The 144,179-nt window shown below is 44.2% G+C and overlaps 2 protein-coding genes across 7 annotated transcripts; one reads left to right on the top strand and one right to left on the bottom strand.

Annotated features, from left to right (window-relative positions):
* Nucleotides 1–9,527: 9,527 nt before the first annotated feature.
* CCN4 (cellular communication network factor 4) lies at nt 9,528–42,928 on the top strand. 2 transcript variants are annotated; one of them, XM_053395271.1, is made up of 5 exons: nt 9,528–9,831; nt 31,772–32,066; nt 38,796–39,053; nt 40,845–41,038; nt 42,604–42,928. In XM_053395271.1, exons 1-5 carry the CDS (start codon nt 9,784–9,786, stop codon nt 42,901–42,903), a joined length of 1,095 nt encoding a protein of 364 aa, XP_053251246.1. In that variant the 5' UTR covers nt 9,528–9,783; the 3' UTR covers nt 42,904–42,928. The 2 variants fall into 2 exon arrangements, with proteins under 2 accessions (XP_053251246.1, XP_053251247.1); XM_053395272.1 differs by lacking the exon at nt 9,528–9,831 and adding an exon at nt 10,265–10,620.
* A 9,163-nt stretch (nt 42,929–52,091) lies between these two features.
* NDRG1 (N-myc downstream regulated 1) lies at nt 52,092–134,668 on the bottom strand. Of its 5 annotated transcripts, none has more exons than XM_053395266.1 (16): nt 134,581–134,668; nt 79,897–79,975; nt 77,745–77,780; nt 68,623–68,728; nt 67,791–67,911; nt 66,006–66,068; nt 64,093–64,153; nt 63,450–63,536; nt 62,769–62,825; nt 62,084–62,187; nt 61,356–61,412; nt 60,030–60,081; nt 58,784–58,831; nt 55,788–55,823; nt 55,182–55,233; nt 52,092–53,791 (listed from the first exon to the last, which is right to left on the bottom strand). In XM_053395266.1, the coding sequence occupies exons 1-16, from the start codon at nt 134,601–134,603 to the stop codon at nt 53,526–53,528; spliced, it is 1,248 nt and encodes a 415-aa protein (XP_053251241.1). In that variant the 5' UTR covers nt 134,604–134,668; the 3' UTR covers nt 52,092–53,525. The 5 variants fall into 5 exon arrangements, with proteins under 5 accessions (XP_053251241.1, XP_053251245.1, XP_053251242.1 ...); XM_053395270.1 differs by lacking the exon at nt 134,581–134,668 and adding an exon at nt 98,187–98,339; XM_053395267.1 differs by lacking the exon at nt 134,581–134,668 and adding an exon at nt 98,194–98,339.
* Between the last annotated feature and the right edge of the window lie 9,511 nt (nt 134,669–144,179).

Below are 144,179 nucleotides of genomic sequence, written 5' to 3'. Positions count from 1 at the left end.
CTTTGACATCTAGTGGGAGGGCGTTCCACAGGGTGGGTGCCACTACTGAGAAGGCCCTCTGCCCGGTTCCCTGTAACTTGGCTTCTCGCATTGAGGGAACCGGCAGAAGGCCCTCGGCACTGGACCTCAGTGTCTGGGTAGAACAATGGGGGTGGAGATGCTCCTTCAGGTATACTGAACCGAAATTGTTCCACTTACGCAATGACTATGTTCAAGTCAACCCAAAGTTCTTTTGCTGCTCTTGCTCAGGACTGGAGAAGGGGAAGCATGACCAGGCCTTCTTCCCATGGTGACCTTCAGATATTTCAGAGTATAACTCAGCAGCACCCCAGACTAATGATCTAGCTGGAGCTGGTGAGGGTTGCTGGTCTAGTCAGATGGAGATTGGGTTCTCCATCAGCCTCCATATGTCTTATGCCCATCAAGATAGCTGAGTGTTATCAAGAAGTAACCCAATGCCAGGAATGAAAGTCTCGCACAGTCTTAGGGTGGCTTGGTATCACTTCTGTGGATCTGCAGTTCCTCCTCTCTCTGCGAATAACGCTGCTGTGTCGATTACTTTCTTCTTTAATGAAGGAGCCGAGAGAGGCTGGGAGTGCAGCCAGCATCTTCTTTGGAGTCCAACTTCAAGGACCAAGGAGAGGCTACGATGCCAGGGAAACACATTAGAGGCTTAAAAGGGGGAAGAGAAGGAGAGGACTGAGAAGAAACAGGGCCAGCCAAGCTGACCTGGATCCAGGACAATCAAAAATGTTCAGCTTGGCTTTCATGGTCAAGATTGCACACACACACACACACACACAGAGAGAGAGAGAGAGAGAGAGAGAGAGAGAGAGAGAGAGCGCGCTCTCCTTAGAGTGAGTTTTGATGAGCATTTTCATGGGTCTTCATCAGAGAGCTACTTCCGCAAAAGGCTACCTTTCTCCATCCAGCACTGGAGAGGAGGATGAATGAAAAAGAAAATGTCTTGCAAGGAGGAGAGAAGCCTAGGAGAAACTATGCTACTGACATATACACATGCAATAATGGAGCCCTTTGTGCCAGCAGAGCAAAAGACTTGGTGCTACTTTGAGTATAAGAGCTGGCACCCTCCAGATGTTTCGTACTATAGCTCCCATCAGTTTGTGAATTTTTTAAAAAAAGAAGTCCTCACAAAAATTCAGTGAGCATTTACTGTGCATTTCTCTCTCTCTCTCTCCACACACACACAAACACACACACGCATTTCTGTGTGCAGTTGTCTCTAAACTGATGCATTTCTGTATGTTATTTCACTTTTTTATGTACACTTACACCCAATACACACCTGTTTTATGCACATTCTTTGGTCACAGACCTGCCTCATAAAATTCAGAAGTGTGGGGATTTTGAAGGGTAGCTGTGCTTTAGTTCACTTATCGTATCAGGAAGTGCAAAAGAGATCAGTATGAACTAAAATGCAAACCAAACTAAATCTCTCCTCCTCCCCCCCATCCTTAATTTCTAGGTAAAGGTAAAGAAATGCAAGCTCAGTGGACAGGCTTCAAATGCTCCAGCAAACCAAGGTGGCCAAACAAACCATGGCTTTGTGTTATGTGCAAGCCAGGCCATGAACATTCAGAAATTTGCAAAATATTCATTGTGGCTCCTCTTCAAAACGACCGCAAAGGCATTTAACCAAACATGTGACACTTATTTTTGAGTAAAGGGCTATAGCTCAGTAGGAGAGCCATGGATATGGATGCTTATATGTTTGTTTGTTTATATTATTATTATTATTATTATTATTATTATTATTATTATTATTACAGTCATATCTCATGTTATGTTTGCTTCATGTTACGTTCTTTCAGGTTACGTCCTGCGGTGACCCGGAAGTACTGAAGAAGAAGAAGAAGAGTTTGGATTTGATATCCCGCCTTTCACTCCCTTTAAGGAGTCTCAAAGCGGCTAACATTCTCCTTTCCCTTCCTCCCCCACAACAAACACTCTGTGAGGTGAGTGGGGCTGAGAGACTTCAAAGAAGTGTGACTGGCCCAAGGTCACCCAGCAGCTGCATGTGGAGGAGCGGAGACACGAACCCGGTTACCCAGATTACGTGACTACTGCTCTTAACCACTACACCACACTGGCTCTCCTGGAAAGGGTTACTTCCGGGTTTCACCACTCGTGCATGCGCACAAGCGCCAAATTGCACCACGCACCTGTGCAGATATGGTGCTTCAGATTGCGCTCTTTTTATGTTGCGAATGGGCCTCCAGAATGGATCCCGTTCGCAACCAGAGGTACCACTGTATTATTAATTATTATTATTATTAGTTATTTATTAATTTTCAATACAGCCCTTCATCCAAGGATCACAAGGCATCTCACAATATAAAAAACACAAAAATGCATAACATAGAAACAAACGAAAACAATAACCCCTACCTTACACATTTATATTTATTCGATTTCTATATGTGTGGAATGTGTGGACATTGGGATTGTGTCTGGATCCTGCCATTGATTTCTCCATGTTTCTCCCAAAGTGTGATCACAGCCTACACAGGCTTTAGATCAATGAGTAGGTGTCAGGGCAGGCAAATAGATGCAACCCTGATCCCCCATACATTCACATTCATAGATACAGTGGTACCTCTGGTTACGTACTTAATACGTTCCGAAGGTCCGTTCTTAACCTGAAACACCACTTTAGCTAATGGGGCCTCCCGCTGCTGCAGCGCCGCCGCCACACAATTTCTGTTCTCATCCTGAAGCAAAGTTCTTAACCCGAGGTAATATTTCTGGGTTAGCGGAGTCTGTAACCTGAAGTGTATGTAACCCGAGGTACCACTGTACGTCACTTGCAACAGTCAATGAGAATCTGTTATCAGACAGCCCTAGAATTATAAAGTCAGGGCATTAAGCAGCCATGGTCTTACTCTGCAAACAGAGTGTACTAAGAAAACAGTCTTTTAAGGACAAACCAGCACTGGAGACTATACCTGCGTTGCCAAGTTATATTCTGCTTGGAGAGTTGTTTGTGTTGGTAGGGTGCATTTTAGCCTGTTAAAAATTATTTCCCTACATAGTCAGAGCATGAAAAGAGCCTCCTTTGTTACCGTGTTATTTGCTTCGCATACCAGGGACAAATTTACTGAAGAGAATAATTATTTGGAAGGGAAATGTTTGTTAGGCTGCTTCTGACGCGAGGATCCGCAGAACAGGGAGTGTTTTCACATACGGAGTACGTTCAGAGAAAACAGCTGTGCTTGGGGGCAAGCACTGTTCATACTTTGCAGCTTAAATTTGGCTTTCTCGCTGGGTGACCATGGTTCAGGGTAATGGACCTTGGATCCCCAGACATTGTTGAACTTTGTTGTTTAGTCGTTTAGTTGTGTCCAACTCTTCGTGACCCCATGGACCAGAGCATACCAGGCACTTCTGTTTTCCACTGCCTCCCGCAGTTTAGTCAAACTCATGCTGGTAGCTTCGAGAACACTGTCCAACCATCTCGTCAGTGTGGTGTAGTGCTTCAGAGCGGTAGTCTCGTAATCTGGGGAAGCGGGTTCGTGTCTCCGCTCCTCCACATGCAGCTGCTGGGTGACCTTGGGCTAGTCACCCTTCTTTGAAGTCTCTCAGCCCCACTCACCTCACAGAGTGTTTGTTGTGGGGGAGGAAGGGAAAGGAGAATGTTAGCCGCTTTGAGACTCCTTAAAGGGAGTGAAAGGCGGGATATCAAATCCAAACTCTTCTTCTTCTCTTCTTCGTCCTCTGTCGTCCCCTTCTCCTTGTGCCCTCCATCTTTCCCAAGGGTCTTTTCCAGGGAGTCTTCTCTTCTCATGAGGTGGCCAAAGTATTGGAGCCTCAGCTTCAGGATCTGTCCTTCCAGTGAGCACTCAGGGCTGATTTCCTTAAGAATGGAGAGGTTTGATCTTCTTGCAGTCCATGGGACTCTCAAGAGTCTCCTCCAGCACCATAATTCAAAAGCATTTATTCTTCGGCGATCAGCCTTCTTTATGGTCCAGCTCTCACTTCCATACATCACTACTGGGAAAACCATAGCTTTAACAATATGGACCTTTAATCTCCAACTAACTTAGCCAAGAGACAGCGATGATGGGAGCTGTGGTTTTAGATGATCCGGTAGGGTGCAACCTTGAAAAACAATGCCAGTAATTTACTAGGACTGGCCAATTTGCCAGGAATCTGCTGGGGCTCAGATATTTGGGAGCTGTCCAAACCCACAGATCGGTGAAGGAGTCTCTTTTCCTGGATGAACATATGCCCCTTTATCTGGTGCGCTCAGGACCACACTAAACCACAGAACTGCAATTTGGCTGGAATATTTTGGTCCTTTAACCCAATGCCATGCTTGATACAGGAAGTTCAGAACTATGGTGTCCCCAGCAGAATAGGTGTCCAGTCCCTGCCTGAAGACCTTCAGTGAAAGACAGCTCACCAGCCCTTCCTCAGAGAGGACCTGAGATTGGCTTCCCTAGCCCTTCATGTACAAAAATAAATAAATACATGAAGTACCCTCAGGATCAAGTCATTTGCACATCAAGTCCAGCATCTGTATTTACAGGACCACCTCTCCTGGTATACCCCGCAGAGGACCTTAAGGTCCATGAATAATCATAGTTTAGAGGTCCCGGGCCCTGAGGAAGTCAGATTATCCTCCACCAGGGCCAGGGCCTTTTCAGTGATGGTTCCAACCTGGTGGAATGTTCTGTCCCATGAGACCAGGGCCCTGCAGGATTTAACTTCCTTCCGCAGGGCCTGTAAGACAGAGCTATTCTGCTTGGCTTTCAATTTGAAGTTAGCCTGATCTTTTATTCCCCTTCCTTCCTTCCCTCCCCCTCCCCTTTTTATGAAGATTACCCACTCTGGGATCCCACAGCTAATTCTCCCCTGGTCTCCTCACTGGCCCAAGTGGGACTGATTTAGCCAGTTAGCCCTGGTGATCATCTAAAGTTTATTGGATGGATTTCCCCCCTAAATTGATTTTTTAATTCTGAATTTATTGTTATTCACATTTTATACTGTATTTTATGATGTTTTTTGTTGCATCAAAGTGTTTTAAATTTGTTATTAGCCACCCTGAGGCCGGTTTTCTGAACAGGGAAGGGCGGGGTATAAATAAAAATTTATTTATTTATTATTTATCCTTCCCTCACAGTGGCCAACCAGATATCTCTGAGATTCCCACAAGCAAGACCTGAGAACAACAGCACTTGCCTCTTCTGCAGCTTTCAGCAACAGTTATTCAGAAGCATATCGCCTCCAACAGTGGATCGGTAGCCATGGGTTGCCATACGTCCGGATTTCCCTGGACATTTAAGCAATTTCTGACCGGACACTGTTTCCAATGGCCGAATCCTGGCTATGTCCTGGAAATACCAGACATGTGCTAACCCTAAATTTGTCCAGTCTTCTTTTAAAACCATCCACGTCCTGGGGGAGCGAGTGCCACATGGCGCTGCATGAAAACTTGCTTCCTTTTCTCTGTCTTGAACTTCCCAACATTCACGGATGTCCACGGTGTTTCGATTTCTGGCAATGGAGTTGAGAGACGACCTAACCTGGGGAGAAAACAGCAAAGACCTTATGAAGAGAGCACAGCAGAGGTTATATTTTCTGAGAATCCTCCGGAAAAACAATTTCTCAAAGGACCTGTAGTTGGCATTTTACCATTGCACTGTGGAGAGTGTATTAACTTATGGCCTGTGTGTGTGGTTTGGGAGCTGCACGGTCAGGGGGAAAACAATGCTGTCCAGGGTTGTAAAGACTGCAGAGAGAATAATTGGGTGCACTCTTCCCACCTTAGATCAAATCTGTGCTGCCAGGTGCCATAAGAAAGCGGCAGAGATAGCGCAGGATAGTGCGCACCCCGGAAATGATCTCTTTCAGCTTCTGCCTTCTGGAAGAAGGTACTGGGTTATAAAGACTGAGAAACAGTTTCTATTCAAATGCAATTTTGGTTCTAAACGCAGTATAAGGAGTCTCTATAGGAGTATATTGTATTTTAAAATGGAGTTTCAGAGTTTTTAGGGGGTTTTGAATGTTTTATGTAGTTTTTCAGTTTCATTGTTCTGCATGGGACAATGACAATAAAGATATCATATATCGTATATATCGAATTCTAGTGTTATAGGAGAGGGAGCAAAACTTTTCTCTATCCACTTTCTCCCCCCATGCATGATGCTATAAATTCCCGTCATGTCATCTCTCGCTTGCTTTTTCTCCAAAAAAATAAACCAACCAACACCCCCTGAAGAAATGTGGAGAACTAAATTTAAGACTGGAAAAATGAGAAAGCAAGAGAACCAAAATCAACAGACTCTGCCATCTCCACTTTGGAGGTACTTTGCCGGGATATTAATAATTTCAAAATGAGCTGGATGACAGGGAAAATGTAGCACCTCCTGCCACTACAAGTTCTCACATCTATTGGTCCGGCAAATTACGTGGAAGTCCACATGCCTGTGATGTACAGATTAATCATCTTCTTATTTGGTGATCACTCATAGCAGTGTAAGAATGTCTTCCATAAACACAGTTTTAACAATGAGTCCGTAAGTGACTGTGGAGGCCAATTCTGGATCCACATGTCCTTCCACAGTGGGGACATTGGTTTCTGGGCGGGGGTTGATCACAGTGTGGATTTGCCAAGCATGCTTTCCTCTTAGCACGTTTCTCCCTTGTGTCCTGAGTTCGAGTGTCTTCAAAGCCCATGACACCTTTGGTAAAGGCTGTTCTCCAACTGGAGCGCTCGCAGGCAAATGTTTCCCAATTGTTGGTGTTTATACTACATTTTTAAAGATTTGCCTTGAGACAGTCTTTAACCCTCTTTTGTTGACCACCAGCATTACACTTTCCATTTTTAAGTTCGGAATAGAGTAGTAGCTTTGGAAGATAATCAGGCATCCGCACAACATGACCAGTCCAATGAAGTTGATGTTGAAGAATCATTGCTTCAACACTGGTGATCTTTGCTTCTTCCAGTACACTGGTATTCATTTGCCTGTCTTCCCAAGTGATGTGTAAAAATTTTCGGAGGCACCGTTGATGGAATCTTTCGAGGAGTTGGAGATGGCATTTATAAGTGGTCCATGTTTCACAAGCATACAGTAAGGTTGGAAGTACAATAGCTTTGTAAACAAGCATTTTGATTTCCCTGTGAATGTCCTGGTCCTCAAACACTCTGCACTTCAATCAGAAGAAAGCCGTACTTGCAGAGCTCAGGCGATGCTGAATTTCGGCATCAATGTCAGCCCTTGTGGAAAGATAACTGCCCAGGTAGGAGAAGTGATTGACATTTTCCAACGTTACACCATTGAGTTGGATTTGTGGTGCTGCAGAGGGGTTATTTTGTGCTTGTTGGTGCAGCACTTTGGTTTTTTGGATGTTGAGTGATAGGCCAAGCTTTTTGTAAGCTTCTGCGGTGATATTTAAGATTAATATTGGCATCTTGGTACATGAACTCTTTCAGATAAAAACACTTCTCTACACTTAGTTTAAGTAAACAGTTTCCTCATACTGCAAGTTGAGGGGGAAACTGTGATTAATGACTCCTGTGGTTACTGGCCGAGCAAATGTATGTTCTTGGAGTTTGCCGAAACCAAGGAGGATGCTTTACTTAATGTGTGTGAAGTCATATTTGAACAGAACCTTGACTAAGATCCCGTTTCCCGAGGAGAGGACAGGGTGACTCCACCGTGGTTTGGCACTCCCCGCCTGGCTCAGGCCATGCTGGTTTCAAGTTTTCTGGCATTGTCAAAGTTTTCCATTTGTCGCAGAGCACTGAGCTTTCATTTCAGACAGATAAATAAAGCGCATGACAGCTTAAGTCCCATCTTGCACCACAACCTCAAGCCTTCTCTCAGGACTAAGGCCTCATTTTCACTGAGCAGGTAAAGCTGTGCCATTTGGAATGTGGTGGTCCGCTGGAATGCAGAGTTGAGCAGGGTTATCAACATCACCTATACAAAGGTCCGTATAGTTAAAGCTATGGTTTTCCCAGTAGTGACGCATGGAAGTAAGAGCTGGACCATAAAGAAGGCTGATTGCCGAAGAATGGATGCTTCTGAATTATGGTGCTGGAGGAGACGCTTGAGAGTCCCATGGACTGCAAGAAGATCAAACCTCTCCATTCTGAAGGAAATCAGCCCTGAGTGCTCACTGGAAGGACAGATCCTGAAGCTGAGGCTCCAATACTTTGGCCACCTCATGAGAAGAGAAGACTCCCTGGAAAAGACCCTGATGTTGGGAAAGATGGAGGGCACAAGGAGAAGGGGACGACAGAGGACAAGATGGCTGGACAGTGTTCTCGAAGCTACCAGCATGAGTTTGACCAAACTGCGGGAGGCAGTGGAAGATAGGAGTGCCTGGAGTGCTCTGGTCCAGGGGGTGATGAAGAGTCGGACCGGACTAAACGACTAAACAACAACTGCCTTCCATAGAGCTGCAATTCCCAGGGTTCCCTAGGACACTGCTTCCCAATTGGTGGTCCACGTAACCCACCAGGGGGTCTGTGGCACCATTCACACAACAAAAACTACCACAGAGATATCAGAATATTCAAAAGTAGGGGGTTCATGGCTTGGCTTTTGAAAAACAGGGGCTCCGCAGCTCCTGGCTAATTGGGAAGCACAGACCTAGCACGAAGGATTTAGAGCTAAATTATTCTGGAATTTCTAGTTCTGTGATAGAAACCAGGGTCCCCTAACAACTCTCAGCACCCATAACAAACTTCAGTCCCCAGGATACTTTGGGGGAAGCCGTAATTGTTTAAAGTGGCATAAAAGTACTAGCTAAGAAGTGGAAAACGCAAGAACTACCAACTGTAGAAGAATGGCAGATGAAGATGATGGATTTTTCAGAGCTAGCCGACCTGACCGGAAGAGTCTGCGACCAGAATGAGGAGGAGTATCAGGAAGAATGGACGAAATTTAATGACTATTTAGTTAAATACGTTAAGTTAAACTAATTGGAAATAGCTTGCAAGTACTAGATCGGCTTAGGATTTTAAGTTAAGTGATGAATTGATATGTTTAATCCTGAATTGAAAAGATAGAATGATGATTAGTGATTAAGTTAAGTTTATAAAAACCGTTAAAAGGATATGCATTGAAATTCAACCAAGAGGAAGCGAGGAAGTCACTTAACAATGCTAATAAGTATAATTTTAATAAGGTTAGGATTTATGTTTGTTTGTTTATTTGTTTGTCTGTTTATAATTTTGTGAAAACCAATAAAAAAATTTTGAAATAAAATAAAGTGGTATAAAAGTGCTGTAATTATACAGTGCAGATAGAGCTACACAGCTCTCTTCTCCCCCCCAAAAAAATTTATTTATTCCCACACAGCCAAAGCTGCCTTGGCTGCCAGGGACTGCCATAAATAACCATAATTACGGGTGAACTCTGAGCATTTGAGCATGGTGTGGAAATTACAGCTTCTCGCGCCGATGTGCAGCGAGTTTTCCTTTAAGGATCTTCGGGCTGAAGGCAATACAGTGCGAAGGAGGAGGTGTGGGACGAATCACTCAAAGGAAGGGGAAGGGAAAAGAAAAAAAATAAAAGGCAGGAAAAGTTACTCCCGAAGAAAAATGCAGGGCTCGTCCTTTACCCTGACGTCAGATCTGTCTTCAATAAAACCTCCCTTGGAGCCCAAAGGGAAAAGTCAGACCCACTGTCAACCTCGGCTGCGCTCTGCATTTCCTCAAAGAGGTGCCTAATTTGTTCCAAAAGGAGTTTTACTTTTTTACTTTTTAAAAGATCTGGGTTCAATCAATGTCTTTCATCCTGGCTTCCAGTGATGAGGTGGTTTTTGCCCTGGATTCTAGCAACCAACGGCATTCTGCAGGTGGGTCTTCTCCTTTTTCCTCTTGTTTCCCAAATGTTTGTTTTTTGCAACCTGGATGAAAGGAATGCAAAAGGCTGTTTTCTACAGGATGGGTGGCGGATAATGCAAGAACAGAAACCCTGCGTATCTTACTAGCAATAGAGTTTGGGGAAAGAAGCAGATGAAAAGAGAGGGAGCTGTCTGGTCTGGTGAGGAAGCAAAGCCCTCTTCAAAATGCATTGTGCCCCAGAGGGAATATGTTGAGGTTTTCTTGACAGCTCAAATGATGATTGAGTGATGTGGGAAGGAAGAACCCAGACGCTGCTTCAGGGACAGATCTAATTTCTGTGCAGATCTCACCCTGTGCCACTGGCGTGGTCTTGAGATGCCAGGGTGACTTTTGAGAGTGCCCTGATGTCCTAAAAAATAAAAAATTGAGAAAAAGAACAGGAGATGCAAGAAGTGATATTCAGGGGGAAAGCTCAGCAGAGCCTAAAGGAGGAGACGGAGAATATTGTTTGGCGGCTGAGCGAGGGGGTGAGTGAGCCCCCAGACACACCACACGTGGCAGCAGCTGTGGGGATGATGCAGCGCCGGGAAATGCAAGCAAAGAGGGGTCAGCAAAACTGCAAATGCTTTGCATCGGGAAGGAGAGCTGGAGAAAAGCAGTGCAAAAGAGATCTGGCCAAAGAGCTTGCAGGAGAGAGTGAAGCGGTTCAAAGAAGCAGGAGGTGTTTTTGTTCATCGTGAAGATTTATACCGGACAGCAAGCTTTTTCAGATGCCCATCCCAGGGCAGTGTCAAAACCAGGTAGGGATATAGGAGAAACTGCTGCATGACATGCAGTCTGGACACTGGCCATGCAACATGTTACTTAAAATAATGTTGAGTAATGTGCAGTTTTCTTTTATGCTTGGAATATGCATGCTTTTGCAGTGGGAGGTGATATATCAGTTTCCTGGGATGCTCAGGCAGGAGAGCTGGCAAGGCGGAGTGGCAGCCTTGCAGGTCCTCTGGGGCTCTGCAAAGCACATTCAGTCATCGTCCATCATTGGCGAGCAAGAGAGGGCTAGGGATGTGTACTACTACTAGGCAGATTTTACTTAAGGAACAAGAACAGCAGCCACCAGTAAGTTCTTTATACCGCCATTCCTAAACTGACCCATTGTGGAGCAGCAAGCAGCAGGAAGAGTCTATCTTAGGAGCGAGAAAAACGAAAACTCTTTACAAGGGCCAATCCAAGAATAGCTCCTGGAGTCCTTTGATTTTTTAAAAAAAAGAAATTGGAGTTTTCAAAATCATAGGGATGATGATGAATGATGGCACAGTCCCAGGAACAAGGGAACTAAGGTCATTTCTGCATCCTATCCATGGCCCTAATTGCATTACAGTCATATCTTGGATCTCAAACACCTTGGCTCCTGAACAAATCGGCTCCTGAACGATCGAAACCTGGAACTGAGTGTTCTGGTTTTTGAACGTTCTTTTGGAAGCCGAACATTCAACAGGGCTTCTGTGGCTTCCGATTGGCTGCAGGAGCTTCCAATCAGAAGCCATGCTTTGGTTTCCAAACGTTTTGGAAGTCGAACGGACTTCCAGAACAGATGCTGTTCGACTTCCAAGGTACTTGCAAACAGGCTGTCATTGCTACCTTGTTTAATGACAGGCATGCATAGCTGTCAACTTTCCCCCTTTTTTAAAGGGAAATTCCCTTATTCTGAATAGGATTCCTTGAAAGAAAAGGGAAAAGTTGACAGCTATGCTGGCATGTTAGAGTGCCATTTGCACTGAGACTGCAGTGCACGGACAGAGGAAGTTTAACCCTTCACCCCAGCCACGATCTTGATGAAAATCCCCAGTGCAAGCTTTCTCCCTAAGCATCAGGGAATTCCCGATTCCCACCTGCAGCCGGCAGAGACCAAAAAGGCTCTCAGTTGTGCTTTGAGGGACGTAGGCAACACTCACCCAATGAAAGCAGCCTCTGCAAAGTTGCCTTTGCAGCCCCTCTATCAATGGCTCAGCCTCTCTCCTTCTCCCTCCTGGGCACTGATCAAAAAGAGCATCAACCTGGGACGATGCCTTATATTCGGTCCATCCAGCTCAGTCCTCCAGTTTTACCAGGAAGCTGTTTTTCCCTGGTCCTACCACTAGGGGTCAGACCCAGGACCGTCTGCATTCAAAGCAGATGTTCTAACACTGAGCTATGGCCCTTCCCCTACAGCTGCCCCTCCACTTGTTCTCTATGGTTGAGCTGGCTCTGTGGGCAGAGTCATCGTGAGCCACTCTGCTTTTCTCCCTCGTTGCTTCTACCCTTTATTTCTAGAAATATCCCTTTAAATGGCAAAAACAGTTGTGTCCGTGAATAAAATTCATTTCATTAAATGTATACACTGCTTGAGTGTTAAGAAAACAACCCAAAACACCCTCAAAGCTGTTTGCAAAAAGATAAAGGTAAAGTTAAAGGGACCCCTGACCATTAGGTTCAGTCACGACTGACTCTGGGGTTGTGGCGCTCATCTCTCTTTACTGGCTGAGGGAGCCGGCGTACAGCTTCCGGATCATGTGGCCAGCATGACTAAGCCGCTTCTGGCGAACCAGAGCAGCGCACGGAAATGCCGTTTATCTTCCCGCCGGAGTGGTACCTATTTATCTACTTGCACTTTGACGTGCTTTTGAACTGCTAGGTTGGCAGGAGCAGGGGCCGAGCAACGGGAGCTCACCCCGTCGCGGGGATTTGAACCGCCGACCTTCCGATCGGCAAGCTCTAGGCTCAGTGGTTGCCTAAACAAGCATGTTTTTAGCAGGTGCCCAAAAAACCACAGTGAAGATGCCTGCTTGCAATCAAGAGGCAGGAAGTTCCAAAGTTCAGGTGCTTCAGCAGCAAAGGATTGAGTTATTACACATGCAGAGCAGGTATTATGTGGTAGCTGTAGTAGACCCGATTCCTCCAGCTGAAGAGGTCAAGTGGGCACGTGTGGGGTAAGGCCACCTCATAGGTAAACCATATCTATATTCAGGGATTGCTGTTTCTAGCCCCTGTCTTCTGTGCCATTCGAGAGATGCTTCTAGCCTGGCCATCAATTCAGCCCCACTGAGTTTATTCTCAAAACGTAAGAGTTCATTCTGAAACGCACACAAAATTTCCGAATGGAAGGCTGTCCGGTTTTAGAATAAACTGAATTCCCATTAAGGGAAATACTCTAGAGATGTCTTCAAGTGCTTAGCAGTCCACTTTGACAACCAGAGGTTGTCGTGTAGTTAAGCTTATTTGTAGTGCTTATTATGGTGTATCCTTGCGTAGCTCAGTTGGTTAGAGTGTGGTGCTGATAACACCAAGGTCGCAGGTTCGATCCCCATATGGGACAGCTGCAAATTCCTGCATTGCAGGGGGTTGGACTAGATGATCCTCAGGGTCCCTTCTAACTCTACATTTCTATGACTCTATTATTCTAAATGGGGCATAGAATGTTTGCAAGGGAGCCTGTGTTTCATCCAGGGCTGCGACCAGACCTCCCTCCATTGTGGCTGGAGCTGTGATCCCCTGAGATTGTCCTGCTGCACTAATAATAATAATAATAATAATAATAATAATAATAATAATAATTTATTATTTATACCCTGCCCATCTGGCTGGGTTTCCCCAGCCATTCTGTGTGGCTTCCAACAGAGCACCAAAATACAATAACCTATTAAACATTAAAAGCTTCCCTAAACAGGGCTGCCTTCAGATGTCTTCTAAAAGTCTGGTAGTTTTTCTCTTTGACATCTGGTGGGAGGGTGTTCCACAGGGCGGGTGCCACTACCGAGAAGGCCTTCTGCCTGGTTCCCTGTAACTTGGCTTCTCACAGTGAGGGAACCGCCAGAAAGCCCTCGGTGCTGGACCTCAGCTTCCAGGCAAAACGATGGGGGTGGAGATGCTCCTTCAGATATACTGGGCCGAGGCCGAGCATTGGGTGAAGACCCTCCTTGGAGGTTTTTCAGCAGAGCTTGCATGGCCCCCTGCCATGTAGGATCTAGCTGAGATTCCTGCATTCCTCAAAGGTCTCTTCCAACTCTACACTTCTATGGTTTCTAAGAAGGCTTCTCCCAGAGTTGTTAAGTCCACCTGGTGCTCGTCGATCAATTACTTTTGAATCAAGATGAGTACCTATAGAGGTAAAGGTAAAGGATGGTTAAGTCCAGTCAAAGGTGACTATGGGGTTGTGGCACTCATCTCGCTTTCAGGCCAAGGGAGCTGGTGTTTGTCCACAGACAGCTTTCCGGGTCATGTGGCCAGCAGGACTAAACCACTTCTGGCGCAACGGAGCACCATGACAGAAGCCAGAGCGCACGGAAATGCCGTTTACCTTCCCGCTGCAGTGGTACCTATTTATCTACTTGCACTGGTGTGCTTTTGAACTGCTAGGTTGGCAGGAGCTGGGACAGAGCAACAGGAGCTCACTCTGTCCCGGGGATTCGAACCGCTGACCTTCCGATCAGCAAGGCCAAGAGGCTCAGTGGTTTAGACCACAGCGCCACCCACGTCCCATGCAATTATGTATCAAACTGCATCACTTGCTATTGAATTCTCAGTGTTTGCTTTCATGCCATTGTGATTTTTGACAGGATTCTCTATTGATGGAATTGTGGCTTGCCTGTTTTTAATGCCTTGGCAAGCTGCTCTGGGCTCAGTGCTTTGAGGTTGGAGAAGTGGCATGCATCCTGCCGGTGCTTTCTTAGAACGAAGTTTCTTGCAAGGCAACCAAGGAAGTTGCCTTGTGCAATCAGACTAATGGTCCTTCTTGCTCTGCACATAGCTGTCAACCGTCCCTTATTTGGCGGGAAAGTCCCTTATCCCAGCGCCGTGTCCCGCTGCTGTCCCTTATTGATGATGTCCCTTAAATTTCCCGGGTTTCAAAGGAAGCAGCTCCTCTCCCTCCCTCCCTGCCGGCCAGGGAGGAGGGAGGCTCCAACTGTGTTGCTTGGCTGCGTTGCTCACCCAATAAAGAGTCTAAGAATGACTGGGGGGTGGAGCTTGCATGCCTTGTGCCGATCAAATCGGCCACGTTACCTGGGGACTCACCTTTGCTCAGCGCTTCCCAGCGGAGAGGTGACGGTGGTTTTCCTTGCTGTATCCCCTTTGCCGGGTTGCTGCACTGTAGGAACCACTGCTTGAGGCTTCGTTTGGCTGCTGGTTGACTAAAATCCCTTATTTTGGCTGCTGGTCCCTTATTTTCAAATCTGTAAGTTGACAGCTATGGCTCTGCATCATCCACCCCAAGGATGAAGAACCTCAGACCAGTGGGCCAAATGTGGCCCTTTGGGTGTGTTTGGCCCCTGGGACTCTCACTCTCTGCCACCACACCCAGTCCTTAGCCCTGCATAGGCTCTGTTCTGCACTCTCTGCCAGCTCCTTTGCCTGACTGGGCTGTGTCTTTGAATTGCGATCACGTCTCTTTCTGGATGGAGAGTAGAAACCTCTGGTTTTCGCATGGCTGGAATGCAGCCTGGTGTACGAAAGGGAGAGTTACATCCATTGCTCTGCCCTCTTTCACCCTTGGCCCCCGTACCACAGGCATGTGGCCCTTGGAAAGTTGCCCAGGATGGAATGTGGATCTCGGGCTGGGAATGTTCCCCTGACTGGGTGTGGCTCTCCAGGGTTATGATACGATAATCTTTATTGTCATTGTCCCATACAGAGCAACGAAATTGAAAATCTACATCAGACATTCAGAAACCAACAAGCCTGCTATCCCAGCTATCCCAGCCTGGTTAGCCCCCTAAAAACTCTGATAATTAAATACAATATACTCCCATAGAGACTTCTTACACTGCATTTAAAACAAAAATCGCATTTGGGTAGAAACTGTTTCTCAGGCAGCTAGTCCTAGTCTTTATAACCCTGTACCTTCTTCCAGAAGGCAGAAGCTGAAAGAGATCATTTCCCGGGTGCGCACTATCCTGCGCTATCTCTGCAGCTTTCTTATAAGACCTGGAAGCATAGATTTAATCCAAAGTGGGAAGAGTGCACCCAATTATTCTCTCCGCAGTCTGTACAACCCTGGTTTTGCATAGAAGCAAGTGTTCTTCCACTGTGGTGGCTCTTCTGTGGCTCATCATATGTCTGTGTGTGTGAGAGAGAGAGAGAGGGGGGGGGGCATTGTTCTGTGTTCAAGATGTCTGCAGATTCACAGATTACCTTCTTTATAGATTGAGAATCCCAAAGCTGGGACAAGTCCTGACGCGAATCTATTTTTACGGACTCAACTTCACCCTTCCTCATTTTCCATTTCACTTCATTGATTAGACTTATTCGTCGCCTATCTCCCAAACGACTTACATCAAAAAAAGAAAAGGGGGAAGGGATATTCAATATATATTACCATAGAGGAGGAAAGCAGGGGGAATATATTAGTAGTTCGTATAATATAACAACCATAAAACTCAAATAACAAACAAAGTGAAATATACTCAGAGTCGCAAAGTGATTTCATGCTCTTTATTCAGCTCATAGTGGTGAGGAGGAATGAATGAAAGTCCCCTCAAAGTATCTGCTTTATATACATTATTTACACAATGGGCTGCACATGATTGGCTAATTCCGGAATTCTACTGTAAGCCAATCAGGTTGTGGATTCACTTCTATCTGGAGCATGATTGGGTAGTTCCTGCCAAACAATCATACTGCTGCATTGTTCTAGGACCAATCAGACTGCTGCATTCTGAATCCTATTGTTCTAGGACCAATCAGACTGCTGCCTTTTGGATCCTATTGTTCTAGGACCAATCAGACTGCTGCAGTTTGGATCCTATTCAACTCAGTACATAGCACAAAGCAATACTGAGAACCACTAATTCACAAATAAACAAACATAAACAAAACCTCATCCTCCCCTTAGTCCAAAAATCATTCACCTCAAGCCAACAATCTCCCCCCTTTCAACTCCCCACCCAGAAGTCTGATGTCAAGGCCAGCTGTTGCAACTCAGCGGGTGGGGGGGTCCATTGTCCCCCAGGGGTGGTCCAGCATCTTTCCTCTTTCTTCAGGGGGAACAGTAGCAAAGCAAGACCCACAGCCGTGGGCTTGGCTCACTTCCTTGAGTTTTGCACGTGCCATTGATTTCTCTGCCGGGGATATCACAGGCTGATGCAGAGGCTACAGACCCTCCAAGTGTCCCTATTTTCCAGGGACAGTCCTGGATTTACAGAAGCTGCTCAGGTTTCTGATTTGATCCCGGAATGTCCCACTTTTCCTTAGGACACCCCAATTTCCGATGTAGAAATTTTGGAGGGTATGGAATAGAATGTCCTTACTTTCATTGGGGAAATGTTGGAGGCTCTGGAGACTAGTTCAAGTACAAACCTCCCCATCTGTAAAATGGGTACTTCCCCTCACCTCAGAATATACTTAATTCCTTAACCGTAGGCTAGACGTGTGTGGCATGACTTGAGTATGTGACTCACGTAAAGCATCCAAATCAGCTTTCGGCGTAAAAACACATTCGTGAGCTGAAATCTCAGAAGTAGCCAATAGATGTCAAGGGACTACAACTCCCATGAGTCTAGCCAGTATGGCCAATGGTTAGGGATGATGGCCAGTGATCTGGAAGACCCCACACTGGCTGTTTCTGAGATACATGCTTATCATGAAATAAATGCAGAGGAATTAAACAGGGGTTATTTCTGAGCAGACATGCATTTGACTGCACCCAAACTATTAAATGGAAACCAAGCAGCGAAAAGAACGATATGCCCTGCTAATGTAATAAGGGGGGTGGACTTAGGAATTCAGCTGGGCTCCATTGTACACACATGCAGCTATTGGGTACACAATGTTTATTCTCTTTTATAGATTATTTGCCCAATGAGGCAGAGGAGCATGCTGACTCTTGCAACGAAACATCCCCCGGCATAGTTTCTGTCTCGCTTCCGGGACGTCTGCGATCTAGCAGACTAAACAATTTCAGCAGAAAATGCTCTAGACATGCTGCCGGTGAGTGGGAGGGGAGGACGGAGTAAATATGTGGCATTATTTTTATTTTTACCCAAGTGTAAGGCAGCACCTCCCACTCCTCGGACTTCAAACACACTTGCTAATCTCCTTTCATTTTGTGCCAAATCTCCCTCGTACGTAACCTCGGCTCTGCTGAAACATCCCACATTCAAACAGCGGGAAAGGTCACTTGCTGTTAATCGGAGCTGGATCCAGCCCTTTCTTCAAAGAGCAAGAATGGAGAGCTGTTTCATTATCCACACAACCATTCGGAAAGGGTTGATAGTGTCTTGAGCAGCGTGTGGAATTTGAGTGTGGAATCTGAACTCGGATCCGCTGGTCTATACTAGAGTTGGGCGATATATTGATAAATTATATCAGGAGCAGCTGAGGTGCATTCCAGACATCGTGATTTATCATCATATTGCAGTAATTAGCTGCTGACATCTTCTTTGGCTATCACTCGTAGCCGAGTCGGATTGTCTTCCATAAACATGGTTTTAAAAGTGAGTCCATAAGTAACTGTGGAGGCCAATCCTGGATCCACACGTTCTTCCACAGTGGGGACATTGGTTTCCAGGTGGGAGCTGATCACAGTGAGGGTTTGCCAAGCATGCCTTCCTTTTAGTACGTTCTCCCTTTCATCCTGAGTTCGAGAGTCTTCAAAGCCCATGACACCTTTGTTGTTGTTGTTTAGTCGTTTAGTCGTGTCCGACTCTTCGTGACCCCATGGACCAGAGCACGCCAGGCACCTCTGTCCTCCACTACCTCCCGCAGTTTAGTCAAACTCATGCTGGTAACCTCGAAAACACTGTCCAACCATCTCGTCCTCTGCCGTCCCCTTCTCCTTGTGCCCTCCATCTTTCCCAGCATCAGTGTCTTCTCCAGGGAGTCTTCTCTTCTCATGAGGTGGCCAAAGTACTGGAGCCTCAGCTTCATGATCTGTCCTTCCAGTGAGCACTCAGGGCTGATTTCATTAAGAATGGATGCATTTGATCTTCTTGCAGTCCATGGGACTCTCAAGAGTCTTCTCCAGCACCATAATTCAAAAGCATCAATTCTTCGGCGATCAGCCTTCTTTATGGTCCAGCTCTCACTTCCATACATCACTACTGGGAAAACCATGGCTTTAACTATACGGACCTTTGTTGGCAAGGTGACGTCTCTACTTCTCAAGATGCTGTCTAGGCCTGTCATTGCCCTTCTCCCAAGAAGCAGGCGTCTTTTAATTTCGTGGCTGCTGTCACCATCTGCAGTGATCATGGAGCCCAAGAAAGTAAAATCTCTCACTGCCTCCATTTCTTCCCCTTCTATTTGCCAGGAGGTGATGGGACCAGTGGCCATGATCTTCGTTTTTTTGATGTTGAGCTTCAGACCATATTTTGCACTCTCCTCTTTCACCCTCATTAAAAGGTTCTTTAATTCCTCCTCACTTTCTGCCATCAAGGTTGTGTCATCTGCATATCTGAGGTTGTTGATATTTCTTCCGGCAATCTTAATTCCAGCTTGGGATTCATCCAGCCCAGCCTTTCGCATGATGTATTCTGCGTATAAATTAAATAAGCAGGGAGACAAAATACAGCCTTGTAGTACGCCTTTCCCAATTTTGAACCAATCAGTTGTTCCATATCCAGTTCTAACTGTAGCTTCTTGTCCCACATAGAGATTTCTCAGGAGAATGACACCTTTAGTAAAGGCTGTTCTCCAACTGGAGCGCTCGCAGGCCAGTGTTTCCCAGTTGTTGGTGTTTATACTACATTTTTTTTTAAGATTTGCCTTAAAGGTAAAGGTACCCCTGCCCGTACGGGCCAGTCTTGACAGACACTAGGGTTGTGCGCCCATCTCACTCAAGAGGCCGGGGGCCAGCGCTGTCCGGAGACACTTCCGGGTCACGTGGCCAGCGTGACAAAGCTGCATCTGGCGAGCCAGCGCAGCACACGGAACGCCGTTTACCTTCCCGCTGGTAAGCGGTCCCTATTTATCTACTTGCACCCGGGGGTGCTTTCGAACTGCTAGGTTGGCAGGCGCTGTGACTGAGCAGCGGGAGCGCACCCCGCCGCGGGGATTCGAACCACCGACCTTTCGATCGGCAAGCCCTAGGCGCTGAGGCTTTTACCCACAGCGCCACCCACGTCCCTAAGATTTGCCTTGAGAGAGTCTTTAAACCTCTTTTGTTGACCACCAGCATTACGCTTTCCATTTTTAAGTTCGGAATAGAGTAAAAAGGTAAAGAGACCCCTGACCATTAGGTCCAGTCGTGGCCGACTCTGGGGTTGCGGCGCTCATCTCGCTTTACTGGCCAAGGGAGCCGGCGTACAGCTTCCGGGTCATGTGGCCAGCATGACTAAGCTGCTTCTGGTGAACCAGAGCAGCGCACGGAAACGCCGTTTACCTTCCCGCCAGAGCGGTACCTATTTATCCACGTGCACTTTGATGTGATTTCGAACTGCTAGGTTGGCAGGAGCAGGGACCAAGCAACGGGAGCTCACCCCGTTGCGGGGATTCGCTTTGGAAGACAAGAATCAGGCATCCGCTGCTGATATATTACGATGCTGAAAACCAAATATTGCCCAGCCCTAGTCTACACCCAAGATTCTGTCTAGTGTAAAGGTAAAAAAAGTAAAGGGCCTCTGGATGGTGAAGTCCAGTCAAAGGTGACTATGGGATTTGGCGCTCATCTTGCTTTTCAGGCCAAGGAAGCAGGCATTTGTCCACAGACAGCTTTCTGGCTCATGTGGCCAGCATGACTAAACCACTTCTGGCGCAACGGAACACTGTGATGATTATCCATCTCTTGTCCTACCATTAGGTAAAACAGTGGTCGGGACTTTGGAGCTCTCAAATTTCAGTGGTGCCCTGTGCGATGCTAAAACATGGTGCACCCCCCCCCAGCTCTCGCTCTCCATTCTACAGCATTGCTGTGGCGCCCCCTGCTGCTCTGGAGGAACTCCCACTTCACTCAATAGAGACCAGTCCAACTCTACAACTCTGTGATTCTGTAATTTCTGTATCTATAGTCTTAATCGTTGTCCTCTTGCCTCAAGATCACCAGTGCAATTGGGACTGATCTGGACTGAGAACCAAGTAGATATGGGCTTTTTAATTGCATGAGCAATTTGGTTTTTTTTAAAAAAACCGCAACTTTTAATATGCTTGTAGCTAGGAGGGGAGTTTGAATTCCCCCCCCCTTAAATTGTGAGCCACTTTGAGTCTTGATTCTGGGGGAAAGGCAGGATATATTATGTGGGGAGAAGAGGGTTAGGGAGATATAACACTTTGTCTCCCACTACGGATCAAGGCCCCTATCTGCTTCAATTTCCTATGCAGATTGAAACTCTCCTATTATTGCTATCCATATCCTGATCCATATCTGAGCTTGCAACCTGTGTGCCAAAATAACTCCTGCACTTTAGGGCACAAATATCGAGCTAGCATCTTGCCGATTTTGAACCAGAATACATTAGCAGCACCATATCCTGCCATGCTCTCAAGTGAAACTCAAGGAAGAAGTGGACTGTGAATTTTTATTTTTAAAGGAGAACCAAAGCAACTAGATACCCCAGAAAAAAGTTTTCACCTGCCATCCTGCCCTCCTTCATTCTCAGTCTGGTCTTTCAAGCAAAGCGTGGCGGCCTCAATTCTGCCTCAATGCTGCCCCCTTATGTTTAAATGTTTCTTTTTTCTTTCATTTTATCAGGGGTCAGCAAACTTTTTCATCAGGGGGCCAGTCCACTGTCCCTCAGACCTTGTGGGGGGCAAGACTGTATTTTTTTTGGGGGGGTGAACGAATTCCTATGCCCCACAAATAACCCAGAGATGCATTTTACATAAAAGGACACATTCTACTCATGTAAAAACACACTGATTCCCGGAACCATCCAGGGCTGGCCTTAGAAGGCGATTGGACTTGATCCAGCCCCCAGGCCTTAGTTTGCCTACCCATGCTTTTTATGATAAAGTTTTGTTAACACTTCTCGCATCACAATAAAAGGCAAACTTTGTTGTTGTTTAGTTGTTTAGTCGTGTCCGATTCTTGGTGACCCCATGGACCAGAGCATGCCAGGCACGCCTGTCTTCCACTGCCTCCCACAGGTTGGTCAAACTCATGTTGGTAGCTTCAAGAACACTGTCCAACCATCTCGTCTTCTGTCGTCCCCTTCTCCTTGTGCCCTCCATCTTTCCCAACATCAGGGTCTTTTCCAGGGAGTCTTCTCTTCTCATGAGGTGGCCAAAGTACTGGAGCCTCAGCTTCAGGATCTGTCCTTCCAGTGAGCACTCAGGGCTGATTTCCTTCAGAATGGATAGGTTTGATCTTCTTGCAGTCCATGGGACTCTCAAGAGTCTCCTTCAGCACCATAATTCATAGGAAGCATCAATTCTTTGTCGATCAGCCTTCTTTATGGTCCAGCTCTCACTTCCATACCTCACTACTAGGAAAACCATAGCTTTAACTATACGGACCTTTGTCGGCAAGGTGATGTCTCTGCTTTTTAAGATGCTGTCTAGGTTTGTCATTGCTTTTCTCCCAAGAAGCAGGCGTCTTTCAATTTCGTGACTGCTGTCACCATCTGCAGTGATCACAGAGCCCAAGAAAGTAAAATCTCTCACTGCCTCCATTTCTTCCCTTTCTGTTTGCCAGGAGGTGATGGGCCCTTTGGCCATGACCTTAGTTTTTTTGATGTTGAGCTTCAGGCCATATTTTGCGCTCTCCTCTTTCACCCTCAGTAAAAGGCAAACTAGGTAAAGGTAAAGGGACCCCTGACCATTAGGTCCAGTTGTGACCGACTCTGGGGTTGCGGCGCTCATCTCGCTTTATTGGCCGAGGGAGCCGGCGTACAGCTTCCGGGTCATGTGGCCAGCATGACTAAGCGAACCAGAGCAGCACACGGAAATGCCATTTACCTTCCCGCCAGAGAGGTACCTATTTATCTACTTGCACTTTGACGTGCTTTCAAACTGCTAGGTTGGCAGGAGCAGGGACCAAGCAACAGGAGCTCATCCCGTTGCGGGGATTCGAACCGCCGACCTTCTGATCAGCAAGTCCTAGGCTCTGTGGTTTAACCCACAGCGCCACCCGCATCCCTTAAAAGGCAAACTAATTACACACAAAAAAGAAAAAGTAAAAATGAAGGGGAAAAAAGAATAGAGAAAAGGTAGAAGAGATGGATAAGCACAGAATCCTCTCTCACAGATACATCTTAAGTTTTGTCCCATGCAGAAAAGGGTGTTCCCTCCTAGTCTGAACCTGGGAGTGCCCCTCTCTTCTCCCAGCTTCTCACTTCCTGGGTGGGAGCGAAGAGAAACTGCATGTTCCCCACAACCAAAGCAGTGGTTCCATTTGCAAAAGGAACTGAGATGCAATGAAAACCAAGTTACTCCACAGCTGTCTGGGTATGCCAGAATTCTGCCCACTGTTTCTCTTTCAAACACGGAGTCCAGAACTAATAAGCAGAATCCAAAAGCCACAATTCTGAGCCCTTTTCCAGAGTCCGCCAAGTGCAGCCTTAGCCAAGGCAGCCTTGTTGACTAAATTTCCAGCCGGGGCTATTTCTGCACAGATTTCAGTGCTCTTTACAAGGTGAAGAAAAGGAGAATTACAAAAATTTTAAAAAAAATGTACTGTTTGCTTTCAGATTGCACTTTCTTGTTGATACAGCTGCATGTGTTCCACTTAGATAAACAGCTCAACTAGAAACAGGGCATTAAAAGTGGAGAACGTTTCTTAAACCTTCTGCCCTAATGCTGGGTGAGATGCAGTCAAAATTCATTGCGTCCCCCTTCCCATTGATTTTGAGTTGGTAGATATTTAAGCCTTGTACAAAGGGTAGATGACCTTTCTCAGCCGGAGGGCTACATTTCCTTCTGGGCAACTTTGAGAGGGCCATATTATTATTATTATTATTATTATTATTATTATTATTATTATTATCACTAGCCTCATCATTATTTGTATACTGCCTTTCATCCATAGATCTCAGGACGGTTCACAACATTAAATCACAATACAGAAACTGCAAAATACTTAGTAAAAATAGTTGGTAACGCGCTAACAGGAATGGCATCGCAAAAATCAACGCTGAAACCCTGGCAACGTCCTTCGTTCCTTGCAGCCCCTGACTTTTTGCAGACAACCATGTAATCAAGTCGTTGAGCTTTGAGGGAACACTTAAGTTTAGGAAACACTCACCCCAGTCACATATCTTCAGGGAAATTCAACAGAAGAAAGATCTAAGCAGGTAGGGGAAATGGCTGTATATGGTCATGTTTATTGCATGCAACAGAATATCTGTCAAAAAAGGAGGAGGAGGAGATGGAGCAATGGACGTAAAGCTTGCTTTTTGACATTAGGGTAATTCCTGCACATGCTCACACAGCCCTCTCTGTTCTCCATCCAGGGAAGCAAGAGGCATCATGGGAATTCAAGTGATCTCACAGCCAGGGGAGGAGGCAGGAAGGTTCAAAGTAGGACCAGTGAAGGGTCTGCCTTGGGCAGGGGGTGTAACCTGGGGAGGCTTTCAAGGGCCTATTACCAATTACTAATAATTATTCATTTTTATTTATTTATTTATTTATTTATAATTGATTAATAATTGATTAATAATAATTAATAATAATAATTATTATTATTAATAATTATTCACCCATACCCTCCGACATTTAGCCTGTAAAAGAGGAGACTGAGAGGAGATATGCTAGCCATCTTCAAATATCTCAAGGGCTGTCACCTGGAAGAGGGAATAAGCTTGCCTTCTGTTATGTATTCAGTGGTCTGTGTTTGCCTGAGCTTGAGTCCGGACTAAGTATTCTGAGCTCCTGATTCGATACAAGATGTCCAATCACAGAACATTTCAGGATTTGGGCCACTGCCATTGGCCCTTGAACTCTGAGTCGCGATTCGCAGCTTGGAAGTTTAGACAGCCAATCACGTTGGGAGTGGCCCAGGCTTTCAGGAATGTATATAAGCGGTTGCTTTGCCCTTGTTTCCCAGTTATGTAGTTCAATAAAGGCTCTTGCTGTTACTGCTGTGTCTTGCCTCGTGGGGACTTACCTACACTTCACCTTCTCCTGCCCTAGAGGGTAGGACTCAAACCTACGGCTTCATGTTACAAGGAAGGAGATTCCGACTAAACATCAGGAAAAACTTTCTGACAGTAAGAGCTGTTTGACAGTGGAATGGCCTCCCTCGGGAGATTGTGGACTCTACTTCCTTGGAGGTTTTTATGCAGAGATTGGAGGGCCAATCTGTTGAGTCCCAAAACTGGGATGCATGTCTTCCCATGCGAATCATCCACACAAGATCACAAGCCCAAAAGATACACTTTTTTCCAGGGTTGTGCTCTCATGGTGCCCCCAAAATGCACAATTTGGGGTGGCACACAATACCATGTCCCCCAAAGTGGTTTTTTGGGGGGAGAGATCACTGTAACCAAAATGGCCGCTGTGCTCTCATTGGGGGGGAAATGGATGTCCCGTTTTTTTCAGGACGTTTGTGGGGTATGAGGGCTGCATGTTGTCAGTGTGGGAAAGTAAACCAGGTATTCCCCAGTTCCTACAGAAATCAAATACCATTGGTGAAGAAACCCCAAATGGAAGGAGAATCAACAACAAATTCTTCCCATCTCCCCCTGCCCGTAACGCTGAATTCCTTCTGCCTGACCAAACAGAGAAAGAAGAAAATAAGTTTGGTGACTCTTCTGGGAAAACGTACAAGAATGCTGAGCATTAAGCGATCTGCCAACCCAAGCAACTTTTCGACCAAGAAGAATGTATGTGGTCCTTCATTCCTCATTTTAATTAGATATATGTGGGAATCTGGAACTCAAAAAAGACTTTCCCACATGCTTCCCACAGACATCTTTACCACACAATGCAACTAGAAATCCATCTTGCATCTCAGTTAAAAATAGCAACATGGGCTAATCCAGACATAAGTCTCTATAGGCCAGTCTATATATTGCATCAACAAATGTAGCTTTTTAAAAAAATAAAAAAGCTCTCTCTCTCGTTTCACTTGTCCTCCTTACAGTCTCTCTGGGTGGTCCCAAAAGTTGTTCCTGAGGATCCTACAATCCTCCAGATTATGCATCTGGACCAACTAGGCTGGCTGTTGGGATGTGAATAGATGCTAGGAAATGATATATTTATTAGGTACTATCCTTTCTTCCCCACATTTGTGAGTTCAGCAGGATACATCCCTTTGCAGCTTAAAACAGAAGCTTAGATAGGATAGTTTTAGCCGTTTAGTTTAAGTAATCCAGGGATGGATCTACACACGGGGGACGACGACTCTATACATAAGTCAGACATTGGATCGTCATAACAATAATAACAAAAACCCCTATGGAAAAAGGTGTATAAAATTTCCTGCTCTCTGGCGCCATCTGGTGTTGCATGTTTATAGTGCCATCAAATCGTTGTTTCTTCACAAACGTAGCTGAGTCCCAGGATTCTTTGAGGCAGAACGGATCCTTCCGGTATTTCCCCCTCTTCTCCCCCTTAAAACAATCATCGCAAAGATAGTCTTGTAAAAGGGGGAAATAACATTTACTCACTTAGAATGCTTGCTGAAGAGTAACAGATACAGCAGCTTCATTCAGGTAGGCTTTAAATGGTAAAGCAATTCTAAATACACGTTTGTTTAAGTCTAGCTTAAGATAGAGTCTGAGCTTGGAGCTTGTCCCCACATTGCTGGCAGAGCAGAAAGAGATCGAAAGAGGAAGAGAACATGCCCAGGAAGACAGGAGAATATAAATCTATGCCCACCCTTGTCAGGGTACAGTGGGAGTGTCTCTCACAGAGTTCTCTCGAGCAATTTACAGGAAAACTCTGTGAAATTTGGCTCTTATCGCATGCCTATCTAGCAAAACATGAATTGTTGGTTTGACTGGGCTTTAAATATCCTACGCTGGTGCCAGCATCTGCCACTTTCAGGCACCAAGCAGCTGGCACAGCTCCTTAGTGCTGATGTTGACATCCGGTTGGTTGGGCCCTCCTGCCTGAACATCTCTCCAGCTTTATGCTTAACCAGCAATGGTGGCTGGATCTGGGAAGCCACTAGGTGACAAGTATCCTTTGGAACTCCTTGCCACTACATATTAGGAAGTCTCTATTTGCCTTTTCAGGATGGGGGTAGCACTGTGGTCTAAACCACAGAGCCTAGGGCTTGCCGATCAGAAGGTTGGCGGTTCAAATCCCCACGTTGGGGTGAGCTCCCATTGTTCGGTCCCTGCTCCTGCCCACCTAGCAGTTCGAAAGCACGACAAGTACAAGTAGATAAATAGGTACCGCTCTGGCAGGAAGGTAAACGGTGTTTCCGTGTGCTGCTCTGGTTCACCAGAAGCAGCTTAGTCATGCTGGCCACATGACACTGTAGGCTGGCTCCCTCAGCCAGTAAAGCGAGATGAGCACCACAACCCCAGAGTCGTCCACAACTGGACCTAACTGTCAGCGGTCCCTTTACCTTTATCTATTGCCTTTTCGGTGCCTGTTGAAGACCTTTCTCTCCCTGCAAGCCTTCTTTTATCCAGTGCAATTTTTTTCTAGAAAAAGAGGTGCCGGAACTCACCACGAACGCCTCCCTTGTTTTCTTATAATGGCAATGGCAACCAAATGAGAGGTGCCAAAACTGAGTTCTGCTGAGTTCTGGCTGCAAAAAAGCACTGCTTTTATCCCAGTTGATCTCTGGACTGGATCTAGACTTGTTTCTCAGGCATTTGAAATTGTACAGAGTTGTACAAATCAACAAGTCAACAAATCAACAAATGGATCCAAACTACAAGAAAGAAGATTCCACCTAAACATTAGGAAGAACTTCCTGACAGTAAGAGCTGTTCGACAGTGGAATTTGCTGCCAAGGAGTGTGGTGGAGTCTCCTTCTTTGGAGGTCTTTAAGCAGAGGCTTGACAACCATATGTCAGGAGTGCTCTGATGGTGTTTCCTGCTTGGCAGGGGGTTGGACTCGATGGCCCTTGTGGTCTCTTCCAACTCTATGATTCTATGATACTATGATTCTATGATTCTAAGTGTCCGCTCCATGTTACAAACACATGTGCATTCATCCAGACAGCTTGTTCCTGTGTTCAGTGTAATGTGTGAGTAAGCCTATAGCAAAGGTGATGGGAGCTGGGAGTACAGGAGACCTGTTGGTTCCCCATCCCTGATACATTGAACGGTGTCTTATTCCTCCAGAAGTATAACATTTTGTAATTCTGATTTTAGCTTGGCAGGTTCATGCTTTTTTTTATTTTGGGTTGCATCTGCTGCTGTTGGGTGGTGGTCATACTTTTCTATTATAATTTTGGTTGCTAAAACGAGGGTTGCAGACATCACCGGTAGTGAAACTTGCAATTGCAGGCTCAGAAAATATTTGCACCACTAGGTGGAGCCGCAATAAAAGGCAACAGAGCCTGCAGCAAGTATCTCTTTGTTATACTACTATTTACTACTGGGTAACCATTGCCAATTATTTTCAACTGTCCCATTCCAGTGCTTTGCACAATGGTGAACAACAAAATAAGTTTTCCCTTTGCTTTGTCCCTTTGCAACAAAAATGGGTCGTTTGCTAAATGTAGCTTGCTTTCTAGTGGCACAAAAAGGGAGTCAGTTTTAAGAGATGGCAACTGTGCTTTCCTTCTAATCCACAAAAACACAGTGTTCACATCAGAGGAAGTAATAGTACTGCTCTATTCATGCTTTGGTGAAACCACACCTGGAATACTGTGTCCAGCTCTGGGTGCCACAATTTAAGAAGGATATTGACAAGCTGGAACGTGCGCAGAAGAAGGCAAGCAAGATTATAAAGGGTCTGGAAACCAAGCCTGATGAGGAACGGTTGAGGGAATTGGGGAGGTCGCCATCTTGTCTGTTATCTCAAGCACTACCAGCTCTACCATTAGGCAGGTTGGGGCAGCCACCACCATTGGCAGATACTGAGAGATAGGGGGCTTCCCCTACTATTCCCCTAAACTCACCTGCCCTGCAACCCCTATCACAGTCTAATATTCTCAGATTTTGTAAAGGCTGTATCCTTGCCAGCCCAGTTGGGTTTTCTATGAGGAATCAGAGGCTGCCATCTTGTCCTTTGCATCAGACAGCAAAATATATTGGGCTGCCTCTGACCTCGGGCAGCAAAATACATTGAGCAAGATCGGATGCTGGTTATTATTATTAATTAAGATCTACACATAGCTTTCTCATAGCTAGCTATCAACATCCCCAGTGTTACTTGTCTGCGTATGGGGTGGTTGAGGAATGATTCTGTTGCAGGCTTCTTCTTAATTAAGGTCCCTCTATATACTTAAAGGTAAAGGGAGCCCTGACCATTAGGTCCAGTCGTGGCCGACTCTGGGGTTGCGGCGCTCATCTCGCTTTATTGGCCGATGGAGCCGGCGTACAGCTTCCGTGTCATGTGGCCAGCATGACTAAGCCGCTTCTGGCGAACCAGAGTAGCGCACGGAAACACCGTTTACCTTCCCGCTGGAGCGGTACCTATTTATCTACTTGCACTTTGACGTGCTTTCAAACTGCTAGGTTGGCAGGAGCAGGGACCGACCAACGGGAGCTCACCCAGTCGCGGAGATTCGAACCACCGACCTTCTGATCGGAAAGTCCTAGGCTCTGTGGTTTAACACTGAGTAAATTATAAATTATTTGTGAATTATAAATAATTTGTAAATTATTACCATGCAGGGTTGTAAGTGGATATAACCTGTTTCATTCTTACCTCACATGAGCTCCTTGGAGGAAGGATAGAATACTTTGCTTTTGTTTAAGTAAGAAAAAGCGGGGAACTATTATTTGAAAGAATTATTTGGTGATCAATGGGCATCAAAATGAATGGCATGTTTTACATGACCTTGGATTCACTTATGGTCTTCAGATGAAAAGCTTCAAGAGAACCTGAAAACTATTAACTAAATGCTATTAACAAAGGGAACCAACAGATTCCATTGCTGTGGTTGTGGGAACTCCTGCCTTTTAAGCAATGGGAATGAAATGCCCTTTCTAGTCCCTATGAAAGTGACATAATTAACTTTGCAATTGAAGCTTTAATTTTGGCATTAAAGGACAGACCTTTTAAGGGTGAAAAAGCAAACGCAGAACACCCACGGTAACTTTAGATCCCAGGAAAGTGAACAAAACCCATGGCTAGCATGCAAGACAGACCAATGAATAGGGGGAAGGGACTGAAAATTGCCTGCGAGAACGCCAAGCTATATTCAATTCCTACAGTGACGTCCATTCCTGAGAACTCACTCCTGGGGTAATTGTTCAGCAGAAAGGCACTGCGTTCCCTGACAGGTGCAAGAAGCTATTCCTCTTGGGAGCCGTTCAAACTCACAGGTCAGGTGTAATCTTCTCACAGGAATAAGCAGAGGAAATAGGTCAGGCCTTGGACTGATCCCTCCGGAACCGCCCAATGACCTGGGGAACATGTGCTCAGTGCAATCTACCCAACGGCAAACAATTGTGGCATTGCATCCCTTCCCCATCTCGAAGTGATTAAATTTCCAGACCATCATGGATGACAAACAAAAGCATGAATTGCAATGCATTGCATCCTGATGTTGCTACCGAATTGATGAATACTACTGAATTTCAGGCTGGAACATAGGAAGCATCCTTAAACTGGGTCAGGCTATTGATCTGTCCTGCTCAGCATTATAATATTGGATAGAAGCAGTGCTTTCCTGTTAAGCGTAATTGTTTAGTTGACCTTGAAATGGAAAAAACTCTCTGCGTGTTTGAATGTGTATTGTTGAAAGTTTAACTGGAAAATTTCATTGGGGTATATATATCCTAAAGCTAAGAAGGGCTCTCTAAGCACCTAGATGGGTTGTTAATAAACTGTTGGTGTTCTCTGTTAGCTCTCATGCGGTGTTTAACCTTAGGTCTTGTGAGGGAGGTGTTCAGTTGCAAATTGCCATCTTGGGGAATTGGTCCTTGAGTCTTTCTCTGGGAGTCACAGAGAACAGAGGATGTGCTTATGAGGTCTCTCTCCTGAAGAGAAAACAGGCTAATGGAGTCTGTGTGGAGAGAGACAGACCTCTGATTCTAGGTCTGTTGGGAGTAATCTAATATTTCTAAGAAGTTGAGCCTATGCCTGGACAAACATATGATTGTATGCAACTATTTGGATGCACCATTATTTGATTTTGTATCTGTTTTGAATAAAGTTATGGGAGTGAAACTTTTGAATTATGGGTTTGGATAATTTTTAGAGTCAGTTTTTAGGCATATAAAGAGTCAGTATTTAAGGCAATAAGAGCTAGTTTTTAGCCGTTTCAGCTGCTTCAAGCTGTGCAATATTAATACAGTTGTACCTTGGAAGTCGAATGGAATCTGTTCCAGAGGTTTGTCCAACTTCCAAAGCATTCGGAAACCAAAGTGCAGCTTCCGATTGGCTGCAGGAAGCTCCTGCAGCCAATCCGAAGCCTTGGAAGCCCCGCCGGACGTTCGGGTTCCAAAGAACATTCACAAACCGGAACACACACTTCCGGGTTTGCGGCGTTTGGGAGCCAAAATGTCTGAGTACCAAGGCATTCGGGATCCAAGGTATGACTGTATCTGCAATATTCCTCTTCCCTGCCCTTGTTGAAATACCTTGGTAATAGTGCCGTGGGTGCCAGCACAAAATGGCTGTCATGGGCAGTGGGAAAAAGACATGGCAGAGAAGAATCATAGCTCAGTGGCAGATCATCTGCATTGCAAGCAGAAGGTCCCGAGTTCAACTCCTGGCATCACCAGGTGTGGCTGAAAAAGACTCCTGCCCTAAACCCTGGAGAGCTGATGCCAGTCCGTGTAGACAATACTGGGCAAGGTAGGCCAATGGTCTGTCTCTGTACAAGTCCTAGGTTTCTATGTTCTCCATACCAGTCAGTACCAGCATAGGTTAGATCTGTGAAGCAAGAGAGATTAGTGAGCCCGTCACTGGATTCCTGAAGGCTTCATGAGTTTCCCTGCTAAGCCTTTTCTTCTTTTCTTACCCAGGTCTTTGCCCAGAACATCACCACGACCACGACTACCATGCCACCCCCTGCCACCTCCTCCGCGACCGAGGCTTACGTGCGGACGCAGTACTGTAAGTGGCCGTGCGAATGTCCGAAGACGCCGCCCGTTTGCCCGGCGGGCGTCAGCCTGATGACCGACGGCTGTGAGTGCTGCAAGACGTGTGCCAAGCAGTTGGGAGAGAACTGCACTGAGGCGGACACTTGCGACGTCCACAGGGGGCTGTACTGTGACTACAGCAGAGACAGACCGAGGTACGAAATAGGAGTGTGTTCACGTAAGTGATGTACCTCTTTCTTTTTGCCCGAGATACGGGTCATGACGCTTCCCATCAGTCTGAACGTGTCCCAGGCTGTTTCTTCTCTTAAAGTAGACTGAGAAAGGCAGGATATTCAGTGGTACCGGTCTTGAAAGACCTACATTGGCTCCCAGTACATTTCCGATCACAATTCAAAGTGTTCGTGTTGACCTTTAAAGCCCTAAACGGCCTCAGTCCAGTATATCTGAAGGAGCATCTCCACCCGCCTCATTTAGCCTGGACACTGAGGTCCAGCTCCAAGGGCCTTCTGGTGGTTCCCTCACTGTGAGAAGCCAAGTTACAGTGAACCAGGCAGAGGGCCTTCTCGATGGTGGCACCCACCCTGTGGAACACCCTCCCACCAGATGTCAAAGAGAACAACTATCAGACTTTTAGATGACATCTGAAGGCAGCCCTGTTTAGGGAAGCTTTTAATGTTTGATGCATTACTGTATTTTAATATTGTGTTGGAAGCCTCCCAGAGTGGCTGGGGAAACCCAGCGGGGTATAAATAATAAATTATTATTATTATTATTATTATTATTATTATTATTATTATTATTATTATTATACCACCTCGGTTTTTGAACGTCTCCGTTGATGAACATTTCGGTTTTCGAACGCCGTAAATCCGGAAGTAAACGCTTTGGTTTTCAATCACGCCTCGGAAGTCGAACATGCCACACGACTTCTGCTGAGTGCAAGATCCTGAGGCCTAGCTATCGGCTATTGAGTTTTTGGTTTGCAAATGTTTCAGAACTTGGTCTTCCGGAACGGATTGCATTTGAAAACCAAGGTGCCACTGTAAAGGCATTAAATAAAATAATAATAACCACAACAATGACGTTGTGAAGCATTGTGAGGGTTCAGTTAGCTTGGCCACCACTTTGTGATCCTTTGCTTCTGGATTTGACTTGTTCCACTCTAGCAACATCTGGCAACGTTGCTTCTTTTTCTTTTTCTTTATGCCAGAGGTTTTCAACCTTTCTGAGTACCCGACTCCCTCAACCAACTACATTCTTTCTGCGGCACCCCTGTGGGGCTCAGGAGCCCAGTGATGTCATCTCTTGTCTGCAGAGCCAGCAGCCCCTCACCCCATTTAAACTCCCTCCCTTGTGAAATGTTCCCTCAGCCCCCTATCCTTGGGAGTCTTCTAAAGGTAAAGGTAAAGGGACCCCTGACCATTAGGTCCAGTCGTGGCCGACTCTGGGGTTGCGGCACTCATCTCGCTTTATTGGCCGAGGGAACCGACGTACAGCTTCCGGGTCATGTGGCCAGCATTTTGGTTCTGAAAATGTGGAATCTTCTGTTTATTTTGCCTGGAAAACCACAGACTCTGTTTCTTTGCCTCTTGTTACTCCCCTCTGCAAGTGTAGCCCCAGAGAAAAATGCTTGTAGTTTGTGCCTCCTGCTCCTATCGTTTCTTTAAATAGTGTCTTAAGAGTTGGAAAGAGCCTTGCAAATCCATCTTGTCAACCCCCATTGCTTAACGGCAGGAAAACCAAAAGATTCGCTGTGGCAGCGTGGTTAGGATTGAATTAGGACCTGAGAGGTAAAGGTAAAGGGACCCCTGACCATTAGGTCCAGTCATGACCGACTCCGGGGTAGCGGCGCTCATCTTGCTTTACTGGCCGTTTACCTTCCTGCCAGAGCGGTACCTATTTATCTACTTGCACTTGGACGTGCTTTCAAACTGCTAGGTGGGCAGGAGCAGCGACCGAGCAACGGGAGCTCACCCTGTCGTGGAGATTCGAACCGCCGACCTTCTGATCGGCAAGTCCTAGGCTGGAGTCTTCTAGGCAGCTGCAACTGCTGACCCTTGTCTCTCAGCTGCCCACCCCACCCCAAACAGAGGTGCCTCCTCACACTGCCCCACAGGGGCCTGGGAAGCACCCCCTGGCCAGCCCCAGAGGCCCCATTCACCTGGCGAGCTTGTAGCCAGGGCTGCTGCAACAAACAGCTGTGCAAGCCTTTGGGAGGCAGAGATGCAAGAAGGCATCAGAAGAAGGGAGGGAAGGAAAGAGGGACAGAAGCCAGTGTTGCCCGCAGCACCCCTGACCATCATTCAAGGCAGCCCAGGGTGCCACAAGACACTGGTTGAAAACCACTGATTTATGCATTTTCCAATTTTCATTGTACACCATACATATTTCATCTGACATTGTTTCTGCGCAGATTTTCCAACCTGAACTTCAGTGGCATTCTAACAAAGCCTTAATTTGCTGCATCTCCTTTAATTTCTTCACCCTTATTTAATTCCCGTCCTTTCTTACTGTTGTTCAAAGAATTACCCCTACTTGCAGGTTTACTGTAATGTCATTTCTTTTTAGATATTCTGTAAGGTATTCCCACTCTCCCCCCTGCCCTTGTCTCCCCCTCGTCTCAGTTCCTTATTTTGGCTGTTGTGTTTGCTAATTCTGTGAGCTCTATCAATTTGTACAACCATTGTTCTTCTGTTGGTATATTTTCATCTTTTCACGCTTCTTCTTTTTCTTCTTAGCATCATTTCTTTGCTTCTTTGGGTGGTCCAGCTCACGGTTAAATTCAGACCAAAATATTTATTGCACGCTGTTCCGGAAAATTCAAGTTCCCAACCAATTTGTAAGGTTTGAGGTCACACAGTAAACACTGCAAGTGTCGAAATAGGATCGCCGAGGTATTGAAAACCTGGTTTGGCTTTGAAGCCGTGCAAAACATTGGCAAACCCAGGAGTGGGGGAAAACATGCAGATCTGCTTACAACTCGATCTCAAGTTAGGGAATTTCCCCCTCTATTTAAAACAAAATCCTACAAGAACACCCCCTCCCTCACACACCCACACTCCCAAATGGGCAGGATCATTGTTGTAAAAGTGGGAAAACAGAGACTCAATGGCTCAGTCCCATTTTTCTCTGCAGCTGAAACAGGATATTCTATTAAAACTGCAGGAGCTGTGTGTGTTCCAGTGGGAGAGAAATAAAGCAAAACAAACTACTAGTTCTATACTATAAGCATTTGTACAAAGACCTGTGAACTCGAGACAAAAGGGGTGGGTTTTGAAAGGCTGCGGTGGCACAAGCCGTAACCTGCACTGTGGATTTCGCATTACTTTAAAAAGGGCTGTATTTCACCTTTGGAACATCTCATTTGCTTATGAAATGTCCCTGCTTCAATCGATCTCTGGCCTCTCGAGGTAGGATTGAAAATGTCCCCTTTCTGAAATCCTGGAGAGAACCACTGTCCTTCAGTGTAGACCATACTGAGCTAGAAGGATCAATTCTTCGGCTCGGTATAAGGGCTCACCCACAGTTACCTTTTGCCCCACACTTTATAGGCATAGTCCTTGTTAAGTTGTGGGTGCACATATCAGACGACACAGCAATTATTCAAACAGCTCTTGTTTATTCACAGGCCAGAACAGAACTGAACTAAAGGGTTCAGCCAGCCTGCTTATATAGAGCTCCACTACCACGCAACTGTAACAATTTTCTGTAACTATTCAATCACTGAACGTCACTTTCGATCCCTTATTTGCATATGTGGACCTGAACTATCTACAGTATCCCCCTGCTGGCCCAGGGTGAGAACTTCAGTACATAACAGTCCTCACTTTTAAAGCTCTGCGTCTGAGCATTTTTGGGAGGTTCCCCATCCCCCGTCCCTTACCCCAGGAAAACCCACTCTTTAATGCCAAATCGGAACAAAGGGAAATTTGGGTTTCCAATAGACTGCCATTCGCTCTGAATGAGTTGCTAAAAAGTGTGGGATAACCAACATGCTTAAGTCTAATTAATTCGTGAAGGGGTTAATGCCATAGAGTAAGCTGTCCTGCCAGGCTTAGCTAGATCACTTCCCCTCACCTTGGGAGAAAGGAAGCCAATATATTGTTCCTTCGGTCCTCCATGTGAACTCCTGCATGTAAAGAGGTCTGGGCTGGTTGCTCCAAGCTCAGACCACATGGCTTTTACAAGCCATTATTGTGTTCCTGTACCAATAATTTAGGAATTTTCACCACTGTAACTAAGCCAAGTTGTACTGCGTGGTACTGCATGTAAGAGCACCTGAATCTCACCAGGCAAGTACTTACAGGGGCCTAAGTTAAAGGGTGTTTTTATTTAAAAAAAAACACCTAAGTTAAACTTTTTTTATTAAAAAAAATATGCACAGCACATGAATGTGGATTTCTCCCTTCCTCATAATATTGGAAGCTGGGGTCCAATTATGAAACTGAAAGGTGGGAGATGTACCATTGTAGCATCATTCAGTCCGGACACTGAGGTCCAGCTCTGAGGGCCTTCTGGTGGTTCCTCCACTGCAGGAAGTGAGATTACAGGGAACCAGGCGAGGGCCTTCTCGGTAGTGGCACCCACCCTGTGGAACGCCCTCCCACCAGATGTCAAGGAAATGAACAACTATCTGACTTTTAGAAGACATCTGAAGGCAACCCTGTTTAGGGAAGTTTTTAATGTTTGATGTTCTGTTGTGTTTTTAACTTTGTTGGGAACCGCCCAGAGTGGCGGGGTATAAATAAATAAATTATTATTATTATTATTATTATTATTATTATTATTATTATTATTATTATTATTGCCAATGGAGCTGGCTTTAACATTCCTAGAGGATAATGGCGTTGGCTCCTAGTCACAATGATTAGATGCTCCTTACATGATCAGGGGTAGAATGCCTCTGGATACCAGTTTCAAACTGGGAAACAACAGAGAGAAAGAACTACTGCCCTCGTGCTCTGCCTGTTTGGCTTCTCATAGGCATCTGGTTGGCTGTTGAGGAAGGAAGGAAGGTGATGGACCACATAGAGTTTTGGTTTAATCTGGCAGTTCTTATGTAAAGAAATTCCTTTTCTTCAGGGAAGAAAGAATTCTGTGTAAATCAGATGGGTACTTACATGTCAGGAGCTCAGCCTACACTCGAGTAGGACCCTGGTAGAGACACATGCCCGATTGGCATGTCCTCTCCCTCCTGGTCTTTCGTTCAGGAGCTTCAAAAGCTTTCTTCAGCCTGAACATCACAGCAACCGATGCCAACAGACAACGGCACACTTAGGGATCTGCAGAGTTTACGCACCTTGCGTGACAGACCTCAGCAACTCAGCATTCTGGCTAATCTACTTTATTTACATATAAACACGCGCGGAGCACTGCAACATGGCTCCCTCTCTCTCTAGCATCAGACAGCAAAGAGAAAAAGAACAAAGGACAATAGTCCCACTTCATGGAACACAGTAACACAAACATCCTGTCTCCATCACTTCCCACTCTGTGGAGTCAAAACACATACCGTCATGTGATAGACAATAATCCCATGACTGCAACCATGGAGCAGGAATTCTAACATTACAATCCATATATCTCACTGCCTTCTGAAAACGTCATTGTTTCACCAAGTTTTAATTAGAGAATTAAACTGGCTATTATTATTATTATTATTATTATTATTATTATTATTATTATTATTACAGTCAAACCTCAGTTCCTGAACGCCTCCGTTATCATACTTTTTGGCTCCCGAACATCAAAAACCCGGAAGTACAGTGGGGGGGGGGAGTATTTGATCCCCTAAATTTGCCTATTTGCCCTCTAACGAAGAAATGACCAGTTGTTATTCTGTTGTTATTCCTGTTGTTATTCTGTCTCTCACAGCTACAACAAACCTACCATTAAAATTATAGACTGGTCATTTCTTCATCAGAGGGCAAACGGGCAAATTTAGCAGGGGATCAAATACTTTCCCCCCTTACTGTAAGCGTTCCGGTTTTTGAACATTTTTCAGAAGCCGAACATCTGACCCAACTTCCGTTTGAGTGCAGGAAGTTCCTTCAGCCAATCGGAAGCCGTGCCTCAGTTGTCGAACGTTTCGGAAGCCGAACAGATTAGGTTCGACAACCAAGGTTTGACTGTATTGTTTCTATTATTATTATGAGGCCCTATACCCATAGGTCTAAGGGAGCTTCACAACATAAAATTTGACTAATTTATGTTATTTCTGCATTTTTACGATTTTACATTGCAGTGTTTTAATTTATTGTATCCCGCCTTGATAATTTAAGGAGTGGGCAGTTTACAAAAGTAAAGGTAAAGGTAAAGGGACCCCTGACCATTAGGTCCAGTCGCAGACGACTCTCGGGTTGCGGCGCTCATCTAGCTTTATTGGCCGAGGGAGCCAGCGTACAGCTTCCGGGTCATGGGGCCAGCATGACTAAGCGAACCAGAGCAACGCACGGAAACACCGTTTACCTTCCCACTGGAGCAGTACCTATTTATCTACTTGCACTTAATGTGCTTTCGAACTGCTAGGTTGGCAGGAGCAGGGACCGAGCAATGGGAGCTCACCCTGTCGCGGGGATCTGAACTGCCGACCTTCTGATCGGCAAGCCCTAGGCTCTGTGGTTTAAACCACAGCATCACCCACGTCCCTTATAAGCAAATAGATAACCTGCCCTTGCCTGGTGCTGTGTCCGAAGAAGGAAGGAAGGAAGGAAGGAAGGAAGGAAGGAAGGAAGGAAGGAAGGAAGGAAGGAAGGAAGGAAGGAAAGAAAGAAAGAAAGAAAGAAAGAAAGAAAGAAAGAAAGAAAGAAAGAAAGAAGGAAGGAAGGAAGGAGGGAAAATCTGTGTATTCAAAACCTGATTGCTGCTGTGATATCAGATGTCATGTGAGCCTGGGCCTTTGAAACTCTCTCTCTCTCTTTATGCATTTCCCCTCTTCCTTTTGTAGAAATTGTCGGCCTCGACTGCATCCTCGATGGGGTCAGGTACAAGAACGGACAGTCCTTCCAGCCCAATTGCAAGTACAATTGCACCTGTATCGGAGGAGCGGTGGGCTGCGTCCCCACCTGCAGAGACTCCAAGCCGCCCCTCGTCTGGTGCCCCAACCCCAAACAGATTAAGCTGAAGGGGCAATGCTGCGAACAGTGGGTCTGCGATGAGTCAAAGAAAATCAGAAAGACTTCCCCACGGCACATATCCTCTGCAGGTATTGGTGTTTTGTGTGTGTGTGTGTGTGGAGCACGTGAGGAGGGGCAACTTTCTAAGACTTCGGAGGAAGAAAGCTCCCCACAGCTTTTAGGGGCAAACTCCCTGCAGCATGGAGTCCCAGGTATAACTTGTTCCACCCTTTCTCTACAACGAAAAGAAAACAAATTGAAACCAACAGCCACTTGAGGGCTGGGCTTGGAGGGAATTGAGAAGAGGTGCTGAATTTTTTACCTGCTGGCCCTTTTCCAGCTCAACATTTACCCTTCCAATGTGGTTTTCCTCCAGCAGGGGAAAAGGTAGAAAAGCTGTATTATGCAAGGGCAGACCTCTGCTTCATCTAGCTCACATTTAAGGCCACATTCTCACTATACAGTCATACCTCGGGTTACAGACACTTCAGGTTGCATTTTTTCAGGTTACGGACTGCCAAGACCCAGAATTAGTGGAATAAATTACTTCCAGGTTTCGGCGGTCGTGCATGCGTAGAAACACTAAATCACGCTTTGCGCATGGGCAGAAGCGCCGAATCGCAACCCGTGCATGCGCAGACGCGGGTTGCGAAAGCTGCGGGTTGTGAGCGTGCATCCCGCACAGATCACGTTCACAACCCAAGCATCCACTGTGCATTTAAACAAGCATCATACCACTTTAAGCAGACATGGCTCCCCCCCCCCCAAGAATCCTGAGAACCGTAGTTTTTTAAGGGTGCTGTGAGTTGTTAGGAGACCCAAATCCCCTCACAGAGCTACAATTGCCAGAGTGGTTTAACAAAAAGAAAAAAGAAAAACCCAAAACCACCAGAATGCCTATATATATATATAGTACCGGTATGCACACTTTTTATATCTTTGTATGTTACTTTGGAATTTGTGTAGCTATTTATATTACAAAGCATCTATGTTAATATGATTTGGAACTATGCACAGTTGATGAAGCCCCTTCGGGCGAAACAGGGGAATATCTAGGAATCCTTGTCACGTCTGCCTGTGCCAGCATCCATTAGTGCCAGGTTCTTTTGTCTGCCAACCCAATCATCTTCATTAGACACTTAGAAGATTATTTCATGCCACTCTTCTAAGCAATACGACAGACAGAAAAATACAAGAGAAGATGAAGAAATTAGAAAAGAATGCACTACAGCACTGACAATATAAGACCTGTATTTTGTACATACTGGACTTGGTGGTCAACTGGAAAGCTACGTTTTAATATATTATGTCACGATGTTGATTTTGACATTATAAGAAGCTGTATCTAATTTTTGAGAAGTAAAGGTAAAGGGACCCCTGACCATTAGGTCCAGTCGTGTCCGACTCTGGGGTTGCAGCGATCATCTTGCTTTACTGGCCAAGGTACTGCTTCTGAGTCATGTGGCCAGCATGACTAAGCCGCTTCTGGCGATCCAGAGCAGTGCATGGAAACGCCGTTTACCTTCCTGCCAGAGTGGCACCTATTTATCTACTTGCACTTTAACGTGCTTTTGAACTGCTAGGTTGGCAGGAGCAGGGACTGAGCAACGGGAGCTCACCCCGTCGCGGGGATTCGAACTGCCCACCTTCTGATCAGCAAGTCCTAGGCTCTGTGGTTTAACCCAGAGTGCCACCCGCATCCCCTTTTGAGAAGTAGTTTCTAGTAAATAGCTTTGCAATTGTTACTATACGGCCTATTATATTTGTGTGTTCTTTTCAATTAGAGCGGTTTAACAGCCAATTCCTCTTCACAGGGAATTCCTGAGGCTGGCGCATAAGCTCACCTAATGCCATGTGTTCCTTTCCTCTCTTTTTTACAGTTTACGAAGGGGAAATTGAGTTGTGGCAGAAAAACTGCATCCTCCACACCTCTTCCTGGAGTCCCTGCTCGAAGACCTGCGGGATGGGCACGTCCCAAAGAATCACGAACGAGAACGACCAGTGCCGTCTGACAAAAGAGAGCCGGCTCTGTAACATGCGCCCATGCGAAGAGGACATCGCCAAGCACATTAAGGTATGGGATAATACAGGCAGAAATCATCCTTGTTGCTCTTGCTTCACCACATTAAGCACATTAAGATTGCTCCTGTTTCCCCATCCACCCACAAGAAGCTCCCACAATTTCTCTGCAACAGCCACTAGCTTTTTATGGCATCTCCAGATGATGCCATTTCTACAGTAAGTCCTTGGCTTCTAGTGTTTTTCCGCAGTCCCTTCCCAGGTGTGGTCACTTCCTTATTTACTTAAAGGTAAAGAGACCCCTGACTGTTAGGTCCAGTCATGGCTGACTCTGGGGTTGTGGCGCTCATCTCGCTTTATTGGCCAAGGGAGCCAGCATACAGCTTCCGGGTCATGTGGCCAGCATGACTAAGCCGCTGCTGGTGAAGCAGAGCAGCACACAGAAACACCGTTTACCTTCCCGCCGGAGTGGTACCTATTTATCTACTTGCACTTTGATGTGCTTTCAAACTGCTAGGTTAGCAGGAGCAGGGACCGAGCAACGGGAGCTCACCCCGTCACGGGGATTCGAACCGCCAACCTTCTGATCAGCAAGTCCTAGGCTCTGTGGTTTAACCCACAGTGCCACCCGCGTCCCTTATTTACTTAGGCTATCCAATTGCAGCTCTGTCCTGTCCAAAGAGATGGACAACATGATGGGGTATGAGGCTTCAGGGAATCAGCCCCCCCCTTTGGCAGTAGATAAGCAGAACAAAGAGAAAGGAGTCTCTTACCAGTTAGAAACTTTGATGATCACAGAGAGAGAACAAAGAATCCATTGCTAGGAATGACGGTGCTCCTAATTAAGGGTTTCACCCACTTCCTCCCTAGTCACCCACGTCACTACTGCATCTTGTAACCTGATCTCACAACCACTGTGCTTTCTGTGCCGCTACCTTATCTGCTCTTCTTGACCTTGTGCTGAGCAGGTGAATGCTTTCCAGCGACAGTGAGTCTGCTAACTCTCTCTCTCCCAGTGCTTCTCCTCCTAGCTGTTCCCCATCCAGTACTTCCCAGCTTCTGCCTTCTGAACTATGTCCCTCTGCAAACCACTATTCTAAATCTATACTGTGGGAAGATTCAGGATCCGGAGCAGGAGTAGGAGCAGGAGGAGGGGGAGGCTTCTACCAGTCCTCCTCAGTGCAGCCCTCCTCAGCACGGTCCCTGACATGGGGGCACAGAGGATTCTGGGACTTGTGGTTTTAATCAAGGGGTTTTGCAACTGGGAAGGAAGACTGCATAACCCAGGGATAGTCTAGCTGTAAACCTCTAGATGTTGTTGGACTTTAGCTCCCATAAGTCCCAGCCAGCATGGCCAATGGTCAGCGATGAAGAGAGCTGAGAGTTTCTAGCACTTTCCAAACTCCTCGTAGTTCTTGGAGAAGTTTTATTCTGTTTTCAAAGTTATGTTCTGTTTTTAATGTTCTGTTGAAAGCCGCCCAGAGTGGCTGGGGAAACCCAGCCAGATGGGCGGGGTAGAACTAATAAATTATTATGAGTATTATTATTACTGGAAGCGTAAATAAAAATGTTTAATCCGTCAAGTTGATTGCTATCATCTCTCTCTCATGTTGTTTCTAGCCTGGAAAGAAATGCTTAGCTGTGTACAGGAGGCAGGAGCTGATGAACTATACTCTGTCTGGATGCGTGAGCAAGGCAGCTTACCGGCCGAAATACTGTGGCGTCTGTGTGGACAATCGCTGCTGTACTCCGTACAAGTCGAAGACCATCGACGTGAGCTTCGAGTGCCCGGATGGGACCGGGTTCTCCAAGAAAGTCATGTGGATCAACGCCTGCTTTTGCAACCTGAGCTGCAAGAGCCCCAATGACATTTTCGCTGACTTAGCTCATTATCACGATTACTCCGAAGTTGCTAATTAAGTTGGCTGGGTATGATGGCATGCGCGGGGAGGGAGGGAGGCTCGCGAGAGGGGACTCCTACATTTTATTGCTCTGATTTTACAGAGGGTCTAAAATAAAAGAGAATCTTCCGTCTGCTGTATGTGAAGCAAAACCATTTGTTGATTTAAATCCTTTTTTTTCTTTTACTCATCCTGGGCTAAGTCTGCGTTGATTCATCCTGTCATTTTAAATGCTTTTTTAACAACAGGATTTTCTGCAGAATGCCCTAGTACTCAAATATTTTCTGTTATGCTGGCTGCAGTGTAGACCTTTTGAATTATTATTTCCTTTGAGGTTTAGAAGCAGAGGTTGGATGGCCATCTGTCATGGATGCTTTAGCTGAGATTCCTGCATTGCAGCGGGTTGGACTAGATGACCCCAGGGTCCCTTCCATCTCTAAGATTCCATTACTCTTTTTAAAGTGCAGGGCTTCATCTACATAAAACATTTCTTGCCTGTTTACAGTCGTACCTTGGTTTACAACCATAATCCATTCCGGGGGTCCATTTGTAAACCAAAACAGGTTGTAACCCAAGGCACGCTTTCGCCAATGGGGCGTCCAAAATGTTTTTGTTCGTAATCCAAAAAAAATGGGTTGTAATCCAAAAAAAGGTTGCAAACCAGGACACGCACTTCCAGGTTTGATGTGTTCGTAATCCAAAACGTATGCAAACCAAAACGTATGCAAACCAAGGTACCACTGTATTTTCTTTAAACAGGATTTCTATAGCGCTTAATCCTCAAAATCTTTAAATGCTTCACATTAAATAGACATTAAAATGTACCAATTAAATCAGATGTTAAAAACAAGTTGGCTTATAAATATAAATAAGATCAGCCATTTTGCGCGTGCGCGCGCACACACACACACACATACACACACACACACTTTAAAAAAAATACATTTTAAACTGCATGCCAAATTTGCATGTGTGTGTAGGCTCGCCTAAACAACGTTTTTAGCAGGTGCTGAAACCAGTACAGCAAAGACACCCATCTAGTATCAATGGGCAGGGAGTTCCAGAGTGTACTTGCAACCACAGTGAAGGATCTATTCCTTGCACCTAGCACAAGTTGGGTAGCACTTCCCCAGTGACTTGGGCCTACTCTCTCTGTGGGCATGCTGCTCTTGTGAAACACCCGCTCAGCTCAGTAGAAGCGAGTCCAAATCACCATTGGATTGGGAAGGCTTTCTACATCTGTTCAACGGGGCTGTTGCAACATCCTTGGACCTACACTTTAGCTCTGGTTCCCATGCACAGTGGGGTGTTGGAGTGGGTGGGGCTGTGCGCCGGTTTTTCCTATCCTGTTAAGGAAGAATGATTTGCCACGTGTGGCTGCTTTAAGTCACTTGCGCTCCAAATGTCATGCAATTGCACTACTGGGAAGCACAGTCATGCCTTGGAAGTCGAATGGAATCCGTTCTGGTAGTCCTATTGACTTCCAAAGCATTTGACTTCCAAATCATGGCTTCTGATTGGCTGCAGGAAGGTCCTGCAGCCAATTGGAAGCCCCATCGGACGTTTGGCTTCCAAAAGAACGTTCAGAAACCAGAACAGTCACTTCCGGGTTTCGATTTTCGAGAGCCAAAACTTCTGAGCTCCAGGGCGTTTGGGAGCCGAGGTACAACTGTAGTTGTTGTGGAGTATGCATACCCCTCGAGTGGCCATCCTAGATCACAGAAGCCAATCCTGGCTTCAGTTGGGATCCTGGAATGCCCTGTTTTTTGTTCCGGCACTCACTCTGGTGCAAGTCTGCTGATGAGCACTGGATTGGAAGATGCTCTGGTGCAATCCTGCCGACGAGGACCAGAGCACTGGACTGGCAGACGTGCTGCTCCTGACATCCCGATTTGGGGGGTGAAAATGTTGGAGAGGATGGGTGTGGGAGTTTTCAAGCAGCAGGTTCCATTCCTAAAGTAAAGGTAAAGGGACCCCTGACCATAAGGTCCAGTCGTGGCCAACTCTGGGGTTGCTGCGCTCATCTCTCTTTATTGGCCGAGGGAGCCAGCGTACAGCTTCCGGGTCATGTGGCCAGCATGACTAAACAAACCAGAGCAGCGCACGGAAACGCTGTTTACCTTCCTGCCGGAGAGGTACCTATTTATCTACTTGCACTTAGATGTGCTTTCGAACTGCTAGGTTGGCAGGAGCAGGGACCGAGCAACAGGAGCTCACCCTGTTGCAGGGATTCAAACCGCCGACCTTCTGATCGGCAAGTCCTAGGCTCTGTGGTTTAATTACAGCACCACCTGCGTCCCATTCCTAAAGTAGGCAAACACGTAACAAATGGCCTCTGAGCGTGTATAGAGTAACTAGTGAGGGAATTGGGGACCCTTGCAAATAGATCCTTCATAGTGCAGCCTATGCACAGTCATTTATTTGGGAGAAATGGTCCTACTCTTGTGTACTAGGCCATACCCCATCCTCTTCCTCTCCATCATGCCTTTGCTGAGAATCCCAGGTACAGCAATTAGCAACCAAACCAACCCCTGTGTTGCAAAGAGATAGTCAGCCATATTTAGGCAACACGATGACCACGTATATACACAATAGACAATCTTAATAGAATTCCTTCAAACCATAAGAAGTACAAAATGATATCTTTAGTCTCAAAGTCTCTGAAAATCTTTAAATGAAGCGAGGTACCTGCCAACCTAGCAGTTTGAAAGCACATCAAAGTGCAAGTAGATCAATAGGTACAGCTCCGGCGGGAAGGTAAACGGCATTTCCGTGCGCTGCTCTGGTTCGCCAGAAGCGGCTTAGTCATGCTGGCCACATGACCCAGAAGCTGTACGCCGGCTCCCTCAGCCAATAAAGCGAGATGAGTGCCACAACCCCAGAGTCAGCCACGACTGGACCTAATCATCAGGGGTCCTTTTACCTTTACCAGACTTTGTACAATGAAAGACAAGCTGTGAAGCTTTGTGTATTCAGCAAATATGATGTCCAACACTGAACAGTGATTCCGGATATTGACTACTGTTTCGTAGAATTCTTCATCACCGTGGTGGGAGGATATAGAATTGCTTCAGAAACCCATCTTATTTCAAATGAATGTATGTCAACGAAAATATCAAATGCTGTGGAACAGTGCTCATGTAATAATGTAGTCACTGCTTCTCACACGCATGTGTTTGGCCACTGTGAGAGCAGGGCACTGGACTAAATGGGCCATTGGCTTGATCCAGCAGAATCAGGTTATGTTCTTACCCAAGAGCCTTTAAACTGGAGACACTGGTGCATAAACAATGTGCAAAACTTCTGTGGTCTTGGCCTTCTCTTAGTGAACAGATTCAGCCCAAGGTGCTGCGGTCAGGTGTAAGGAAACCAAACGATACGATCAAGAGATGATGCGGGAATATTCCAGTGGCTGGAGAATTGCGTTTAAGGGATGGAACAGCCTGTGATCTGACGAGAGTCTGGCAGCAGAAGAGGCACCACAATTATCTCATGCTACACAGACTTCTCAACAAAGCGTTGCCCAGGCAGGGCGCAGTCCCTATTCATTGAGTTCTGAAAGTCCCTATTGTGAGACGGCGCATGACGGTCACATTGTGCAGTGGGCAGCTACGAGCGGCCCAGAAGAACAAAGCGCCTCTTCAGAAATCTGCGCTGCAAACAATGCTCCCAAGGTGAGATGGTACAGAAAAAGGGAAAAAGTTGAGGAGGCCAGGATTGGATTAAGTAGGAAATGCCTCCCTCATAAGGAGGTTGGAGACAGACAACAGTTTGCGATAGGGCTCGAAGTGGTTGTTGAGAAGGGTCACTTATTCCCATGTTGCACAGAGCTCTTTCGTGCTTTCCTTGTGTCCCAAGCTAAATGGGTTTTTGGAAATGAATGGGACAGGCAGCTACAGAAATTGGATTTCAGGTCGCCCTTAAAGGCAAGTCTTCCTAAGTCACACTTCCAGAAACAACAAGTGCTAGACTACTGCAAATTTTAAGGTGCGGTTCTCCAGCCAAGCGGTGTGTACAGAGATGTCTATATCAGGATAAAGTGCACGTAATGATGCATATTATAGTGAAAATAACACAAAAGGCATTCTATTTAGGGAACACTAATCGGAAGCTGTGGAAGTTGCGTGGAACGTTCGGGTTCCAAAGAACGTTCGTAGAATGTAAAGTTACAATATATTAAGATAAATTATTAAGATAAAAGCAAAAATGGTAAGGATTTGCTGAAACAACTATTGAACTAGAATACAAAAAAGGGAGGTGTGAGGAGGTCAGGGAAATAAGTAAATGAAAGAAAAGACATGGAAAGACTGATTTGTTTTTAATTGTTTCTATTTTTCTGTATTTTGTATTTTTTGTTTCTTTCTTTTTTCTTTTTTCATTATTTCATTTTTGTAACTCTTGTAACTTTTTTGAAACTTTAATAAATATTATTTTAAAAAACAAAAAAAAAAACAAAGAACGTTCGCAAACCGGAACACCCCCTTCTGGGTTTGCGGCATTAGGGAACAAAAACATTCGACTCACAAGGCATTTGGAATCCAAGGTATGGCTGTATAAACTCTGGATCTCCCCCACTTACCCTGCCCTGACTGATCCAGCAATGCGGGGTTGTTAAAAGCAACTGAGGCAGTACCTCCTGTGGCTCCCCACAGCTTTCTGCCCCAAACACAGCAGGCCGATTCATTTATCATCGAATCCAAAGGTGCCCTTCAGCACGGCAAATGTAGCTTCCGTAAGACCGTCACAAGAGGCTGACCCCAATCGTAACCTCCTGCTGGGCACTTCTAGGCACGAGCCACACAGACTGTCCTCCTTTGCCTGGGCAGGAATAGGATTTGGTCTGTGTCAAATGTAGGTCTGCCAACAAGGTTTCGGTGTTCATGTCACGCTGCCTTGCCAAGGGCTTTTCACAGCAGCAGGTGTGTGCCCAGTTATCTCAAGGAGGATTTGATTGTATCCTGCCCCATCTTAAAGCTAAGCTGCTTACAGAACGAGCAGGGCCCATGTCCCCCGTAGACGGGACAATTATCTGTATCTGGGACAAGGCTCAGAAATAGCATAATGTACGCTTGGCGAAAGCGTCACGTTGTGGCGGCTTGTTTTAAGCAGAGACGGCACATGTGAACGTGCTTCTCCTCTTCTGTACCTGAGCTTCCCCCACAGCAGTAGAGTTCTGTCACAAAGAGGTGGGCTTCGTCAAACAGGTAGATTTTTAGGAACAAAACTGATGGAGAAAGGAAAACTCTCCTGCCCTGTCCAGAATAAATTCAAAATTAAGGTTCTTGAAAGCTCCAGGCCTTTATAAATTAATGTATCCATGCATAAGCCGAATGTGGGTTGATCTGTCAGCATGCAACACCGGCCACACCCCAGGAAATGGCTTTGACTGGATGGCTAAAGCAGCTGAGGACACCTGGTTGATTGCACAAAACAAATGAAATACCGTGAAAATCCCTGAAACGAGAAGTAATTGACTATAAATATTATCTTGTGGAAATCAACTAGTCATTAACATCAGCAGTAACATCTAGACCATGGGAGCGTTTCAGCCCTGTTCTTGAGTTTGTTCAAATCTAAAACAGCTTTATCTTGTATTCCTTTCTTTGAATTTGTGCCACTTAGGTTTTTAAGCCTTTTTGTAAAAGCAGCACTAGAATTTTCACAGTTGAGTCCTTAACCCATTATCATTGTGTTTTGCTTTCTTCAAGTTGAGCTTTGTTTAAAACTTGTTATTTAGGTTTTCAAACCTTTTTTGTAAATTCAGTATTAGAAACTGTACTTTTGAGTCCTCAATCCTTTATTACTGTGCTTTGCTTTACCTAAGTCGAGCTAGGATTATAACATATCAGAATTTTGGGGGTTCTACCCTTGTTTGAATTTTGGTCATTTAAAGTTTATGATTTTTCTATTTCCTTGAAATAAGGTTTGTAGCCGACATCCCGTTAGGTCTTTGTTCTATTTTAGGTTTTTCTAATTTTTTCCTTAAGCTTTTTGATTTTTATTATTTAGATGATTTCCACAAGATAATATTTATAGTCAATTACTTCTTGTTTCAGGGATTTTCACAGTATTTCATTTGTTTTGTGCAATTTCTCAGTTCCGTGACTGTCTTTTTTCTATTGAGGACACCTGATTGGTCTCAAACCCTCTGTGAGTTAGGGACTTCCTCTGCATGCAGACAGGCTCCAGCAGATTGTGTGGACGAGACCAATAGTGGGTCCTATGGTCAAGAAGACAGTTTCTGCACGTACAGTAGAGGGAAGTGAGACAGATGGGACTCGCCAACCTAGGAAGGTAGCCCATCTAGAAGAAAATATCCTTCTCCTTGACCCTAACCCTCTGCTGCCTTGCAGAATATCTTCAGGGGAAGAAAAGGCCAAGGAGTAAACCCTACACAAATCCAGAGTCGATTCCTAAGATGGTTCCATGGCATCTTGTAGGTCTCATTCTGGCAACTGCTGCAGCTGAGCTGGTGCCAAACGCATTGCTCTGCTTTCCTTTGGACCAAGTCAGGGAGGTTGAGAGGGGGGTCTTGTCGTCAGGGCAGCTCAGGACCTCCGTATACCTGAAGGAACGTCTCCACCTCTATTGCTCAGCCCACTGAAGTCCACCTCTAAGGGTCTTCTGCTGGTTCCCTCACTGCGAGAAGTGAAGTTAAAGGCTAAGGGCCTTCTTGGTAGCGGCACCCTCCCTGTGGAACACCCTCCCTTAGATGTCAAGGAGATAAAAGGACTACACAACTTTTAGAAGACATCTGAAGGCAGCCCTGTATTGGGAGGTTTTTGATGTTTGATGTTTTATGATGTTTTTATATATGCTGCAAGCCACCCAGAGTGGGGAAAGCCAGCCAGATGGGCTAGGTATAAATAAAATTATGAAGATGCCCAGGCTTGCATGCGCACTCCATTGTTTCTTGAGACAGTCAGGTACCAGCAACAATGCTAGATAAGACGATTTGCATGTGGATTGCCCCATATTTATTCTCTGGCTCCCCCAGACTGGCCTGATAAGGACTTTTCTCAGTGTAGACTAGGGTTGGGGGACCTGAACCCCTTCAGCTACTGCTGGACTCCCATTCCTATATTCACGGACCATTGGTCACGCTGGCTGGGACTGTTGCTAGTTGGGAATCCAACAGCTAGAAGGCCATAGGTTCTCAACTTTGGGTTCCCAGATGTTCTTGAACTACAACTCTCATCATCCCTGACCACTCACCATGCTGGCTAGGAATGATGGCTACTGCAGTGCAATGTCTGAGAAAGGATGCTGTAGACAAATCTGAGCTAGATCCACCCGTGACCTGACTCTATACAGGACAGCTTCCTATGACCCACCCTATTGCAAATCACTTTCAAGATGTCATCTAGGAAATTTTTCATAAATGAAATCAGTCGCGATTCTCAAGGTTGCCTTCTTCCCAGTTGAAGTTAATGGTTGAACATGCTACCTTCAACACAGCCAGACCCACCCAAATGATGCACATCCCCGATTTTCCTGTGTCACTGAAAAAGGTGCACATCCCAGTGTTCCATGTAAGGCCTGGCGAGTTTGGAGGTTGCCTTAGGCCTGGTCATCCTAACCTGCAGGAGGTGAAGAGTAAATATAAATGTGGTTGTGGGGAAAGTCTTCCAGAGCAGAATACAGGCTGTGCTTGGAAAAGGTCCCATGAGCAGGTAGGTGGGAACAACTCGTACCCGACACCTTGGAGAACCAGCGTCTGTCGATGCAGACTGAATATCATTCAGCATCTTGTCTCCAACCCGTCAACTGGATACTTCTGGATCCAGAACCCAAACTTATTTCCAACAACTGACCGTCAGTGTCTGACTCTGAATATGGGCATTCTATTTAGCATCGTGGCCAACAGCCAGAGGTATAGTTTTATCAATCTGCCCAACTAGTGGCCATCATCACTTCTCAGGGTATGCAGTAAATTCCAAAAATGTGCTGTCAACTAGTACTTCCACTTTTCTGTTTTGAAACTACCACCAATTTCCTTCATTGAGTGAACCAGCATTATAGTAACATGGGCTGGGGACAGAGAAATCTATTTGCTCAGCCTGTACAATTCATGTTATATTACCTGCTTTCATAAGCATTTTTTAAAAAAGCTAACTAGTCCAAATGTGTTAGGCTTTGCATTTCACAAGTCATTTTATTGGTCTTTTCTATACCCTTTCCGGTGTTCTATCCTCTTTGAGATGGGTCAACCAGAACTGCAGCCATTCTTTATGAAGGAAATTAGGGTCATGCTTTTTCTCTTCTTTTACACTGCTGCCAACTAAGTTGACATTTACAGCAAGCTGTCGATCAGACAGCCATTTTACCTTTCCTGGCCAGAAACAGCAAATCTCACACCATCAGCATTAAAATATGAAATTATCAACATCAACATGCTTTACACCTGCTTATATTAACCAGGCAACACAATTTTGTTTCCCAGTTTGGATGGTTCTGACTATTCTGGATCTTGAATAATTTGCTGTTATCTGCAAACTTATCTATGGCATGGCTCACCCAATCCAGGTCATTTTAATAGTAAAAGTACTATCAAGCTCCAGTACAGAACTAATTTCTCCCCAATGTGAAAATGGTTCATTTATCCTCATCTTCTGCTTCCTGATGTTTAACCCATTGATGATCCATAAGAGAATGCACTCAAGGCAGTTTAAGTGATTCATATAAGTAAAAAGGTAAAGGTACCCCTGCCCGTACGGGCCAGTCGTGTCCAACTCTAGGGTTGTGCGCCCATCTCACTTAAGAGGCCGGGAGCCAGCGCTGTCCAGAGACACTTCCGGGTCACGTGGCCAGCGTGACAAAGCTGCATCTGGCGAGCCAGCGCAGCACACGGAAACGCCGTTTACCTTCCCGCCAGTAAGCGGTCCCTATTTATCTACTTGCACCCGGGGGTGCTTTCGAACTGCTAGGTTGGCAGGCGCTGGGACCGAACGACGGGAGCGCACCCTGCCGCGGGGATTCAAACTGCCGACCTTTCGATTGGCAAGTCCTAGGCACTGAGGCTTTTTACCCACAGCGCCACCCGCGTCCCATTCCATACAAGTAGTGAGGTGCATTTTCAACCACCAGAGATGGACTTTCTGTTGTGTAGGGTCAACTGAAGTGGGAGAGTCAAACTCATTGGTTTTTAAATCCTTATCTCAAAGATCACCAGCATTTTCAGGACACAAAACAGATGCAAAACCACTGCAAAGTTACAAATTTATTTTTGAAATAAATACAAATAATTCATTAATAAACTTTTCTGAAATAGACAAGTTTCACCTCTCAATTACCATCTGTTCCTCCTCTCCGTGAACCACCTAAGAAACTCTGCAGTTGTCATTTTAAAAATAGGTGATTTGCCAACACTAGAGCTTAGTTCTCTTTGAAATACCAAAGATATTCCGGTGTAGAGATGCTTGATGTTTTAAATGCCTGATACCCCAAAATCATGAGCAATATTACAAATTGTGAAGTAGCAAATAGAAAGCCAGTGAAAAATAATCTGCAAAAAACAACAACCATTCTATGCTGGAAATCTGTTGCGATGCCCACTGCTCCCCAAAATACAGCTCTGCAGACATCAGGACAGGCTGCAGAATCAATACACCTCTACATTCACAGTCATCAAAATCTCCATTGCAGTCATGCACTTCTCGCTCATGAATAGTGTGGAAAGTATTCATCCAGCACTAGGTCTTAATCCTGAAATGGTAAGGGGCTGACCAACCTGGCAGCTGACTATAGAGCACTTTATAATCATTACATAACTCTTCCACCTTCTAAGACAATTTACTGCTGGTCCCCCAACCACCACACACATTACCCTAAGTGGCCACAAGGCCAATTGATTTTGCCATCTCCAAACATCCATTTGAGGTCCAAAACATAAGACCAAGTGCAGGTATGCTTTTGACAATAATTTGAACCTTGGCCTTTACTTGCTCAAACAGTTTTAGTTCTAAAAGGAGAAAGACTGCCACTAAATAGCATGAAGGCTTAAGATTTTGTTTGCCTGAAATTGCAATACATTCCCTATTTTAATTATATATATATATATATATATATATATATATATATATATATATATATATATATATATATATATATAAAAATCATGTAGGAAAACAGGCCTTGAACACTACTCACAAGGCCAGACACAAAATCGCATTCGATTAATATGTACAGATTTGAGTAAATCCACCTTCAACCTGACCTTCAGACTTTTTCTAAAAGTCTCCAGTCATGCATTGTTTCCCCCAAAGCAAATTATTTAAAATCACATTGGGAAAGGGCTTTTTTTTAATAGTGTAAAAAAGGGAGGGGGGGCAAGAGATGGATCATCTTCAAAGGCTTTGTTTCTGAACAAGATCCTAGGTAGCTTAGGTTTCAATCTTGGTGATCAAGTGCTGTTAGCTTCACCACTGGACAAGTTTTAAAGCAATCTAGAATTAGTTGGAGAACAGAATAGCAGCAACCTCTGTTAAGGGAACAGAGAAACTTGAGATGTCTGCTTTATTGGTCCCTGCTGAACTCTAGGTGGGGGACAGAGTCATGTGTTACAGAAAACACTTTAGGTTAAGTATCAAGATACACAGTAGGTGGTGGTTAGGTCTCACTTCCAATTCAAGCCCCTTTCATTTAACAAGAAACTTCCATCGACTTGGGGCTGGGCTGCTCAGTGTTGTTTGCAGAGTTGGGAGTGAGCTCAATGTGAGTGTCAGTGTGAGCACGACTCCGGACGTTATCGCCAGTGTGGGACCTAGTCCTGGCACCCTCGCCAGTGTGGGCTCTGCTGCGGTTTCCTTCGCCAGTGTGGGACCTGCTCCTGCCCCCTTCGAGGGAGGAGACACTGGAACCAGATGCTGTGCGGGATCTCATCAGTCTGGTCATGCTTGCGGAAGGCACTGCAAAGGAAATGCAAGTGACAGGTGAAGATTTTCTTTTTTAAAAAAAAAAAAAGTCCCCCTGTATTGGTTAATGCAAATTATGAAGATCAGTGACCGGAATAGGCAACACACAAGACAGAAAATTAGATATGGAAGTGCATGTAATCCAAGGGGTGGGAGAAAGATACAGTGGTGCCCCGCAAGACGAATGCCTCGCAAGACGAAAAACCCGCTAGATGAAAGGGTTTTCCGTTTTTTGATGCGCTTCGCAAGACGATTTTCCCTGTGGGCTTGCTTCGCAAGACGGAAACGTCTTGCGAGTCTTGCGATTTTTTTTGCTCCACCCCCCCCCTTTTTCTAAGCCGCTAATAGCCTTTTAGCCACTAAGCCGCTAAGCCTTTAATAGCCGCTAAACTGCTAATCCGCTAAGCCGCTAATAGGGTTGCTTCGCAAGACGAAAAAACCGCTAGACGAAGAGACTCGCGGAACGGATTATTTTCGTCTTGCGAGGCACCACTGTACAGAATATTTATAGACCATTAATAAGATACAACGGGGAAGGAAAATGTGCTTGCATGAAAGAGTTTAAGGAAAGCACACAGCCAAGTCAAGGAACAAGAACCTGAAGGAAGATTTGAGGGGAAATTGGCCCAAGTGCCTAGGAACAAAAATGGATTGCAGCAGGAAGTGGATTAAGAAGGGAGGTTTGAAAGCCTAAGGACAGTAAACCACAGTGCTGAGGTCAAAAGTGGCACTGGGATGTATTTGTGTGTGTGTGATGCATATGTGAGGCAGTGTGGTGTGGTAGTTGGGATGCTGGACTACTGAGTACAACTCAGCCATGAAGCTTGCTGGGTGACCTGGAGCCAGTCACTGCCTCTCAGTCTCACCTAATTCACAAAGTAAATCAAAATCAAGAAGCAAGACTGGGAGTTCTGAATAGGACAATCATGAGGCGGATTCAAAGTGTGTTGACCACAACGTACTTAGAACTCCCCTTCAGACCTTTCCGCTTGATATCGGAAGGTCTAAGCCAAGCAGGCACTTGTAGGGGTGTGAGTGGTGCAGCTTGTGTACATTCCATCTCCCCAAATGTATATAATAATAATAATAATTTATTATTTATACCCCGCCCATCTGGCTGGGCTTCCCCAACTCTGGGCGGCTTCCAACAAAATATTAAAATACAGTAATGTTCACCATAAACACCTGAACATGGCTAATGTGCTGCTCCAGTTTGGGACAAAGCTGATATCCCTTTAAGGGAGTCCAATACCGATGCACCCAAACTTGTACATTTAAAAACCCAACAATTCTAGAACATAACTTTCGCCAACAAGAGAGATCTGTTTAGTATGGCAGCTTAAAAGGACACTGCACATTTATTTCGAAACAAACGTGTACTTACTGTATCCCATGCCCTGTATGAAGTACTTGAAAGCTTCAGCGAGCTTTGCAGGCTGTTAAAAGAAAATACCACATTTTTTAAAAAGTTGCAAGTTACCAGTGGCAAACTGTTTTCAGTTTTGGACTCCAATCTTCCAGTTACAGTAAGCCATGGAAATTTGAAAATGCTACTATGGCATGGTATCACTGCTAGGCCAGAAGCCAATTTTCTTTAAAAAGTGTGTGCTTGTTAAAACTCCTGCTAGTGGGTACACATAACTGAGCAAGAAGACTGGAGGTTTTTATGTGTGTAGAGAGAAGTGCAATATATCTATGGTGATCTTTTATTGAGAGGGTGGGGACCACCATATGGAGGGCAGGGCTACCATGGAAGCATTTTAGAAAGGATGTATATTTTAGAAAGGGGTTGCAAACAGAGTTTGGCATTCTGTAACAGGGTCTCTAAGAAACCCATCACTGCAAAGCTATAGTACTCAAGGCCAAACCAGTAATACTAGGCTTTAATTCATAGCAGAGTGTGATTTCACTCTTGTCATTGTGTTCCCCACACCTTCAAACATTCTGGACTTCCCCACCCCAGCATGCATTCTGTTCAGTAAAATCTTACCTGAGAAACCTGAGGAAGACCACCACAGTCAGCCATCTGCAAAAATTAATAAAAGTATCAATCAATCATTTATTGTGTTTGACTAAAAGCCATTACAAATTCAGTTACAGATCCAGCAAGTCAATTAAAACCTTTTAAAAGAAATCCAGAGATATACATCCATTTACAATAAGTCAAATTAATTTATCACTTTTAAAGTCTACAGCATTGTCTTTTATATAGCTAGCACAAATACTTTTAGCAGCTTTAGCAAATAGGGCTGTTTTGTATGTGACAAGCAGATCACAGTCAGATAATAGCCAATGTATTTTCACTTCAGGGTTCTGTCCCAGTAGCGGTGCCAGCATCTGTTCCAAAAATCTCTTGGGGATTTTGATAGAGCTGACAATGGAGTATATAATGAGGGAGATCTTCCCACTTCACCAACCCCACAAATACAATGTCTTAAATGCCTTAGAACATTTATATATCTTTCACCTAAGAGTGAGATTAAAATATATGTCTAAATGCGGATCTTTTTGTCTTGAGGAGTTACTTATTAAAGAATCCTATTTTGTTATGCCAGATCTACAATCTACTCACAAATTCCCTCCAACCCCCCAGTAGCACCTAAGACTAGGGTGGATAAAAATCAATGTGTTTTTTTAAAAAATTGATTTTTAAAAATTTAAAGCGGATTTTTAAAATAAAATGCTTTAGGAGGCAAAATCTTTCTAAAGATAGTTTTCTATTTAAGTGACATTATAGTCCAAAGGCTATTCATCAGGAAATAACGGTTTGTTTGAAGTTTTTCACGTGTGCTAACACTCAGTCTAAGTTTTTTTTGAATTGTTTAACCACATTGGCTAACAAACATGGATACATATGCTATAATGCTATTGTTTTAGTTAAATTGTTTATTATTAACGAAATGATTATTTTTCTCCTTCCAATAAAGCACAGCAGAAAAGTTATCCAAATATAAACAATAATTTCATAATTATCTGTCTATGTATTGCTGATAGTATAACCAAATCAGTCATTTTTGATGTAACTGTAAAAACTACTCTGAAAATTTATTATTCCAAAAATGAAACCTTCCTCTGGTTGTAAATATTAAGATAATGCCAGCAAGGTTGAACCTTTCTGTAAAAAATGATTTAAATCAAGTCTTACTGACTAGTGATTTAGATCAATTTGATTTAAAACAAATGCACCCTGCCTAAGACTCATACTTTTGTATTGGCATGTGTGAAAAGGAGTTTCACATAAGAAAAGCACAACTTCCGATTTCATTTGGGGGCAACATGCTTCTGTTTTGAGGATGATGCAATAGCCTTCTTGGGATAATGCTTGTGCAAGATGTCGATGGAAAGGGCAGGAGAAATGCAGATGCCAGAGCTTGCACACAGGAAGAGTTTAGGCTTTTTGCAAAGACATACCAAATTAGAATCGGGCAGACTTTTTTTAAAAAAGGCCTTTACAATTATAACAGTGTTTCACTGTGGTACAGATGTCACAGTGTCCTTTTGTAGATTAGTGACAAGCATGTTAAATCCCTTGGCTGTTCTGGGAGCATAACATTAATCTGTAACCTCAGGGAGGGGATCATCCCCTGAATGTTGTTGACCAATAAACTTGCTCTTCATCAAGAATGAGATGCTCAGCTTTTACTAACAAGGGCATTGCAACTCAGCTGTGCGATCCCACAGAAACCAAGAGGCCAGGGCTCATCATGCACAAGGCTACCTTGCTTCTGGTGAGGAAGTAATTCACCTTGTCCAGAAGCAGATTCTGCACATTACTGCTTAACAGACTGTTTTAGAGTGTACATGTTGTTTTTATTTATTTCTGGACTGGATGGGAACATGGGATGGGAGTGTGCTGAAAGTGAAGGATATGCACATTAAATAACAAATTCCTCAGTGAGCACAAAATGACCTCATGCAACTAAACTACCTCACACAAGGCAGTGTCACGTGCTACTTTCCCTAATAGTAACCAGAATGCAGACATAAACTGGAGACAGATTAAATTTACAATGTGTAACTGAAATTCAGCACACTTATCCGTTCTCATAAAAAGAGGATGGAAGCATCTAGTGGAGACCACTATTTCTCAGTTCCTCACCAGAAGTCCAACAAGGAAATGCCAATGCAGGTAAAAGCTGGTTTGCTTGCAAATAAAAATCAGTAGCTTCGGGTAAACTAATGATCTTGCATATGATGAAAGAGGCAGCCAGGATTACCAATCTCTCAGTTCAGACTTTTTGATTTGACAATATTGATATAGACAGCTCTCACACTGGGCAGTCTTTAGAAGCAGAAAGGCTTTAAAACAGGGTTCTCTAATATCTGATCTCTTAGATGTTCAGCTACAACTCCCATCACCTGACCCATTGGTCACGCGGGTTGCAACTGATGGGAGTTTCAAGTCCAGCAACTTCTGGAGGGCCATAGGCTCCCCACCCCTGCTGTTGATTAAATGGTTTGAATTACACAACAGCATTACTGTACGATACAGGACATTCAAATGACCAAACTGTCAAACACTGGAAAAACTCCATCAAAGGCCAAGGACTTAAGCTATTTTCACCATCTTTGGCATGGTATAGATATATCTTCTCACCAGCCAGGGGGCAACAATGGGAGGAGATGAACTGCTGGAGTTCGTTATGTGACCTTCTGAAACTAACTACTGGCAGGATTAAAATCCATTATGGAATGAGTTTCTGGATGTAGTACTGGTAGCATTATCATCTTTTGCTGTCTAACAATGCTTACAGTCCTAATGCATGTACAAAAATATAGGCCAGCCATTCTGTCTATAGTAGAGCAAAGGAGTGGGGCCTTAATGCCACTGCAACTTTCTCCCCTACAGTGATTTTTTTACAGCTGTTATCTACAACATTCCCTGTCTAAGCAAGACACTTGCCAACAAGCAGCAGTCACTGTGTTTAAATACTCTAGAAAACACGAACTCCTCTGATTCTGGAGAAAAGTGCTTATGTTTATTACCTTTAAGAGTGTGGTCTTTGTTGGGTCAAGTTTAGCATTGCAGTCAACCTGTTTGGAAAAGGGAGGGGAGAAGAGTGAGCTTTATTTTTACGCTTAACAGCAAAAACGTCTGCAACACAGCACTTATGGCTCTGACTTCAAAATGCCTCAGGAAGCAAAGACCCTCAAAGGCATCCCGCAAACTCCAAGCAGTGATACTGCAGATAGAAGGGAGCCTCCGCAATGTGGTTAAGCCTGCAAGCCATATAATTAAGGACCAAGCTACATGTGGTGCTTGTTGTATCACTGGTAGTTGTATTAAATCCAGAAACATTAGGAGCAGGGACACACCAACACCAATTGGGACTACGGTGCTTGGGGTTTAACCCTTTCCGTGTGTGTGTGTGCATGCGTGCATGCGTGCGTGCGTGCGAAAAAGAACCCTGGATAAGCTGTCATTTTCCAGACTTTATTGTCCCATCTGCAAATTGGAAGTATGGGCCACCTTACAGATTTGCTTAGAACAGCACTATAAATCACTTTGAACATTAGGAGAGATAAAAGATTCAATAATTAAAAAATTGATTGGTACAGTGGTACCTCTGGTTACGTACTTAATTTGTTCCGGAGTTCCGTTCTTAACCTGAAACTGTTCTTAACCTGAGACACTACTTTAGCTAATGGGGCCTCCTACTGCTGCTGCATGATTTCTGTTCTCATCCTGAAGCAAAGTTCTTAACCCAAGGTACTGTTGAGATACTGCCAGGGAGATAAAGTCCATCTGAGCCCCAAGCCGGCTGCCGGACGATCCATCAATCTCCCGTAGACACACAGTATCAGCAATTAGCGACACGAAGCCTCATAAACAGTATTCCACATTCTTAGGCTGGTGCACACTCTATCAGCGAATTCACACAGCGAGAGATGCACAGCAGGAGAGCATATTTACAGTTTATTCAGTGTTGGTCAGAACAAAGAAAAACATGACCGCCTGCATCGGTATGCTCAGGCAACAAGAAGGATACGAAAGCAACTGACACAACAGAAACATCCTGTGCAACAGGAAATACGCAGACTCTGTGACTCACAGCCTGCTCCCTTTTAAGGTGGAACGGAAATATCCTAACAGGTACTATTTCTGGGTTAGCGAAGCCTGTAACCTGAAGCGTATGTAACCCGAGGTACCACTGTATTACAGTGCGATCAATGTAATGGATTCCCAGCAGTGGATTATTGTGACACACTTCTAAAGCTAATCTGTACGTACCACAGCATCAACTGCAGGAGAGCTATCTCCAACCACCAACAGTGAAGGGCACCTGAAAGGAAATAACTGAAATTGCAGTCATTGCTATATAATTCACTCTCAATATACAAGATTTCTAAAACAAAAGTTTTTGTAACAAATTACTGAAGAATCAGGCAGCTTCTGTATAAACCACAGAATCTCAAGATATTTGTTGGTGAGTTAACTGTCACTAAGAGGAATGCACAGAACTATTTGAAGCTGGAGCCAGCATATAGCTCAAACAAATAATCCCCAACACTCTGGACTCAATTTCTCGCAGTACCAAATTACTTCGCAATAGCAAAAATACATAACCCAAACAAACAAACCTCAGCCCCAAAGTAACAATGAGCAGGAAGAGAGGACATGGAACTATGAGAAGGGTGAAAAATAACTAGACAAGCATCCCTTAGCGAGATGTGTATCAAAGCAGAAAACAGTAAGGCAGCCATGATGAAACTGTCTACACCAGGCATTGTCAAACTCGGCCCTCCAGATGTTTTGGGACTACGACTCCCATCATCCCTGACCACTGGTCCTGTTAGCTAGGGATGATGGGAGTTGTAGTCCCAGAACATCTGGAGGGCCGAGTTTGCCTATGCCTGGTCTACATTCCAACAAGGTGGCTTGTGGGCATCTGATGTTACCCTTAATGGTAGCTGTCACTAAATCACAGTAGTTAAGATTCTATTTTGCTTCTCAAGCCTTAAGCAAATGTTTAGTTTCTTACCCATTTACAGCTAAGCTTTCATGATAATGTTTTGCACAATTTGCCATACCATGACACTTGTTTCTCGTGTCACAGCTCACTGCTGTGTACCTCAGTAATTGGGACAGCCCAGGAATAAACCACATACATCTCTAAGCGGTTAAGTCCTGTAAGCTTCGGTTTGTTGAGACATCAACAAGGTAGGAGATTAAGACATGCCCATGGCACGTTCTTCATAAATGAGATTAAAGTGCAAAGTATTCCCTTCCTTATATTTGTTCAAATTAATACTTGAAAAGGTATAGAAGAAATAGCTGGGGAAGGAGGAGCTTGATTGGGTATGAAAAGGAGGACAAGACACAGTCATAAAGAGCCCTTTGAAGATGATACTACAATTATAGCTGGTATGTCTAGGGCACTGTGCCTCTTGATTCTGCCACTGAAATTCTTGCTATCAATTTAGTGGCAAAAAAATGGCAACCATGAGAATTATACAATCAGTTTGACATACCAGTTTTATCTATAGATTTGTTTCAGAAATTAGCCACAACCAGATGACTACAACAGAATTAAAATTGAATATGAAAAATCCTTACTGTAGAGTTACAACAGTTGTTCCAGGTATAGGCCGCTCAATGTCTAGATCTCTTCGGCTGAAAAAAAAATGAACAGGAGGACAAGTAAGCAGAAGGCTTCCATTTAACTTCTAAGCACTGTTCCTATAAAAAGGCACGGAGAAGCCATAACTCAGAGTTGATAACATGCAATTTGAGGGCCACATGGAGTCCCTAAGGCATGTGGTCCATGGATGCTTGTCAGAGTTGGGCTCTATTTCAGCTTTCAGTTCTTCGAAAAGACCTAAATATGTCGGATACCACCACGGCAAGTCCATCTTGACAAAGCTCATGTTTAGAACGAAGATTGTGCTAGCAGCGGTCTTCAAGAGAGATCTTTGGCCCTCCAGACATTGCTGACCCTGTTAGCATGCCACTGATCCAGGGACATAGGAAGCTGCCTTATACACAATCAGACCATTGGTCCATTTAGCTCAGCATTGTCTACACTGACTGTCAGTGGCTCTCCAGAGTTTCAGAAAGGGGTCTCTCCCAGCCTAACCTGGAGATGGTGGGATTGAATCTGGAACCTTTGCCATGCAAAGCATATGCTCTACTACTGAGCTATGGCCCCTTTAACAAAATCTGGAGGGCCCAAGGTTCTTCATTGCGGATTCTGGAAGACTTCAAGGCATTCTGTGGCTGTTTGGACTCAAATGGGTGCAGCTTGTTATCCCAAGTAATCCAGATGATCCCCAATAAAGGATTACCTGTTGTATGAGTTGACAAAGAGATGCAGATTGTTTTGATTCATATCATTGATGATGTGCTGGCGGTAAGTATGCATCAAATCCTGATGGTTGTGAATCTCTTCCTAAATTCAAAAAAAGCTCTCATTATATTTGGTAGATCAATACCGGCTTTTTATAACAGCTAAATGTTCTTTTCCAAGTGCTCCCTATACATCCGTAATCCCCATCCCCTCCAGACAGTAAAATACTTGACAGTAAAGTATGCAACATGGAGCCCTGTCTCCGAAAGATAAACAGCAACATGCTACAGTGGGCTATTTTTCAATAGACGTTTTAGAACAGTAACACTAAAATAGCAGTTGAACTCCTGCCAGTATTGCCACATTTCAGTTACACAAACTGCCTGGTGTCTAAATCTTCCAGGTTTAATGTAGCGCTCTTAAATTTCAACATCAGAACCCACAAGGAGCAAAGTGCACAAGCTAAAGCCTGTCACCATTTAAAAGCAGAAGTCTTCATGAAGTGAGGGGCGAGGAATTCTGTCCAAGGGATTAGCATAATAAAGCCTACTAAAATGTAAACAGATATACCTGCCCATGTCCTTAAGTATCAGAATTCAAAACACTGCAAAGATACTGCTGCATGTCAGTTACTAGGCAACAGGAGGAGTCTTCAAAATCTGAATGTTATAATACACACTTACCTTGCTAAAAAGATGTGAGATGACCATATCTGGCAGTGCATGAGCCCATCCAGAAATCTACAGAATTCAGAAAAATATGCATTAGGACAGTTCACACTGTCTTGCACAGCGGTCTTTCATACTCCAGTGGTTGACAGTCAACCTCATCACACACAGAAACAAGTCATAGTCAAATTACATATCCAATTCATGCCATGCTAGAGAAATTACTTCGAGTACTGTGTTAACCATTCATTCATTAGACCTATTAAGGGTATGTGTTTTGTGTGTCACTATGGCTCCCATATTGCCATGAGATTGTAGGATCAATCAACTTTAAGATCATAATGATTTGCTCAGAATCTACCACAACAGAAATTGCACCAGTTTAACCATTTGCTGATGCAATTCAATGTATAAAAATCGTGGTGTTCAAAGTAAATTTAACTCCATCATGCAATGCACTTGTGTTTCAAAGCCAATCTGGAACTAATGTACAGTTGTATCAAAGCGACTTCAAAAAGGATGCCTATCAACATGGATTTTTCCAATCAGTCAATGAAGGGGAGATTACAAATTCGTATAGGTCTCAGGGGTATGCTTGAGTGCCGGTGCAAAATCTTTCCAATGACAAGCATTTGGTATTTTATGAAAAAGAATTAACATGTTTTAAAATTAAATTTAAAAGATGCAGTATCTTACCTTAGTTGCTGCCCAGTCCATCCATCCTTCAGCACATGGGTTGACATTAATAAGAACAAGTCCTTCCACCATATCAGGATGATTAAGCTGCAAAATGAAGAGTCATGTGAACAAACATGCAGATGCACTAAAGTAGAAGCAAACAGGGAAGATTTTGCTTTTAGGAAATCAATTTGGGGGAAAACACAGAGCCCTCTTCAATTTGAAGGCCTGTGAAAGGTGAAATTTCTCTTTGTAAAGGTACCTTAACCTATCTGTTTTCAGTCACTGTGTTCAAGTGGAGAGAACTAAATTTAATGTAAATATCTAGGGCAAACTAAGGCAGATCATCTGCCAATTAATCCTGGACTAGCAGGAATCAGAGCAAAATTTTCAGTGGGGCCATGTGCAAAATTTAAACAGTAGTTTAGCTTGTGGTTTGGATAAATTTGTTCCCTGTGCTTTTGTTACCCAAATGTTAATATACCAAAAAATGCAAGGAAGTTATGGACTTTGATTTTTAAAACAAGCCATGGACTAGCCAGTTTTCATTCAGCATGACAGAAGCTGTAAAACCACTGAAAGTATAGACTCTGGTAATTGGCAGGCAATAGCATCGAGATTTTAAACCCCTACCCACCATAGAAACAAGCAAACAACTTACAGCAAATCTGGTTAAGATGTAGGCACCAGCTCCAGTTCCCATTCCAATCACACTTTTCAACCTACATAAAGAAATTATCAATAATGTTTTAAAGGGTGCTTTTTAAAAAAGGTCTGATTTCTAACAGCAACACCCCCCCCCCCCAATTTCCAAACATACCTATTTTACATTAAGCTACACTGAATACCAGCTCCATGTCTGTTCAGACATGTTAAAACAAGGCAGCACTGGCCTGTCCTCATGCAGTGTATCAGCCACAGTATTACTGTTACTAATTACTATTCTTACTCAGAGTTTGCCATGAGGTCCCAGGTCGGGTTTCAACAACTGAATACACAATATTAAAACCAGATAAAACAGATTACACAGTCAGGAAAATAAGGTGGCTCCTAATACATATTGTGTATCAATGGTCCCAAGAAGAGTTGCGTCTTCAACATCCAACATAAACTACATAATGAAGGTGCCCTTTAGGGAGGTAATTCCAGAGTTTAGGGGCTGCCAAACAATGTGCTCTCCTGAGCTGCCACCCCCTGAACTTCTAAGGTGACCCACAGGGAAGGAGGTGGGGCCTATGTGAGAACCTTGAACTGGCTCAGCAACCAGTGCAGCTGGGTTAAAACAGAGGTTGCTCAAGTTCTAAATGGAACCCAGGTCAATGAATTGCTGCTGCACTTGACATTTCCAAGTAATAATCCAATGTGGAAGCTACCAGAGCACAAGAGTGCAGTGACCAAGTCATCTCTGTGCAAAAGGGGCTGTAGCTGGCAAACCAGCCGTAACTCAGAAAAGGCACTTCTAGCATACTGACCCTCCAGCAGCAAAGTTGGGTGCAAGAGTATCCACCAAGCTACAGACAAGCTCATTCTGGGAGAGTTCAACCCTGCCCAGAACAGTCCATCTCTCCATCTCTGGGACTAAAGAACTTGTCTCTTATCAGGATACAAATTCAATACTGTATAACCCTTATGCCATGCACCCAAATAGGCATGGTGCACACCACTAAATATACACAGGGTTGGAAAGAAGTTGGCTACATGTGTTAGCATAAGTAATTCAGATTAGGTTAATCCATTGCCTGTGCTTCACAATTCTGCCCTACAGGGCATAGCCAGTTTCACATGAGGGCAATTAGCAGTATGGAAAGTTGTATTTGGTTTGCTTAGCATTTGTCTTGGTAACTAACCATAGAGACATGAGGCACTCAATGACCATTTGTTTTTCAATATTTAAGTGATAATAAGCTATGCCAAAACCAAGTACCAGTTTCCAGCAATGCATAATTCAATTTAACTACTAAATTACTAAAAATGTTCACAAGGCAATCATCAGAATCTGTAGTGTCTCTTGACTAGACCAGATAGAATCCAAGAGTAAAGGAGAAGCAAAACATTTCACAATGGCAGTGTGCCAAACAATGTCAGTGGGGGGAAAAACAGTAGATAAGCAAAGTGAACTCTTATTTACTACAAGCCGATCACCATCTTTATTTAGACAATCACATTTTCTCCATTGCTAATAACTTCTGTAGCCCATAGGTGGGGCCATAGGTGCCCAAGCACCCACAAAATTCCCCTTGAAGGGGCTGGGCACCCACAAATTTCAGTGCCAGGGCCTTGCACGTTGCATGGCACCCACAGACCCTGGCATCCACGGTCATGGGGCCAAGTTGGCGCTCCTGCTGTAACCACAGTGATGTGGGTTCCCTGTACAGCCAGACTACAGAAAGATTCGACATACAATGGATTCCAGAGCCACTACACTTCAAATAAGCCCTACAGAACTCAGCAAGGTAGAAATAAGCATGACAGAGTCCACTAAGTGGGAAACTCAGGCAGCCATGGAATACTGTCATGCAATGGGAAAGTTACTTTTTTCAATCTGCACTGAAAACCCTGAGTGATGCTACTTACCCAAACTGTTTCAGAATTCCAGGAAGCATTTCAGCCAGTTGATCCATTGAAGGGTACATGTATCTGCAACAGTGATGATTGAAGACACAATTTAGTCAAGGTTCAGTTGCCTTCTAAAAAGGCAATGTACGAACAAAGCACCGGAACTCATTCAACAAAAGTTTGGTGCTAGAGAACAAACTATACCAGTTTACCTCCACTGGGGCTATAATCTGCAAGACAAATGCATAGCTGTCAAGTGTCCCTTATTTGAAGGGACAGTCCCTTATTCCAGCGCCATGTCCCGCTGCTGTCCCTTATTGATGGATGTCCCTTAAATTTCAAAGGAAGCAGCTCCTCTCCCTCCCTCCCTGCCGGCCAGGGAGGAGGGAGGCTCCAACTGTGTTGCTTGGCTGTGTTGCTCACCCAATAAGAAGTCTAAGAATGACTGGGGGGTGGAGTTTACATGCCTTGTGTGTGGCTAGTTAATGCAAGCTGAGGGGTTTTTGAATTCTGGATGCCATTTTGTTGCACGTGCTGCTGCAAACTTTGCAGTACAAAGCCAGGCCGGGGAGCCATCTTAAGTTGAGGCTGCATAGGCCTTGTGGTGCATGTGATTCAGATTCTATTCAGTTGAACCTCTGGTTACAAAGTTGGTTGGACAGTGTTTTCGAAGCTACCAGCATGAGTTTGACCAGACTGCAGGAGGACAGGAAGACTGGAGTGCCTGGAACAGGTGAGGCTGCAGATCCCTTATTTTGGCTGCTGATTCCTTATTTTCAAGGCTGCTGGTCCCTTATTTTCAAATCTGTAAGTTGACAGCTATGCAAATGTTCTTCAGAAGCAAAATGTCAGGTTTAACTAGCTCAATTCATACATACTGTGTGCCAGGTCACTTCATTAATATTAGTATTATTTCCATGTTTTGGAACTGATGTTGACTCTACAACAATAGTCCATTCCCTCATTCTAGAATAGCTAGGCTTAACCTTGACAATAGATAATTGCCATTGTGACATTACAAGTACAGCAGATGGGACGCACACATGCAAGAACTTTGTGGACAGAACATTATTCATTCATAAAACTGCAGCATGCACACAGCAAGTTATGTTTCTAGGCAGATACATTTCACCGGTGGCAGGGAGCTGGGATGGAATATGTTTGCTTGCTACCACTTAATATGTGAAGCAGCCCTGAAAAGCCTGTTATTCTGGACTGGTTCAAAACTCCCAAATTATTCATATGGCAACTCTCACCATGAAGCATGTTACTCCAGGAAGAAAAGAAAGAAAAGGCTGGCATTTGCAACAAGAAGGGATGCAAGACCATATACTTTCGGCACCATAAGGAGCAATTTTGGACAAAGATGTATCTCCACTACCAACAGTTTTTAATTCCTCTGTGCCCTTCCCCCACTCACCCTCCAAACATACCTACAGTCTCATGTGTTCATGCTGTCAATATTCAATGAAGTATTCATGTCACCTAAAGTTTATCCCTAAGAATGATTTATGAAATCTGTCTGCTCTTTAAAATCATCCTCCAAGGTCTGCTCAGGGTACCTCCCATATTCAGAGTTTAGGCATGTGGCTACTGGAGACAAAGCCATCTCTGTAGTGAAGCCCCAGTGATGAAATTCCCTTCTCTGGAAATGTCCAGCCAGGGCCAACCCCATTATTATTATTTTCTACTGTGTTAAAGAGGGTTTCATTTAGTGGGCTTTTAACAGAAGATTGAATTTTGTTTCCTTTTCTCTTTTAAACTGGATTTCATATTACTGTGCAGTAAGTTTGCAGAACTTACCCAGGTGGAAAAGAGGCTGCCCCATCTTGCTGTCCAGGTGCATCCACGTGGCAGACTGCAAAATGTTGTGTGATTTCTTGCATGTCTTCAAAATTGAAGAGGGGGTTGAAGCAAGTTTTGTCTTTAAGGAAGAAGGGCAGAGAGCAAGAAGAGAAGGTAGAAACATCAATGAGAGAACAGCAGTTGTCAGTCCTTGACACCTTGCAAATTGAGACCTCCATCCCCCAAATCTCAAAACAAGGAGTTCACTCAGACAAGTTATTCTTTTTTAAAAAGAGAGAGGAAAAAGTAAGTTTGCTTGATAGGCACCAAGTAAAAAAGAGGCCTTTCAAATCAATGTTACCCATGGGCCACTGCTCTAATTCTATGTGTTTTTGTAGCACAAGTTCTAAGAGCAGGTTTTCATAAAAGTTTTACCACTGTCTATTTCAGTTCATGCCTCATTTATATTTGTTTTATATGGTCCTAAGCAAAGTGCTAAGGACCAGATTAAACAAATATACAGTAGGAAACACAGCACTGCTGCCATGAGCTGCCATACGTCTGGATTTTCCTGGACGTGTCGCCAAGACACTGCTGCCTACTGTAGTATTCTGGGTATGTCTGGAAAATGCTTTGGTGCATGTAGAAGTTGGACCTGCTTAAAAGAGTGCTTAATTACTGTGCAGGCAATGTACATAAATCAGCAAATGCAGTCCCATGGATCAGTATGGATAAGAAGAACTAAGCTAGAATTAATGCACTTTGTCACAAGAGAAGCAGCTGTTTGTGCACACTTGTTATGAGAGCAGCAAAGGCATGCTCCACCTTGCTGACACATTGTCACACTTACGATTGAGTCCAATATCATGGTATGTTAGAATGGCAGGCCTATTTCCTCGGGGAGTCCCACACATGGTAACATGGACAGAGCCATGTACTGTCTCAATATCTTGTTCCTGTAGGGGAGAGAGGGACCATTAGTAGGCAGCAAAAATAAGGATTTTACATTCAACAAAATGGTACCTTAATTAACCATCAGATAGTTACCTAGCACCACTTTTGACTGGTGTTGAATGGATCTATTTACTACTACCAGAATTTCCAGTAGTAAATCCTTCACTTTTCACTGATTGGCTACCAACTTGCACTTTCAAATGGTGCAGAATTCCTTCACAGGACTACAACAATTTTGTTTAGACATCAATTGCCCGCAGTTCGCTGCATACATATGCTAAAAAGACTACTGTGTGCTAGCAACTCAAAACTGATACCGTGATTTGAGTACTTAATTCTGCAATCTAAACTAGGAAAACGAAGCCTGTGAACACAATCACAGTGGAACACTATCAGGACCTTGTTATGCTGAAAATATTCAGCAATTACATTGCTTATTCTAGCAAGGGAATGGGTCTAAAGGCATATGACATAGCAATCCTGCTGAAGCAAAGTGGACCTGGTAGAAAGGTTGAAAATAAAAATATTTGTCCATTAGAAGTATTGGCTTTAGGATACATAGGACTTCTTGTAGGATCTACAAAAAAATAAACAAGTATTCTTGTCCACTGCCAGTCCTGCAACCAATAATAGTTTTTCAAACGGTTGTCTGAAATTATTATGTACACATTTAGAAAGCTGCTACCTACACTGTTGACTGCTACCCTCCTGTGGTAAAACTGTATATGTATATATGACAGATTTCTTCATGCAAGAATAATCACCCCTGACAAATCTACTGCTACTCTCCAGTAATTTATTTGCTACCATTACTGTGTGGTATTAGTATAAGAACTGCTTAGAAGTAGGTCTGACCTCACCCTACAAATTACAGCAATTTTGTAATTTTACTTGCTATGAAAATTTAAAACAGACATCTACAAATACCTTCCACTCCACAACATGCTCTTATATGTAGACAGAAAAGTGCCCATTATGCAATTGTTTGACAATCAAAACCTCTCACAATTTAGAATTCTGAAAGGCTGACATTACAAACTGTAGGATACAATTTGTTTACCAAGCATCTTTTCCTTGCTGCACATAAACCTTAGAAACAGAAAGCTCACTCAAGGTCACATAACTCAAGAGTGTACCTCTCTGCATCTAGGATTCCATAACCTTAAGAAACTGACAGACCATAAAAGGATGGTTCATCTTACTCCAAAGTTTTATCACATATAAAGCACTACAGTATACAAATACTGAACACCCATATCAGTCTTTAAAGAAGAACTATACATTTTAGTTTTTACTTTACTTTTTCCCACTGGAAGTACTTACAGCATTATGTAATAAATAGGCAGTATCTTCCACATCCAGCACCATTTTTAGACAGTGCAGTTTGATATTAATCTCAAGGAGTCCAGAGAGAAATAAGGATCAGATTTTACTTGGACCCTATGGTAAACTGGGTTATATAGCCAAGCTGTTGCTCTGCCTAAGCCCACAACTCCCATAATGCCCCATCAGAAAAACTAACACAAACTAGTTCAGAAGGACGTCATTCTTAAGTAGGATTTAAGACCGGTTTAACCGCAAGTGCCCATACCATACAGGTCAGACATCCACAGTGGGGGCAGGGAAGGGGCAAGGCAATACTGGGTTTTACTGTCTGGAATAGCCCTTGGTTTATGTGTAGCCGTAGAGTCGTGCTAATGCCATACAGTATCTCGAGGAGGAAATCCATCTGCATGGAGAGCCTTGCCACTGGGCGAGCACAATGTGCCAGATTATTTTTGACCCAGTTGAAAGATCCTACTTATGAAAGCCTTCTGTTCTGTCAATGTCACCCAGTTTCATGAAAGGCCTAGGTGGGGAATGGGGGAAGATTAAGGTCTTAAAACTAACACTGGTTTAGTGCTCCGAGGGTACAGGGAAGAGCACACAGTCAAGAGTGTAAATGAATAAGTGTTTAGAAGTGTCAAAAAGTAAGCTGAAAATCACTTAGGTCATATGGGAGGAGGGTGCAGTATAGAACACTATCTGACCCTTGTGGTGAAATCAGTGTGTAGGACCTACTTCTCATAAATACAGTTCTTATGTTAGACTGATCGGATGCAAATTCCACTTGGAAGTTGCTTTTTTTAAAATTAATCTCTGGAATTACTGAAGATCACAAACTGCGGCAACACTCTCTTAAACCCCAGGTGCAAACTGGATTGTTCGGGGAAAATGTACTACTGTTACCACTTTGAAATATTTTATATACCTGTGACTCTATATATACACAGGGGTTCCGATCCAGGTCCCCCACGTGCATATGTGAAATCGCATAAAATGGGGAGCACTCTGGAGAGTCCTAGTGGCTCATGAGGAGACTCATTCCACAGCACAAAGAGGACCTGCTCGGGCTCCACAGAGGATCTCTTTGTGAACCGAAGGGGCAGCGGGGCTTTGCTGAGCTACTCAGCCTCACTGCCTAATAGCTGATTTGTGAGGTAGCAAAGCAGCAGTCGCTGCTTTCCAGCGCATCAGCAAGCCTTGCTGCTTAACAAAGTCCCGTCCCCCAGCTCACAGGAGCCTGCGCAGCATGGGGGCTTGCTCAGCTGAGGCACAGGGAAGCAGTGACTGCTACCCTACTCCACTGAGACATATACAAATACTACAACTATTAGGCAGGAAAGATGCATGCAATTGGTGCTTTAGGTGCATGTCGGAGCCTTTTAATGAAGGTCCAAAGTTAAGAACAACTTTCAAAGAGCTGCATCATTCACAATCTCATTTTTACAACACCATCAAGTAATGCAGTGGTGTGCAGAGAATCACACAAAGCTACTACACAAGAGCAACATGGAAGAGCAGCCCTGAAGAAATGTTCAAGTGTCCTCTGCAGGAGAGCCTTATCATGTAATGCAATCCATAGTAATTAGCAGTATATGCTACAATGTCTGCTGTGATGCAAAAGTAAAAAAAGGAAGCTATACATCTTTTAAAAAACACATAACAGATATGTGTCATAGAGCCAAAACCAATTTGTGCTCCAGTGAATTTCTCAAAGGATGTGAATGTATACACCTCCCTTTCATACAGGGTAGGGGCTTTCTCCTTCAGGGCCACCATGCAGGCACATCCACCCATTTTGACTTGTTTGATCTTGGGCATTGTTCTTTAACGTAGACTGATTATTCTTCTGAGACTCAACTGCTCCTATGAGGTGATGAGCATCAGGTGCACTGCTGCTTTAACCCGACTCCCCACAAGGTGAGTTGCCTGCTGGTTGGAAAGGACTCAATATCCCTCGGTGTGAGGATGTCTCTATTATAGTTCCAGGTGAGAGATGGTAAAATGTTTGCTTTTTTCTGCTGCTATTAGATTGTTTTTATTTAGCGGATCTGTTTTTCTGTATGTGGTTAATGGTCAGTTGACTGTTTTGAGTGTTTTATTGACATGAATAGATTGGGGCTGTGTGCTTTGGTTTTGTGCAAGTGGAATGAGCTAAGTGACTATGGATTTCTTGAACTATTTATGAGATCTTTATATTGGAACTGTAATTATGTTGCATTTTATGTTTCTTGATGTCTGTATACAATTTGTTTTATGGTACTTAGTTTAAAGTATGTAAAATAATGTTACAAACATTGGTTTTGAATATGGAATTTGTACTGTGCTTCTTATACAGAATTCTTGTTGGGATTTGCTAAAAAGAAAGAAAAATGAAGTCATCTATAAACAAACTAAATCAATGCATAAAAAATAGTACAACAAACATGGTTGTGTAAAGCGGTTTTTTGTTTGTTTTAGGTGCAGTCACAGACACTTTATTTTATTTATTTCTGTTGTAGAAGACGTGGCTCCCATAGCTATAGATTGTAACTCCTGCCTCCTCACAAATACCATAATTCCAGCTTATTTTAAGACCATGTCCCCAGATTGTTAATTGGATTGAAAACTTTCCCATGCAGGAGCACATTGGCAAAAAGAATTCATGACAAGCACAAAGTACAGCCAAATCAAAGCCTTCTTCCCAACAACAAAGCTCCAAGCTTCATATCACAACTGACCTGTTTGTCTGATTTCAGGGAAGATTTTTTTCAATAAAGATGTAGCATACTGAAAACAGATGGCATCATCCCCTAATCAACGTCAGTGTTGTAGTAAGAGGCTCTTTACTGACCGATCTGTATTAAAACACTATCTTGGGGGCGGATGGGGGGGTGAAACCAAGGTACACTAATCCGATAGAAGGATAAAAACAAATGTGCCATCTGGTCACGTTATCTCTTGCTTTTAAAGAGGCAGTTTCCTGCTCACTAGACTAAACAATTGCACGTGAGCATTAGTCAAACACATCCAAGAGGTGCCATCACAGCTTGAACTGGACTGGAGCAGTTACACTTTGGCAACTGTCTTCATTACAGGAAACATTTGCATGTCAGCTCCAAATGAACAACCACATTAATGGCAGGAATACACAAAGAGCTGTGGCACTTGTGGAGGGTAACTACTTTTATTTGGCAAGAAATCAGATAGCCACTAAGCTACTGGATACCAAACCAAGAAACACCAGGACTGGTTTGATGAGGATGACAGTGAAATTGAACGCATGATTGACAAGAAAAGGAAGGCCTTTCAGATCTGGCAAAGAGATAGAAACTGTGCCACAAGGGGGGGGGGGGGCTACCTTGTAGGTAGCATGCTGTACTTGCATACTCCATGTCTGAGGAAGCTTTAAGGAAGCATCAAGCATTTAAGACTAGCCATGTTTCTCAAGGGGGCTCTGCACATTCCTCATTTTGTTTTAAACAAAGTATTGTAACAGTCAACCTTTTGAGCCAAAACTGGCTCAACAAAGTAGGCAGCTGTCAATTTAGGCATGCAACACTTACAACAATGAACCAATTAAATTCAGAAGAAAGAACCAACAATAGCAAGAGACTCAAAGAAGATGCCTAAGCTAGCCTGCAAACAGTTATTACCTATATTTGTTTGAAATGTGATGCCACATACCCACTCTGTTTGTAGCACGCTCCTTTAAGATTTGTCAGTGTTGTGCATGTGTGGCACAAAGCCAAGAATCCAAACAACACACCATGCTACAACCAGGGAGTTTCAGATATAATCCTATAATCAAAACAGTCAGGTCTGTCTCATAAAGCATGCAGCCTTGGTGTGGATAGGGCTACAGAAGGATCTATTTTTAATTTAGTAGCCATGTATGTTTTAACAGAAGCACCCACATATTCTGTGGAACAAATACTGTTCTAACAAGGTACAGGAAAATTCTCACCTATTTACTGTTATGTTAACTGGAATTTTTGCATCATGGGTACAAAAAAAGTGTAGATTTGCTGTTTCAAAAGTTACAGCCAGTCCTCCTCCTGCAACCAAGCAGCAACTCCAGCCCATTCCAACCAAAGTAGGTCTTAACACTTCAAAGACATCCCATTTATAATAACCACTTTCTATAGTTACACATCTGATACAAATTTACCACAACTCAAGTCTACTTGTCAATGAACGTAGTCTACCTCTAGGCTGTACTGAATAATTGAATGCTCCCTACAGGGGGGAAAATGGTATTTCCTTCAAAAAAAGATGGAAGAGAATCCTTACAGGAAGACACTAGGTGTTAGTGAGAAGGCTAGTCTAGAATCCTTTCCCTCCAAATATGCTTCTTTTTTCTGTTTTAAAGATGGAGGAAATGACCGCTCCCCACATAAAACGGGGGCGCCCTTTGCGTGGACGTGCGCAGCCCCTGGATCTGGAGCGGCTCCATCAGCATAGGCTTGGCTTCGCCTTCCCTCAGGTGGGATACCTGGGGGTCTCCACCTACCTCAGTCAGTTGTCCAATCCCACCTGGGGGAAGCGTTGCCAAGGAGACCAGGCCAGGTAGGGGGAGGGACTACCTGCCCACACAATAGAGGGAGGATCTTACCTGGGAATCCTCACTTGGCTCCAGAGATTCTCCCACCCTACCCACCCTCAGTTAATGTCTTATTTTGCAGGTTAACTTTTCTTCACAGGTATGCGGGCGCTGCTACGTCAAGGTCGCTGTTAAAGGTCCGGAAAGGAATTCCCCTGCATTGGCAGGTTTCACCTTTCCCGTAGCAAAATGTCACAACTTTGGCGGTATCAGGCCTTGGGTGGAATCCTTTAGTCTATCTTCCTCTTTGCAGCGGCGATACCAGGGTTCCCCATTAAAGGGGTTTCTGAAGGGAGGCTTTGACTGTACTCCGAGAGGTCATCATTGCTCTCCCCTGCGGCGGCGGCGTAACAGGGGCGGCTATCTCTGCTTGAACATATGTTCTCCAGAGCCGGCCCATCCCCCCCACACACATTGGATAACCCTGATGCTCCCTAGGTCCCCGGCTGGGGACTGGGGAGAGATAACGCCCAATACCTGAGCCAAGGTCTACCCACATTTGAAATGTAATAAAGTTGTGGCCAATTTAATCCCATAGCATGTTGTCTTGAGTCGTTATTCCACATGACCGGGGGGGGGGGCGCCCGGGATCTGGGGACTCCACCTGTCCACGCAATGCTTTCATACAGATAGAAATCAGTCCTACAAGTCTTTTACTGTCTAGACGCAGATAGGCCTTGTTATGGAAATGGTCAAACAAGCCTAGTTTAGGCAGGAAAAAAAGCACATCACAAGCTTGATTAGCATGTAATGAGCACATAGTTCTCCAAGTTCCTTTATCTAACAATTTTAATATTTTTCTATGCTTAGGGCATAACACAGGGTAGACATTAGGTGCCTATTTATGTGCCCTGCTTGCTTGCTGATTTGAAACTTTGGGGATGTTGTGTAAATTTTTTCTGGGTATTTAACTACAGGAATTTCTCTTCCTCCCACCCCCATTGCACTGTCGCCATGTGGATAGATCAATACAGCTATTTCAATAGAACAGAACACACTCATCTTGTTACAGTACAAGAAAGGTTTGGTTCACTAAACACACAACACGATGAAGAGTTCAACTGCTGGTCATTAAAGAATGGCCAAGAGCTATGCTACTTTAACTGACTGCTTGACTCCTCTTCACCACTTGTAGTTGTGTGGTAGCGGAGGCACAAGTCTCAGATTGCAGGCTGGACTACACTACAGTTGTGCCTCGCAAGACGAAATTAATTCGTTCCGCAAGTTTTTTCTTCTTGCGAGTTTTTCGTCTTGCGAAGCACGGTTTCCCATAGGAATGCACTGAAAATCAATCAATGCGTTCCTATGGAAACCGCCTTCAGACCAGGTCCGGGGACAGTCTGTCCCCCGACCTCTTCTGAAGGCTGGGGGGGGGGAAGGGCTTTTCTTCCCACCACCAGCCTTCAGAAGGCTGTTCTGAAGGCTGGCGGTGGGAAGAAAAGCCCTTCTCCCCACCTCCCGCCCCGCAAGCTCCGGGGACAGGAGGGCTTTGCTGCCGACCGCCAGCATTTTAAAAGCCCCCGGGACAGCGGAGACTTCTCTGCTGTCCCGGGGCGATCTTAAAATGCTGGCGGGCGGCAGCGAAGCCTTCGCTGCCGACCCCCAGCATTTTTTAAAGCCCCCGGGACAGCGGAGGTCTTCTGAAGGCAGGTGGTGGGCGAAAGTCTTTGCTCCCCCCTGCCTACCTTCAAAAGCCGCCCGGGAAGCAGCGCGCTTCCCTGCTATCCCGGACCGCTTTTAAAATGCTGGCGGTGGGGAGCAAAGCCTTTCGCCCCCCGCCGGCCTTCCTGGACCTCTTCTGAAGGCCGGAGGGGGGCGAAAGGCTTTGCTCCCCACCACCAGCATTTAAAAGAGGTCCCTGGAGATTTCCCTATGGGCTTTCTTCTTGCGAAGCAAGCCCATAGGGAAATTCGTCTTGCAGAACGACTCAAAAACGGAAAACTCTTTCGTCTTGCGAGTTTTTCGTTTTGCAAGGCACCACTGTACTACAGTGCAAGAAATAACTTCTGTATAGACTCCTGTAAGCTTCATGCAAGCATTCAGAGGCTCCTGAATCTATGGATGATTCCCTGCTCTGGGCTTGTCTCAAATCATAGATATATATCATATCTAGCGGTGCTCCCAGATCAGTAATGTACAAATATACATGACTGCTCTGAGGCTTTGACAACATGTATAACCATGTATTATTTGCTTCTACTTGGAATCGGTAGTTTACCTAACTCTAGGGTAATTTGAAGCCTAGCAAATCTTTAACCTAAAGCTGACCCAGTAAAGATCTGGCAAACATTTATTTTCTTCAGTACAAACATTGACACATTTAATACAAATCAATCAACAATTCAGCCAACTGGTTCTCAAGCCACCACCCTTTGCTGTTTCTATTTGTAAGTTTTTAGAAACCGGTATGAGAAATGTGTGTGGCAGAAAAAACATAAGATGGAACCGAGACAGCATGCTAGAAAAGTACCGTATTTTTTGCTCTATAAGACTCACTTTTTCCCTCCTTAAAAGTAAGGGGAAATGTGTGTGCGTCTTATGGAGCGAATGCAGGCTGTGCAGCTATCACAGAAGCCAGAACAGCAAGAGGGATCGCTGCTTTCACTGCGCAGCGATCCCTCTTGCTGTTCTGGCTTCTGAGATTCAGAATATTTTTTGTTGTTGTTTTCCTCCTCCAAAAACTAGGTGCGTCTTGTGGTCTGGTGCGTCTTATAGAGCGAAAAATACGGTAACTACTAGGGTACCTGAAGCAATTTGTTTACTCATGCTGCTGCAACAGCATTTTTCCATAAATTGATATTTTCATTTGATTTTCTGTCTGGCCTTCACCATAAGAACCCAGAGCAGGTTACAACAATAAAATATACAATTATGAAAACAAACAAAACCATTACAATTATAAAACATAAAACTGTTCCGAAAGCAGCAGAACAGTATAACATGGTTTTGAAAAGATTTACAAAGGTTTATTAAAATAATCATGGAGTAGTTTTAGTTTTGCTAAGCAAGGCATAAATAAAAAGTATAGTTAAGAATCTACAAGTTGATTATATGTATGTCCATAATTTAAGAGTTCTGAAATAAGTTTTTACTAATTTAGAAGCTTCACTTACCTGAACATCAAAGTCAGGTAGGAGATGTGTGATTGCCTAGAAAAGATTCATACAGAAGGAGGTCAGGGGAAAAGAATCCAGGTGGTTTGATTTCAATTTCAAAATGCAAACAAACAGCAGCAGCAACACAATATTTCATTGTGGAATTCTCCTGCTCATGGCTGGCTGGCTGGCTCTCTCCACTCCCCTTTTCAGGACACTCCATTCCATTCACCCCCTCTTTGGTATTCCACCCCCTCCCCTCCATCAGTCATCCAGCATTCCATTACCACTGGGCATGCTCAGTCCTCATAGGGCTCTGTTTGAATCCCCATGCAGCAAATGTTGTTTCTCTCTCTCTCTCTCTCTCTCCATACATATTGCAAACCTTGAGGCTTCCCCAGCCCCCACAATCCTGCTGATAACATTTCTATTCTGTGTTGATGATGCATAAGGACCAGCACTCAAGAAAACAGAGATCATTATTAATATATGATGGTGCTAGAAGATCAGGGATGGGGAACTGTATCTGGCTGGTGGGATGGATACCTAATTCCCCTCTCTTCCTGTGTCAACTTTAGCAGGTGGGTGTACAACCCACATGTCAGTCATTGGAAACGAGATTAAGATGTCGGGCAAATGGCACCTGCCAAAATTCAAAAGGGCTCACTGTGACTGCTGATCAACTGATCAACAGTTACAGTGACCTCCTTTGAAGGTGCACTTCAAAGCGTGCCTTTTTCAAAGGGTTTTTTCCTATTTCAATCTGCTTCTCAAAATGGAGCTTTGATTTGGGAAGTGGCTTGAAAGTGGACAAGCTACTTTGAAGGCACACTCTTCTGCCAACTGGCACTTGGAACATCACCTTCTGAGAAGCTTGCTCCATTTGCTCTGCAGAGTGGGGGGACAGCTCCATTTTAGGAAGCAGTTTGAATGCAAACTGTTTCAACATGGAGCAAACAAGCCCTACTGGGGAACTCCCTGCGTGCAGCTGATCCCAGGGAGGCTTCCTCTCAGCACTGATCAGAAATGACAGAAAGCTCAACTTGCAAAGGAATAACTGGAAGTTCACATTAAGTTCCTAATCATTCATTTGCATCCATGTCCATACAGGCCCCACACCTGAAGTCATATAGAATGTCAGCTGAAGGGCAGGTGGCTGTGGTTTGTGCAAAACATCCATGTGGGCCAAACTGGAACCAATGCCAGGACTAATTAAACCCACAGGCTGCATGTTCCCTGCTGCTGTTTAATTTTGTCTTAACAGAAGTTCTACTTTTTAGAACTAGGGTTTGTGAAACTTGGAACTCCAAGAGAATATCAGTATTCAGTGTAACATTAGTTATGAGCCATGGTTAGTGCACACAGTCGGAGGATTTCTGCTTTGCTCCTCCCTTGCTCCCAGTGGGGCAACAAATCACAGAGGTCATATCAGCATTAAATTTGAAATGGAGTGTGTGGTCTCCTTTGCCCAAAATCTAGGGGCAATGAGTTGGGAAAGGCTGCTTTACAGCATTATGCTTTACAGGAAAAGGACAACTGGATGATCCAGCGTGATCTTGTGCTCTCCCAACACCAACACTACTATCATCAGTAGGGTACCTAGGCTCCCTTGCACCCTTGGTAAGGAGTTGTACTGGCGAACCCCTGTCCCTTGTGTCGTTGGCAAGGAGATGTTGGCAGCCCAGAGCAGTGGAGAAGTGGCCTGGAGAGCACATGGACTGACATGTGGGCTCCTGGTTGCTCCTGGCAAGCGTGCCAACATGAAAATTCAGCTGTTAGCATTTCCAAAGCAAAGGGGTCCTGTTTGTTAAGTCATGTGAAGTGATACTTTATTCTGTTTCACTTATGTAAACCCAGACCTTTGGTTCTCTTATTCCCAGGGTGGCATAAGAACAGAAAGTGAAGCAATTTTTAAAAGGCAGGGTAAAACAACCATTAAAAACGGGCCTACCTTATGTTATAAAATTCTTGGGCAAATAATACATTCTTTATTTGGTGGCAGAAGACATAAGATTCAGGGTCATGTGGGCTATGGTGGACCTTTTTCTGGTGGCCATGCACCTAACCTCAGAAGGCAGGGGCATCTGAAGAAGGGCTTCAAAAGATAGCCTCTGCCTTAGGACAAATTCATGTGGGAGTCAGTGGTCCATCATCAGCAGGTTTAGCTTACCTCTTCTCTCTCCACTAATGGTTTCACCTCCGTAATGTGAGCGTCAGGGCCGTCTGCCGACATTGTCAGTAGCTGGTACCTAAAAATGTCAAGAACAGTCCTGATTACAACTAATATTTACTACATACGAAAATAGATTTCTAAAATTTTATGAAATTTCTCAAGAGTGAAAAATGTAAAGGCATACAGAACACTGCAAAGATGAAAAGTATGGCACATAGACTACATGAGGCAATGAAAATTTATCATTGTTTCTTTCATCTGGAGTTACAAGAGTACACAGAAGTTCTGTATTTTAATACCCAGGAATATACTCATACTCATAATCAATCTTACATGGCATCTTGAACCCAGATTGCTTGAATTAACAGAAACTAGATTAAGAGAAAGTATTAGGAACACTATGGACTATTAGTTTTTTTATTAGTAGACCGAAAGGAACATGCCAGTCTATTTGTTTCAAGTAAAGTGCGTAAAATAATGAAGGAAACCACAGGAGGGGAAGCTGAATAATAAGTTCCTGCAGTTTTCCAGCAGGAGCTGGCTAAAGCCTACAGCCTGTGTAACACACAACAAAGTTTAGACACAGTAGCTTTGGGTCAGCTACAAAGTCCTGGATGTCCTTTAAACAGGAATGCAATTTTCCAACATATGATTAAGAACTGAAGCATTAAGAACTGGCTTTTAACGGTTACACTTTTTATATGGCTTCTGGTTTCTTGTGAAAAAGGATTACATATTTCTACACAATCTTAACCAAGGAGTGTTAACTTGCAAAAGAAAAATAGATTAAATGAAATACTTGGTTGTTGATTATTTAAGAAACTGAAGGATGTGCCACAAAGGAAAAGTCAGTTGCAAAAATTGGTTTAGCATCAAGTGCCACTTATAATGAGGAAAATGGCAGTTTGTGTTCTGTCGAACATCAAAGACTCCCTATCAAGATTCAACCTCTAGAGGGAGTTAAGAGCACATGGACAAACTACTTCTTATCTTATAAATGAAAGTCAAAGGAATGCTTCTTCAAGTTCATCTCATGATAAAATAGAGGAGGATTTATACAATGCCATAGCCACTGATGGGTTTGTTGGAGTGAGTGAGTGAATCAGGCTTAACAGCCTATGACACAGGAAGGCTGTGTGTCTTTCTACAATGCACCGCCAGTGGAAGCTGGTTCATTAGGGGAAATGGGCACTGGTTCTCACCAAGCTCAGCCAGCCCCCACTTGCCTGCCTTCTTACTTGCAACCAGTTCAGGCAGTGGATCTGGCTGTCAGCACCATCCTTTTTATTCTGTGCTGCCCTTGTAGAACTCAGCAGGTAGGAGGCTGAAGACAAAACTAAAGTTTGTTGGCTCTGACTCCACCCAATTTTGGTCTCCCTGCCTTCTGCCCTTCCAATCATAATGGGCAGCAGCTACCACTGATGCACTGAGAACAAAAAGCAAAGTTTTGCTCTCCTGAGCAAGTTGACAAGGAAATGTTACATTTCCATGGAGTTAATATGAGTACAAATGAATAGGAAGCTCAAGGTGGTTTTTTTCTTAAATGGTTGGAGATCATTCAAGGATGAATTTGAAAACTTCAGCTCCAAAGTAGGATCCCTGCCCATTAAGATATGTCAATGTCAATTAATCATTAGATCTTGTCTCTTCTAATGGATGCCACAGCGGAAAGTGTATTATTTTATCTATCCACTGCACACAGATACAGCTAGAAGAATGAGGTGCTGGGAGAAATGTAACTGCATAATTAGAATACTTGCATTAAATGTACTTTGAGAAAAATTACTATGTTCAACAGGCCAAAATACAAAACTTGCTTTATATCTGTAGTTATTCATGCTAGCAAATTTACAGATGGATTTTAACAAGGTTCTCTACTGGGGCCCCTCTCCACCTTTTGCTACTTTATAGGTCATAAGGTCTTCTAAATAGAATAGCCTGCTTATGCAGTCATAATAGGTTCCCATCAACCTCAGTCTCATTAATGCAATTGTGGCCAATCTAGTTAAGGATTAAAGCTCAACACTGTCACTCTTGTTAGAATTAATGACCCTTAATTGCGTAGCAAATTCCCCTTCAAATGGATCACGTACTTATGCCAAACTGGGAAGGAGAAAACAAAGTCACCATGCGACCTCAAAAATCATGACTAGGCACCGTGACTCCACAGCCTGGGTCTTCCAAGAGCCAACTATGCCACTGGTGTAGTTCTCATCTCCAACTGTAGAGCCTCCCTCCTCTCATGGCTTAACAACACAGAGACAAGAGTGGAGGTTGCCATCTGTGAATATAATTCTTCCCAGCATTTGTAGGACCTTGAGCTCTGGTACTTAAGGTAGCCAACACACACCCTCACCTTCAGTCCCCAAACTCTCTCAAAAGTTTCTTGCTTTCAAGCTTGTTCTCAGATGTGTCTACGAAATTACGATTGATAGGCATATTACAATTAAAACCTGAAAGATCAGGAGAATACATTTGCCATTCTGGTTTTTGTTATGAACATTTAATAATAGTTGACTTCTAAGACCTATTATGAATTACATTTTAACCCTTTATCAATTTAGTGGCTTAGACTTAGTGAACCTAGTAGAGTTCATTTTGTAATTATGTACAGCAGAGTTTCAACAGTTGAAAGTGACCCAATCAAATCAACCTTTTTCTGGCTTATGTTTGGGTTATGCAAGTAATTTCCAAATTAAGTTATTTGTTTCATTGTTTCCACAATGTATATAAATTAGAATTAGGAGCTATAATCTTACAAACCACATCTTGTTTAACAGTTCCTACTGGAGAGGGGATATATAGAAAAGTATTTAACGTATCGATGACGTTTTTGTGGAATGCATTCCTTAGTGAGGTGAGCCTGTCCCCTTCATTACTGAACTTCAGTTGAAATTTAACAACATCCTGTTAACCCAAGCATATTATTCCTGTCACTGATCTATCAATCACCTTCTAAGAAACTGCCTTGGCGATGTACACTGAAGATAATCAGAAACAGCTCAAAGAACAAAAACAGCAAATACATTTAAAACAAAACTGAAACCATACAAAGTAAACACTCATGATAAAGACCTATTTATCCAGTTGGGAAAATCTGTGGCTGATATCTTCAATTGTTTTTGGACAGTGCAGGTGTCTGTCAAGTAAGACAGGAATGATATTCCACAAAACGGGGGCAGCCACATTAAAGCCCTGCTGGCTGAGAGATACTGGCTGTGGCAACAGTGAATTAAAAACACTGATTTCAAATGGTTTTATATTTGATTTTAAATTTTACCGTTTTAACATTTAGCTGTTTGGCATCTTGGGTTCCTCTGGGAGGAATAGCAGGAAACAATTCTTAATAAGTATATTTTGGAACATGGTTCTTCATATTCCAGCAGTTATGAGGGACAATGGGTAACCCTTACTACTTGTACTCTGCTTGTTCTAGTCTCTCAACTGTATCTTTATTATACCCACATTCTACATTTTTTCCCCAGAGGCTGTTATCTAACTGTTCTAGACAAACAGAAACCAAATTCTTTTCTCCCCCCCCCCCAATAATTTTATACCACCGCTACATAGAAGTGACTTAGTCAAGACAGTAGTTTAAAATACAACACATACAACATCAACCATGTACATCAGCATCCTGAACCAGCTGTAAGCTCCCTCAAGCGATAAATAAATTTTATGAAATAAAATAAATCCACAACAGCCAGACAATGGTGCTAAAAGCTTGGTACTAGTAACCAGAAAATGCATGTATGAACAAATTAGGAAGTGTCAAAAATCTGCTAATCCAGATTCACTGCCCTCACACAGAAGTTCATCTATTTATTTATTTAATTTGATTCATATGCCACCGTTTATCAAAAGATCCACATTTTATGCACGTTTTACAGAATTTCAAAACACTTCTATTAAAAACTACATCAGAACATCTATATTTTTCCAAATGTCTGCAGTCACACTGAGGGAAGGGTATGTGCATTTTGATATGTAACCATACACATGACATTTCCCACTGAAAGATGGACAGCTGGACAGACCATAGCTACTGTAAACACAGATAATCTTTTGGCAAAATAAGAAAACTGCTTCCCTTCTGATCCTGATTGGCATTGTCATAATTACTTATTGAAATAGACCACACACACACACACAGCATTTTTCTCACTCAGTAATTTAACATGTTTCTCCTGAAGGTGCTTATCTTTACACAGAAATTGAATGCTATGGGAAGTCTTTCCTTGATTCCACCACCAAAATGAATTCAGTGGAGATGAACGCTAGGTAAGTCAATGTTTCCCCCTTTTCAACATTCTAGCCCAGGGCTGCAAGAGGCAACAGAAGAAGGCAAGACTACACTCTCTCTCTCTCTCTCTCTCTCTCTCTCTTTAACATGATAGTTTTCTACATGCAAGGAATTTTTAATAAGACACTCAAATGTGGGGAACCTTTTCTGCAAGGAGTCACAGTGTGGCATCGATATGTCTTTAATCAGACTGTTAACTTTCATCCATTGCCACTACTGATTAGTTGAAGCCATAGGCTACTAAACAGTTACAACACTTGACGCAGAAAAGCATTTCATCAGAGAGCTTGAAAGAGAGGTAAATAAAATATGAAAAGGAAAAAATGCTATTTTGATATGAAAATTTATAGGGTAACTGGAAAGTTATCAACCTAACCCAAACAAAACTCAATTCCAACTCAAATTCTCCCTCGCTTGTGTGGAAAAACAAGTACCAGTGAATTCAACAGACCTTATTCCCAAGTTTATGTAACAATAAAGCCTTAGAATCAGAACTTCAACATCTCTCATCTGCAAGCACTAATCTGTTTTCCAAATTGTAACTGGATTAATCCTTTATTATATCCCAAAGTAAAAGGCTGGTGGCTTTGCTCTATTGCCTTCTCACATTTTTAACAGAACATTTGAGAAATATTTTGTGAGGCATGTTAAAATCTTTCTCTAATTATGTATTGGAAATATGTTAGAAATATTCATACAAAGAAATCAGAAATTTTGATTTCTAACTCTGACCTCAAGAAGGGAGGGTCATCAACAGCTCAGAATCAGCTAATTTTTGCAGATTGTATAGGTACTACTGATGCTTCATTTACGTTTGTGAAATATCTAGAGTTCTTGTATTTTTTACTTTGTATTTTTTGTTATCTTGATAGTTAGCGCTTTGTATTTGTGTTCCATATTAAAATAGCCATTGTTACCAATCACTGATACAGATTGACTCCCCCCCCCACTTTCTTGCAATAAAATTCCCAAAAACAATTCTTCCTCAAAGCAGACTATTTCAGCATATGTAAGCTACCTTTCCTCACTATCTGCATTTTTATCCTTGCGTATATTAACTTGGTTAGTGGACCGCATTAGAAACTGCACATGCACACTATGAAAAACATGTGCACATTTGTGTATGTACAGATCAATCTAAATCAACAAAACCACCATAACCATAAGGAAATCAGCTAAGCTAAAACAGTTAAAACTGTAGTTATCTGGGACCACCACCACAAAAGTCATAATCCAGCTACCAACAGGTGTCTGCTTGGAGAAATATCCTCTACCTGCAAATTTCTTTTTAAATCTTTTGATTATCATACCAAAGTCTAAAAACAAGTTCTCTGTTCAGTATTTTTTTAAAAAAACGACTATGCCCAAGAATTCCCTAACCTGAAAACTCACATACCACATTGCTAACTTTGCTTTGCCGGAGTAAATACCTTTACTATCTCCAAGAACCTTGAACTTCATCACAGTTCTTGTGAGCCAACCCCCTTCACCTCTTCCCTTTCAGTTTATTGTTCAACTATGCTCTTTGGGACTTTGTTACTGCTAATATCAAGGGACATCTTATTTTACTTTGCTTAGCTTTGGTTTGTGCTTGCCTTCACTATTTTCTACATTGTTACTGGCCAGAATTCTTAGAAATACAGTCATACCTTGTGTTGCATTAGGTTCATGTTGCGTCTTTTCGGCTTGCAAACGCGGCAAACCCGGAAGTGTATACTTCTGGGTTTCCCCATGCGCCCAATTGCAGAAGCATTCTGCGCGCTTGCACAGAAGTGCCACTCTAGTTGCAACTTTTCAGGGTGCGAACAGCACCCAGAATGGATTGTGTCCACATTGTATTTCTTTAGGTTGCTTGCAAGGGACCATCCACCCACCCAACAAAGAGTTGCTTTTCTGCTTTTCAGCATCCCAGGGAGTACAGTGGTACCTCGGGTTACATACGCTTCAGGTTACATACGCTTCAGGTTACAGACTCCGCCATCCCAGAAATATTACCTCGGGTTGCTTCAGGATGAGAACAGAAATCGTGCTCCAGCAGCGCAGCGGCAGCAGGAGGCCTCATTAGCTAAAGTGGTGCTTCAGGTTAAGAACAGTTTCAGGTTAAGTACGGACCTCCGGAACGAATTAAGTTCTTAACCCGAGGTACCACTGTATTATTTCCATCCCCAAAGGTAGTAGTCCTAATGAAAGAAAGAAGAGGGGCTAGGTTTTTTTTTTAAGAGTTGAATATGGTTTGAAAACAAAATTGCTACTTGAAATGTGTACACATCCACTTTCACCTCTGAAAGAATAAAAACCATCTCTGAGCAGAGGCACACTGTGAGAAGCAAAATATCTCAAATCACTTTCATCTCTTTAAAAATTATGTCTCCAAATAAATTTCTACCCAACAAGTTATAAAGCTATTTTTCCCAGTACTGCAATTATTTCAAGGTTGTACATCGTTGGTTTTTTTTAAAAAAAAAATACACTGAGGGGAAAGAAAGAAAACAGAACATAAAACCAAGCAAACGTGCATCCATAAAGACAAGAAATAGTTGACCTATACAGTTGAAAAGTATGCCAAATCTATAGAATCACATAAGAAGGTAAACCCAGTCTCTTTTTCTTGATGAATATTGCAATGAACCAAAAAAACCCATACCATTTCTGTAAGAAGTCACTCCTGTTCCCATATCAATTTCTATGTTCATTCATCTACCCACCTTTCACTACCTACATCTATAACTTTCACCAATTAATTTGATAGCTCTAAGAGGATTAGACTAATTTATGGAGGATAAGACTAGCAATGAATACAATTCATGGTCACTATATGCTACCTCTAGGATCAGAGACAGAATGTTTCTAAGTTCCAGTTGCTGGGGAACAGCACAATAATGCTATTGCCCTCATGTCCTGTCCCTGAGTTTCCCCTCAGACATCTGGTTGTGGGTAAACAAGATAGGCCTTTTGTCTGATTCACCATTTGGTCTCAATGGTCATATCTATCATTTTAAGTGTATCAGCTGCTTCTCAATAGCTGGCGGGAACAAGTTTTGTTACGACCAACATATTCTCTGGCAACAGTTTAGGCCTTCTATAATGAACACCTTCAAGGTATCCAAGAACTAAGGTGATTTAACTCAGTTTCCCTTTGCTTTGTTAGCTATCACTTCAAGAATAATTGCAAAAATATCTGAATGCTTTTTAGGTTTCCTCCATCTTACAAGCAAGCAAGCAACTGATAAATAATAATAATTTCTTATTTATACCCCACCCATCTGGCTGGGTTCCCCAGCCACTACAGGCAGCTTCCAGCAAAAGAGTAAATATACATTATTAAAAACCTCCCTAAACAGGGCTGCCTTCAGATGTCTTCTAAACGTCAGACAGTTGTTTATTTCTTTGACACCTGATGGGAGGGCGTTTGACAGGGCAGGCGCCACTACCGAGAAGGTCCTCTGCCTGATTCCCTGTAATTTCACTTCTCGCAGTGAGGGAACCACCAGAAGGCCCTCGGTATTGGACTTCAGTGTCCGGGCTGAACGAAGGGGGTGGAGATGCTTCTTCAGGTATAAGCAAATAAAGTTCAAGTATTAAAATTCAATTTAATCCCTGTAACCTGGAAAATAATGTGCTCAGCTTGGTTCCAACAAGCCTGAGTTTGCAGGCGCAGCTAGACCTGGCAGAAATATGCATGACAAACACTATATACCCAACATGTGAAAGTATTAACCACGACCCACCAAAAATCCAGTTCAGTCATTACATTATCATATGCCCTCTATAATTGATTTTATCCTGCACTTCATTCAAGTGAGCCTAGGCTAAACAAAGTTTTCAAGGAACAACTGTGCTTGTGCTTCCTTCCTTAGCTTTAAATTCTGTAGTCACAAATTAGTGCAAGAACTGATGTAGAAATGCTGGCTTAAAGAAACTGTGCTTGGAATGAACTCAGGTGTGTAACTTAGATGGTAAACAACAGTCTCCATGTATCCAATACCCTTAACAAGCTGCCAAAAAACAAATCACATTTCTTTCCCCATGTCTACCAGTGATGTGGAGAAGGGGAACCCATGCTATCATATCCCACCACACATTTCATTAGATTATGTCATGGAGGAGCAGAAAGAAAGCCAGACATGAGTGGCAGAAACACACTGTTTTTGGTGGCAGTCATGTGGCTTTTCGTAACTTCTCATTTCACCCTCCGAAACATGCAAGTCCAACTGGAGTAAACTGGGGGGAAATCCAGCTGAAGAAAACAAGACTATTGATTCATCTTCTTGCCCATAATTTATATATTTAGATTTATATATTGATTTTCTGCCTAAATAAGTAAACTTCCAACAAACCAAAAGTTAACGTACTAAGTGCTTCTTAGCTTTCCAGAAAATGCTACTTGTTATCCTACTTGTTTATTAAACAATGAACCCATCCTGGCAGTTATCAAGATCCATTTTGCACCTTCAGCATGATGGCAACTGTGCAAAACAGTGTGCTTCTCAACTGGTCAATGCTATCGCATGGAGCTGGCCGGCTCTGCAACGTTCAGGAATCATCTTGTGTGACAAACATTCTGAAATAATCCAGGGGAATACACTTGGCAGTCTGAATGTTTTCTCTCCAATTCAACCATTTTAGAAGATTTGCATTTGCCCGCTGATACATCAAAATCCTCTTAGCAGCAATATTACATCAGGAGTTTACTTTATCTATTACAAGCCCAGCCCCATCACTCCTCTTCTCAATACCCCACTTTTGTAAACATGACCTAGATGTACACAGCAGCATTTAATATACCTAAACTTAGCCAGTCCACCAAACAATTCATCCTATTACAAACTGTGACAGAAGTGCAAGTGGAAGAATGATTGACAGTAGGGGAGTGGGGTGGAATATTGGGCAGTTAGAGCAGACAAGTGGTAAGGAAAGTTGCTTGGAAAATGGCAGAGTTGTAGTTGCAAAGGAAAGAGAGGGAAAGGGGGGATGAAATGGGAATAATAATGAAATCATATGTAAGAGTTGGAATAGCAATTATAAAAGGTCAGTAAATCAGAACTCAAGACTTCTGAATAAAATGACCACTTCTGAACATTATGTTCCAAAGTAAATATAAGCTAATATTTTAATTGTACTGTATTGTGTTGTGTTGTGTTCTGGTAGGATGTTGTGATAAACTTATCTCACCCATGTGTCTTGCACAGATGCACTTGAGTAAGAATATAAATGGAGAATCTCACTGCTCTCTACAAGTCAGAAGGTAGTGCCAGCTGGCTGGACTCAGCATAGCTGGGGAGAGACTAACCTTGGTAACGACTGCGAGACAAGCTTCTTATGGGGGATCCCAGAAATGTGACAATACACTTATCAGTAAGTTTGGCTTACTGCACGCAGTATATAAATATGCTAAGATTAAGGCTGCTAGACAGTAATAATTTATATGTTAATGAGGTCTGGCCACAATGGCCTTTCACATCTCCAAGGTCAGCGACAGAAAGCACTTTTCTTCTCTAGAAACTAGACTGCATTGCACTTTGATAGCAAAGGTTCTAACCTCAAACACGTATATCCCAGAATTGGAGTCTATGCTAATCATGACCACTGCGCTTCACAATTGCTGTTTATGACATCTACAGTGGCAGAAATACCACATTATGACACCTCAGCATGGCGGTTAAGCCAGTAATATTGTATCCATATGTAGCTATGGGCCAGAGATTGGGAAGAAAAGACCTGCCTAGGGCTGCCCAATGAGTTTGTAACTGGTTTCAAATTTGCTTCTGGAACTCTTAAATTTATTATCATCATCCAAATAATTTATATAAATTTAAACCAGATTCAAACTCCATTCAGGAGCAAAGCTACTGCCAGCTGAGCCAGCCCAAGCCTAGCAGAGGGAGAACAAGACTTTAAAATATAGTTTGACTTGCATTACCCTTTTTTATGGTGCATATTCTGCCAGCTTGCCAGGACATGTGAACAGAACCAGGATCCACTTTAAGTTCCCCCTGCCAAGTCCTGTCCTCACCATGTCTGCTTTTGAAGATTTACACAAGTCTCAGTTCAAACAGCTTCAGCATGCCTGGCTAAATTGCTTTGGTGTATCTTCAGCTGAGCCACAGTTGGGGACTCAGCCAGAAAGGTGCTACATCCTAACTTGTTCATCCTGGTGGATCTTTAAGACTGCCCCCTAACAGGTTTCCATTAAAAGGTTCTTGCTTGTCTCTTTTAATCAGCCCCTGATCAGTTTCAGGCAAAACTATAAACATTGTGCAAAACACTGCAGCTGTCAGTTCTGCTAACATGCTGCTGCTATAAGATTTGCAAGCACAAAAGCTTGCAAAATAAAAGCACCCACTCTTTTTCCCCTATAAATTATGATTAGACATAGCTCAAGAACTACCTTTGTGGATTAGACAATGGTCCATTTAGTACAACATTCCGTGTCTAACAGCTGCTGGCCACAAGCATGGCATTCAAAAGAAATATATTTTCTTGTCAATTAGCAATTCTGTATTTATATTTTGCTTTTCTAGTCAAGGCAGATCTCCCCAGTGGCTAATTAAAAACAATCCATTAAAAGGACCTTTCACCTTGACACAGCCTTTCCTAACCTGGCACCCTCCAGATGTTCTTATCTACAACTCCATCAGGCTCGGCCAACATAGCTGATGGTCAGGGCTGATGGGAGATGTAGTCCAAAACATCTGGATGACATCTGTCAGGGAAAGCTGCTGCCCTAGCGCTGAAAAATGTCAATGGTATCTCTAGGCATTTTCTTTCACTGTGAATACTTGTGGAATCCTAATACTTTTTCAGTTTCAACAGCACACCAAGGGGAAAAAAGCTGTCTAAAAATCTTGACTTTCAGGAGACCTCTCTACTTGCTTTTCTAACTACAAAATGACATTATTTACTCTTCAATCTCACTACATCATCTCTTTGTAACTGTGGCTCAGCCCTAACTTTACTGTAATGCAACTTTCATTTTTGTCAAAAATCCTTCACAGCATCTCACTTTCTCATAATCCTATAGCTTAGTTTGTAATTCACCACCTTTGATTCAAACCCTTTAACCATTTTAACTAAACAGATTATCTCCCCTCATTTCTTATCTTTCTCCCTGCATTTTCTGCAGTTTTCCTCATTTTGTTTTAACTTTTCTTCTGACACACTTCTCATAATTTTCTCTTTCCTTTACCTTTATTTTCCCCTGCAAACATTCATTTGAAAATATAGCCCAAACATCTTCAGCAGCAAATCTTCAATAATTAGAAGCTCTGAGTTGAATCCAGAGCTAGGCTGTTCTTCCCAAATGCCGCATTTATTGATCAGTAATCCCAATTTGTTTGCACAAAGTTTGTGGTAAGGTTATACAACACCTGTTGTTTATTCACCATTCATTCTGGTTTGTTTGTGGTGAAGTCACACGATGTCACATACAGCAATTGTTACCTCACAGTTATCAGTGCATTTCCCTATCAATTTCCTTACTGCAAAAGTCTATACCTGGAAAATAATATGCCTGGAAGTGACTTAAGTCATACTTTGAGAAGACCCACTGAAATCAGTGGGACTTACGTTAGCCATAACTAAATTCTATTGAGTTCACTGTGTCTGAATTCAACCCTATACTCCTGCAATGTCTATAATGGTTCCAGCTTCCCCAACCCATTTTGAGATTGTAATTTATTTTACCTGCTTAAGAGTCTAGGTTTATCTGATATAGTAGACATTCTATGTTAAGTAAAACTACATAACTGATCATGAACCAAAGTGGTCAAATATTTTTTAAAGGATTCAATTATTAATACGTTGTGTCTAAATAACTGCTTATCTTATTCCTTAATCCATGCAAATTAACAACATTGTAAGAAGAACATTGGACTGCATCAAGTTAAAGGCCCATCTAGTCCAGCATCCTCTTCTCATAGTGGCCAACCAGATGCCAATGAGATGCCCACAAAATCAGTAATAATACTGATTAAGCATTAAGACACTGAATGGGTCCATAACAGCCAAGTCAGAAACCGCTTAGAGGTTTTCTTACAACCAAGCAGTATTTAAATTGCTAAATAAATAAATAAATAAATTGTTAAATAAATAAATCAGTCAGCAGTCATAAAAATCTGCATCAATAGTAGTGGTAAATTCTGCAGTAGTAAGGTCAATAGTGGAGTCAATAGTAACAATAAATTCAATTCAAAAAAATACTGTTGATTAGTAGTCATAACATTGAAAAGATTAGTTGTTATAATAAGTTTAACAGCTATAGTAATTATCAGTGAGTTCAACAGCAGTAAAATCAATTATGTCAGTGAGTAGTAAGTAGAAGTTTCAGTTGAGCAGCACCAATTAGAAATAGTTGTAATGTTTTTTCCCCAACTGGGTAGAAAAGATGCATACCATATAGACACTTCATTTGACTACGGAAGAATTGTGCTCACACAAAGTATCTTGACTCACTGTAATTAATCATTGTCCACAAGCTTTTTCTTTTGTTCACCTTTAAATACAAGACCTTGCTTCAGCATTCACTCTTCCTATATGTATAACTATATGAGCTACCAGTAGAGGGAGCAGAAATTCGCTTTTCCACCAATCAAGTTAGAAAACCTCCTAAAGCTTATGGATGCAGTCCTGTATTGACTTTTCCACATCACCCATTACTCAGTTCTCAAGCGTGCACTTATGGCTGCACTTGCACTGCTGGAGAGATCCCAAGGCACTTCCTCAGTACCAGAAAAATTATTCAAGGTAAGGACCCAGAAGTGTCCCCCCCCCCAACACCCACTGCTGGCTGCTTCAGACCCCCTTTGCCTCCTAAAGGATCAATCAGGCTGTGATCCCCATGTCAGCCTTGCAGATGAGACAGCTTGATGGGGTTGGTTACTGCTCCTGCATTGATATCCCAAGGCACTACCTTTAAAATATTTGTACCCTGCTGTTTTACCCAAGGAAGATCTCCATGATGGCTGGCACTATTAAAAACTGTTCTATTAAAATGGTTAAAGATAAATGCATATCAACACTAACATACAAAAGGAGCAGCTAGTTCGTTAATCAAATCAAGATCACCCTAGCAAAAATGAAGGTTTTTAACTGGCCCCGCAAAACCTAATAATGTATATTTTTGAGAATGAAGCCAGATTCTGCTCTTCCACTTGATCTAAAGGTGCTGTCACATGAAGTAAGGCCTCAGAAGAAGTTCTTAATATATGGGATGATTTTTATCGGAGTTGGTTGCTATTTATAGCAAAACTCCTGTGATCATGATCAGTAGAAACCTGCCTATGCGTCATATATGCAAACTCTTGTTAACCAGTATAAAAACCCGCAATAAGCTTTCAAATCACAAAAGCAGTTTAAAAGTACAGGCTTTAGTTTCTTTTCCTCATTGAAGTCTAGTACAGGGCCAAGCAACAGCTGCTGAGATTACGAAAGATTGGGAGGTGGGGGAAACCAGAAGCGGAATTCTGTGACAGACTGTGGGCTCAGTTTTGCTGCTGGAAATGGATCCCTGTATTCTTTGATTCTATGCTAACCACGCAGGGACGCGGGTGGCGCTGGGGGTAAAACCGCAGCGCCTAGGACTTGCCGATCGCATGGTCAGCGGTTCGAATCCCCGCGGCGGGGTGCGCTCCCGTCGTTCGGTCCCAGCGCCTGCCAACCTAGCAGTTCGAAAGCACCTCCGGGTGCAAGTAGATAAATAGGGACCGCTTACCAGCGGGAAGGTAAACGGCATTCCGTGTGCTGCGCTGGCTTGCCAGATGCAGCTTGTCACGCTGGCCACGTGACCCGGAAGTGTCTGCGGACAGCGCTGGCTCCCGGCCTATAGAGTGAGATGAGCGCACAACCCTAGAGTCTGGCAAGACTGGCCCGTACGGGCAGGGATACCTTTACCTTATGCTAACCACACACACTCCATTGGCCACCATTCTGCATCTGACTGAGTCTGGAGGAACTCATTTTGGAATTTTTATTTAAAAAAAAAAAGATTTCACAATGCTTAAGAATGCCACCCCATAGTCTAGTAGAAACAAGAGCATTTCTTTACACAGCTTTTTATAGAAAAGGGAAACAGGAAGACAGAGTAACACTGGCAGAGTTTAAGGGGTGCTATAATTATGCATTCATTTTTGTGTGTGTTTTTCTTTGACAATCTGGGCATAACTCCTAAAGCAAGCAGTCACTATTAAACTACAAAAGCAGCAAAGGAGCCAATGAAATTGAAGAAATAACAGTCTGCTGCAACTTTTTGCAGTTCTACTTACGGTATACATGTTTGCAACTTGCCAGTTCTAATTTCAGTGTCTGCCGCCACCTCCCTACAGAGTGACAACTTGTTTCCCTATTCCAAGTCCAGCCCAATTGGCTAACTTCTAGAGGTTTCCAGCTGTTTCTACTGTTTTCCAAGGAAGAACATTTGATGTCAAAATGCAAACTGCTAGAATTTCCTTTCCTGTAGAGGTCCTTTCCAAACCAGTAGAATACCAGGTCTTTGTTCTCTTCTCTACATGCAAATGTTAGGAGCCCTACACCAAGGCTCTCCATAAAACTGGAGTGCCACTGGAAGGAGAGCTCCAGGATGCAAGACATTTTCTTTACCCTTTTCTCTAAAGGGAAACACTTCCTCTCTTCCTATCCACCTCCACACCACTAACTGATAAGATTCCATTCTAAAAAAAACACCATTCCATTTTACAACAAAGAACATCTGCCTAGTCATCCTACTGTATGCCTACAGTGCCAGGAATAAGAGCAGGCATCACTGTTTTCCAAGCTGCTGCCCTTGGAAACTCATGGGTGGTTGTATATATATTTGGTTGTTATACACTTTCCCAGAAAAGAACTTGTTTAGACTTGAAAATACTTGTTGATTCCAACTTAATGTGCTTTGCATGGTAGCCCCAGTCACCCAAACATCCCATTTTATGAAAACGTGCCAACATTCATCAGACAAGCAGCCATTTCTAGCACTTGAGAGTCTATGTATGCTTTCATCAACAAATATGTTACTCTACTTCAGGCAGTAACCGCTTTCCTCACCACATCAATTAAAAACAAACAAACCACACACACTAGTAAATTCCTAGAGAGGTAGCCATGTTGCAGCGGGAAAGCAGAGTCTCATTTAATAAAAATTATAAGAATCTAACAAATAATTATAAGGGAATGGCATTAGAACTATTCAAAATTGTGATTTTAAAAATCCCATGGCACTTTAAAGACTACCAGATGGATTGTGGCATACATTTTTGTGGACTAGAGCTGACTTCGATTGAGAAAGTGAGCTCAAGTCCATGAAAACGTAAGTATGCCACATGTTGTTTTTATGTGTGCTGTAGCAGACTAACAGCTACACCTTTGGAATTGAAGATCTGGAGTGTATTTTTTAAAATTTCATCTTACCCACGAAAAGAACAAGCACCTGGAAGAATATCTATTAATGGATGTATGGTACTGCAACCAATATATTTTTGTGGATGGAACAGAGCCATGAAGATGCCACCCATCCACTTTGAATCCAACTCTTCCCCAAAAACTTTCATGGGAAAGCTCGTGTTTAACCCTTGCATAGGACGTGACAAACTTGTTTTGCTCTTCAGACCACTCTAGTAGAATATTCTGCTCCCTTCCTAGAAATAAGAAATAGTACACCTAATCTATGCCCAGAATATTGAACTAAAGCCTATACTGCGCCTAAACACAAGGGATTTGTGAATGCTTCATCATCTTAGCTTTCCTCATCTTCTTTTCTCTCTGCTAATAAAGGGAAAAAAGATGGTTCAATTCCTTCTTAACCCTCATACAGCTGAAAACTGCCAAACCTAAATAGCCTTTTCAGAAAAAGATCCATTAACCACGAGGACCAGGCAGGACCTTCATGTGCAAAGGCAGGATAACGCAATACCAGATGTAGGGAAAACAACAACAAAGGAGGCCTGTTGCCTCTCTGCCCCGCATTATGAGCTCTCCGGAGACAACTAAATGACCATTTGTTGGATACAGGGTGCTGCAGGGAGATGAAATATAAGATGAAATATTGGTCTAATCCAACAGGCTGTTTCTTCTATCATGAACAATTAAAGTAAACCATTTCAAAATGAATAAAGTGGGGGGATAGTGGAAGAGAAGGAGACAACAAGACAGGAACAGATCTATTCTCCTCCAAACAAAAATACCTGAAGTTGGGGAAGGGGTCCCCTTTTGCCACCATCCAAAGAGAAGCAAGTTCTGTTATTTGAGCCAACATCAGAGAAGATTTTGAGAAGCTGAATTCAGTTTGCTGTTACAGAGACTCTCTTGGGTCATCCAAATAGCCGTTGACAATCAGCTATTCTTTATTGTTTATTATGAAGCCTTTGCACAGTAATGACCCGTAACCTTGTGTATTTTCTTAAAAAACAGTAATCATGCTGGGCTACCATCATCTATTTGATACTTATGTGACTTTTCCTACCTGTTTATGACTTGTTTTTAAAAACCCAGCAACAATGAAAGGCCCATTATTTGAGGTGACGATAAGACTTGAAAGAGACATCAAAACCATCATCTTCACACTGGGATGGTTTGGGCCAGGGGAGACGGGAAGGAAGAAAAGAGAGAAGATCCAGAACAACAGAACAACAGGACCAACTTTTGAGCAGTAGGATGAGAGCCGGGGGGGGGGGGCGGAATGCAGGTTGGGCAGAAAATACATAAAGTGGGAGGGAGGAAATCACAGGAGGGGAAAGGAGGACTTTTAAGGCACCCTCAAAGGGAAAGCTAACTAAGGACCTCGCCTTTCCCCTTTGGAGAACCACCATCTTGGGGTGAAAGATTCACTTATCACCCTTACACCCCCAGCTTTCCTCACAAAGCTGCATGCATCCCTTCCCACCACCACTTCTACCCATCGCATTGTCTTCACGACAACCCTGTGGAGTAGGGCCAGGCTGAAGGTGAGGTGTGTTGTTTTTGTTGTGGCCGCATGTTTTTCACAGATCACGGACAGACAGCTTTATTTCTATTAATGTTTAATTGTTTAAAGTGACAATTTCTCTGCTTTATAGCTATTAAACGTTCCTAGAACAAAGTGACTGATGCTATGTTTTATAGTTTGTTATAAGAAAAAAAATGCTCCTTTATCCCTTATGGGTATCCAAGTGCCCGTATAGAGTCCTTATGTAGGATTTCTATCCATAGGAGAAAATAACAGAGGCCAATCAGAGAATATTGGGAAGCAAAAGTTCTTAGTAAACCACCTGGAGTCTCTGTTGGGGGGCAAAGGCAGGGTATAAATCAATATATAACAACAACAGCAACAGCGGTCAAATTCTTGGGGAGGGATTCATGAGTGTAGCCAGGGGGCAGGGGAGTTTACCCTCCCCCCCAAATAAATCAAGTAAATAGATAAAAATATTTAACTAAAAGTAGAAATTCTGAGATTTTTCTGAGCACTTGGCGTCAAAAGAAAGCCATTCAACATACATTTAAAGAAGACTGGGAAACGTTTATTGAATACATGGAAAACAACTGTAGACAGCTGAAAACGTTGGCAGCATTGAGATAAATTCGATCTTTGATGGCTGTAAAAGTGGAAAACTGATTTGAATGGTTACGGTAAAAATTCGCAGGTACGTGTATAAGACATGTAAAATGGAAAGAAGGGAAGTCATTGGATCATTTCAAAAAAAATTTATTTGGAAATGTAAAACTTGAAAATTTAATAAAAATGATGATCAGGAAAAAAGGAAAAGCCATTTGAAACCGCTGTCGTTGGGACACTTCGCTCTGAAACTGTTAGAGAGAATCACACAGAGGATGGTGACAGGTGGGTGTCCCGTCTCTCTCCCCCCGCCATTCCCAAAAAAAAATAAACACACACCAAAAAACCCCAACGTAAATCAACGGCTCCGCCCAGGGTGGGATTCGAACTCGCGACCCTGCCATCGGAACCGTTAACGCCACAAACGCGCACGCGCAAACCGCCTTTCCTCCGCCGCCGCAGCCTCACCTCTTACCTGGGTAGGGGGTGTTGGGGGGTCCTGCCTCCTCACAAGAAATCCGCGCCAGAAACCGGACCCCTCCCAATAAGGCGAGGAAGTGAGGGGGGAGAAGTACCACAAAGTTTAAACGAATAAAAAGAGAAGAAAAAACGTCGACGGAGGAACGGAGGCTTCGAGAGAAAGACTAACGACCAACCGCCTCACGAGCTTTCTGGATATCGGCGCGCGCGAGGGGCGCCGCGCGAGCTTTTATAGGTTAACTCCCGGCCGAGGGCCACGCCCCCTCGCTCGCGCCCACCTTTGAATGCAACGCCTCGGGCGTGGCCACGCCCTCCTCCCGCCCACTGGAGGGAAGACTGGACCACACGCACGTCTCTCTTTCTCTCCCCCGCGGCTCCTCCTCCTCCTATTCCTAGCCACGCCTATCGTTCTAGCTCCGCCCCCGCCCCAATCTCTCTTCGCACCGCTCAACCTGTTGCTGCGCGGCGCCTCTTCCGCGGACCTTTTGCGCGGCTTTTTTTCCCGCGGGCATCCGCATAAATGCAGTTTTCGCTTGCTTTGCATGTTCACAGCAGCCCTTGAGGAATCCTCCTCTTCTTGCAAAATAAGAGATTGCAAAATAAGCAACAACTAAAGCGTTGCAGAGAGAGGCTTGCAAACTTTGCAAGGCGATGCCTGCCTGCGCCCGATTGTTTGGAAAAGTTTACCCCTTCCCGTTGAATTGAACCGGGAGTTACTCCTGAGTAAGCAGGCAGAGAGGGTATTGCAAACAAAATAAAAGCATAACGACAGCAACTGGGCATGCAGAGAGGATTGCGAATTGGAATTCAGGGCCTGCGCGCGCTTATTTTAAGAAATCATCAGTTCTACGGGGGAGATTTAGCTCTCGAGTAGAACCAAAAGCGAGGAGGATCGGGGCTGCACATTGTTATCATTCAGGTTATTGGAAGATCCCCACCGTAGCATTCAAGTGGGACTTGCCTACGAGTAAACGCGCCCAAGGATCGGGCAAGGCAAAAGAAAAATAGAAAGCGCTTGTGTGGAGCGGTGTGCGCGTCAAACTTTCCAGGATTTTAAAGTTCCCCGATTAAGCTCTTCCTTTGATACCGCATGTGTGGCAGGTGAATGGTGCATTTTAACACAGGCATTTTAATTTATTCATCTGTTGCACTGTATACCATGTTTTGCTCCAAGAAGTGCATCGTGGTCTAAAACCATAGAATTACAGAATTTTAGAGTTGGAAGGGACCCTGAGGATCATCTAGTCCAACCCCCTGAAATGCAGGTGTTCCTTTCGGGGACCGAACCTGCAACCCTGGCATTATCAGCACTGAGCCCTAACCAACTGAGCAATCCAAACTGTGTAGCTGGTTCTCCGCTCTCTCCATTTTATGCTCATAACCACGCTGCGAGGTAGGTTTGGCTGAGAGGCAGTGGATCACACAGGGACCTGCCAATCACAGGAAGAGGCTAGTTATGTCCCCATCCTCCCTGCTGAAGTTTACAAGGGCAAAAATGAGGCTAAGACGGGAGGCAGCAGCCAACTAACACCACACACACACACCTCCCACTGCCCAGGCCAGCTAGAAGTAAAAAGGAACTGATAATATCCTGATTCTTGCCCAAAAGCATCTTAAAAAACCAGCAGTGGGTGCCAGGACAAAATTTAAGTGTATGGGTGGTGGTGGTGGGGAGTATGAAAATACACAATTCCTTGCTGGACAACACAATATTATACTTTCCTTTCAGTATTCCTACTTTGGGGACTGTGCAGACTGTTTACATATCCTGCTATTGGCCAGCTGAGGGTTTTTCCCCCCAGGGTAGCAAGAAGGGAAGCAGCCATCACTAAGTGTTTGCTCTGATTTTAAAGAGAGTTGTCCGTGCAAATCGTGCCCAAGTGGCCCTGCAGAGTTCCTTGGAATTAAATGTTCCCAGCAAGATGCTGGCAACACCACCATCAAATGTGATAAAGATATATATAAGGTAAAGGTAAAGGTACCCCTGCCCGTACGGGCCAGTCTTGACAGACTCTGGGGTTGTGCACTCATCTCACTCTAGAGGCCGGGAGCCAGCGCTGTCCGCAGACACTTCCGGGTCACGTGGCCAGCGTGACAAAGCTACCCTGGCGAGGCAGAGCTGCACACGGAAACGCCGTTTACCTTCCCACTAGTAAGCGGTCCCTATTTATCTACTTGCACCCGGGGGTGCTTTCGAACTGCTAGGTTGGCAGGCGCTGGGACCGAGCAACGGGAGCGCACCCCGCCGTGGGGATTCGAACCGCCGACCATGCGATCGGCAAGTCCTAGGAGCTGAGGTTTTACCCACAGCGCCACCCGGGTCCCAAAAAGATATATATATGTGTGTGTGTGTATATATGTATATACATGTATACATGTGTATATATATGTATACACACACACACACACACACACACACATCTAGTAGGCAGGAAAACAATTTTTTCTGGAAATATTTTATCGGTTCTGATAGCGCAAATCTTTAAGAATCCTATCGCAAGAGGGATGGCCACCAACTTGGAAGGTTAGGCAAATTCACAGAGGATAAGTATCAAATCCTATTGCATAAACACGCAACAACGTAGTTGAATTCTGTCCAGAATCACCAGAGTCCCAGCTAAGCAAAGCATTTTTTTACAGATTAAATCAGAATGGCTGCAATGTATTGGCTATGCATCGGTGTCTGACAATGACATTTGTATTCCACTTTTTTGCTCCAAAAGGCCCCTAAAGCAGTGGTCAACATATTGGTACAAAATGAGAAGTAAAATAAACAGCAACTGATCGGTATAAAACAGCAAAATCAGCAAGTGCCCACTCATTTCATGTGTGAACCGTGTTTTGTGGCCTCACGGCAGACACAGATCCCCAACAACCCACGTCTCACTTGGAAGCCAAGTTAACTCCTCTCCCTGTAGTCTCAGGAGCAGCTCAGCAATAAAACAGCCGGTGTCAGTGAAGCGCAGACCTAGTGATCACAGCCACTCTTCCCAGTGGGTCTTGCTCCAATGAGGCAGTTGCGAGGACTGGAGGATCCCGCCTTCCCACCGCTCTCTAAGTCTCCTCCTCCTCATCCTGAGACTCCTTCATCTTGTCTGTCTTTGCCCTGCCCTCTTCATACCTCCTTGGGTTCTGGGAGACCACGTGGAGAGGGTAGCTGGTTGCTGCAGGAGGGGAAGACTCCCTGGCTTCTTCAGAAGGCCTCATGATCTCTGCCTCTTGACCTCCCCTTCTCCAGCCTCTACTTCTGCCTCCAATTCTGGATTGCTCTCTGCCACAGCCTCTTCCCGCTCACTAAACCCTGTTACCTTCAGCTTCCAACACCTCCTCTGCCCAATCTGCTCCCGACCACAAATCATCATCTCATCATCAATCCACTGGCTCTGAGCCTTCTTCCCCTGGGGGTTTCCTTTGGGGTTCCCCGACTGGTGCCCCTCACTACTCCTCAGCATCCAGTCAGTCCTTGGAATCTAGATTCCCCATCAGGGCCCGCGTCGCACTGTCAGTCTCAAAACAAATAAGCTCCTCCACACACACATACACACACACACAACCCGGGAAAGTAGCCATTGCTGGCTGGGCTAGCTGGCTGAATTTTCCAACTCCTCCGATGCGCAGCTCTTCCGCCGATGTAGCAGAAAAGATCGCCACCACCTCCCAGCCTGTGGCTATCTGCTCTCAGAGAGAGGAAATTCCACAGCTTCGGGGGCCATTGTCAAAAAGGCCATGTTTGCTTTCACTGTCAGTTGGGTCTCTGATGATGGCAGGACACAAAGCGAGGCCTCTGCTGAAGGACTCAACAGAGGGGCAGGATCACATGGCGGAAGAGTGTAAGGTGCCATGTATTCATTTCCCTGACTGAACAAACAAACCTTTTTCGCCCAAAGCAAGCTGTATGCCCTCTCCTCCTTCCCCAGTGCTAAAGCTCTCTGAATTATAAGAACAACAACATAGGTGGTGGGTCAAGGCACACTCTGGCATGAGAATTAGAAACAGATCTGGAGGAGTAATGGCAGCTGAAAATGATGGAATATGCAGAGGTAGCAGGGTAAGAGAACAAAAGGAATAGAGGAAATAAAATATGCAGTTAATTTTGAAGGTACAAGGAACCATGGAAGGAGAAGAAGGGAAGTTGCTGGATGTACTGTTGTGGAAAATGTATACCTGAAAATTTTATATAGATATGAGAAATAGAAAAGGATTTGGATTCCTCCAGATTCAGACTTCATCCGTGGCTGGAAAAAATTCCTCTTTGGAAACCACAAATGGAATAAAAGTTTCCGCAGTGAAAACAAAAATAATATTGTCTTGGTTTCGGGTGTTATTACTAATCCAGGTCAGTAAGAATTCCTTTTGAGTTGGGACGGGAAGAAGATGACTTCACTTGAAACTTGTTCCGAGATCTGTTAAATCTTCACTTACTCCTGGGTAACAGCTAGATGTGGTGACAGGTAGGTAGCCATGTTGGTCTGCCGTAGTCGAAACAAAATAAAAAAAATTGCATGCACACGAAAGCTCATACCAATAACAAACTTAGTTGGTCTCTAAGGTGCTACTGGAAGCTAAATGTGGTAAGATGCTTCTAGGAGGATATGGGACCTTGCCCCTTGCAGGCAGCACACCGAGCGAGCAGGTCTGTGCCAAGCGAGTGAGGGCGTGCGCACCGTTCCTGCCAAGTGTCAGCTCACTTTTCCCTTTTAGCCTTCTGGCACCCTGCAGAATTCGGCACCTGCAGGGTAAAAGGGAAAAAACTGAGCCGACGCTCAGCAGGAGCGGCACACACACCCTTGCTCACTCAACGCGCTCGTTCGGTGTTCCCCGGACTCTCACCTGGCGCCCTGCAGAACATGGCGCCCTGGCACCCCGCGCCACTAACCTCAATGGGTAAGACGGGCCTGGCCAACTGAATAGAAAAAGTTTCTGCAACAGTAACTTGAGGAATAGAAGATAATGCACAATAATTATTTTCTTCACAACATGGAGATGAGCCTGTTGGCTGGTTTTTATTTTATATATATTAAAAAACAAACCAGTTTTCAAATCTAGCAAGTCCCTTGTGTTGTCCCCTTGACAGCTTATGTTGTCCCCTTGACAGCACATAAAGGTAAAGGGACCCCTGACCATTAGGTCCAGTCGTGACTGACTCTGGGGTTGCGGCGCTCATCTCGCTTTACTGGCCGAGGGAGCCGGCGTACAGCTTCCGGGTCATGTGGCCAGCATGACTAAGCTGCTTCTGGCGAACCAGAGCAGCGCACGGAAACATCATTTACCTTCCCGCCAGAGCGGTACCTATTTATCTACTTGCACTTTGACATGCTTTTGAACTGCTAGGTTGGCAGGAGCAGGGACTGAGCAACGGGAGCTCACCCCGTTGCAGGGATTCGAACCGTCAACCTTCTGATCGGCAAGTCCTAGGCTCTGTGGTTTAACCCACAGCGCCACCCGCGTCCCTATGTGCTTATGTGCTTATAAGCAACAGCAAATTTCTGAGGGTTGTCAACCGAACAGAGACAAATGCCTGGACCAGGTTGCTCTGCGTGGAGATCACTCACCAGAAAAACAGGGGGCAAGGCTCAGCTGTTTTCATTCATTGGCTGTGCATCCTTGCTGAACAGTCAGCCCTTGTGCTGGGCTGGGCCACTACAGCAGGCAAACATCTAATGCAAGGATGGGAAACGTGTGTCTCTCTGGATGTTCCTGAACTACAACTCCCATCAGCCTCAGCATGCCTGGTCAACGGTCAGGGATCATGGGAGATGTAGTCTAACCACATCTGGAGGGCCACAGATTGCCCATCTTTGAGTGCAATTCCTTTCTAGGCAGTGGCAGCAGTGGGAAAAGTTGAGCTTCCCATTTTGTGAAACCTCCCCTTGCAAATAACAAGTCTCCAAAAACATTCAGCAAAAGAGATTTCCGCTCTGTAGCTATCACGAGCTGCAAAGCGGCAAGTCAGATTGCAGAAAAATAGATGAACACAGAAACTCTCCCCCATTAGGATATTTTGCTTTTTTTAAAAAAGTTGCACCATTCACACCCAACACAATTAGCTTCTCTGCACAAGTAACTCTGGAGTTTTCCATTTATTCATAATGATGCTGCGGTTGGCGAGTGTTTAACTAGACAGCATATTGCAAGTTGAATGAGATGTTTGCTCAGCCATGTCTCGGTTAAACACGAGTCTGTTATGGGGACCATACTGTTTACAGAACATGCCACCGTTTATGACTCAGCATGGCTTCTCTTGCCACAGGGAGACAATATAAAACGCTGAAGATTCACTCCATGGATTCACTCCACTCACGTGAAAGCAAATTCAAGGGGTTTCCATGTGCCAACCACATTTTAAATTTCCAGCACCATGAATGGAAGAGGGAATTCTCATTGCTGTTTGGGTCCATTCATGTTGTTATACAATATTTAATCATCATAATTTTATTATTTGTCCCCCGCCCATATGACTGGAAACCCCAGCCACTCTGGGCGGCTTCCAGCATATATAAAAACATAACAAAACATTAAAAACTCCCCTATACAGGGCTGCCTTGAACCTCAGTTTGGGAGAAAGGTGTGGTAGAAATGCATTTGCAACAACTTGTTGTCTGACATTCTGGGCTCCTTTGGGAGGAAAGATGGGATGTGAATCTAATAAGAAAGACAGGTGTCTTGATTTCATCGTAAAAATGTTTGCAGCGGGGAAAATTAAACCCCTCTCTAGTGCCATGAGCCTGAAGTAAATCCTACTCCTTGCTAAAACTGCTCTTTTTAAAAAACAACAATGCAGGATTTCCTCTCGAACCATCTAGTTTGAGCCTAGCCTGTCACCATAGCCTGGGGGGAACTGACATCTACACATCAGATCAATTGCCCTTTTAACAAACACCCATTGCAGATCCGTAGAGGGGAGGATGACCTCAATTACTAGCATCGAAATAATTTCACTATGGAATCAAAACCTGCCAGGAAAACAACAAGAACAACACTCCCTCAAGGGCTGTCATGGCATGCAAAAGCCCTGTTCTGCTCTTGAGTCAGAGACTCACCTGCAGTTGCTCACGTACCTGCCGAAGAATTTCCCACCTCGAGTTTTTAAGCCAAACCGCTTCCGGCAGGTTCTCCTGACTAGTTTCAGAAAGAATTTGCAGGAGGAGGTGTCTGCTGCTTCCATTGCTGGCTGATGCAGAGGAGGACCAGGAGGAAAAAAAAGGTCTTCTAATATCTACCAGATGGTTCAGGAGTGCTGTCTGTGCATCTCTTTGAAAGCTACGCTGTAGCTCTTTGCATCAGGGGCACCTGTGCAAAAAACCTCACACGCAGCTCTTTAGCCCGATTAACAGCTTGCATTGTGGGAATGCTGAGCCCACAATTTCATTGGCTGCCTGTGCCACATTCACAAAACAATGGGCTATGTCAACCTCTGCCTGGATCCTCAAAAAGGGGGTGCTATATCTCATCTCCTCAATCAATCCAATATACATGCTCTTTTTCTGGAGTAAAAATATGCAGGAGAGCCTGGAACAGAGAGAAAAAGAGAGAGCCTTTTCTCTTCCTCTCTCATAATAGTATATTAACCCAATGAGGGCATCCAATGAAGGGGTGGGGAATCTTTGGCTTCCTAGATGATGATGTTGTTGTTGTTTAGTCGTTTAGTCGTGTCCGACTCTTCGTGACCCCATGGACCAGTGCACGCCAGGCACTCCTGTCTTCCACTGCCTCCCGCAGTTTGGTCAAACTCATGCTGGTAGCTTCGCTAACACTGTCCTACCATCTCGTCCTCTGTCGTCCCCTTCTCCTTGTGCCCTCCATCTTTCCAAACATCAGGGTCTTTTCCAGGGGGTCTTCTCTTCTCATGAGGTGGCCAAAGTACTGGAGCCTCAGCTTCAGGATCTGTCCTTACAGTGAGCACTCAGGGCTGATTTCCTTAACAATGGATAGGTTTGATCCTCTTGCAGTCCATGGGACTCTCAAGAGTCTCCTCCAGCACCATAATTCAAAAGCATCAATTCTTCGGCGATCAGCCTTCTTTATGGTCCAGCTCTCACTTCCATACATCACTACTGGGAAAACCATAGCTTGAACTATACGGACCTTTGTTGGCAAGGTGATGTCTCCACTTTTTAAGATGCTGTCTAGGTTTGTCATTGCTTTTCTCCCAAGAAGCAGGCGTCTTTTAATTTCGGGGCTGCTGTCACCATCTGCAGTGGTCATGGAGCCCAAGAAAGTTAAATCTCTCACTGCCTCTGAACTACAACTCCCATCAGTCCCAGCACTCCCAGGGATGATGGGAGTTGAAGTTCAGCCCCGTCTAGAGGGCCAATGATTGCCCACACATGATGAAGACTCTGCATGTGATGCTCTCCGTCGTTCCTGAATTCAATCAAACTTTCTGTTCACTCTGTGTATGGCTTGCTCTCCTCTGCTGTTCTGCCCTGACGTGCTAGCATATTATATTAAATTGCAAGCACAGAACTTTCAGGGTAGGGTGGTCAATTGCACCAAGCTTCCTTTTCAGTTAAATTAGATGTGGGGGACCTTTGGCCCTCCAAATGTTGCTGAACAACCAGCTCCCATCGTGCCTGGTCATTGCTTATCGTTGCAAGCATTGGTGGGAGTTGTAGTTCAGCAATATATGGAGGACCAAAGGTTCTTCACACCTTATTGTAGAGGCTGGACAGCTATATCTATCTATTTATCTATATAGGCAGCTAAACTGGTGACTGGCAGTGGTCGCCGGGATCATATAACACTGGTCCTAAAGGATCTTCACCAGCTCCCAGTACGTTTCCAAGCACAATTCAAAGTGTTGGTTGGCTTTAAAGCCCTAAATAGCCTTGGCCCAGTATACCTGAAGGAGCGTCTCCACCCCCATTGTTCAGTCTGAGGTCCAGCTCCCAGGGCCTTCTGGCGGTTCCCTCACTGTGAGAAGTGAGGTTACAGGGAACCAGGCAGTGGGCCTTCTCGGTAGCGGGGCCCACCCTGTGGAACACCCTCCCAGCAGATGTCAAGGAGATAAAGAACTACAGTGGTACTTCGGGTTACAGATGCTTCAGGTTACAGACTCCGCCAACCCAGAAATAGTATCTCGGGTTAAGAACTTTGCTTCAGGAATAGAACAGAAATCGCACAGCGGTGGCGCGGTGGCAGCAGGAGGCCCCATTAGCTAAAGTGGTACCTCAGGTTAAGAACAGTTTCAGGTTAAGAACGGACCTCCAGAACGAATTAAGTTCTTAACCCGAGGTACCACTGTACATTACTTATATAAGGTCCCAACCAGAGAAGGATGGATAATGAAGATGATGGACTATGCTGAAATTGCAAAATTGACCAGGAGAATCAGGAACCAAGAAGACAAGAAATTTAATAAAGAATGGGGAAATGTTTATAGACTACCTTAAAGAGCACTGTAAACATCTAAAAACATTAGAAGGACTGATATAACACTTGTAATGTATGAATTTTATGGTTAAAATGGGATATAAACAAAATCTGGATAAATATTATAAGATGCAGTAGGAAAAGTTTTGCAATGGAAACCATGATGTGGCAGGGGGAGGTCTAAGGATTCAGGGAATCCCATATATGTACAAAACTGATTTTATTTGAATGTAAATGATATATGAAAAAACTGGGAAGAAAATTGGAAAAAAAAAGAACTGCATAACTTCTAGAAGACATATGAAGGCAGCCCTTTATCAGGAAGTTTATAATGTTTGATATTTTATTATGTTTTATATATGCTGAAAGCAACCCAGAGTGGCTGGGGAACCCCAGCCAGATGGGCAGGTTAGAAATATCAGCAGCAGCAGACATAGGCAAACTCCGGCCCTCCAGATGTTTGGGACTATGACTCCCATCATCCCTAGCTAACTGGACCAGTGGTCAGGGATGATGGGAATTGTAGTCCCAAACATCTGGAGGGCTGGAGTTTGCTTATGCCTGAAGTTGAGGATGCTGTAACTCTAGATTTCCTGCATCAAGCAGAGAGTTTGCCTGCCATGAACCGCCCCTCCATTCTTTTAAAGACATAACTGAGCCCACTGCATGTCAGCAAGTGTAAAGAGTCAGTTTGGTTCATGGGAGCGGCCCCAGGAACTCTCTCCAAGGCTTTCAAAGGCAGTCATGGGGCTTTGAATCACCACAGTGTGCAAGATGTTAGGATTGCCTTGCAGCACGTTGCCTCAGCTTTGAAGGAGTGCCTGGGTTGCAGGCAAGAAGTCAAGGCTTTCAAGTACGGATGAGTCACCCTGATTATTTCCAGAACACACACACAAACACACACACACACACACACACACACCTGCTAGACAAAGCTTGTCAAACCGAGGACCATCACAGCCAATAATGCAAAGGGTCCTTAATTTAGGTTTCCTTAGCGAGAGCAGTTCCTGAACCAACCTGATAAGCAAATCAAACACATACTTCTTTGTTCTTTTATTTTTAAAAAATCACATAAAATCACCTCTTCTGCACGGAATGCATTTGGTCTCTAAATAGAACAGGAAGGGAGTTCCTCTTCTGCACACTTAAATACAGGCAGAAATCGCTATGAATTGGGCCAAAGTCAGGACATTTGATAAGAGTCCGTGTGGCATAGTGGACAGGGCAGAGAGGGGACTTGGGAAATGAGCAGCTGAAAAAAGCAAGGTAATTACACATCAATGAACCTTAGCAGTGTGGTTCACTTGGCTTGCCTCTCCAAAATGGTATGGGAGAATGCAACAATGGAGGATTGCACCTTTGGGGGTGAAGTCAAACCATTGGAGAGTTACAGCGCCTGCTGTGGCTGTAGAGATTGACACAGGAGAGACATGTTTTGTTGCAGGTACGACAGAGGAAGGCACTCAGTTGTGCTGATGAAGATGCACAAGGGTGTTTCTTCTCTCTGAGGTCCTCCCAGCTTTAATTCCTCTTCTGGTCACTGCTATGGATGCATGACCTGTCTGTCTGTCTCCAGGCACTGCGGTTATCTGCAAGGGATTCCCACATGGTGGGGTTGATGTTGCCAGCCTTCAGGTCATGTTTGCAGGCGTTTTCAAAACACAGAGCTGGTCTGCAAACGGGCCTGGTGCCAGAAGCCATCACATCCTTGGGGATCCTGCCATCTGTGGACATGGTCTACGCACACTTGCTCAAAAGTAAGTCCCATCCATCTCTGTGGGACTTGCTTCCAAGTCAATGCGCTTAGGCTCAGCATGCGAGCTGGAGCCCCAGAGACACTCTTCCATGTGGCTTTTGATGAAGGCTGAGCCAGTTTTAACTAGAAGATCCATAGTTCACATCTGCCTTGCATGCAGAAAGTCCTAAGACCCTCATGTCTCTGGATCAGGGCCGGATTTAGGTTTGATGAAGCCCTAAGCTACTGAAGGTAATGGGGCCCTTTATATGTTTTGTGTGTGTTGAATATATGCTATATGGTAATTTATGGACCTAATAGGTATCCAAAGCCATTTGCACATGTTGCCATGCAATCAGTCCATGGGAAGATAAAGGTGGTAATTATTATTATTATTATTATTATTATTATTATTATTATTATTATTACTATTAATATTTTATAGCCCGTCCATCTGGCTGGGTTTCCCCAGCCACTCTGGGCAGCTTTCAACAGAATATTAAAATACAATAGTCTATTAAACATTAAAAGCTTCCCTAAACAGGTCTGCCTTCAGATGTCTTCTAAAAGTCTGGTAGTTGTTTTTCTCTATGACATCTGGTGGGAGGGCGTTCCACAGGGCAGGTGCCACTACTGAGAAGGCCCTCTGCCTGGTTCCCTGTAACTTGGCTTCTTCCAGCAAGGGAACCCCACATATGTGTTTCCTTTACATTCAAATGAATGGGGTGGAATAATATAATGACCACATTATTTACACAAGTTACATAATTTTGCCACGGTGCACAGTGAGCCACTTAACAGTTTTTGGAGGAAGCTGGAATGCAGCGGAATGGAAATAGCGCTGCAGATGAGAAACACAGAGCAGAATGGAAACTAATGCCTTCTTACTCCCCAAACTTTGCATTACGTTGTAAGCCCTTTAGGCAAGGGTGTGGCATTGATTCCCAGCTACTGACTTGGGGAATTGATCTGGAATTGCTGCTGTTTAGGTTCAATGAGGCTAGGGGCCACAGTTCAGCAATGGGTTTGGTTCATTATCCTGGAAAGGAAGTTAAATGTAGAGCCGACTGTATCCGAAAAAGCCCAAGCCAAGAATAAAAATAGGCTTTGGCCATAAGTGGCTGTGCAGACTTCCGGACTTCCACAGCTGTTTGAAGCTGTTTCCTAGTAGTAATGGGAGGGCAGGAGGAGTTTTCTTGCTTCACTATTACCAGTTTGACACCAGTTTGAAGGCTCCTACAGGAGCCCATCCATGCATTGGGAAAAGCACATGGCCCAGCCCTATCAGAGAGGACCATTTCAGAACGTATGGGGCACAGAGTCCGAATACCTGTGTTAGTAAATCAGAGTGATTTACTTGCACAAGTCTGCAGTCCAAACCATGTTCATCTCTATAGCTGGTACTTTCCTATTTACTGTTTCCTGCTTGGAAAGGAATGGTGACCTGCAAGTTTACAGGACTTTGCTTTTGCAAAACTGCGAGGGTCATTTTATGCTCTCCAGCCCTAGTCTCCTTACTGCAGTGTATTTGCAGCATTTTTCAGCAGCAGTGTGTTATTGCATAGTGTTCAGCAACACCCAATTCAAGCCTGTCCGCAAAGCTTGCGCTCAATTCATATAACCACGGCATTTCCCAGGCAGGAGTAGAGTTGCCATGTCATCGCCACAAGGACTAGGCTGAAAAACAAGCCAACTGTTGGGTTATTTTAGGTTGCAACAGGCTAGATTCTTGCTTCCAAGATCTTCTGGGTACTGTAGTTTTGCAATCAAACGAAAAGATCCCAGTTGAGTATCAAAGTGTTTCACACAGTTTCCACAACACAGAGTGCACCCGGGTTTCTTCATTCATTCCAGTGATGGACAACGGTCCCTTACCCTCAAGGGTACATTAATAATAATAATAATAATAATAATAATAATAATAATAATAATTAAAAAAAACTGGGCTCAGGATGGCTAACAACAAATTTAAAACACTTAATTGATGCAACAGAAAACAGCATAAAATACAGTATAAAACGTGAATAACAATAAATTCAGAATTCAAAAATCAGTTTAGGGGGGAAATCCATCCAATAAGCATTAGATGATCACCAGGGCTAGCTGGCTAAATTAGTCCTATTTGGGCCAGCGACGACACCAGGGGAGAATTAGCCGTGGGATCCCAGAGTGGGTAATCTTCATAAAAGGGGGAGGGGGAGGGAAGGAAGGGGAATAAAAAATCAGGCTAAGTTCAAATTGAAAGCCAGGCAGAACAACTCTGTCTTACAGGCCCTGTGGAAGGAAGTTAAATCCTGCAGGGCCCTGGTCTCATGGGACAGAGCATTCCACCAGGTTGGAGCCATCACTGAGAAGGCCCTGGCCCTGGTGGAGGATAATCTGACTTCCTTAGGGCCCAGGACCTCTAAACTGTGATTATTCATGGACCTTAAGGTCCTCTGCAGGGCATACCAGGAGAGGCGGTCCTGTAAATACATATGGAGAGCCTCTGGCAGAGAAGACCATCTGGGGCAGGAGAAACAAATTGCCTGACTCAGTATGAGAGCCAAACTAACTGTCTGTCTGTCTGTCTATCTATCTATCTATCTATCTATCTATCTATCTATCTATCTATCTCTATTCTATTCTATTCTATTCTATTCTATTCTATTCTATTCTATTCTATTCTGTCTATCTATCTATCACATTTATATACCACCTCTCCAAAGAGCTTAAGGTGCTGTAACTGGTTCACTGCTCCAATTTTATCCTCTCAACAACCCTGTGAGGTAGGTTAGCTGAGGGATCGCCACTGATCTAAGGTCACACAGTGAGCTTCATGACTGATAGAGGATTTGAAACCTGGTCTCCCAGGCAATAGTCCAGATCTAACTATCACATCACCTTGCCAACAAAGGTCCGTATAGTTAAAGCCATGGTTTTCCCAGTAGTGATGTATGGAAGTGAGAGCTGGACCATAAAGAAGATTGATCGCCAAAGAATTGATGCTTTTGAATTATGGTGCTGGAGGAGACTCTTGAGAGTCCCGTGGACTGCAAGAAGATCAAACCTCTCCATTCTGAAGGAAATCAGCCCTGAGTGCTCACTGGAAGGACAGATCCTGAAGCTGAGACTCTAATACTTTGGCCACCTCATGAGAAGAGAAGACTCCCTGGGAAAGATCCTGATGTTGGGAAAGATGGAGGGCACAAGGAGAAGGGGACGGCAGAGGACGAGATGGTTGGACAGTGTTCTCGAAGCTACCAGCATGAGTTTGACCAAACTGCGGGAGGCAGTGGAAGACAGGAGTGCCTGGCTTGCTCTGGTCCAGGGGGTCACGAAGAGTCGGACACGACTAAATGACTAAACAACAACTACCACACTGTACTGACTCCATTAACATAACTACTTGTTATGTTAGCAACAGAGCTATGCCTTTAAGTCAGGGGCGGAGAACCTCAGGCACGGAAATTGAATGCAGCCCTCCCAAGAAGAACTGTTATTTCAGGTTTAGTTGCACATGCTTCTTAATGAGCAACAAACAATCTAGAATGAACATACCGGACGACAGACACATTCCTCTGAAAGTAAGGAAGCAAGGCTGACTCATCCATGCTGCATTGGAAGCCAGTCTACGGTAGAGAAAGTGCATAATTTGCAATGCATCCGGTTCAAAAATCAAGACCTGGGAGAGACCTCAGAGGAAATAAGCAGCGGCCGGTTTTCAACCCAAAGTGCTTTGAGACAAAAGCGTTTCACAGAAACTCTTCCCCAAAGAGCAGGCCCACCGGTTACAGGGAAAGTGAGCTGGAAAGATCTAACTTTCAAGGGAAAGATGTTTGCAAAACAAAAGCATGTGTTTCCTCCCGGCCCCCACTTGCACTTCCTGCAGAAATGATGACAACCAGAAAGGTTTTCAAGGTCAAGCATTCAAGAGCCCTCTATCGAAAGGCAGCGGACCTGATTCTGATTCTGAAAACGTGGAATCTTCTGTTTATTTTGCCTGGAAAACCACAGACTCTGTTTCTTTGCCTCTTGTTACTCCTCTCTGCAAGTGTAGCCCCAGAGAGAAATGTTTGTAGTTTGTGCCTCTTGCTCCTATCGTTTATTTAAATAGTGTCTTATCTTAAGAGTTGGAAAGAGCCTTGCAAATCCATCTTGTCAACCTCCGTTGCTTAAAGGCAGGAAAACCAAAATAGCTGCTGCGGCAGGGTGGTTAGGATTGAATTAGGACCTGAGAGGTAAAGGTAAAGGGACCCCTGACCATTAGGTCCAGTCGTGACCGACTCCGGGGTAGCGGCACTCATCTCGCTTTACTGGCCGAGGGAGCCAGCGTACAGCTTCCAGGTCATGTGGCCAGTATGACTCAGCTGCTTCTGGCGAAACCAGAGCAGCGCACGGAAACGCCGTTTACCTTCCTGCCGGAGTGGTACCTATTTATCTACTTTGATGTGCTTTCGAACTGATAGGTTGGCAGGAGCAGGGACCGAACAATGGGAGCTCACCCCGTCGTGGGGATTCGAACCGCCGACCTTCTGATCGGCAAGTCCTAGTCTCTGTGGCTTAACCCACAGCACCACCCACGTCCCTAGGACCTGAGAGGCCAGGGTTCAAATCCCTACTCCTCCATGAAACTCACTGGGCGGCCTTGAGCCAGCCACCAACTCTCAGCCTAACCTACCTCAAAAGGTTGTAGTTGGGATGGAATGAGGAAGCGGAGAACCAGTCGCAACACTTTGAGCTCCTTGCAGAAAGGGTAGGGTATAAAGGCAAGTGGAACGGGTATTAATAGAGCATGACATACACAAAACAAAACGAAAACCTGGAATGAGCCGTAGCCAGATACTGCCTCCATATTCTCAACCCATCAGTCTGTAGAGTTAGAAACATAAAGGTTTGGATGGGTGGAAGTATTCTGCACCAGAAAACACATCCTCCCTCTGTAGAGCAAGCCTATAGACTAGTGAACGCTGCACATCAGCTCCTTGTCAGGTTTGTTTCAAAAAAAGCAACTATAGCATTTTCCCTATTCGCTGGAGTTTTCTAAATGGGAGCATTGTTTCTTGGGCTGGCAATAACATCCTCTCTGTCATTTGTTTGTGTTGATGTCTTCCTAACCCTTTCATTTTTGTTTCACTTAGAAAAAATCTATAATAATCCATGCCCTTAGCAGCGGGCATAAAGCAATTGAAAGCCACTATTCATGTGAAAGGAACAGATATATGTAACCTGTTTACATTTATTTTTTAAATTAAGTCTCTCAAATAGCACCACGACAAGGCCCAGTCGTGGCCGACTCTGGGGTTGCAGCGCTCATCTCACTTTATTGGCAAAGGGAGCTGGCGTACAGCTTCCAGGTCATGTGGAAATGCCGTTTACCTTCCCGCCAGAGCAGTACCTATTTATCTACTTGCACTTTGACGTGCTTTTGAACTGCTAAGTTGGCAGGAGCAGGGACCGGGCAACGGGAGCTCACCCCGTCGCGGGGATTCGAACCGCCAACCTTCTGATTGGAAGACCTAGGCTCTGTGGTTTAACCCACAGCGCCAACCGCGTCCCTGGTGTCAAAAGGCAGGGAGTTTCAGAGCTCAGGTGATAAGGGAACAGCTCCTTGCAAAGGTGGAACTGGCATTATATGGCCTGGTGAAAGTGCTGCAGTTTGATGAGATCAAATAGGCACAGGGTGGGGCAAGTTGATCCCTTAAGTAAACAAGTCCTCAGCCTCTTAAGTGTGGCATTTTGAACTTGGCCAGGTGGGGAATTGGAAACCAGTGCAGAATATTGAGCAGAGGCGTAAGAAGCAGGCAGGATCTCACACCTGTCAACAATTGTGCTGCAGCATTCAGCGCTAGCTGCAGATCGCAGAACAACCAGGGGGAAGCCCCGCACATGAATGCCTTGTGGTCATCCAGTGTCTGGACCAGCTGCCCAGTGAAAGTGGTTGCAGCATCCGAAGCTGGTAAGAAGGTAAAGAAGAGTTTGGATTTGATATCCCGCTTTAGCACTACCCTAAGGAGTCTCAAAGCGGCTAACATTCTCCTTTCCCTTCCTCCCCCACAACAAACACTCTGTGAGGTGAGTGGGGCTGAGAGACTTCAGAGAAGTGTGACTAGCCCAAGGTCACCCAGCAGCTGCATGCGGAGGAGCGGGGAAGCGAACCCGGTTCACCAGATTACGAGTCTACTGCTCTTAACCACTACACCACATTGGCTCTCCTCTAAGGATGGAGCTGGATCCCGGAGTCGACCCTAGCTGTACCTGGTCCTTCCAGAGGGAGTGCAACCCACTGGCCTGTTTCTGTGACACAGGAAACACTCACTCACAGAGCCTCCACCTTGCCAGGATTTCTAGAATCACAGAATCATAGCATTAGAAGGGATCCCAAGGATCGTCCAGTCCAACCCCCTGCAATGCAGGAATCTCAACTAAAGCATCCCTGAAAGATGGCCCCCGATCTCTGCTTAAAAACCTCCAAGGAAGGAAAGTCTCTACAGAGGGTGGTGAATACAGCACATGATATCATGGGCTGTTCCCTGAGCCCGCTAGATGACATCGCAAGGGATCGTTGCCTTAGGAGAGCGAGAAAAATTCTCAGGGACGATTCACACCCGGATCAGCACCTCTTTAATCTTCTACCCTCGGGCAGGAGATATAGAAGTATAATTAGTTCTACCAACAGGCTAAAAAACAGTTTCTATCCGTGGGCTGTTAGGCTGCTGAACGGAAAATAATATAGTGCAACTGACTTTTGGGGTTGGTGTCTTGTGCGACAAGCACACAGAGTGCAATGAGATTGAGTGTTTGCGGGAGGGAGGCTCAGTTAATTTCATTGTACACAGGTTGTACATTGACAATAAAGGTATTATTATTATTATTATTATTATTATTATTATTATTATTATTACCAATTTCTAAGGGAGTCCATTCCACAAATGACTTACGGCTGTTTACTTGTTTAGTATAAAAGACATTTGAGGCCCAGAGCCTCTAACTATCGGCAACCATGTTAAGAGTAGCACCATCAATGGGTTCTTTGCCATCTGGAAGACAGATGCTGTTTCTACAATTATGAACTCTTCACCCACCTAGTTACTATTGCATACATTTTACAACAGTGGGTGAAATATCCCAAAACAAGAATCCAGGGTCATGTGTTCACCACTTAATCAAGGTTGGACGCGGGTGGCGCTGTGGTCTAAATCACTGAGCCTCTTGGGCTTGCCGATCAGAAGGTCAGCTGTTCAAATCCCCGTGACGGGGTGAGCTCCCGTTGCTCTGTCTCAGCTCCCGGCAACCTAGTAGTTCGAAAGCACACCAGTGCAAGTAGATAAATAGGTACCACTGCGGTGGGAAGGTAAACAGCATTTCCGTGCACTCTGCTTTGTCATGGTGTTCTGTTGCACCACAAGCAGTTTAGTCATGCTGGCCACATGACTACAGAGGCTCACCTCTCAAATGCTCCTTTGCTGATACACTTAAAAGGCTGCTTGCCCAATGATTCAGAATAAATGCTATGAGGGTTCTTCCTAACCTATGAGCGAATGGATCCTGCACATGCAGGCGGAAAAGGCTACAATGGCATCTTTCTTTCTTTCTTTCTTTCTTTCTTTCTTTCGACAATGTCTTGCTTGACTTGGGCCAAAAATGTCAGCAAATTCCCGGCTTTGCAAAAACGATCTGGTTCTTTCAAGAGCAGCGGTGGTGGAGTTTGTTCTGGCCAGTTCTGAGCTTTGGAACAGACTTTGGCTCAAACATCTAGTAGTTCTCTTCTAGGCTCATTCCTTGCAAGGATAAAAGTCTTGATTTGCCTTTGAAGCGGGATGAGGGGAAATAGCCTTTTCGAAAGGTTAGCCAACGGTGCTTACTTTAAGAGTCCAACAATACTTATTTAAGGCTTCGTCCACAATTCCACAAATTATATATATTAGGGGAAGCGTTTAACCTTTAAAAAGGGGTGACTATGTCAGCATTACGGAAGGTTGTGATTTTTTTGGTATTTGTTCCCCTGGTATTAATTCTATGGGTTGCTGCAGGTTTTTATCCCCAGTGCTATTCAAGATCTCTATAAAGGGACTGGTCCATAGATTTGAGATGACACTCAGCTCTGTTTCTCCACAACATCTGAATCAGGTGAGATCATGTAGACCAGGGGTCAGAAACCTAAGGCCCATGGGCCGGAAGCAGCCCACAGAGGTCGTTTGACTGGCCCATGACCCGCCCACAAACTGAGTTGCCCGCTCACGCACTGCGCTAAAGCGGTGCAGCATGGCGTGGGGACTCGCTTCCATGGCACCAGCCCACGGAGGGATCTTCATGGGACCGATCGGGCCCAGGCAAGATAAACCTTGCTGACCTCTGATGTAGACCCTTGACCAGAGTTTGGATGCAGTGGATGAGAGTGAATAGACTAAATATTAGGAATAACTTCCTGGCCGTAAGAGCTGTCCAACAGTGGAACAGACTCCCTTGGGAGGTTGTGGACTCTTCTTCCTTGGAGGTTTTTAAGCAGAGGTTGGATGGCCATCAGTCATGGATACTTTAGCTGAGATTTCAGGGGGTTCGACTAGATGACCCTCGAAGTCCTTTCCAACTCTACAGTTTTATGAACTTCCATCACCCCTGACATTTGCATGCTGCGGCTAATAGGAGTTGCAGTCCCAAACATCTGGCAGGCCCCACATTGCCTACCCCTGAAATTAGGCTACATGACCCTTCTGCGCTGCAGAAAGGGAAGTCATGATGTACGGGGAAATAAATTTGTAAATGACAATATATATGAACATTGCACAGAAGTCTCAGGTGCTTATCGTTCTATAAAAAATGGAAATGTTTCATTTTGTTATCACCACCTCCCTGTCTCTTTCCTTGTTGTGACTGCAGACTCACAAAATATGGAAGGAAAGAGGAAGAGTCATGTGATATCCTGAAGACTAACAAAGTTTTTATGCCATAAGCTTTTTTGTAAACCAAAAATTCCATCAAAGAACTCCTCAATTCAAATGTGTCAAGGCGTTTTCCTTCTGTGCCTAATATTGCCAGATATTCCATTCAAATGTGTCAAGGCCAGTTGTCTTCTGTGCCTAATATTGCTAAAAATAAATAAAAAATCAGGTAAGGAGATGTATATTCCATTTGACAAAGGCATGTGTTATTTGCAATAGCGTATGGAGCAAGGCTTCAAGTTCCGCAGGACAGGAAGAACAGGAAATGTAGCTGGAACAAAGCTTTCGAGATAGCAGCGCTCCTTAAGGAACGCAAATATCTTCATAGGATAGGCATTTCCGATGGGTAGAAGCCAGGTCAGAAAAACTGTAAGGACTTTTAAGCACACGTGATAACAGAACTGAAAACAGCTCTGAACACACCCACAACACAAAGCCTCACGTAAGTCATCGCTGGCGCTCATTGAGTCTGGTAGGGTGGAAGGCAGGGAGGCCAACAGTAGGTGGCGCTAGAGCCCATGACGGGCAGAGCTATCCCGCTTCCTGGTTGTAAGAAAGAAGGTGGGAAGGTGGGGGCTTGCTGAGCTCAGAGTAAAGTTGGCAGGGCAGCGGCCCATTCATCCTAATGGACCAGTCTTCACTGCTTCCAGTATTTCACTGGTGGAAGCAGAGCTGTTCCCCATATCCCTTACATTGCCTTTAGAGCCTGTGGGTCGTAATCTGAAATCCAAAGTCTTACTGGGAGTTATGGGCCAGAGATGACGGTCGATCCCTGAACAACAGCAGCAGCTGGCAACTGCTTTTAGAGGGAAGTGTCCTGATCCGTCCTGCTACAATATCAGAGTGGCTGTTAACAGGATGGGACATGACATTGATGATCCAATTAGTGAGCCCTGAATGGATTACAAGAAGGCAGACAGGCAACTGTTTAGTGGGAAGATGGAATGTGTTTTATTATATTATGGAACAGTAAAACACAAGGCAATGTGCAGCCATATTAGGAAATATTGGGAGTACTAAAAGTATTGGATGATGATTATGATGATGCTCCTAAACATGACGGATGACTGGTGATTTTTATGTTGCTGAAACACAAACTTTAGGAGGGCCATAGCTCAGCTGTAGAGCATCAGCTTTGCATGCAAAAGATCTCAAATTCAATCCCTGGCATCTCCAGTTGTTGTTGTTTAGTCGTTTAGTCATGTCTGACTCCTCGTGACCCCATGGATCAGAGCACGCCAGGCACTCCTGTCTTCCACTGCCTCCCACAGTTTGGTCAAACTCATGTTTGTAGCTTCAAGAACACTGCCCAACCATCTCGTCCTCTGTCGTCCCCTTCTCCTTGTGCCCTCCATCTTTCCCAACATCAGGGTCTTTTCCAGGGAGTCTTCTCTTCTCATGAGGTGGCCAAAGTATTGGAGCCTCAGCTTCACGATCTGTCCTTCCAGTGAGCACTCAGGGCTGATTTCCTTCAGAATGGATGTGTTTGATCTTCTTGCAGTCCATGGGACTCTCAAGAGTCTCCTCCAGCACCATAATTCAAAAGCATCAATTCTTTTGCGATCAGCCTTCTTTATGGTCCAGCTCTCACTTCCATACATCACTACTGGGAAAACCATAGCTTGAACTATACAGATAGTATACGGTCCGTATAGTAAAAGCAACTCCGGTTAGGGCTGAGGAATAGAGCTGCTGCCATTCAGTGCAGACGACACTGAGGTGGATGGACCAGTTGCCTGACTTGGAATAAGGCAGGATATTAATAGACAGGATAGCAAATTGTTTTTATATGCAACAACGGCAGCAAGAATATTCTTGGCACAGAAATGGAAGCAAGAAGAACTACCGACGAAAGAGGAGTGGCAAATGAAATTAATGGACTACGCAGAATTAGATAAGATGACAGGAAGGATCCGAAACTTGCGGGACCAGAGATTCTTAGAGGACTGGAGTAAATATTTGAACTATTTGAAAAGCAATTGTAATAAACAGATTACGCTAGTAGGACTGCAAGAAGTTTTGTAAGGAGAACTATGCGGAATATTGCAATGAAGACTATGAAGAGAGTTATTAGTTAAGGACAACTAAGTGATAAGTGATAAGTGATAAAGATTGAAAAATCTTCAGAGGTGGCTGATGGAAGTCCAAAACATTGTATAAGATAAGAAAATATGTTAAATGATTGTTGGAAATTATATGGTAAAAAATAATATATTTTTTCTCATATATATGAGAGAGGTTGGGGTTGGCCTAAGGTGTGGTTGTTTGTTTGTGATTGGCTGTGGTGAACTTTGTTTTCATGTGTGAGTGGGACAGGTGGGAGTTTTTGAGTCAGGTTAGCCATATTGATTCGTATGCTATTGGTGGATTCTTGTTGTTGTCTTGTTGGGCTGTGTATATGATAAAGGGGAGCCATACTGTGAAGGCGTCTTCTTCTATTTGTCAGTTTCAGTTTATTGGTTAGTTTCTCTAATAAGGCTGTTTCCCATACTGTTTGGTACCATTGGTCCATGCTTACTCCTGACAGGTCTCTCCAGTGTCTGGTTATGATGTTTCTGGCTGCTGAGAGTAGGTGCGTTACAGGTGTGCCTTTTTATCCTCACTCACCTCACAGAGTGTTTGTTGTGGGAGAGGAAGGGAGAGGAGATTGTTAGCCGCTTTGAGACTCCTTAGGGTAGTGATAAAGCGGGATATAAAATCCAAACTCTTCTTCTTGTAAATATGGTGTTATTGATTTCCATTATATAACAACAAATATGAAAGAAGAAGAAAATTAAAGAAAAAAACCTACAAAACCAAAATCCTAATTTAACCTCCTCTCCTCTCCACGAAGGACCAGTCTATTTAAGTTTGCCGAAGTCCAAAAACCATCTGCTAAATAAATAAATGTGAACCCTCTCTCCTATAAATAGGACTTTTAACAGTGCTTATCATTGGCCGGATCATGTCCTCAATGCATAACAAACATCTTACCCATATCCTGGTTTGCGCCCTCTGAGCGCAACTTGCCTGGCAGCAGAACGAAGTCGAAAAGTTTAAACAGTGACTACATTTTATAACCACCCTTTTCATTAAATTGGAAGAAAAAAAAGGAGGAGGACGAAAGGAGAGGCAGCAGAGATCAAAGTGCCCCACCATAAATGTTAATTGCAGTCACACACTCGAATGTTCATGGGCGTTTGAAACGTTTCCAAATAAGACATTGTTGTAGCGGGGTAGGGGTGAGGGAATGGGACGGAGCAAGCTAATCATTTGCCGAGCTTGTTTACTTTGTCTCAGGCTTATCTGGTAAAGATTTCAACTACTTTCATGGCCGAGGTGGAATTCTGACCCTCTTTAAGTCAACCCGAGTTGGGTTATTGATTCCGGTGGGTCAAAAACTCAGCCCCAGGACTTGCAAGCTTGCATGATTGTAGGGTCAGCCTGCGAGGGCTGCCAAATCTTCGAGCTTCAGTAGGAAAACAAGCCATGTGATCCATCAGTTAAGACTGCAAACTTTGGACTGCACGTGTGTGTGTGTGTGTGTGTGTGTATGTGTGTGATCCATCCACTTCAAAAGTGCCAAGGGACCCCACATGGCACCTCTCCTATCAGCGCAGGCAGTTGGCATTGGATCTACCCAACATGGGCACCCAAACCTCCATCTAAAACCCTAAATGCTCCAACACTGCTCTGATTTGGCCCATGTAGCTCCTTTCCCCAAATGGAGACCCTGTTGCAGGAATTTATGTATAGGTTGGGGGGGGGGAGGAGTTGCCCCTCTAGCAGATATCATGCACATGCAGCCCACTACCAAAACCAGCACAATCACTTTTGTGATTTGTCCCCACAAAACACTTCACCACAGTTTCTTCCTATCTATTCAAAGGGGCTTTGCTGCAAGATACCAAATGTAACAATTCACTGATCAATGTATGTATGTACTGGCTCACAGGGAAAACTTCAGAAATTCATATAGACGTGTGAGCTCAGCTACTCAACAGCCCCTCTGCCTGAGTGATAATCCCTGGCATCCTGATACCTGAGTGCCAGACAGGTAGTCGTTCCAGAAATAATAAACCCAGATGAAGACAAAAGGGTGTGATTAACTTGGCTGGGAAACAGGGAAATGTAAATATCTCTTTTGTTACACTTGATGGGTGTTTGGTGGAGGGCAAGGAGAACCATGGGGCAGGGTCTAGGATGCTCAGATTACTGCCACCAGACCTCCCCTTTCAAGATGTAACCATGATGTATTAGTGATGTAGTTTGGGGGAGTGTAACATGGGGATTAGCAGCTAATAAAAGTTTGGGGGCTCTTTTGTTCGGGGCTTCCATCTTGTTCCACCTTGTGGCAAGTGGGAGTCCTGTCGCAACAGTCTTCAATAAAGACCAAGCCTACTGGCTGCTGTTTTGCTCCGGTATTCCTTGGCTGGTGTCCTTGTTTTTTGTCCAAGGGAGCCCTCAGATTTCTCCATTAACAACCCCATTCCTCAACGGACCACCGGACACAGATCGAGAGAAGCCAAGTTGCAGACAGGTAGCTGGTGCCTTAGAATAAGATGTATTATCTCGATCGTGCAGCACACACAAACACCAACTGCGCATTGTGCCTTTAGGCTTGAAGCACAAATAAAATCTTCTCCCTGGTGTTTAGAGTGTCAGACCAGGACCTGGGAGACCAGGGTTCGAATCCCCACTGGACCATGAAGTCCACTGGGTGACCTAGAGCCAGTCCTTCATATCAGCCTAACCTACCTCACAGGATTGTAGGCAGGGCCAGATTTAGGACGGATGAGGCCCTAAGCTACTGAAGGTAATGGGGCCCTTTTATGTCCAGCTGTCCTTTGTCAACAACAAATTGTCGCGGTTGTTTTGTGTTGAATATATGCTATATGGTAATTTATGGACCTAATAGGTATCTAAAGCCATTTGCACCTAACAAAATATGTATTTTATCAAAGTAATTGTTGAACTGAAATACAATTAAGAAGAAGTATATTTTCGGGGTGCCCCCAAGAGAGTGGGGTCCTAAACTATAGCTTGTTTAACTTATATGTAAATCCAGCACTGGTTGTGGGATTAAATGAGGAGAACCGTGGACGCCACTTGGAGCTCCTTGGAGAAAAAGGTGGGATGTGAATGCAATAGATTAACTTAGAAATAATAATAATCCTGGAGCCACAAATGTTGACTGCCTTTATTTGCGGTTGTCATCAACTCCAAGATTATTTAGGAGTGTATAGGGTTTTGGGGGGCATTGCATCCATGCGTGGCATTGTAGCGATCCCTACTTTGCTGCCTCCAGGGCCCTGCTTCCACTTAACTCATTTCTGACAATCTAGCCAAGGCAATGAAGGCAAAAGAAGAAGAAAAGGTGCAAAGGAAGGGCAGGATCCAGCCAAGCAGTTACGTAAGTGCAACAACTTTTAGCTCCTCATTGCAACTGCCCTCTCAGCTCCAGAATCTCAAACCCTCCAACGTTTCTCTGATGTACATTTCTCTGACGTCCTATTTAATAATAATAATAATAATAATAATAATAATAATAATAATAATAATACTCCACCCATCTGACAAGGTTGCTCCAGCTACTCTAGGCGGCTTCCAACATAATGTGGTACCTCAGGTTACAGATGCTTCAGGTTACAGACTCTGCTAACCCAGAAGTAGTACCTCAGGTTAAGAACTTTACCTCAGGATGAGAACAGAAATCGTGCAGTGGCAGCAGGAGGCCCCATTAGCTAAAGTGGTACCTCAGGTTAAGAACAGTTTCAGGTTAAGAACGGACCTCCAGAATGAATTAAGTTCTTAACCTGAGATACCACTGTATATAAAAACATAGTAAAACATTAAGCATTTTAAAATTTCCCTATACAGGACTGCCTTCAGATGTCTTCTAAAGGTTGTATAGTTACTTGTTTCCAGTGCTTTTTTTCTGGGGGGACGCATACCCCTAAACATTTTGTGAATCTTTGTACTTTTGTCCATTTACTGTATTTATTTTTCCCGTTTTGAGCTATAAAATGGTGATTTTCTTGAGTCAAAATGCGAGTACCCCTAAACATTTTTTTAATAGAAAAAAAACACTGCCTATTTCCTTGACTTGGGATCACCTGACTCCATACCCACTGATGAAAATCAGGACGTCTTCCAATACCCTATGATATTTCTCCAATTTTGGGATCAAACCAGAAACCAGGGTGGCTTCTTTAAATCTAGGACTGTCCCTGGAAAATAGGGACACTTGGAGGATCTGCTCTGGTCTGGAGGGTGGGAGAAATTCTCAGAGCAGACAGCCTGAAGCCTCTCTGAAAGGCTGTTTTGCTCTTTTTTCAAGTGTTATAAGAATTTAAGGTCTCAAATATATAAATTTAATGTTCATAAATGTACAAGGCAAACACATACATAAATATACAAACCACATGTCTGAAACAGTACAGGAAGACAGTTCTGAAACCATTTTGACTCTCCCAAATTGACCTCAAATGTTTCTCTGCAAGGAGGGAAGAAATGAAGTAACCATTGTCTCTTTGCTCACAAATCCTGCCTTAAGGGCACATTTAAGATATGGATAGGGCGAGCCTGTGACCTGGACTCAGGAATTAGGTATTTATCATCACAAAAGGTTGGCCAGGCTATCCATGTAAACCCGTCAACAGGTTTCATGCCAGAGAGGATTGTGTTGTAAACGCCCCTTCTGTGATGTATGTATGATGTATTAGGGGGTTGGTCTTGGGCTGAAGGTGGCAATTTTAAAAGTCTATATAAGGCTGTGCACACCATTGTTCTGGGTTGCTCCTACCTCCTTCGTGTTGCAACAGTTCAACAAAGATCAGGATTACGAAGTTGCTTTGCGTCTCAGTATTCTCTGGTTGGCCTCTGTTATTTTCTCCTACTGATAGGGAACCCACTTAAGGACTCTACACAGGCTCTTGGATACCCCATAAGGGAAAAAGGGCAGATTTTGCTTACAACAGGAGGAAGATATATTAGGCTGCAACATGGACAAAGTTCAGCAGGCAACATTGTGCAGGCCTTGCTGTTAACGTTGAACCAGACGCTCTGCGTCTTGGCTAACCCACTGAGTTGCCAGTGAGACAGTTCAAACAAAACCTTCCCCTGGCTTGGCCTGAACAGGGCCTGAGATGGATGTGAGGATTTGAGATGGGCAGGACTTCCTAAAGGGCACCTCTCAGCTCCCTCCCTCCCTCCCTGTCCTTTAGTTTTTACAAAAGGAATTGTCTCCTGCCCCAAGAAAGGCGTTTGTCTGAAAAGGTCAAGGCCCTCAGCTGCTGCAGTTCCAGAGCATCGTTGCTGCCAAACACGACTCTGTTGTTTATGGGTGCCAAGGATTAATTATGAGGTTCAAATGACTTGCCCGTTTGGAAACCCACAAAAGGAGGTTTTGCACAATTGCACACCTGATTTATGTGACCTCTCCAGCTAGGAGTGGCACCAGTTTTAATGGGCAGAAAGGGAAATTTGGCTCCAACCCTACAGCCCCATTGAAGGCAGCGAAACTTGAACCTGTTATGTTCTGAGCTGAATCCTAGAACAATAGGATCCAGAATGCAGCAGTCTGATTGGTCCGCAGAAGCCACCCAATCCAGCTCCAGGTGGAAGTGAATCAGTGAATCAGTGACCTGATTGGCCTGCAGGAGCAGCCCAGAATTAGCCAATCAAGCGGGGCCCATTGTGTAAATAATGTATATGTAGCTAGACGTTTGGGACGCGGGTGGCGCTGTGGGTTAAACGACAGAGCCTAGGACGTGCCGATCAGAAGGTTGGTGGTTCGAATCCCCGCGACGGGGTGAACTCCCATTGCTCAGTCCCTGCTCCTGCCAACCTAGCAGTTCAAAAGCACGTCAAAGTGCAAGTAGATAAATAGGTACCACTCCGGCGGGCTCTGGTTCGCCAGAAGTGGCTTAGTCATGCTGGCCACATGAACCAGAAGCTGTACGCCAGCTCCCTTGGTTAATAAAGCGAGATGAGCGCAGCAACCCCAGAGTCAGCCACAACTGGACCTAATGATCAGGGGTTCCCTTACCTTTAGCTAGACGTTTGGGGAAAAGTTTCATTCATTGCTACTAGGAGCTGAATAAAGAGCATGAAATTCACACTCGTCTCAGAGTATGTTTCAGAACCCAAATCAGGTGATGTATTAGTTTTGTCTCTGTGTCCTCAGGACACAGGGATGTTGTTGGTGATCTCTACAAAAATTGCCGCATTGGGCGCCTAGTGTGGGGGTTCAGAAGGCCTAATCCTTTGCCTCCCGCTATGGCTATGATTTGATCGCAAACACACAGCATTGCAAGCAATTTGCAAAGGGGGGGGGGACTACCATTCATTAAATGGGAGCTTTTTCCCTATGAAAATTGCTGAGCTGATTTGAATTTGGATTTGAGTTGATTGGAATTGAGAGAATAACAAAGGGGTACAGGATTAAAGCCTTCTGGGTCGAAATCTTTAGCAATTTGCAGAAATCAGGGGCACCAACTATAGAGGGGAAAGAGGCTTCAGCCCCCTCAATATTTCTGAACTGGTTGCCAAGCTCCCCCCCAAACTTTTGAGGGGGCCTCCATCCCCCGCTGCCCCTGGGCAAGTACTGACCCCTATGGGTCACGTGACACCAGCCCCCTTGATGTGGGGGGCAAATTAGAGCCCCCAGTGTAAAGTATCTTGCATTTAAGTAAACGGTTTAAATCACACAGCTATACGTAGAAGTCAAATTTCAGGAGAAATCTTTTCCTGAATCTCATGTATTAATTTCCAACTTCTTGTTGTTTCACTACGTTCTTCTCTCCAAAGGAACGCAAAGGCACTTTTCAAAAATCAAAACACACAGTACAATGTGACCGAAAACAGGGTTAACAATAAGAGAAAGGCAAGTCTAAGGAAGTTTTTAATGTTTGATATTTTATCGCTTTTTTATTGTCATTATTAATATTCTGTTGGGAGCTGCCCAGAGTGGCTGGGGGCGGGGTATAAATTATTATTATTATTATTATTATTATTATTATTATTATTAGCAGACAAAGCATTAAAACAGTTTAATGAAAAGAACCAAAGGACCATTAGCAATATTTGTATCCTCGTCATGATTTGCAATAATAAAAACACTGTGATACTTGAGCCCTTTCAGAGCGAACCGCTCTTGGCATCTCTCCTCATCCTGCAATTTCACAGTTTGTGCAAAGTCCAATTACATAGGCACATGACTGAATCCTCATTTGAACTAATTTTGTAACGTGAAAACTGCTCAATGTTTCACTTACGCGTTTCCTTTGCATTTCCACAACACATTCTATATCTATTCCAAAAAATAAAATAAAATATCCCTGGTGATAGTTTGCTAACATGTTTTGTAGCTTATCAAAGTCATTTGGCCTTTATTGGGTTTTCTTCCTTATCTCCTCCTCCTTTTGTTTTGGTGCCTGCCTTTGATCAGGCACGACTAATATCATTAAGATCTCACTTGGTGCTAATGTCTGTTTTCTGTCCTGCGTGTTTCATTTTCATAGTAAGGAAAAGATGAACTTTCACCGTCACAACATCTAAACTCAAAGCCTCTTTCAAAGAGGTCAGTTGCAAATCTTTACCCTCCCCAAGGCACTGAGCCCGGTGCAAATTGCCACACTGTTCTCAGCCTTGCAGAAGACCTTGGGCCGGCAGTGACTGTATCCAACAAAAGTTATTTGCTCAAGCACTTATGACAGAAACGTCTGCAAGATTGCTACAGAAGCGGATCACGTGCGAAGCATAAAATAAATAGTAAAAAAGGGAATGATTAAACCAAGATGTATCTTCAAAAGGGATTTTGAAGATAGCAACACACGAAATTGCTTATTGCTTGCTTTTTTTCTTGCAAAGTTCCTTCCAAATGAGCTGCCACATAATGCCTCTTTGGTTGAATTTTCACTCATCTGGTGCAGAGAGCGGAGCAAAGCTAGTAAGAAAGAGTGGCTAGAAATCTGAGCTAAGAGAATCATATAGTCATAGAATTGTAGCGTTGGAAGGGAGCCTTAGGGTCATCTAGTCCAACCCCCTGCAATGCAGGAATCTTTTGCCCAATGTGGGGCTCGAACCCACAAGCCTGAGATTAAGAGCCTCATGGTGTACCTGTTGAGAAGAATTACCGTATTTTTCGCTCCATAGGACGCACTTTTTCCTTCCTAAAAAGTAAGGGGAAATGTCTGTGCGTCTTATGGAGCGAATGCGTGGTCCCTGGAGCCAAATTGCCCAGGGGCGAAAGGCAGATCATGCTTTTTTTTTTTGAAAGAGGGAAGTGGGTGTTGAAACAAAGCTGCTGATTGGCAAGCGATTGGGAGGGAGGATAAGGGACGCTAGAGATAAAGGAGGCTGCCTGGGAGGGGCGAGGTAAAGACAGCGAACTTGCAAGGAGAGGAGACAGGAAGACTAAAGCAATAAGGAGAGAAATTAGAAGAAAAGGAGGAGCAATAAACTGCTCCAGCTAAGGAAAAGACACTAAGGCAAACAAGAGGGAAGGGGGTGTTGAAAGGAAGCAGCTGATCGGTAAGTGATCGGGATGGAGATAAGGGACGATAGCAATAAAGGAGGCTGCCTGGGATGGGGAGGTAAAAGCCCATGGATCCTCTGGATTTTTGCATTGGGTCACCCCCAAATTCACCATCAGATCACATAGCATGTCCATGGTTACAGCCTGTACCAAAAAAATCACACATCCACTATTTCGTGGGGCCGCAATGGTGCAAAAACGTGGTTACAAAGCACGGATCCACATGGATTCTCAGGATTTTTGCATTGGGCTACCCCAAACTCACCGTCAAATCACATGTCTGTGGCCACAGCATGAACCACAAAAATCATACACCCACTGTTTCGTTCAGAATATTTTTTTTCTTGTTTTCCTCCTCTAAAAACTAGGTGCGTCTTATGGTTGGGTGCATCTTATGGAGAGAGAAATACCATGCGCTGTTTGGCTATGCTCACAGTTACCACATTCCCCCCCCCTTTTTTTTAGGGATCTCATGCCTTTCAGTCGCTGCACGGCTGAGGCAGAAATTCAACCGGGGAGGAGTTCCCCGAAAGAAAACACCGAAAACCTGCTGAATTTCTGCCTGCCGCAAGGATGTACAGCTGCCTGAAAAACCTGGCACTCCTAGCCATTCTTAAGGCAGATTAAATTTGCAAACAGAGCAGAATGAATTCAGTCTAGACGACTGCTTCGTTTGCTGTGGAAGGAGCTAATTAATGGACTAATTAGGAGTTAATTGGAAATGATTGCTCAGCCAGAGCAGCAGAGCTCTCTGGTCGAAGCTCTTGCTGGGCATCGATGAACTTAGATCTCGACAAAAAAATAAATCCTAAGGAAACCATGTTGAGAGTGAAAAGGATTGTAAAGGGCACAGTAAATTCTGCTTTCTGAGTAAGAACGCCAACTTCAGGTTTTCTGCTCTTTAACAGTTGCTGCAAGTCGCATGCATTCGGCCAGTGAAACTTTCCCCTTTTACTTGGGCCAGGAAAAGAGAGTTGCATCTCGGGACTTCCGGGTTGGCGCCATTGTTTAATGGCGGATTCCCTCCGAGCTCCGGAGGGAATCGGCTCCGTAGCATCTGGGTCTGGCCGCTGCGGCGAAGCGGGGACCCTTAAAATCACAGGCGCGGATGCCTGTGAACACAGAGACTCGGCGGGCACCATTTGCGCCCCCCCAATCCGGGACGGAGCCTTTTTAAAGGCTTCGGAACGGAGGCAGGGTGAGGCGTGGTGCTGAGAGTACTCCCTCGTCTACGGAGCGAAGCCGCAAGCCATTGACAGAGAGCGCCAACTTCTTCTTTTGATCGATTGGACTACAAAACATCAACCCGTGAGTAATACGGAGATTGGAACTTTAAAAAAAAAAATTCTATTTTGGATCTGGAACGAGCGGGAAGGGGCTAAAAAGGAAGTCCACCCCCCCCCTTTGTAAACAACTTAAAGCAAAGGACCGAGCAGCTAAGGTCGAGAGAATCTGTTTTTTGTTTGTTAATAAAAGATCTTGACTTCACGGTTTTAACATTATAAGAAGATTTACTGGAGGATTAAAAGAATTTTTTGGGAGCTGAAGTTTCACCCCCCCCCTAGACCCGGGAACGTCCCACGAGAAAGCCTGCTGTATTGAAGAGTTTGACAGCTGTCAAGTTAGCTGTCAGTCAGCTAGCTGTCAGCTGGAAAAAGAGAACATTGTTTCTGCTGTTTCTGCTGGTTTTTTCGGTATAATTTGCTGAAAATAAGGAGGGCTGATACAAAATAACTGGACTTCTGGCTTTGAGCTGAAAGGAATATTAAGGAACTAAAATCCCCCTAGAGGGGTAATAGGGACATTACTTTACAAAAATGGCTGGAGCATGTAAAATTCAAGCAGAATTGGACAGAGCATTTGTTCTCCTGGGAAAGTTACAAGAGGAGTACAGTGCTTTGTCTACAGAGGTTTCAGTACTATACTTGACAGTAAACAACAGTCTTGAGTCTGATAAGGTTTTGAAACAGGAAGCCCATTCAACTGAACAAATAAATGAAACTGAAAGTGTTGACACGATGGAACAACATGTTGTTTTTGAAGAAAATGAAGGAGGAGCTGGAATTCTGCAGGAGTCAAAGGAGAGTTGCAATATGAGGCCTGACATGATGATAAAAAAGGACAATAAAAATTGGATGGGGAAAGCCCGGTCTGAATGGGAGTCGGAAAAATGGAGAGATCCCCTTTGGAGGAGATCCGAAGACCTGAGGATTACAAATTTGCTGAAGGTGAAAGTTGGAGCTTTGGGGACATATGGATTTGAAAGAAATTTGAAACAAGAGCTGGAGTACCCCATAGGCCTTGCTTTTAAGTGTGGAGGACGGGCTGGAAGCAACATGGATCCTGTTGGGCCGGAGCCTCTCCGAGACTTGGGGTTTAACATCAAGGACTATCAAAGAGACCGGCAGAAAGGAACTGAGAGAGACATAAGGGCCTCGGACGTGAGGTCTCCAGGCTAAATAACATAAAGACTGATGGATATTGGTTGGGGACTGGAACCGGGAAAAGGGTGGGTGGAGGTTGGGAATCCAAAGGGTATATAAGTATAATCTGCCTTGTTTTTTTTAATATTTTTTGTTAGCTGTATGGAAATTGGGAAAACCGTGGAAGGGAAATTTTGGTCGACTTTAGGAAAAAGGTTTAAGAATATTTAATGAGGTATAAGTATTGATATGTAATTTTGATAAGGTAAAATTGGTTTTTCTTTTCTTTTTTAAACTAAATGAAAATAAGGCTGGTAAAAATAAATTGAGGAAATGGAAAAAAGAAGTAAAGTAAAATAATAGCATGTTGGAATAAATATTTAAGCTAGGGTGAAGAAATAAGTTAAGGACTTGCTGAATTGATAATTTAAATTGGAATACAAGAAGGGGAGGTGTGAGGAGGTCTGAGAAATAGGGTTAAGGAAAATAAGTATTTGAAACTTTATGTGTTTTTTCTTTTTTTCTGTTAAGTTTTGAATTTTATGTATTTTTGTGTTGTTTTTATTTTGTTTATTTTTTGTTTTTGTTTGTTACAGGTTTCTTGAAAATACCAATAAATATTTAATAATAAAAAAAGAGAGTTGCATCTCTTGCTAATTTCTTGTTAAGTCTGCAGGCAACCTCACAGATTTGTTGTGAGAATAGTTTGGGGGAAGGGAAGAACCCTGCATACCTCACCTTGAGCAAATGGAGAAGCTGGGATACACTCTCAATATAAAATAAAAACAAATCAAAAGGGACCATCTCAAAGTTCTTAAAGAATAATAGCCAAGCCTAGGACCCACGTACCTACAAGACCGCCTCTCCTGGTATGCCCCGTGGAGGACCTTAAGGTCCACAGATGACAACATTTTGGAGGTCCCAGGTCGCAAGGTGGTTAGATTGGTCTCAACTAGGGCCAGGGCCTTTTCAGTACTGGCCCTGACTTGGTGGAACGCTCTGTCACAAGAGACTAGGGCCCTGTGGGACTTGACATCTTTCTGCAGGGCCTGCAAGACAGAGCTGTTCCGCTTGGCCTTTGGCTTGGACTCAGTCTGACCTTTATGTTTCACTCCCCATATGGTTTTGATCTATGGGCTACTATTAAAATGAGGCTGAATTTTAAATTGCATTTTAACCTGTATTTTAAATTGGTCCCCCCCCCTATTATGTTTTTACTGTAATTTTACTGGTGTTAGCCACCCTGAGCCCGGCTCTGGCCGGGGAGGGCGGGGTATAAATAAAATTTATTATTATTATTATTATTATTATTATTATTATTATTATTATTATTATTTCCAGGTGGGAAATGCACAGCCCCTAAGAGGCAGTCATCCTGAGTCTTTCTTTTCTAGAACAGCTCAGCCTTCCTTTCCAAACTTCCACCTGTGTCTGCCCCACCACCTTCTCACTTAGAGCCCTGCATTGCCGGAGCGCGGGGTGTTTAACTCTTACAAATGTAGAGTTGGAAGGGACCCCGAGGCCATCTAGTCCAACCCTCTGCAATGAAGGATTCTCAGCTAAAGCATCCATGACAGATGACCATCCAACCTCTGCTTTAAAACTTTCTTCTTCCTATACCTGTTCCCTTTGCGTCTGCAGGAACCGTTTGGAGTGGGGTCCCAGTTATACTTTGGAACTCCCCGCCTCTTGAAATCAAGCAGAAATCTTCACTTTACTCTATTTGGCACCTGCTAAAGAGATTCTCATTTTGACAATGCTACCCAGACGCTTTGGAAGTCGATGTGATTTTAATCTGTTTTAGTTTTTTAACTTTTGTACAGTGGTACCTCGGGTTGCGGGATGCGGGTGGCGCTGTGGTTAAACCACAGAGCCTAGGACTTGCCAGTTAGAAGGTCGGCAGTTCAAATCCCTGTAACAGGGTGAGCTCCTGTTGCTCGGTCCCTGCTCCTGCCAACCTAGCAGTTCGAAAGCATGTCCAAGTGCAAGTAGGTAAACAGGTACCCCTCCGGTGGGAAGGTAAATGGCGTTTCCGTGCGCTGCTCTGGTTCGCCAGAAGCGGCTTGGTCATGCTGGCCACATGACCCGGAAGCTGTACGCTGGCTCCCTCGGCCAATAAGGCGAGATGAGCACCGCAACCCCAGAGTCGGCCAGTTCCTTTACTTTTACCTTACCTCAGGTTGCAGATGCTTCAGGTTACAGACTCCGCTAACCCAGAAATAGTACCTTGGGTTAAGAGCTTTACTTCAGGATGAGAACAGAAATCGTGTGGCTGCAGCAGGAGGAGGCCCCATTAGCTAAAGTGGTACCTCAGGTTAAGAACAGTTTCAGGTTAAGAACGGACCTCTGGAACGAATTAAGTTCTTAACCTTAGGTACCACTGTATATTTTAAAGTAGGGCTGTTGAATTTTTCCTGATTGTATAGTCTTATATTTTTGTAAACCGCTATGAGGGTTGTTTTTTTAAACACCCAAGTTTAATGATTTAATGAAATCAATCAATCAATCAAACAAACAAATAAACACTTTTTTATCTTCCTGAAGTGTCTCCCCAACCCCTCCAGCCTCTTTGAAGCTGCTATTAGCACCGCTGGGGTGTTTTGATTGGGGAAACTGCAAGGAAACGAGCTTAGCCATTCGCTTCTCCATTGATGAAGCTCCAATCCAAATCCCTCCAGCTGCTTCCCAGCTTTTTCTTAAGGCATCAGGAAAGCAGATTGCAGCTTTTCTGCAGCACATGTTTTTGACCCCTTTGCCGAACGAGAGGAGAGGGGCTTGCACATCTCACCAGGAATTTGCGTCCTTACTCACAAGCAAACCCCCAAAGCGTTCAGTGTGACTTACGCTCAAGTAAGTGTGTTTAAGATGGCACTTTTAGTAGAAAATACCCCCTCCATTAAAAGACTTGGGAGATATGCAACGCACATAGGACAAAGCTGAGTTGTTCACCTGCCTCAAAGACTGCAGTACTCTAGAGTTCTAGACAGCTTACGCACTTCAAATACATGTTAAATATTTCGTCTCAGCACCTTTAATCATATAGAATTTCAAAACAAACTGTATGGCCGAAGGTGGAAATTCAACAGGTGACGCTCTTCCCCACCAAGGCATGCTGTCGGAAAAGCTGCAGCTGTAGGATTTCTGCCCGTTGTGCAGCTTTGGAAAGAGCCTCGCCCGAGAGGAAGGAAAGAGAAGCTTTCCTTAGAAGCAGTCAAGAAAGTTGAAAGTGCAATCTAGTCCAACCCCCTAAATGCAGCGATAGAAGGAAGCGAGTCCTCTGCCCCAAGCACCTTACAGTTCAATTCAGATACAGCTTGGGGTGGGAGGAGGGGAAGGTGAAAGTGCAAGAAAATCAATTCTAGCAACTTGCCACAAAGCTCCAATAGCTCTTTAATAGATGGATTTTTACCTGGTAGTCGATACCGCATGCATTGATGTGTTGCTCGCTCACTCAAGTTGGGGACCAACCAGGATCCTGCCCTTCCGTCCTTGGTTTGCAGTTAAAAATGGCATGTAGTCCCTGAGAGCCGAATCGAGAAAAGCTGCCTTTGGGGGGGGGGGAGGGAGTCAAATCATACAAGTCGAGGCATTTGTAGCAGCTCAGAGGCTGACCTGGATTTCGCCCAGCTCCAAGGCCATTTTCCCCACCCGAGCCAACAAGACTTCCTTTTTATAAACACTGTAATTATCTTCTGGACATAATTCCCGTCACAATTCTGATTGGAAAATGGAGCTGCTTAGGAAAGGCTTACAAGACAACATCTGTTCAATGGCGGACATTTGGGTCAGGGCGGGAGCCGCTGGGGAGGGAATTAAATTGCTGCACAGAAGCGAAGCGACGGCAGGGGAAGCTGGATGCGTTCCTCACGAGGGCCGGCGTTGCTTCCGAGAAGTGTGCATAAGACACGTCAAGGCCAGAGGCCCTGTCTCTCTTTCCGCCATTCCCCCTCCTCCCTACTCATTCACATTGTGCGCATAATTCTGCAGGGGCGCAGAAAAACACCCGCCTAACATTGTGCTGGGCACAGAATTCAGAGGCTGCATGAAAAACAACAACAGCCATGCTACTACTCCTCACTGTTGCAAAGACATGGCTGCTTTCTGAAACTTGACAGGGAAAGATCCTGTGAGATTTGGCTTTGGCCATTTGAATTTACTTTCTTTTAATATATTTCATTTTTCAGTTTTTTTAAAAAAAGTATTTTGACAACAATACAAATCTGATATTACAATAAACAAACATATCATGACTCCCACCCCACCCCTTTTGCGGTTTCTAAATTTTATTTTAATTTGTAACACCGCATTTTCTTCATTATTCCAATTATGCATTACTCCTTGGTTTCCTTTTAAGTTCTATTTTAACTTTTTGGTTTAAGTTAATCCTGCCCATGAACCAGGGCTGTCTTAAGCATATGAGGCGCCGGGGTGCAAAGATCCACCCGGCGCCCCCCTGGTTGCCCAGTCCCAGGCATGCCCCCAAACTCGCGGCGCTCTGACTGATGGGTGGGCTCTTCCCTAGACTCAACTCTCGGCCTGGCGTCCCTGAAAGCCCGGCGCCCGGGTGCCCCGCACCCCTAGTTCCTATGGGTAAGACGGCCCTGCAATGAATTTATGTGTGCACAGTCACATTTCAAATAATCCACTAATTTTCCCAAGTTTCTTGGTGGGTACAGAATCTTCTTTCCATCTCCGTGCATAAAGTATCCTGGTTGCTGTTGTGGCACACATAAGCGGGGTGGGTTTTTTTGTCTTTTTGTTTTTAGGTAACTCTGTACAATTATCCCTAAAAGAAAAGCTTCTGGTTTCTCAATAAAAGTAATTTTAAACATTTTCTTCAATTTGTTATATATCATTGCCCAGAATCCCGCTCACCCTTTTTCTGTGGCAGCATTGAGGGATGGAGGAGACTTCACCTAAGATCAGACCCTCATGTCTCAGGATCAGGGCCAGATTTAGGTTTGATGAGGCCCTAAGCTACTGAAGGCAATTGGGCCCTTTATATATCCAGCTGTCCTTTGTCAACAACAAATTGTCACTGTTTTTTGTGTTGAATATATGCTATGTGGTAATTTATGGACCTAATAGGTACCTAAAGCCATTTGCACATAACAAAATACGTATTTTATCAAAGTAATTGTTGAACTGAAGTACAATTAAGAAGAAGTACATTAATAGTGAAATACAATTAAGAAGAAGCATATTAATGGTGAAATAATTATTAAGCTCTAAATTGAAATGATTTTTTATTCATAACAAACTTAATAATGCAAATACATTGGCATTTGGCAATGACAAAAGTTCCTTTAGAAACACAATTTACAGAAGCGGCTTAGTCATGCTGGCCACATGACCCAGAAACTGTACACCTGCTCCCTCGGCCAGTAAAGCGAGATGAGCGCCACAACCTCAGAGTCGTTTGCGACTGGACCTAACGGTCAGGGTTCCCTTTACCTTTACCTTACTTTAAAGTTATGTTTTTATTATGACTTTTTTGTATTGGATCAGATTGTCATAAGGTGTGTGTGATTTTTGTTGCTTCTTCAGCTTGTAGCTTGTAAACTGCTTTAACCCGAGGTATCACTGTATACCAGATTCAGTTTTGCACATCTTTGGTAACTTACTCAGTCAGGTACCATCTGACAGGTGTATATTTGGGGGTGGCCGTTCCGCATACGCATATTTTTTTTTGCAGCACCAACACAACATGGTTGGCATCAAAATACCAGCCTGTATCACTCATTCAAGAGCTTTTTATACTGCCCTTCAATAAAACCCCGTGGGCTCTACATTAAAAAATACAAATACAAATAAGACAGACATAACCAACGCTAAAAAAAACCAAGCACTAAAATAACTTGAAAGCCAGAAAGACTAAAAACATACACATAATACGTACTTACTTCTAGTTAGTTCTACAGAAGGTGTCTCATCAGCATATTATGATTCATACCCTGAGAAGTTGGAGTGTTTGTGGCCATTCCATCACACCTCATCAACTTTGCTGCAAGAGGAACACAATGCAGACAGAAAGCGAAGGATCTCCCTTACCATAACACCTGCGCAGAATATAACATGAACATTTGATTGTGAAGTGGCCTGGATATTGCAGCTATCAATTGGACCCAATTCAAAAGGTTTCCCCCCAGCATTTAGGGTTGCCACCTGCTTTCTTCTGGCCCAGCTCCTGTGTAGAAGAAGAGTGTTTTGGATTTGATATCCCGCCTTTCACTCCCTTTAAGGAGTCTCAAAGCGGCTAACAATCTCCTTTCCCTTCCTCCCCTACAACAAACACTCTGTGAGGTGAGTGGGGCTGAGAGACTTCAAAGAAGTGTGACTGGCCCAAGGTCACCGAGCAGCTGCATGTGGAGGAGCGGAGACGCAAACCCGGTTCCCCAGATTACGAGACTACCGCTCTTAACCACTACACCACACTGGCTCTCTTTCACTGTGTCTTTCTTTAAGAAGTAGTCTGGCGCAAAGAAATTCATTTGAGCGGAGAGTTTCACATTTCTGCAGAGGAAACAGCTTAACCTGTTGAACTTCAGCACGTTGGACCCAGCAACTGGGCTGGGAAAGAGAGGTGGCAATCATCTTTGCACAAGACGAGGAGGAAGAAAGGCAGCAGCCTGCAGGCCTTGGTTAGAACTTTTGGCTGGAAGAGAACAGTCATTATTAAGCCTGTGATGCAATTGCCAAAAGTAGCCAGTAAAGGCATGTGAGCTGGGGTTTTTTGGGAGAGCTTTTTTCCTGGCTGCCAGGAGACGTGCAGAGGGTCACACAAAGCATTTTATGCGCACACACACGCACACACCCCAAAAGCCAGTCTTCCCAGTCAACACAGGGCCGTGACTCATGTTTGCATTTCCTTTTAAAAGGGAAGATAGAGAAAGCAAACAGAAGGAACCGAATCTTTGTAGCGGTTGCAAAGCAGAAGGGAAGGCTGGAATGAGGGAGGGCAAAGGTGGAGCAGCTTGCCATTTGCTCGGAGGCCGAGAAACGGCCACATTGGTGGTCACCAGAATATGGCTGTAGAAAACAATCAAAGAGCGTCTTCCCTCATCCCATCCGGATACAAAATATTTCCATTTTCATGGGCAGGCAAGAAAAGTTTGGATTTGATATCCCGCTTTATCACTACCCTAGGGAGTCTCAAAGCGGCTAACATTCTCCTTTCCCTTCCTCCCCCACAGCAAACACTCTGTGAGGTGAGTGGGGCTGAGAGACTTCAGAGAAGTGTGACTAGCCCAAGGTCACCCAGCAGCTGCATGTGGAGGAGCGGAGACGCGAACCTGGTTCACCAGATTACGAGTCTACTGCTCTTAACCAACACACCACACTGGGAAGGTGGTGGCTGCCAGATGTTTGGGATCAGTCACAATGAAATTTCATGCTCTTTATTCAGCTCATAGTGGTGAGGAGGAATGGAAGTTCCCCCAGAATGTCTGCTTTATATACATTATTTACACAATGGGCCCCACGTGATTGGCTAATTCCAGGATTCACCTGTAGGCCAATCAGGTTGCGTATTCACTTCCTCCTGGAGCTGGATTGGGTGGCTCTCGTGGACCAATCAGACTGCTGCATTCTGGACCCTATTATTCTAGGACCAATCAGATTGCTGCATTCTGAATCCTATTGTTCTAGGACCAATCAGACTGTTGCCTTTTGGATCCTATTCAACTTAGTACATAACACACAGCCAGCAGGGGCAAAAGTCAGGGATGATGGAAGAGGACCGCAGAGGACCTTAAGGCCCATGAATAACCATAGTTTAGAGGTCCTGGACCCTAAGGAAGTCAGATTATCCTCCACCAGGTCCAGGGCCTTTTCAGTGATGGCTCCGAACTGGTGGAATGCTCTGTCTCATGAGACCAGGGCCCTGCAGGATTTATCTTCCTTCCGTCAGGCCTGTAAGACAGAGCTATTCCGCCTGGCCTCTAATTTGAATTCAGCCTGATCTTTTATTTCCCTTCTCTCCCCCACCCTTCCCCTTTTATGAAGATCACCCGCTCTAAGACGCCACAGCTAATTCTCCCCTGGCCTCCTTGCTGGCCCAAGTAGGACCAATTCAGCCAGCTAGCCCTGGGGATTATCTAATGCTTATTTCCCCTAAATTTTGATTTTTATTGTTATTCATGTTTTTATACTGCATTTTATGCTGCTTTTATAATTAAGTGTTTTAAATTTGTTGTTAGCCACCCGGTTTTTGAACCGGGAAGGGTGGGGTATAAAATTATTATTATTATTATTAGTTCATAGAATCGTAGAATTGGAGAGTTGGAAGGGACCATGAGGGCCATCTAGTCCAACCCTCTGCAATGCAGGAATCTCAACTAAAGCATCGGTGGCAGGTGGCCATCTAATCTCTGCTTAAAGACCTCCAAGGATGGAGAGTCCACCACCTCCACCTTTCTCCTGGGCATGGCCGGCCAATTGGTGTCAAAGAAGGATAGAACGTTTTTTATGTATGCCACAACAGCAGCAAGAATACTCATCGCAAAGTATTGGAAGACGCAAGATCTACCCACTCTGGAAGAATGGCAGATGAAGATGATTGACTGTATGGGATTGGCAGAAATGACTGGCAGAATCCGTGACCAGGGAGAAGAGTCGGCAGAAGAAGATTGGAAAAAATTTAAGGACTACTTACAGAAATATTGTAAAATTAAGGAATGCTGAATGATGCTGGATTGAAATTGAGTGGTTTCTAGCTGTAATGGTATAAAGGAATATGAAAAAAATGATTGGATAGAAAACAAGGTGTTATTATAAGCTGTAATGCTTTAAGTTAAGGATTTGCTGAACAAATAATTTGAAATGGAATACAAGAAGGGGAGGTATGAGGAGGTCAGAGAAATATGTTATTGAAAATGATGTACTATGAACTATATGGTTTTTTTAATTTTGTTTGTTTGTCTTTTGTTTGCATAAAAAATTGAAAACTTTAATAAATATCTTTAAAAAAAAAGAGAGTCCATCACCTCCCAAGGGAGTCTGAATGAGACCTAGGAGTTTCCATGGACAAGTCGTGTTGGGTTAACAGTGTGATGCAGCAGCAAAAAAAGCAAATGCTGTTCTAGGCTGCACCAACAGAAGCATAGTGCAGTCATACCTTGGGCTGAAGTAGCTTCGGGTTGAGTGTTTTTGGGTTGCGCTCCACACGACCCAGAAATAATGGAGCAACCTTACAAGTCACATGCATTTTTTTTTTAAAAAAAGCTGTGTTCAAAGATCTATGCATCCTGATGGAGACACAGCCCTCCCTGACCCTGGATTTCACATTCCTTCTGCATCATAAGATCTGTAATTTATTACACACTCCAGGACAGAGTTCCCGTCTGCAAAGTGACTTCAAGAAACAAAGCTGATATATTGACAGGAAAGCAGCTTTCACAACAGCAGTTCTGCTGCCTCTGCTTCCTTAAAATCCCTTTTCATTCATTGGCCATACATATTTCTAACTGCCACAGACATCTATTAAATGAATAGGAGGCTACGGGTGATGCACCGTCTTTTGGGCAAAGGGTTGGGGGAAAGCTGAAATTTTGGATCCTCCAAGTTTCTCACATTTATTTATTGCACCCCCCCTTTCCTCTAAGGAGCTCCAAGTGGGGTATATGGTCCGCCCCTCCTCCATTTTGTCCTTGCAACCCCCCTGTGAGGTAGGTTAGGCTGAGAGGCAATGACTGGCTCAAGGTCACCCTGTGAGTATCATAGTTCAAGTGGGATTCAAACCCTGGTCTCCCAGGTCATAGTCCAACACTCTAACCACTTCTCCACACTGGCTCTCTCCCATCTTAAGCTCAATTCTTTGCATTTCCACATAAAGTTTGCAATTAAAAATAAATAAATCCTCAGGATAATTAATTGTATTTTAGTGCTAATTTCTCCTAAGATACATTATGTTTGCATGCAATTTTGCCAAATGTACACACATTTTTTTTGCTAAAGAATAATGATAACCCCCAAATATAATACAGTTGTGTATGGCCTTTTCATCAACATATACCTGTGTACCCTAATATGCGCATTTTTATAAATGCTGGAGAACTGAGCTGCAAAATTCAGAGAAGCGTGGCATTCAAAGGATGGCTGTGTTTCATTCTGCATACTGTTTTGGACAGTGAGACTTGAGAAGGGTCTCTTTTAAATACAAGTGAATTTTAAAAAAATAAATCATTGCTCTTGCGGTGTCGGACAATGGAGCTCTATGACAGGCTGAAATTCAACAGGCAAAGCTTTCTCTGTGACAATATCTGCGGCAGGAGTGACTTGTTTAAAGGCACAGGCACTTGTGCAGGAAAACAGGTGGAAAACCCTAAAATTAAACAGGCAATTTCCCCCCCCTTCTGCGACTGTAACTCTGTAGCAGGGAAATCTTCACCTGTTGAGTTTCAGTGACGTTAAAGGCACAGGCGCTTTGGCAGGAGAAAATGTGGCGGCCCTATCAATAACTATTTTGTGTTCTTATATTCATTCATTATCTCCAGACCAGTAGGGAAGGACAAACGGATAAATAGGCCTCTCCCATTTTCCATAGCCAGTCTGCGTGTGTTTTTTTCCAGCTTCCCCCTCAGGGAGGCAAATCAACAAATCCGAAAAGGTGAGTTTTAAGGAGGGGGGTGGGCACATTTGGGGCAAGAGATATCTCCAAGCTAGCTGAATGCCAAGATTAGCATTATTTGCCTCCTATGAGCAGAATGCTGGAAACCATTTTCCTGGAATTATCCAGTAAGCATTTCCCCCCACATTCTTCTGTCATCGTTTTGTAGCACGGGGGTCAAAATGCACTCGAAACCTGGAGAGACAGAGAGGTACAGTAGCCGTGTGTGTCCCATTTTACAGAGGGCAGCCCTCTTTTTGAAAGAGCCCTCTATTTTGCAGCCCAGAAACCCAACCATAGTCTGGTTTCAAGATAACAAAACTCCGGAAAGGGGGATAATGAGGAGCCTGGAAGTTGACCCTCCGCAGTTAACACCAGGATTGAGCAGCCACAAAAGTCATTTGGTTGCAGACTTCCCCACTGTGGTGAGATGTTTTGCATTTCTATTTCAAGAAGAGTCATTATTTCTAAATCTGCACCTTGCCAGAGTGGTGCATGCTCTGGTTATCTCCCGCTTGGACTACTGCAATGCACTCTATGTGAGGCTACCTTTGAAGGTGACCTGGAAACTACAACTAATCCAGAGTGTGGCAGCTAGACTGGTGACTGGGAGTGGCCGCCGAGACCGCATAACACCGGTCTTGAAAGACCTACATTGGCTCCCAGTATGTTTCCGAGCACAATTCAAAGTATTGGTGCTGACCTTTAAAGCCCTAAGCAGCCTCGGTCCTGTATGCCTGAAGGAGCGTCTCCACCCCCACCGTTCTACCCGGACACTGAGGTCCAGCGCCGAGGGCCTTCTGGTGATTCCCTCCGTGCAAAAAGCCAAGTTACAGGGAACCAGGCAGAGGGCCTTCTTGGTAGTGGCGCCCGCCCTGTGGAACGCCCTCCCACCAGATGTCAAAGAGAACAACTACCAGACTTTTAGAAGCCTTTTAGAAGCCCAGCCAGATGGGCAGGGTACAAATATATTATTATTATTATTATTATTATTATTATTATTATTATTATTACTATTACTATTACTATTACTATTACTATTATTACTACTACTACCCTCCTGTTTTCTCTGAAGGCTTCCTTATAGGCCATTGTGGGGAACAGGTTTCTGGGTTAAATAGGACTTTGGTTTGATCCAGCACAGCAATGTTTTCCTGTTCGTGGCAGCCAGCGAAACCCCTTTCCTATCCATTCCCAAAAGCAGCTGAAACGGACTCGCCAGGAAGACAAAAACACAAAAGTCTGCCAGACTGAGTCAGCCTTCAGCCTTCCACCAAACTCATAATTCTTTCCTCCAAGAAAGCTTTGGCAGGCGCCTCTGAAGATTTTGGAAGAGGAGGAGAGCCATCGTAGGCCCCTCATTTATCAAGACCACACAGGGTTCTGTTTCTGTGCTGGATATGGGCATGTGTTTGCCTGCCTTGGTCAGAAGGAATGGGCCTGTCGCTGTGGGTTTGGCTGGCAAACTCGGGGGCCTAACAAAAGGGACGAGCCATTTTTAACGGCTCCAGCCTTTGGAATGTGACACCCGTCAGAGATTGGGAGAGGGACAAAGAAAGCTAGAGGGATGTTTGGGATGTGCGTGTTTACAGTTTGAATTTGGACAGAGGCTTTGGCTCAAGTCTGATGCTGAGTTTGCCTTGTGCCAAGACCTTTCTTCTGCTTGAAGCATAGCCCAAATGCACACCCCATTCCCTCTGCTGCACTGCAGGACCAGCCCTGCTTTTCCTGATCTCTAAATGATGGCTCAGATATTTTGAGGGTATTGCTGTGGACTCATAAGCTCCCTCTTCCCTTCTCTTCTCATCTGTGGATTTTATCTCCTTGATTTCCTCCTTTTCTCTAACCACAGGGCCACCTTAACCATTGGCGCTGGGGTGCATGGCACCCAGGTGCCGGGCTCTTAGGGGCACCAGGTCGAGAGTCCGGGGCTGAGGACTGAAGTCCGAGGAAGAGCCGCTGGCAGCCAAGCGAAGCAGAGCCTGTCGGAGTGCTGTGGGCTCTTCTACTGTGGGAGGGCTCTTTTTCGGACTCCAATGCTTGCCCCTGAACTTGTGCCGAGCTGCCCGCAGCAGAAGAACCCATGGCGCTCCAACAGACTCCGCTCCGCTCGGCTGTCGGCTCTCACCTCAACTGCATGGCGGCTAACTATTTTGGCACTGCACCCAGAGCACTGTATAATATTGTGTGCACTGTGCAACGCATCCTGTTGCATGCGCCGAGCTGTGGGTTCCTTTGCTGGTGTTTTCGCTGTCGGCGCTTGCTCCCAGTGCTGCCCAACATGGGGTGTCAGTGCAGAATGACGGGGAATGCAAGTGGCAGTGGATGAAACATCTCTGGATGGGATCCGCCGCGTGCCGACAGTGCCGGCAGCAGCAAGAAAACCCGACGAATAGGAGTGC

Source organism: Podarcis raffonei, chromosome 7 (genome assembly GCF_027172205.1).
Source record: "Podarcis raffonei isolate rPodRaf1 chromosome 7, rPodRaf1.pri, whole genome shotgun sequence".
NCBI classification, from domain to species: Eukaryota; Metazoa; Chordata; class Lepidosauria; order Squamata; family Lacertidae; genus Podarcis; species Podarcis raffonei.
The sequence above is the reverse complement of the archived record's forward strand: the minus strand, read 5'-3'. Positions and strand labels throughout refer to the sequence as shown.

Excerpts from the sequence above, each read along its gene's own strand:
- NDRG1 (XM_053395266.1), bottom strand. The coding sequence starts at position 134,603 with ATGCATGCGGTATCGACTACCAG. Across the intron at positions 68,729-77,744 it reads TACCTGACTTTGATGTTCAG|GAACAAGATATTGAGACAGT; the intron begins GTAAGTGAAGCT and ends TCTCCCCTACAG. Across the intron at positions 66,069-67,790 it reads GCAGCCTCTTTTCCACCTGG|ATACATGTACCCTTCAATGG; the intron begins GTAAGTTCTGCA and ends TCACTGTTGCAG.
- CCN4 (XM_053395271.1), top strand. The coding sequence starts at position 9,784 with ATGAGGTGGTTTTTGCCCTGGATTCTAGCAACCAACGGCATTCTGCAG. Across the intron at positions 9,832-31,771 it reads CAACCAACGGCATTCTGCAG|GTCTTTGCCCAGAACATCAC; the intron begins GTGGGTCTTCTC and ends TTTCTTACCCAG. Across the intron at positions 39,054-40,844 it reads ACGGCACATATCCTCTGCAG|TTTACGAAGGGGAAATTGAG; the intron begins GTATTGGTGTTT and ends TCTTTTTTACAG.